The sequence below is a fragment of the Mesoplodon bidens genome, assembly GCF_964165515.1.
Source record: "Mesoplodon bidens genome assembly, chromosome: 2".
Lineage (NCBI taxonomy): Eukaryota > Metazoa > Chordata > Mammalia > Artiodactyla > Ziphiidae > Mesoplodon > Mesoplodon bidens.
The window spans coordinates 35,800,131-35,922,026 of record NC_138177.1 but is presented as its reverse complement, the minus strand read 5'-3'; the positions used below and the strand labels follow the sequence as shown (position 1 = coordinate 35,922,026).

Genomic DNA, 121,896 nt, shown 5'->3' with positions numbered 1-121,896 from the left:
ATTCCCTGTGCTGTACATTACATCTTTGCATCTTATTTATTTTATACCTAGTAGTTTGTACCTCTTCATCTCCTTCCCCTATCTTGCCCCTCCTCTCACCCCCCTTCCACTATTAACCACTAGTTTGTTCTCTGTATAATAACCGACAAGGGCTTCCCTGGTGGTGCAGTGGTTGAGGGTCCGCTTGCCGATGCGGGGGACATGGGTTCGTGCCCCGGGCCGGGAAGATCCCACATACCGTGAAGCGGCTAGGTCCGCGAGCCATGGCCACTGAGCCTGCGCGTCCGGAGCCTGTGCCCCACAATGGAGCCCACAACTGTGTGAGGCCTGCGTACTGCAAAAAAAATAAATAAATAAATAACCGACAAGTATGGTATGTGTGTATGTATGTATGTACGTACGTACGTATGTATGTATTTATTTATGCATGCATGCGGTACGCGGGTATCTCACTGTTGCGGCCTCTCCCGTTTCGGACCACAGGCTCCTGACGCGCAGGCTCAGCGGCCATGACTCACGGGCCCAGCCGCTCCGTGGCACGTGGGATCTTCCCAGACCGGGGCACGAACCCCTGTCCCCTGCATCGGCAGGCGGACTCTCAACCACTGCGCCACCAGGGAAGCCCCCATGTGTGGTTTTTAAAGTCTCCTGAATTTGCTACAAAAATGCCAACAAAGGTTAATCTCCGGGGATCTGTTTCTATTTACTCATCTTCCTCCATCCCCGCCCCCAACTCCACAGTGGGCTCCACCTTCAGGGGGCCCCGGGGGACCAGGGGGCCCGGGCACCCGGGAGAAGCGCGTCACCCCCGCGGGTGGGACTGGCCCGTGGCGCGGTCCCGGCCGCTGCCGCCAGCCTGGGTCGGGTCGCGAGTCCCCGGCGGCCGGGGCGGGGCGGGCGGCGTCCTGCTCTTCCTGCCGCGCTCGGACCTGCCCCTCTGGCGACACTTGCGCGGGGCCCTGGCGTGGGGACGGTGCTTGCCTCAGGCGTGGCTCTGCAGGTGCGGCCCTGACTCACCACCGAGCCCCCAAAGGCGTTAACCGGCTCGCCCCCAGTAACCCGACCCTTTGTTCTGCGTTGCAGGAGGGCCGGGGAGGGCTGCGGCAGGCACTACCGCGCCGCGCTGGGCGCCGAGTTGAAGCAGCCCCTGGCCCTTGAGGAGGCGGTCCCCCGCCATCTCCGGCCCCCCGAGGTAGGGTGACTGGCCTGGCCCCGGGACCCCCTAGACGCCCCCTTCTCCGCGGCCACCACCCAAGCCCCGCGGGCTCCTGACCGGAACTGAGTTCCCGAGTGCTCAGCTAGGGGGCGCCCGCGAGACTGGAGCGTAACTTCGTGCTGGGCTTCTAGAAAGGCCCTTTCTGGGGTCACAAAAAGGCCGAAGCGCAAAAGGAAGATTGTTCCCCAAAACACAAATGTAGAAGTCCCCAGAGCTGTTGCCTTAGAAACAGAGAATTCTGATTTGCATACGACTTTGCATAACCACCTGCAAGTTATTGATTTAGCACAGATAAATGCACCCCATGCTTTGCTTCCTCTTCTTCAATATCAGCATCTAATTATCTGCCCTCCCTCCTACCCGCAAGCCACCCGATAACGCTATTTACATGATAATGTGCCTTGTTCCCTCCCCTGGTGTACTGCAGTGATTTGGGGTGGGTGGGGTTATATTAGGGTTGTGGGCATTTAACCACATTTAGGGAGGTGGAAAATGGGGTAGCCACTTTGGCTTTGCCTGTTGACCACCTTGGTAACACTGTCATCTGGCGTGGAGAATGAGAACCTCTGACAAGGTGAAGCAGTCAGTGAGTCTCAGGGTTAGGGACCGCTGGTGAGATGGAGAAATGTGACTGCAGCCCTGAAGTGTCACTAACACGGACCCTGTGACTAAATAGATTATTTGGGTGAGCGCAGGACAGCAGCCAGTCTGCTTCCTGGGATTCACATGCTGAAAGATGTTCACTTTGAATCAGGGTGGAGTGGCTTGAGGATTTATAGGTGCTGTACATGTCAGCAACTGTGTCATGCACACCATGTGCATAGGCTTAAGGGCTGGGCTCCTTTGTTCTGTTATTTGTCCAGACAGCTGTGTCAGAAATTAGCTCCTGAGAGCTGGGACTATGAGAATTTATCCATCGTTAAATCCCAATAGTCTGGAAGGGTGCCTGGCATGTGGCAGATGCTTAAAATATTGTTGAATGAATCCATTTTGCCCATAAAATATCTTCTCATAAATAAGGTCACCACAGTATGATACGGGAAATGTAAACAAACATATATAAATGAATGTCACCGATTCTGTCTCTCAGCCTTCACTTCCTGCCGTGATTCCAAGCCCTGTTGAGTTGGGTTGGTCTATGACAGTAGTTCTTTAACTCCAGGCTGCATCAGAATTACCTTGTCAAGACAGATTGCTGGGCTTTGTCCCCAGAGTTTCTGATTCAGTAGGTCGGGGGCTGAGAATTTGAACGTCTAACAAGTTGCCAGGTGACACTGAAGCTGGTGATCTGGGGACACACTTTGAGAACCACTGCTTAACAAGATCTAGAGAAATTGCTGCAGGCCTGCCTCTGCTCTAGCTCTGTCATGAAACACATAAGCTGGGGAATCCTGTTCTAGCTTCTAGAATTCCTGATTCCCAAAACAGCTGATCATGTTACCCTCTGCTTAAAATCTTTTAATGGCTTCCACTGTTCTTATGCTAAAGATTAAGATCCTCAGCAAACCCTACAAACCCTCAGATGCTGTGGGCCTTGCTCTCTAGCCCCATCTTTTTCTCTTCTTTATGCACTAAGCTGGTTTTTCTTTTGTCCCCACCACCGGGCCTTTGCACATGCCATTGCTTTTGTCTGTGCCAGGCTCCCTACCTCCCTATTTTGAATAGTTAACTCCTAGCTGTTCTTAGGTCAAGTGTTACACAGGGGATTCTCCTGACTTCCCCCAAAGGTCAAATCTCCCCATTATGTGCTTTCATGGCACTGTATATTTCTATCTTTAACATTTTGTGTAGGAGTTGTAATTTAACACATAAGTCCTCATAATTATTTGGTTAATGTCTGTCTTCTCTGCTATACTCTTAGCTCCATGAGGTCAGGGACCTTGTCCATTCTGCCTCATGAATGTACACTGGTACTTAGTTCAGTACCTGGCATATAGTAAGCATTCAGTAAATTCAGTAAATACTATGGTATAATTGAATGAACTTTGTCTCCAGAGATGTGTACTGCTCTGCCTTTTTGCTCTATTTCCTTTGCAGGTCAGAGTTGATGTCCATTTCTGTGGGGTTAACTTTGCTGATATTTTGGCTTGTCATGATCAGTATCAGGAAAGGCCCCAACTTCCCTTCACACCTGGTGAGTAGGAAGGGGCCAAGTGACTGCTTCAAAAGAAGAAGATATAGAGTGTTTTCAGAACCATGTGCTTCATCTTGGGCACTATGATTGCAGTGTCTGCCTGCTGTCAGTGGTGTCTTAGATATGTCAGCCTCACTACTCATTAGAATCACTAGATTGCAAGTGCTGTGAGGGGAGGTTCTATTACTGTCTTGCTCAACATTATTGCCCTCCCCCCACCCCCCGCCCCCTTAGTACTCTTGTATCTGGCTCATAGTAGATGCTCAATAAATACTTGATGGATTGATTGATTGAAATATAGTTGATGTACAATGTTATGTTAGTTTCATGTGTACTACATAGTGATGTGACATTTGCATACATTATGAAATGATCACTATGGTAAGTCCAGTAACCATGTGTCCCATACAAAGTTATTACAATATTATTGACTATATTCCTTATGCTATATATTACATCCCTGTGGCTTTTTATTTTATAACTGAAGATTTGTACCTCTTAATCCCCTTCACTTATTTCATCCACCCCTTAATAAATACTTTAAAAATGCTTAAATGAACAAATACAATTTTACATATCATTATGCTCACCAGAATCCTGATCAGAACCATCACTGGCCATAGTCATTCCCTTTCATTCCTTGACAGTGCCTCAATTTTGTTTTTACCCTGAAGGATCATAAACATCTGGTTGCAGCTAAAACTCTCAGTCCTCAAGAATACATTCCCAAAGAAACCTAATACCGGAGGATCAGAAAGAAACAATTTATACATTTCTTAGCAGCCTGCTCTCTGATTTGCATTATGCCCAATCTGATTACATTTAGATCCTGAATATGTGGACCAATGACTGACTTTTGTTGCTGAAAGTCATTAAAAGAGATATAAGTATAGTTTAGTATATATCTGTATATATATATATATATATAAGTAATATACAGTTATATACTGTAAATATACAGTACATGTATATTTTATACAGATATATACTATTAGGGATACAGTGATTGCAAAACAGTTGCTGTGTTTTGGCCTTAGGGTACTTGGTTAAGTCTCAACAATTGGAACCATTTCCCTCTGTTTTTATTTGTCGAAATGCTGGATGGGGGGAAGAGGTCATACTCAATTGAGTTATTCTTCTGGCGGCTCAAGTGGGAAATGTATGATAATTAAATTCAGAAATTTTGGAGGTGGAAGAGGAAAGGGCAGACAACACCAATTCATCCAACTGAGCCAAGTACTATATGAATAAATATAATTCATGTCCTCGAGGGCCTCATAGTTCAGAAGAGGAGACATGGAAACAGATAAATACAATATGATGAATTTGTCATTGAGGTGCTGTAGGAACCCAAGGCCCCAGTGATCAAGGTCAAAAGTACTTGTGTACCCATGATTCTCTGTGCTTTTGCCCATTCTTAAAATTTTCATTTGTGTCACAGTAAGAATGGGACTACTATAGCTTTTCACGTTGTTAGCACGAAATCTTAGTTCACTTTCCTGTGCTTTGGGTACAACACTCTTACCCTTCTTCCTGGGTGGGGGGAACACAAACCCTCTCAGCTCCAGATTACTCATAGGACAGCCTGTTGATCAGGATTTTCTCATCTCTTGTGCTGGGCTTTACAGATAACCTAATCTTTAAACAATTTGTTTTAGGAATGGAGTTTTCTGGGACAGTATTGGAGACAGGCACAGATGTCAGCACGGTGAAAGAGGTAAATTAGTTGAATCTAGGGAATTGATGTGTGGGTAACTATGAGAAATGTGCTAACCTCATTTGTAGCCAAAGGGTCTTGCTTCTCCTGGACTTTGCCAGCAGACACCAAAGGGAAAACGAGACGGAGCAGGGAGAAACTAATTCTGAATTGAGGGAAGGAAGTCTGTGGAAGTTCCTGGCTTCGTTAAATTTTTTATTACTAATAAAAGGCAGCACCTGGATTTTTAGTTACTGAGAGGATAGAGAATTCTCAAGTTTCAGTTTCATGTGAAAGAAATGAACACTGGGATTCTAATTCATATTAGTCTTTTTCTTTTCTTTTTTTTTTTTTTTGCGGTACGTGGGCCTCTCACTGTTGTGGCCTCTCCCGTTGTGGAGCACAGGCTCCGGACGGGCAGGCTCAGCGGCCATGGCTCACGGGCCCAGCTGCTCCGCGGCATGTGGGATCTTCCCGGACCGGGGCACAAACCCGTGTCCCCTGTATCGGCAGGCGGACTCTCAACCACTGCGCCACCAGGGAAGCCCCATATTAGTCTTTTTCTTGCTCAATCCTATCATTGTCCAAAATGGGCTCAGATTGGCTTGGCCACCTGATGGGGGTAGTGAGAAAATGGCTGAATTATTTACTGAACAGTAACACTGAACAGGTAATTAAGGGAACCTGTGTCTTAGTGGGTCAGAAAGAAAGATTTTCTTTCTTTTTTGGATTAATTTGGGAAGGGATAAATAGCAAGGGCATGCATTTGAACATACCCTTAATGGTATTTTCCCTTCAGGGAGATGGAGTTATGGGCGTGAGTGGCTTTAATGGTATGGCTGAAGAATGCATCACTGACCACAAGGTAGCCCTACCTCTCAATACTAATCCTTGGAGATATTTTTTATGCTTTCTTTTCTTTACTTTTCATCTATCCATCATTCCTTCTTCTCCTTTCCCTCTCTTTCTTTGTATTCTTTTGGTTATATCTTGTTTCTCATTCTTTCAAATGCTAAACCCCTTTTTTATATCGGTGTGACAACACTTGCACAGAGGTTTGTTTGTGTGGAGTGGTTTAATGAAGAAGGGCATTTTGTTTTCTGAGCCCCGGAGCAACCGACTGGCTCTCCAACTGGACCATAGTTAGGTGGTTTTGGTAGAAAAACTGGTTTGGGGCATTGAGCTGGATGTAATGGGTTTCTTCCCCACATCAAGCTTGTGAAAGAGAGAGTCCTGGGAACATTGCCAGCCAGCGTGGACGTGGGGTGGGGTATATATATATATATATATATATATTTTTGTGTGTGTGTGTGTGTGTGTGTGTGTGTGTGGTACGCGGGCCTCTCACTGTTGTGGCCCCTCCCGCTGCGGAGCACAGGCTCCAGACGCGCAGGCTCAGCAGCCATGGCTCACGGGCCCAGCCCCTCCACGGCACGTGGGATCCTCCTGGACCGGGGCACGAACCCGGGGGTGGGGTATATTTGTGCAGGATGTGAATGATGCCCCCTACTGGTGAACGGTACACTTTTTTAAAAAAACAGCTTTATGTGAGGTAAAATTTTTATACCGTCCAGTTCACTCATTATACTACAGTGGCCTGTGTTAGTTACCTCCTCTATAAGCTGGTTCCTTCCTGATCCAGATGCCAGCCTTAGGATTTTCGAAGAGTGATGCACCCAAGTCTTGAACTTGGCCACTGCTTGCTTGGTCTTGACTTCCCCTGGGCTTGGTTCCTGACATGTGTTGCCCTTTGCAAATCAAATCATAATATATATATATTGAACAGCCTTTATGAAAAGGTACAGGTGCTTAATCTCTAAGTCACTGTTATCTCTTTTACAGGCACTGTGGCAGATTCCAGAAAGGGTCCCCCTCTGAGAAGCTGCTGCGCGGCCGGTATCTTATGGCACTGCTACTTTGGCCCTGGAGCGTCAGGCCCATACCTAGCCTGGGTGAGGACTGTGTAGACAATAGAGGGCTAGATGGTACCTTCTCTGATACCAGAAGTGTCCACCAAGACCTTGCCCCTTCCTTTCCCTTCCCTGACCCTTACCTCATGTCTATCTGAGGAAAGGCCGAAGGAAGGTAGCGAGTGACCCAAGATTGGAATCTGGTGGCAGTGGGGATATCCTTTTGTCTGAGAGGGAATGGTAGACTGTGAACTTGGCCAATATGTATTTGGAGAAATCTGTCCCTCAATTCTGACCCCTCTGGATATCACCTCCCAGAAAACTTTACATTTTAGCGAGCTGGTTTATTTAAACTCGCTTTCCTCTGGTTTTAATGGAAGCCTGTGGTATTTGTTTCTGTGAGGCTTGGTTGGGTGTACCTAACTGGGATATTTCAAACTCAGAGGTGCTGAATTTCCCACTTAACCTGGAGCATAACTACAGCTTCTTGCTCTTTTCAGAGAGCCTCAGAATTGACCCAGGGAGATGGGCTTAGTTGAGCAGTGGCTGTTACCTTCTAAAATTTGGCAGTGTTTAGTAGGAGAATGATTTTAGGACAGAATTTATGAAGCAGGACTTGGAGTGGTAGTGCAAAGGAAGGCTGCCACTGGAGTGAGGGAGAGACTACCTAGAGAGATTAAGGACCCTTACCTGGGAAGTCTTCAAGACTGGACTAAATTAGCACTGATCTACATACATAACCCAGCCTGAGAAGCTGGAGAGCATACATATATGTGTACATGTACATGAAGGGTCGAATGAAATGGCCTCTCAGTTCTCTTCTTGCTTGAAAATGTCCTAGCTTCAAAATGTTCGTGAAATCATACCGTTGGATGATTTTTGATTTCTTGAGTAACACTCATCTTTCTCTGGCACAGAGGAACTGTTTCAGCGACAGCAGCAGCTGGAGCCGCAGGCCTTGCCGTGGTCGATGTGGCAGCAAATATTCTTCAGGCCAAGGTATTTGCATGTTTGATTCTCCATTAAAAAATATCATACCTCTTGTTCTCAAACGTGGAATATATTCATTTATTTATTAAAAATCATGTGCAAGTTACTGGGGATGTGAAGTAACCTAGAGTAGGGTCTTGCCATCTGTTTGCTTGCAGACTAGTGAGGGGACTTAGGAGTAAACCACTCATCTTTCTAAGTTGCTAGAACCTGGCAAGGTTCAATTCGCTTCACAACCTCTGAAGATTCTATTCCTTCTACCTATAATGCTCTAAACTGTCCCCCCGCCGAACTTCAAATTTAAACTCAGATGTCGCTTTTTTGGAGAAGTATTCTTTGTCCCTCAGGAGACGTTTTTCCCCTCCCCTGGACTATTTGTATGTGGTCTCATAGCATCCTGTACTTCTCTTTCATAGCATGTGGTTAATCCTTTACCTGTGTCATTATTAGATCAACGTGTCCCTCCCACCGGACTGTAATCCCCATCAAGGCAGGAGGAGTGTCTGTTTGATTCATTATTTCAGTCCCAGCACCTAGCATGGTGCCGAGACCTTAGCAGGCACTCAATAATTATTTCTTGAATGAATGAATAAATACATGAAAGAAAGACCCACCTCTCTACAGGGGCTTTTCTCGGAGGCTGCGGGTATTAGAGAAGAAGGATTTCTTGGAGGAGGTGGACATTTAAGCTGACTCTTGCAGGACTGATAGCAGTCGAATAGAGGAAGAGGGGAAAGGAAGGCCATTTTAGTGGTGGGAGGACATATTAGAAGACAGAGACATAGATACTAACGTGATGCATCCAGGGAATTGCAAATAGCATCTGTGGAGCGAAGGATGTGTGTGGGGAACAGTGGGAGATGACTCTAGGGAGGGGGGCAGAGATAAGATCATGACGCACTGAGGAATTTGAACATTTCTTGGAAGCTGCAGGAGCTGTTGAGGATTTTGTAGAGCAGTGACATGATCATCTTTGCATTTTGCAAAGTTCACTTTGGTAGCAGTGGGGATGAGGGATAGGGGCAAGGTCAGAGGCAATAGGACAGATTCCTGGAGCAATCCAAGCCAGAGGTGATGATGCTTGAAACAAGGCACTGGAGGCGGTGACCAGAGAGATACCAAAGTAGAAGAAAATAGAGAATTTGGTGACTGGGGAGCATCCTGATGTAGTTGAAGGAACAAGGACTTTGACATTAGCCTGACTGAGGGGCAAATTCTAGCTCTGTCTCTGGCTTAATAGCTTCAGTTTCCTCATTTGTACAATAATGCTTTCTCATTGGGTGGTTGTGGGAATATTGAGGTCACTCGTGCCATGTGCCTGTTTGAGGGCATGGTGTGTCATGGAGGATCCCTTAAAAAGGGATCCTGTTATTATTAGACATTGAGTGGGAAGGCGCAAACTAGGTGCACTTGGGGATTTGCCATTTGTTGGGACTGAGAACCCAGGAGGACGTGGTGAGTTCAGTTTTGGATGTGCTGAGTGTGAGGTTCCTGCGTAGTCTGCGGTTGGGGTATCCAGAGGCGCCAAGATGCTATACAGGTTTGGTGATAATTGGACTGGTGTGGAATTTCTCCAGGTGGCAGCTCTCTTTTCTCACACTGACTTTCTTTTGGGAAGGACATATGAGTTCTGAAAGCAGTCTTAGATACCAGGAGGCTCTTCGTGGAGTACTAACACATGTCAACTCAAAAGTGAGGGCTTTTAGCACCTCTCAGCGGGGAGACCACAGTTAGTCTCATTGTCTAGAACCACTGACTATTTAACATTTCTGGGAAGATAAAACTGTACCATTTTTAAAATTTATTTTTAATTTAAAAAATTTATTTATTTATTTTGGGCTGTGTTGGGTCTTCGTTTCTGTGCGAGGGCTTTCTCTAGTTGCGGCAAGCGGGGGCCACTCTTCATCGCGGTGCGCGGACCTCTCACTATCGCAGCCTCTCTTGTTGCGGAGCACAGGCTCCAGACGCGCAGGCTCAGTAGTTGTGGCTCACGGGCCTAGTAGCTTCGCGGCATGTGGAATCTTCCCAGACCAGGGCTCGAACCTGTGTTCCCTGAATTGGCAGGCAGATTCTCAACCACTGTGCCACCAGGGAAGCCCTATTTTTAATTTTTTTTAGAAGGAGATTCTGCTACTTTTTTTTTTGGTTGCACTGGGTCTTAGTTGCAGCAGGTGGGCTCCTTATTGCGGCAGGTGGGCTCCTTAGTTGCGGCATGCATGTGGGATCTAGTTCCCTGACCAGGGATCAAACCCAGGACCCCTGCATTGGGAGCATGGAGTCTTATCCACTGCACCACCAGGGAAGTCCCTACCATTTGTTTTAAATAGTTATAGGAAGTTAAGTAGAGAGAAGCATTTGCTTTAATTCAGATATTGAAATTAAGCTGGATTTTCTTTAGCAGCAATAATGGTTTTAAGCAAAAACAAACAAAAAAATAATGTCATCATTATTTTTGATGTCACCTACTTGGAACAGGTCATTTTGATAACACCTCTCATTCACAGTATTTCATATTGCTTTCACATTGCCTCCACAGCAATTATCTTACCCTTGGTCCTCACAGACCCCTTGGGAGATGGGGAATGCAAGTGTTTATTATCCCTATTTCACAGACAAAGAAGGTGAGTCACCAAGAGAGAAAATGATTCACAGCAGGCCTCACTGGGACCTACAGAGAATCCTGGGGTTAGAATCAGGTGCCTGACCCTCGACTGGTGTCTGCCCTCTATGGCACTGTGTGCTGATAGCAGTCAGTGAAATGCAGATGTTTGAGGGCTCCACGGGGAAGTATATGAGGGTAGCTTTCAGTTTCAAATAGTTATGGGTGAGTTTGGAATTTTTTAAGGGCACAGATGTTCTTGGGTGTTTGCACATTCTGAATGTCACCTTGGGGCCAAAGTTCTTGGGCTGGTGGATGCTGCCTAGGGATAAGGCACCTCTAGGCAGTTCTTGAGTGTCTGAAGATTTTCTGGAGACTTCCACACCCCAGACCTCCTCACAGTATCGCCCACAGCCATCTATGCCATCTTTGGCAGGCCTTAGGCATGGCTTTCTCCCAGGGTGATGGAGTGGAAAAGCATGGGCTTTGGAATCAGCAGCATTGGATTTGAATAGTTGTTCTATCACCTACTACCTGGATGACCCTGGCTTAATTATTGGGTTGGCCAAGAAGTTTGTTCGGTTAGTGAATACATTTTCAGTAAAGTTCTTCATGAAAATGAAAAATGTGTCTTTTATTTTTACTTAAAACCAAACAGACTTTTTGGCCGACCCAATACTTAACCTCTCTGGGTCTTTGTTTCCATCTACAGAATGGGAGTCACTGTACCTCCCCCATAAGGTTCTTATGAGGTTTAAATAGAATAAACGATTGCATATGTGTAACAATAGATTCAGTTTATCCAACACTTTGTTTTCTAAGTGCTTTATATACAGTATTCCATTTAATTTTAAAAATTTATCTTATTTTATGGATGGGTAACTGAAGCTTAGAGGAGTTGGCAGGCAAAATAGAGGTTAAAAGCATGAACTCTATCCGCCTGCCGATGCAGGGGACACGGGTTCGTGTCCCGGTCCGGGAGGATCCCACATGCCGCGGAGCGGCTGGGCCCATGAGCCATGGCTGCTGAGCCTGCGCATCCGGAGCCTGTGCTCCGCAACGGGAGAGGCCACAGCAGTGAGAGACCCGTGTACCGCAGGAAAAAAAAAAAAAAAAAAAAAGCATGAACTCTAGAGACAAATTACCTGGGTTTGGATCCCAGTTCTGCCTCCCATGAGCTGTGTGACCTTGGGCAAGATACTTAACCTCTTTTGACTCAGTTTCTTCATCTTTAAAATGGGGATAATAATAGTATGCAATATTATTGGGATATTAAGTTTAAATGAGTTATTAATATATGTAAAGCATTTAGAATAGTGTTGGGCACATAGTAAGCACCATGTAAGTGTTGGTTCTTACTAAGCAGTTTGCCTTAGGTAATACAGCTAGTTAGTAGCAGATCCAGGATTTGAACTCAGGTCTGTCTGACTTCAAGATCTTTCCGTTGAATCATGTTTTACCCTCTGAGAAGTTTTTCCTGATCTTGTAGATCGAGGTTAGATACCTCTAGCTTGCACTTCTGGACCCCTCTGTCCTTCCGCCATCATACTGCTGGATCTTGCTTTTTTGACTCTAAGCTTGTTATTTAGCTTGTGTCCTTACTACTTGACTCATAGTGGGTACTCAATAAATGGTGGTTTTAATTTGCATTTGGAGAAGAATTTGTGAGTGTCTCCTGAACTGTCGCCTAGCTAGACCCACTGGGGTTCCAGGATTCCTGGAAATGTGGATCACGTTGCCAGTGGGTATGGAGGGGCCATTGTGATGGTGCTGTGTGACAGGCCTTATGTGTTGGGTTGAGGCTGATGCTAGGACAGTGAGGTCACTCTGGTTTCCTTCTTTAGTTGGAGGCTGGGTGGGTGGGGTGAGCCTTCTTGGTACGTATTCTGGACCATCAGAAGCATTGTGTTCTTTATGTAGGTAATGGCTGCAGCCATGCAAGCTGGCGATGCAGAGGGGTGCACAGTCCATCGTGAGCTACAGTCAGGGCAGCCTGAAGGAAGCAGTGGGGAAGCTGGTGGGCAGTGGCGGGGTGAACGTGGTCATTGATACCGTGGAAGGAGATATCTTCCTGGAGGCTCTCCGCAGGTACATGCAGTCGTCCTCCCGAGTGGGCTAGGCCTGGGGCTCTGCAGAAACCTTTCCAGACCTCTGTCTTCCTTCTGGCCTTGCTTCCTTTTTGTCTTTGCTGCTCACTTTTCCTGTAGCCACTGGCATCAACGAGAACAGCTGAGTGGGTGGATGAAAAGGAATAGAAGCAGAGGGAAAATCAGGAAATGCTTAAATATAGCAAAAACAAAATAGCCAACTGGAAAATATCCAGAAAACGACTGCGGACTTTCTAGTTGGCAATATCAAATGTTTTAGAAATTATACATGTGTTAAATTCAGCTATGCCTGCCCCCACTAACTACTTTATATACATGGTGTGGGTAATTCTTGAGGAGATCATTGTTCAGATGTTAGAATGACTGGGGTGGCAGTCTCCCAGTTCACTGAGCAACAACAAGGTACAGACTCTTTTGATCTTACTGGTTTCTGAAGCAGCCACCACTATAGGTGTCTCCTTGACTTGTTTTATTAAAAAAAAAAAAATCACTGGAGATTTCATGGGACTGCTGTAACCACACCAATTCTCATTCTGTTTCAACCAGGGACCCTGGAGGGCTCTGATAATGTTAGCTTCATTTCTTGTGTCATCCTGGTAAGCACAGTTTTGTGGTTTATCTTAGTTTAAAGTAGAAGAAACAGAAGCAGAGAGAGCAGCTTGCCCACAGAAGGGATCCATGTGGTTCTATAGCCCCTGTGCATCACTGCACTGTGCCCACTGCTGTGCTTAGACAGGAGGCAAAGGGAGGAGTGTGTTGACTAAATGGGGAGCCAGGACAGAGGACTGCTAATACATACCCTTCTCTTGCCTTCCAGGTAATAGTATTTTGTCAATTATTCAAAATTCCCTAGAAAAGTATATAAATTAAATGAGGCCTAAAGTAAGCCTTAGTGTAAAGCAAATGATGCTTCATGAGAGTGTCTGAATTCTTATTCTTGCTTCCTAAGTTCAAAATTTTCAAACTGAGTTGTTCAGCATTGGAATGATATCTATTTATACCTGATTCCCTTCCACAAAGTAGTTGAGTAGTTAAATAGACAGCTTTGATTCTAAAGTGGGTTCCCTTACAAGACTGGCTAGTTTCTCTGACCTCCTACTATCTTGCTTATGGCTTATTTTTCTACTTTCCTACTGAGGAATACAAATTGGTGTAGAATGGGTCACCCCTGCCAGTTTGTAAGGTCAATAGGAATTCCCAGCTGGGTGTTTAATGCATGTTGTTTTTTTGTTAATTGTGGTAAAATTTACAGCAACCTAATATTTAGCATTTTAACCATTTGTACGTATACAATTAAACATGCTGACAATGTTGTGTAAACATCCCCAACAAAAACTCTGTACCCATTACACAACTGCCCCCACCCCCAAAACCTACTTTGTCTCTCTGAATTAATGTACATTGCTTTCTCTCCCCTCATTCTGTGTTTTTTTTATTGTGGTCAAAAATACATAACAAAAGACTTGCTACATTTACCATTGTAAAGTGTAAGTTCAGTAGTGTTAAGTATATTTACATTGTTGTGAGACGGATCTTCATAAGTTTTTCTTCTTGCAAAACTGAATTCTATATCCATTAAACAACAGCTCCTCTTTCCCCGCTTCTCCCCAGCCCTTGGTAACCACCATTCTACTTTGCTTCTATGAATTCGACTACTTTAGATACCCCATATAAGTAGAATAATACAGTATTTGTCTTTTTGTAAATGGCTTATTTCACTTACCATAATGGCCTCAAGGTTCATCCATGTTTTAACATGTGACAGGATTTCCTTCCTTTTTGAGGCTGAATAATATTCTACTGTATGTATATAACACATTTTGTTTAAACATCCATCAGTTGATGGACATTTGGATTGTTTCCACCTCTTGGCTGTTATAGATAGTACTGCTGTAAACATGGGTGTACAAATATCTCTTCAAGTTCCTGCTTTCACTTCTCTTGGATATAGACTCAGAAGTGAGATTGCTGGATCATATGGTAGTTCTGTTTTTAATTTTTTGAGGAACCTCCATACTGTTTTCCATAGCATTTGCACCATTTTACAATCCCACCAACAGTCCATGAGGGTTCCATTTCTCTAAATCCTTGCCAACACTTATTTTTCTGTTTTTTTTTTCTTTTTTTAAATAGTAGCCATCCTAATGGCTGTGAATGTACATTGCCTTTTTTTTTTTTGCGGTACGTGGGCCTGTCACTGTTGTGGCCTCTCCCGTTGCGGAGCACAGGCTCCGGACGCGCAGGCTCAGCGGCCATGGCTCACGGGCCCAGCGGCTCCGCGGCATGTGGGATCTTCCCGGACCGGGGCACGAACCCACGTCCCCTGCATCGGCAGGCGGAGTCTCAACCACTGCGCCACCAGGGAAGCCCACATTGCCTTTTATAATCTTTTTTTTCTTCTCCTTTTCCCCTCAGCCTGGCATGGGAGGGCAGGATTGTGGTGCTGGGTTTCGCTGGAGGAACCATTGCTTCTGTGCCGGCCAGTCTTCTGCTCCTGAAGAATACCTCTGCCATGGGGCTGTACTGGGGCCGATACCAGGACCAGCACTTTCCCCTCTTCTCCAGAGGCCTGTCAGCAATTCAGTACTGCCAGGAAGGGCGCATCCAGCCATACATTGCAGCGGTTTTTAAGCTGGAGGAAGTGAGACGCTCTTAAGGGATGTGATGTAGATAAGGCCAGGAAATAATCTGTGCCAAACTACTGGATAGTTTCTCTCTAGATACTATAAATCCTCCTTTTATGGAATTAAAGAGTAAACACAATGCAGAATAATGAGGTCTCACAGGCTGCAGCGTCATAGCATTTCTCCCTGTTGGGCTGTATGGCTGTATACTCAGGCCTAGTACGCCAGTGGGCAACTGAAACTGTGAAGGCCATGAGGGAGCTGGATTTTGAGGGCTCTGTCTACATCACTGGTGTCTGAAATAGGGGGATATGATAGAACTTCAGAAAATGGTTTACCTGTGTTGATATGAATGAACTCTGAACTTCACAACATGCAAGTCTAAACAGGAAGCACTTAACTGGACCTTTGAGTTTAGAATACAGACTCCTTTAAAGTACAACCAGATGATTTAAGCTGGAGTTCTGTGAACAGAACACCAAAATCATGCTCAGTATCATATGACTATAATTCATCCATTAGTCACTGTCGTTCATTTCATTGGCTATTCAAGCCCTTTTTCATTCCCTCACAGTCCCATTAGTGTGGCTTAAACTTCCTCCAAAGTATAATTGTGCGCATTCATATGCAGTATAATTGTAAATGTGATTCTGTTAGGCATTCACTGTGAAGGGTTTTTTTTTTCTTTTGGCTGCACCTTGTGGCTTATGGGACCTTAGTTTCCCAACCAAGGATCGAAACCTGGACCCTGGCAGTGAAAGTACTGAGTCCTAACCACTGGACCTTCAGGGAATTGCTGAAGGTTTTTTTTTTTTTTTTTTGGCTTAATTTGTTTTAATGTTCAAAAAACTGTTTTGGTAACTCTAGTCAGCCATTGATGGAGGTGGTGTTTCATTCATATGCAGATTAGTGGAGCCCAAGCTGCCAGGCTTCATTGCTCTCCAGCCTTCCATTTTTATGTTTCTCCTATGATGAGGCACATTCTTCTCAAACATGTTTTACTTTCCTCCTCATCTTTTTGGTATGTCAGTCAAGAAGGTAATGTTCAGTGGTAAAAAGAGAGCCTGACTGGCCATCAGAAAACTGTTGGATTCTGTTTTAGCTCTGTCCCCATCTGGTTACAACTTTGTGGAAGTCCTCTCACCTTTCTGACCTTCACTTTCCACATCTCTAAAGTTGAGGGGCAGGAATTCCCTGACGGTCCTGTCGTTAGGACGTGGCGCTTTCACTGCCAGGGTCGGGTTCAATCCCTGGTCGGGGTATTAATATCTCATAAGCCGTGTGGCATGGCCAAAAAAAAAAAAAAATGTGAGGGGTAGGACGGTATCAGTGGCTTTCAGATTATATTCCGAGCCACATTCGGGATGGGGGGTTGCAGGTGTAGACTTGAGCTTCTTGGGCTCTGGGACTCCATTTCTGCTGCTGAGGCCTGAGTAGCTGCACATTTTTATTTTTTTATTCATGCTTTTCTTAAGGTGTTGTGGCTTAAAAACTTGAAAACCACCAGTTTAGAGAATTTCTGGATCCCTTTGCATCTTGTGGCTTTTATTATGTGACTCGTAAACTGAGGTTTGCTTTACCTGAGGCTCACATACACCTGTTGATGGCGGATAAGCACAGTTAGGCAGTACCAGAGTGAAACCACGTGCTAGTCTGTGCTGTTTCTTCTCTGCTTTGGCGTGTTATAGGTGCATCTGGTAAGAGAAAAAGCCAGAGGCAGATTACGGTTTTAATCATCCACACTGATACCCTCTCTTCTCTTAAACACAAATTACTAACCTGCTGTCAGCTTCCATTTGCCTACATTTTCATTGAGGAGGGCACATAGGATTTTTCTAGTTCTTCCCACTCTGCTGACCTTCCTGTTATCAACTGTTCCTCGAGGCCACGCTCCCTAACATATTTCAAGCATCTCATTTACACACCATCCATTTACTATTTCTTCCCTTTCTGCTTCTTTCAATATGCAAACCATTTAGAATAATAATAATAATAATGGCAGCTCACAGATGTTAGGTCTTATTATGGGTCAAGAACTGTGCTAAGCACTTTACAGGCATCTTCTCACCTAATCTTCGCAACAACCCTTTGAGGTATGAACCATTTTTATCACATGTTGCAGATGAAGAAATCAAGACTTGTAGATCTAAGAAAGCTGCCCTATTGTATGTAGTAATGACAGACCCGGAATCCAGTCCAGGTGTGTCTCTGACTCCAGAATTGGAGCTCCTTATGGCTATGTCAAACTCTCTCTTCAAACAAGCCAGGAAATTGCTTCTTAGAAACCTTATTCTAGAGTATGAAGTTTATCCATCTATCATGGAATCATCTATGTGAATGAACTATCTCACTGTTAAAATGACCAGGAATCTTGAAATTTCCTAAGCAGTACCAGAATTTATATATTTTGTTCTTTTAAAATGAAGATGATTAAATGAAATTATAATTAATTTCACTGAACTTTAAAGCCTGGGTAATATTTTTTTTCATGTAAATCCATTAACATATTGGAAACAATTATTTATCAGAACCTGCTTGGGCTTGGAAAATGACCACTGTACTTATATCTATATAGTACCAGAGACACCAATGCTCCTAGCTTATATTTTCTCCTGAATATGCGGACTTACAGATTTGACCTTGATAGTTGACGTTAATATTGTTACCGACCAGAGTTCTTGGACTCCTTGAGCAATAGAAATTGATGATGCCAGACAAGAAATTCAGGCAGCACCAGGGAGCAAAAACAAGTAACAGTTTCCCTTGATCGCTCCCTGAGGCGGGGCGAGCTGGTGCCTTAGATGGGGTGAGGTTGGGGCAGATCCAGGGGTCAGGCCAGAGGCGTGGCTTAGGTGGTCTGCCCACCCCCTTGGTGGTGCTGTGTGCAGGGATCACGCACAGTACCTGGCTTTTGCCCCTGACACCTCGGAAGTGGCAGTTGGATTTTTTTTTTTTTTTGCGGTATGTGGGCCTCTCACTGTTGTGGCCTCTCCCGTTGCGGAGCACAGGCTCCGGACACGCAGGCTCAACGGCCATGGCTCATGGGCCAAGCCGCTCCGCTAGATGTGGGATCCTCCCAGACTGGGGCACGAACCCGTGTCCCCTGCATCGGCAGGCGGACTCCCAACCACTGCACCACCAGGGAAGCCCCGCAGTTGGATTTTTGGTCTGTTTGTATCTTGTTGTTCATAATTGGCCCCAACTGTGCATGCGTGCAGTTATTTTTAGTCCCTTATTAGTTTCCTTGTAGTCTGTTGCTCGAGGAGACATTTGTCCAGGTGCAAACACTGCAGCAAAGGGTCCCAGGTCCCAGCCTGTCTCAATATGACCACATACTTTGTACCGTAGCCTTTTTAGTAGGCATAGGGTGTGAACTTCTATAACCCTCTCTGCTTCTCCTTCATCTACGTGTAACTACTTGTGCAATGCCTGTCATTCCCATAGACCATAGACTCCACGGAGGCAGGGGCCGTGTGCTGTGGCACCTCCGTATCTCCAGATTCTGCCAGGTACTCACATATCTGTTGAATGAATGATTGAGAGTATGGGGCTCTAGGATCAGACCCCAGAATTCACACCCCGGCGCTGCCACTTAACTGGCTGTGGGTAGATGACTTACATCTTTGTGACTTAGTTCCCTCATCTGTAAGGAGGGCAGTAATATACCCAACCTCCTGGGGTTGAGGATTAAATAAGATAATACACATAAAGGCATATAGTAAACATTTTTAAAGCAAAATATGTAGTCATTATAAAGTAACAAAATTGAGCTTTTTCAGGTCCCTGAACTGTAACACTTTTGCATTGACACTTTAGAGGGCAGGTTTAGAGACACAGTCTTTAGATTTTGAATTTTAAGTAGAATTTATTGTTTCCTGAAGGGTTATATCTGTGCTGTGACAGGTGGATCATGAATTAGCCCCGTGATCTGTTCAGAGGATGGCGTTATTTAGATGTGCCAAGTCTGCTTTCTGTAGGGAGCTGCACACACACATCTCTACCTGATACAGTACTTAAACCTCACAGATCTGAACTTATTATGTGAAGGTTGGGTGAGATCACCACATGAACAGATTTAATAGGTAGAAATTGTTTGTTTGAGGTTTCTCAAGTGTATCTGTGGAATACTCTACAAAATTAAATTACTCTCTTAGTTTAGATGGAGTGTTAATTTTAGCCCATTGCTCTAGACCCAGTTAATGGGCCTCCCCACGTCAGCCAGCCCCACCTGCCCCAGGCCTTGACCACTTGTCACATTCCTCCCATCCCTGCAGCAGGACAGCCCAGGCCCTGTCCCTAGGGTCCATCTCCTGACACTGTTGATTGGCTCATGCTTTCCCCAAGGATAGGGCTGATCTTAGGCAAAGCTGCTGTTTTGCTCATCAGGGGGAGAGCTGCTGAAGCTCTGGCTTCCCCAGAAACCATATGCGGGGGTCTGGGTAACACAACCCAGAAACGTGGGGGAGCTCCCCCATGGGCAAGCTTGGACAAATGAGAGACAGGAGACAAATTGCTTGCCTTTCCTCTTCCCGATGGCTGCTTTGATGTGACTTGGGTCCCATATGGCCTCTCTGGAGAGGCCCCGTGTGAATGACAACCAGCTGCATGTCCCTCTGAAGCTATGACCAGTTCAGGATCGGTAACACTCACCTTGTGGTTCCTCTTCCTTCTTCTGTCATTTACTCCGCTTTCCCCTCACCCCTGCCTCCCTGGCATTGCAGTGTAGTATTAGGGGATATGTTTTGATCAGGCTCTATTTTCTAAGGAACCCAGGCAGACACTTAATTTTGAAAATTTATTTATTTTTGTGTTTAACAATACATGGCTTGACTTTTTTGAAAAAGTCAGGTTTATTGAGGTATAATTTACATACAGTAAAATTTGCTCTAAATTTGAGACATATATAGTCATGTAGCCACTGCCCTGCATTTCCATCCCTCCAGAAAGTTCCCTTGTGCCCCTTTGTCATCAATCCCCTTCTCCTATCCCTACAGCCCCTGGAAACCACTGGTCTGTTTTCTCTCCCTACAGTTTTGTCTTTTGCAGAATGTCATATTAATGGAATCATACAGTACGTAGCCTTTTGAGTCTGGTTTCTTCAACTTTGCAAAATGCTTCTGAAGTTCATCCATATTTCTGCCTGTAGTTTGTAGTTTGTACAAAGTCAGTAGTTTGTTCTTTTTTTATTGCTGAATAGTATCTCATGATATGGATGTACCACAACTTGTTTTTTCCTTCACCAGTTAATAGAGGCTTGATCATTTTCAATTTTTGGTGATTATGAATAAATCTTCTATAAACATTCATGTATAAGTTTTGTATAGATATAGGTTTTTATTTACACTGGGATTTCTGGGTCATGTGCTAAGTGTATGTTTAACCTTTTTTTTTTAAATTTATACAGACTTTTAATTGGCTTTATTTATCCAGCAGCAGATTTCCCCCACCTGCCCCTACCCCGTCTCCAATTGTGGCTAGATAACATCATTAGATAAGATTGTCAGTTTAAAACTGACCAACATAGAGAACAGACTTGTGGTTTTGAGGGGGAGAAGGGATGGAGGAGGGATGGATTGGGAGTTTGGGGTTAGCAGATGCAAACTATTATATCAATATGTAGAATGGATAAACAACAAGGTCTTGATGTATAGCACAGGGACTTATATTCAATATCCTGTAATAAACCATAGCAGAAAAGAATATGAAAAAGAATATGTATATATATGTATCACTGAATCACTTTGCTGTACACCAGAAACTAACACAACATTGTAAATCAACTATACTTTAATAAAATAAATTAAAAAAAAGAATGTCAGTTTAAAAGAAATCTGCAGAATCCTAAAGATAACAGATGTGGATGTTTCTCAAAAAGGGGCAAGCTCGACAAATCGGCAGCTTGCTATTTCTCAGTTACTGAGAAACAATTCTGTTACAGTCTCTACAACTCATGATTTTGAAGGCAAGGCTACTATTATTGCATTCCTATCAAAGCCCATAGTACATAGGTTTTCTTATTTTTTCTCTTTCTTTTTTCTTTTGGTGTATTCTGGATTAGAAAGTTGTGCTCCAGTATACACTGTTTGAACATTTCAGGATTTTGTTTGTATTGGTCTGCTACTATATGTTTACCTTTTAATAACTACCCAACCGTTTATCAAAGTGGTTGTATTATTTTGCATTTCCACCAACAATGTATGAGTGTTTTAGTTGCTTTGCATCTGCCAGAACTCAGTATTGTCAGTTGTTTTCTTTAATTTTAGCCATCCTAGTAGGTGTGGAGTGGTATTTGATTTGTGGGTTTAATTTGCATTTCTCTAATAAATAATGATCTTGAGTACCTTTCCATATGCTCGTTTGCTATCTGTATCTTTTCTGGTGAAATGCATTGACTGACTTTTAAAAGAAGATTCAGATTAACTTCTATCACAGCAGTGATCTGATAAATATAACTCAGCTATGGCAACATATCACTAACTAAACATTTCTACCTTTTAGAAACAATCCCACTCAGTCCCTGATATACTCATTCATTCATGAGTTTATTTTATTCATCAAACATTCACTGGGTATATTCTGTATGCCAGTCAATAAAAAGTAAGACTTAAGGAATTTATTTTTTAGTAGGGACAGTCTCAGGACAGTGCTGTGAGAGGAAGAAGAGCTGGTTTCTTATGGGAAGCATGAATCAGCATAATATATGTAGGGAACTGTTTGATGAGCTAATTAAACGTTCCAACAGCAGAACCTAAAACAAAAACAATATCCTCACCCTGCCCCCAAATTCCAGGTTGCATATCTCCAAAGACAGATTTAATCACGGCTTCATCTACTGTAGGGCAGAGAACCAGGGTGCTGGGAACAGCCTGTGTATCTATCTAGGTATCAGTATGGAGCAGCCTCCCTCTCTGTGTCACAGCTTGTATCATACAGAAGGGGGAGAATGTCCCTAGGCATCTGAATTATCTATCAAAAAACTCTGGTCTAAAGCCATGTATTTCACTTCCTAGTCTCTGACTCAGAGCCTTATCACTCTTATTAAACATCTAGTCTTTTTTTTCTCCCTCTTCATTTACTTATTTATTTATTTTTGGCTGCATTGGGTCTTCGCGCTGCTGCGCGGGCTTTCTCTAGTTGCAGAGAGCGGGGACTGCTGTTTGTTGCCGTGTGCAGGCTTCTCATTGCGGTGGCTTCTCTTGTTGCAGAGCAACGGGCTCTAGGCGTGCCAGCTTCAGTAGTTATGGCATGCAGGTGCAGCAGTTGTGACTCACGGGCTCTAGAGTGCAGGCTCAGTAGTTGTGGTGCAGGGGCTTAGTTGCTTTGCGGCATGTGGGATCTTCCCTGACCAGGGCTCGAACCCATGTGCCCTGCATTGGCAGGCGGATTCTTAACCACTGCACCACCAGGGAGGTCCCAAACATCTAGTCTTTAACACCACCAGTTGTCTGTTTTCCCAGCCCAGATAGAAACCACAAGGTAGAAAGGGACAGAGCTGGATTATTTTTAACAGCAGCTATCACAACAGAAGTGGCAACTGGACATCAAGAGAATTAACAGAACATCTGAAAAACAGAAGACAGAATAATGGATGTTCAAGATTATGAGATTCCCAAGTCATGGAACAAAAAGGTTAGGCTTCCTCCTGCTCTCCAACCCCCCAACATTCTCTTTTAAAGAAATTAGGTAAATATGTGTTACATTTTTATAAAGATTTATGTGAAGAATGATTAAAAATAAGCCTCAGCATTTGAAGGTACAACTTTCTTTTTATGTTAACATTTATTTGCAGCAGATTCCTCATTGCTCTAGGATGCCAGGTGCAAAGAAATATCACTCTCCAATTACCCTTGTTTTCCCAAGTATTTTCTGTCATTGGGCTATGACAGATCTCTGGGAACAAGCAACTTCTAACTGACAGGGAGAGTGATGCAGCTGTGAGTCACCTGGAGATGTACCTTTGAGTTATTGACAGGGTGGAGGTCAGCGTTTCAAACATCTGTCTTAGACCTCTTCCACCCCCTCTGAGTGCGTCTAAATTTGCATAGATTGGAAAGGCCTCTGTAAGGCATTAAGCCCTGAAAGACAGATGTTTTTGAAACCAGGGATTTCATGCTGCAGAGAGATTGCCATGATTGATTTGCTTCTCTGCTTATCTTTATTTATTTAATTTTCTTATGCTTTTGCGGCGCACTTTCAAGTGGAAAGGGTTGGTTACTCAGAATCCTCTTTCGAAGCACATTTTCATTGTTGGACCACACAAGGTCCATCTTTGGCTTTCATGTTGGTATATTTATGGCGTCTCTACTTACTTATTCCCTTTTTCCTCCTTTCCTCCCCTCAGAGTCAGTCTCTATAATGTGTTCCACACATATCTTTGGATTTATATTTCCTTGTAAACACACAGAATCATTTTGTGTGCTAATTTACTTTCAAGTGATGTAAATGTGCTGTAGGTCTTACTCTGTTATCTATTTTTTCATGCAGTGCTGTCTTTTTAAGATCCACCTGCATTGCTGGTCCTGTATCCAGTTCATTACATTCCACTGCTGCATAGTAGTCCATGGTGTACATCTACCATGGTTTACAGATCCATTCCCTAAAGATAAACTTCAGAGTTGACTTGATTGCCTGCCACCATAATCGGTACCATCTATAACAAACAGTCTCATCGGTGACCGTCAGGACTTGTGCAAGTGTTGCTTAGGGAGTATTTTCCCAGGAGCAGGGTTGTTGGGTCACAGGATATATGCATATTTCATTTGACTGCCAACTGCTCTTCAGAATGACTTGCCCCGTTTATGTCCTTACCAGCAGTGCGTGAGAATTCTTATTTATTCACCACCCTGTCAATATATAGCATTGTCCAACTTTCTGATTGCTTATTCAAATTGATAAGCATAAAGTGGTATTTTATTGTTTTAATTTGAATTTCCCTGGTTTCTAATTAATTTAAGCATCTCTTTATATATTTGCTAGCCATTCAGCTTTCCAATTCTTTGAATTGTAATTTAAGCCCTTTGTGCACTTTTCTTTGGGACTTTCTGTCTCTTTCTCACTAACTTGCAAAAGTTCCTGTATAACCTGTTGTTTTCAAACTTTACTGCGTACATGAATCATGTTAAGATGCAGATTATGATTCAGTAAGGGTAGGGTGAGGCTCAAGACTGCGTTTCTATAAGCGCCCAGATGATGCAGAAGCCTATGGTCCGGGACCACCCTGTGATTAACAAGGTTCTAGATGTTAGCTTGAGGCTTTTGCAAAAGTCTGTCCTTCCAGAGTTGTCATGTGTCTGTCACCTTTGTTCAGATTTAATGTAATCAAACACATCAATATTTTGCCTTATGGTTAGTGCTATTTGGGACCTGTTTAATAAGTACTTTGTCATCCCTGGGTCACAGTGATTTTCTTCTCCATCTTTCTTTTTTAACTCTGTACTTTTATTTCACACTTAAGGATTTAAATCCATCTGAAGTCACCTTTGTATTGGGTATAAATTAAGTAACCAATTTAAATTTTTCTCCTCATACTGAGCTTGTTTTCTCGGATCCAATAGTTCATTGTTTCTCTATTTGATTTGTCTTTTTTTAAATTTATTTTTTATTGAAGTATAGTTGAATTACAATGTGTTAATTACTGCTGTACAGCAGGGTGACTCAGTTATACATACATATACATTCTTTTTCATATTCTTTTCCATTATGGTTTATCACAGGATACTGAATATAGTCCCCTGTGCTATATAGTAGGACCTTGTTGTTGGTAATACCTTTGTCTTATTTCAAATTTCCAGATATACATGTATGTGTCTGCTCTCTGCTTTCTATTCTATTCCCTTGGTTCACATATCTGTTCCTATAATAGTATCACACTGTTCGATGTTTATAGCTTTGAAACATGTTTTAATATCTGGAAGAGTAACTCTTCCACCTGTGTTCTTCTTTTTCAAATGTGACTTAGCTATTTGTGAATCTTTGTTCTTTTAGATAAATTTTGGAATAAATTTCTTTAGTTCCTCAAAAAATCTGGCTGAAATTTTGAACGGAATTGTGTTGACTTTAGAGATTAATTTAGAGGAGTATTGATATTTTTACAATTTTAAGTTGTCTCATTTGTGAACAGGGATATATTGCTATTTATTCAGATCTTTCATGTTTTTAAATAGAATTTAAAGTTGTTCTCCTTAAAGTCGTGTGGATTGTTCTGAGTTATGTTAATTACAAGTACCTTACTGTTTTTGTTGCCCTTCAGAACAATATTTTATTTCTGTTATATTTCCCAGTTGATTATTTCTGATATAGAGAAATACCAGTAATTTTTGTAAGCTGATCTTGTATCTTGTAAGTTTCCTCCATGTCTTTTCATGGCTTGATAGTTCATTTCTTTTTATCACTGAATAATATTACACTGTATGGATATACTACAGCTTGTTTACCCATTCACCTACAGAAGGACATCTTGTTTGCTCCCAAGTTTTGGCAAATATGAACAAAGCTACTATAAACATTCTTGTGTAGGTTTTTGGGTAGATGTAAATTTTCAACTCATTTGGGTAAATACTTAGGAATGTGACTGCTGGATCATATAAGATTATATTTAGTTTTATAAGAAACTGCTAAACTGTCTTCCAAAGTAGTTGTATCATTTTGCATTCCCACCAATAAAGAATGAGAGTTGCCATTGCTCCACATCCTCATCAGCATTTGGTGGTGTTAGTTTTTGGATTTTAGACATTCCAATAGGTGTGTAGTAGAGGTAACTCACTGTTTTAATTTACAATTCTCTAATGACATATGATGAGCATCTTTTCATATGCTTATTTACCATCTGTATATCTTCTTTAGTAAAGTGTCTGCTTAGAGCTTTTGCACATTCTTAAATGGGGTTGTTTGTTTTCCTATTGTTGAGTTTTAAGAATTCTTTGTGTATTTTAGGTACAAGTTCTTTATCAGATATGCATTTTGCAAATATGTTTGTCCCAAGCTGTGGTTTATATTTTTATTCTTTTAAGTGTCTTTTGCAGAGCAGAAGTTTTTAATTTTAATATGTCCTATTTACCAGTTTTTTTTCATGGATTGTGCTTTGGTGTTATATCTAAAAAACTCATTCCTAAACCTAAGGTGCCTTAGTTTTTATCTTGTCTTCTTCTGGAAGTTTTTTAGTTTTGCCTTTTACATTCACGTATAAGATCCATTTTGAGTTAATTTGGTGAAAGGTATAAGGACAGTGTCTTCATTCATTTTTTTGCATTGGATATTCAGTTGTTCTAGCACCATTTCTTTTTTCTTTTTTTAAAATAAGTACATAAAGGCACACATTTATCTATTTATTTTTAAAATTTTGTTTAGTTTTGGCTGCGTTGGGTCTTCGTTGCTGTATGTGGGCTTCCTCTAGTTGTGGTGAGTGGGGACTACTCTTCATTGCAGCACATGTGCTTCTTATTGTGGTGACCTCTTGTTGCAGAGCACAGACTCTAAGTGCACAGGCTCAGTAGTTGTGGCGCACGGGCTTAGTTGCTCTGAGGCATGTGGGATTTTCCCGGACCAGGGATCGAACCCGTGTCCCCTGCAATGACAGACGGACTCAACCACTGTGCCACAAGAGAAGTCTCCAAACTTACTTCTTAATGTGAGCTATTTTTCTATTTAAATGAGTTAGTTTTCAAAAATATCAAGATACCAACTTTGAAGCTAATTTTAGAATTTCCTGACACCTTTTGGGATGATAGAAGACATGCTGGAGAGACACCAGGAGAGAAGGAAGACAAATCAGGATTGAGAAAAGTACACAAGCCCCACTGGGAGCTACCTTTCCCACCGTTCAGAGCTGATCAGTAGATGTCACTAGTAATAAAGATAGATTGTCCCCAGCTCACTAATGTCAAAATGACTTAGATTGAAAGAGGCAGTCATTAAGGAGAGTGAGTTTCTTCAGGTTTAACAAGTATTGGTTAGAACCCCTAATGACCTGCTCTCTGCTTGCCTGTGTTCCTGCTTCATTAGAATGATTTTATTTGAAAGCATTTGACTCACATTTTAGTCATCGTTTGGTTGTTCTACCATCTAAGCCATTAGTTAGTCTGAAAAAAGAATCAATGCAGCTCCAAGTGACAGCATTTATTCTATATTCACAGACTTTCCCCAGCTCTCTCTTGTAAGCTGGCTGCTGGGGAAATCACTCCCACACAGCTACCTCTTCTTTTCCTCTAACTGTGGGTCTATCCACCTGCACACACTTCTCTCGACAACTGAAGTGAGGTTTTGTGCTATTAGCTGCGGAATAATCCTGTCTGCACATCACCCATGCATTTGTCCCTGCTCCTTCCTCTGCAGCCTGCGTGGCTGTAGAACGCTATCTTTTCTATTGGAACTATGGTAAAGACAACGAAAGATTTGTTCTTTGGCAAGGAAAGGAAAATAAAAGTATCTACACATAATCACTTTTATTTAACAACAAAAAAAAGCTAAGTAAACTAAGAAAAATTCACAGTATTATTTGTTTCTCTTATTTTCCTTCCAAGATTGTATAACTAAATAAAGAACAGTGATTTTTTCAAAATGTTTATTGTTTATATGGGTCGTGTGAGGGAAGGAAATGGTTGTATGTCATGTACATCCTCATCATGGAATACTAAGCAGTTATTTAAAAAAATGAGACAAACACATGCTGGCACGTCTCCTTGTTCTCTTCCATGCTGCCTCTTTTTTTTTTTTTTAATAGATCTTTATTGGAGTATAATTGCTTCACAATACTGTGTTAGTTTCTGTTGTACACCAAAGTGAATCAGCCATGTGCGTACATATATCCCCATATCCCCTCCCTCTTGAGCCTCCCTCCCACCCTCCCTATCCCACCCCTCTATGTCATCGCAAAGCACCGAGCCGATCTCCCTGTGCTGTGCTGCTGCTTCCCACCAGCCAACTATTTTATATTCGGTAGTGTATACATGTCAGTGCTACTCTCCAGACACCGTGCTGCCTCTTCATCACAGCTAGATTGGAGATCTGAGCTGGAAATATGCTGATTTCTGGAACTTTATCATTGTTGAGGAATCATACACAAAGTGGTTATTTTATTTTATTTTTGCTGTACATAGAAATGGCCAGTTTCCTGAACTTCATTGAGTTCTATCATTATCTTTAAAAATGGTATTGTTAAAATACTAGCAAACAGAATCCAACAGCACATTAAAAGGATCATACACCATGATCAAGTGGGGTTTATTCCAGGAATGCAAGGATTCTTCAATATACGCAAATCAATCAACGTGATACACCATATTAACAAATTGAAGGAGAAAAACCATATGATCATCTCAATAGATGCAGAGAAAGCTTTTGACAAAATTCAACACCCATTTATGATAAAAACCCTGCAGAAAGTAGGCATAGAGGGAACTTTCCTCAACATAATAAAGGCCATATATGACAAACCCACAGCCAGCATCGTCCTCAATGGTGAAAAACTGAAACCATTTCCACTAAGATCAGGAACAAGACAAGGTTGCCCACTCTCACCACTCTTATTCAACATAGTTTTGGAAGTTTTAGCCACAGCAATCGGAGAAGAAAAGGAAATAAAAGGAATCCAAATCGGAAAAGAAGAAGTAAAGCTGTCACTGTTTGCAGATGACATGATACTATACATAGAGAATCCTAAAGATGCTACCAGAAAACTACTAGAGCTAATCAATGAATTTGGTAAAGTTGCAGGATACAAAATTAATGCACAGAAATCTGTTGCATTCCTATATACTAATGATGAAAAATCTGAAAGTGAAATCAAGGAAACACTCCCATTTACCATTGCAACAAAAAGAATAAAATATCTAGGAATAAACCTACCTAAGGAGACAAAAGACCTGTATGCAGAAAATTATAAGCCACTGATGAAAGAAATTAAAGATGATACAAATAGATGGAGAGATGTACCATGTTCTTGGATTGGAAGAATCAACATTGTGAAAATGACTCTACTACCCAAAGCAATCTACAGATTCAATGCAATCCCTATCAAACTACCACTGGCATTTTTCACAGAACTAGAACAAAAAATTTCACAATTTGTATGGAAACACAAAAGACCCCGAATAGCCAAAGCAATCTTGAGAACGAAAAATGGAGCTGGAGGAATCAGGCTCCCTGACTTCAGACTATACTACAAAGCTACAGTAATCAAGACAGTATGGTACTGGCACAAAAACAGAAAGATAGATCAATGGAACAGGATAGAAAGCTCAGAGAGAAACCCACGGACATATGGTCACCTTATCTTTGATAAAGGAGGCAGGAATGTACAGTGGAGAAAGGACAGTCTCTTCAATAAGTGGTGCTGGGAAAACTGGATAGGGACATGTAAAAGTATGAGATTAGATCACTCCCTAACACCATACACAAAAATAAGCTCAAAATGGATTAAAGACCTAAATGTAAGGCCAGACACTATCAAACTCTTAGAGGAAAACATAGGCAGAACACTCTATGACATAAATCACTGCAAGATCCTTTTTGACCCACCTCCTAGAGAAATGGAAATAAAGACAAAAATAAACACATGGGACCTAATGAAACTTAAAAGCTTTTGCACAGCAAAGGAAACCATAAACAAGACCAAAAGACAACCCTCAGAATGGGAGAAAATATTTACAAATGAAGCAACTGACAAAGGATTAATCTCCAAAATTTATGAGCAGCTCATGCAGCTCAATAACAAAAAAACAAACAACCCAATCCAAAAATGGGCAGAAGACCTAAATAGACATTTCTCCACAGAAGATATACAGACTGCCAACAAACACATGAAAGGATGCTCAACTTCTTTACTCATTAGAGAAATGCAAATCAAAACTACAATGAGATATCATCTCACACCAGTCAGAATGGCCATCATCAAAAAATCTAGAAACAATAAATGCTGGAGAGGGTGTGGAAAAAAGGGAACACTCTTGCACTGCTGGTGGGAATGTGAATTGGTACAGCCACTATGGAGAACGGTATGGAGGTTCCTTAAAAAACTACAAATACAACTACCATATGACCCAGCAATCCCACTACTGGGCATATACCCTGAGAAAACCATAATTCAAAAAGAGACATGTACCAAAATGTTCATAGCAGCCCTATTTACAATAGCCCGGAGATGGAAACAACCTAAGTGTCCATCATCGGATGAATGGGTAAAGAAGCTGTGGCACATATATACAATGGAATATTACTCAGCCATAAAAAGAAACAAAATTGAGCTATTTGTAATGAGGTGGATGGACCTAGAGTGTGTCATACAGAGTGAAGTAAGTCAGAAAGAGAAAGACAAATACTGTATGCTGACACATATATATGGAATTTAAGAAAAAAAATGTCATGAAGAACATAGGGGTAAGACAGGAATAAAGACAGACCTACTAGAGAATGGACTTGAGGATATGGGGAGGGTGAAGGGTAAGCTATGACAAAGTGAACAAGCGGCATGGACATATATACACTACCAAACGTAAGGTAGATCGCTAGTGGGAAGCAGCCGCATAGCACAGGGAGATCAGCTCGGTGCTTTGTGACCGCCTGGAGGGGTGGGATAGGGAGGGTGGGAGGGAGACACAAAAGGGAGGGGATATGGGAACATATGTATATGTATAACTGATTAAATTTGTTATAAAGCAAAAAAAAATGGTATTGTTAAAATAATTACAATACCACAAGGTCATTGAAAAAAGTCAAACCAGCAAGGAGTTTTTGAGTAGAAGTTTCTATTCTATTTTTCTGTATCCTGTCTCAGTCCCTTTCTCCAGGGCAACCACTGTAAGCAGTTTGGTGTCAGTCTTGCAGACCTTTTTATTTTATTTGTATTTGTTTATTTTTTAATGATATTTAGTTGACTTATAATAATATGTTAGTTTCATGTGTATTGCAGGCCATTTAAAACATATACACACATATGCATAAACACACACACATGTATACATACACACAGAGATTTTTTTAAATAAAGACGTACATAGGTTTAAAAAATAACTGATCATAGTATTCATAGTGTTCTGTAATGTACTATTTTTAATTAATAATATGTCATGGACATCTTTCTGTATTAGAACATATAGACTTATTCTTTTTAACAGCTGCCTAGTATTCCGTAATGAGGATGTATAATCCATACAACCGTTTCCTCATTAGTGAGTTTATTCATCTATCTAACAAACATTTATTGATGTGCTTCTGTGTTCCAAGCTCAGCACAGCACGGGGAATATAATGGTGAGCAAAAGTTTACAAATCTGGTGGGGGAGACAGACATAAATTAAAACCATGCCCAAGCAGTGCTGTGAAAAGCATAATGGAAGAATTTAACTCAGGGAGGTCAAGATAGGATTTCCTGAGGAAAGACCCTTGAACCTCTATATGAAGTTGGGGCCTTCTAGGAATCTAATTCTAGGAATTTAAATAATCAGGGAAGACAAGGAAGAATATGTTGGGACCCTGTGGCAAATGAAAGCATGGTGAGTAAAGGGGCCTGAACGAAGGCTAGTGGGGATGGAGCTTAAGAAATGAAGGCGAGTGCTGTGAGATGAGGCTGGAGGTGGGACCAGGTTAGGCAGGGCTGGTGGGCCAGTTCTGGGTATTTTGCCTTTACCCTACGAGCAAGGGGATGCCATTGAAGTGTTCTAAGCAGGGGTGGGGTAGGGATGGCATGACCAGAATGGCATAGTCTATAGTGAGGAGGAAGGACTGGAGAGGGAGACCAGTTAGGAGTCCATGAAAGTCTAAATGAGAGATGACGGCCTTGGACTAAGGTGGTGATTATGGGGAAGGAGAGAAATGGACAGCACGGGAGCTGTGTGGGAGGTAAAAGTGAAAGGACTTGGTGTTAGATTGGATATAGCAGTGGGGGTAAGGGGAGGGAGAGAGAAACGTCAAGACTCGTAGGTTCCTGGACAGGTATTTGAGAGGAGGAACATCAAAAGAGAACATACTGAGACATCCAAGAGATGTCAAGTATGCAGTTTTATACCTTTCTGGTGCCAGAGAGGAGGTGTGGCCTAGAAATACAGATTTGGGAGTCATTTGCGTGGAGGTGACAATGATGCCTGTGTGGTGGCTGAGATTGCCCCTGGAGAGCGTGTAGAGAGAAAAGGGAAGAGGGTTTAGATTAACCTTAAACATCTTTCCTTTCAATAGAACTATAGAATATTTTGTGACTGTGCTGTGGCCACTGAAAGAGACTTAGAGAGAGGTAGTCTGGTGCTTCAATGTAAATCACAAGTGTTTATAAGGAAGGCTATATTGAACAGTGGATAAAAGACCGTTCTTTCGATGGAAGGCCAGTGACTGGGGCTCTAATTCCAGCTGTTTGACTGTGGGTTAGACTCGTCTTTTTACTTTTCTCATGTGAAAAATGAGGATAATAATACATTTTTTCTACTATGCATGGTTCATGTGAGGGTCAAGTGAGATAATAATGTATGTGAAAGTGCTTTGCAAATTGTCATTTTCATAATAGATTACAAGGTTGCCTAGTAGCGGTGTGTTCAAATTCATTTCAGACTTGAAGCAAAAATGTATATTTTTTTCATTCAGCCTATGCTGGGCTGACTTGGAGCAAAATAATTGCTTTATTTTTAAAAGTGTCTCTCAAATATTTCTACATTTGATTTTAGCTGAAGCCATTTGCGCTCTTTTATAAAGAATAATGGACAATGTGATGAGGGCCCGATGATCTGATACACCTCAAAGACATACAGAGCCAACCAAGGTCTAGAGAAGGATGCCTAAATTGGGCCAGAGGGTCAAGAGAGGCCTTTGTGGGGGATGATGAAAGAATTAGGGCTTTTCATTCTGGAAAGACCCAGGCTGAGAGGGGAGTATAATTGAAATTTATAAAATAATGAAAATCATAGGATAAAAATATGAACTTATGAAATCCCAGAGCACAAGAGCTAGGGGCAACTTTATCATTTTAAAGAAATAGTTTTAGGTCAAAGTAAAAATACCACTTCTTTCCACAGAAATAGTGAGTATATGGAACTTACTACTCTAAAATTTGGTTAGGACCAAGCCAACTATTATAAGAGAAAGGCATGTTGTTGGAGGGTAGAATCATAGGAGAGTACAAAATGAAATTAAAACTGTTTGGGCAAATCTCCCTAATCTTGGAGGATGACATCATAGAGACTGCCCATTAAGCTTTCCTATCCCTATCTGGAATCTTTATCCAAATCAAGGTTCCTGAGTGGATATGCCAGAGATGACAGAGGACAGAATTGAGCTCAGAGGGCCTGGCTGCAAGTTCTACCTCTCTGACCTTAGGGACCCACTTCTTTTTTATGTACCTCAGTTTCCTCAACTGTAAAAAAAAAAAAAAGTCATATCAGCATTAAAACCCACCTAACTATTGTGAGAGATTCAAATGAAGGACTGTTCTGGAAGTGCTTTATAATTGATAAGCAGATATTATCTATATGAACTTAAGAATTTCCACATTTACTGTAACATCTCCAGTTCTATGTCCTCCAGGTGGGTTGACCTTCATCTTGCCCTTCATGATCCTGGCTGGACTCCTTGGGAGCAGTATTTCCCAACTCAGAGTGAAGGAAAGGACTGAGGGCAGGGAACAATCCCTCATCCTCTCGGGAGGTGGAGAGAGTGCAGATACCTCTTCTCTCATGCCCTTTTCCTCCCTGGGAAGATGGAGAAATAAAAGCTAGGGAGAAATTTGCAACATCTCTCTTCTCCTTCATATGTTTTGGGTGGTAAGATGTCACCTAAAAAACTACTGTGCTAGTCTCTGGGTAACTGTGAAGGTTCTTGTGGATCTTGGGAAAACTAAAAATGTCTAACATAGGGCTGGATGAGCAAAACCATGGGGAATGGTTTCCTATGGTTTCTCATAGGTTTACGATTTAAGGGAGAGGAAAAAAATAGGACTGAAATTTCCTTTCAAGATGGCCATTGCAGTTCACTATGGCAGGAAAGCTGATGGAGATCTGGAGGGAGAGGGTGTGTCTTGCCTGGAGGGTCCTCTGAATTCTGTGTGTGAACCTTGGGAATCTGACTTAGGCAAAGCAGCTAAGGCAACAGCAGGAAGACACAACCGATAACCAATACCTTATTTCCTCCACAGCAAACATGGACTGCTTCACTGGCCTTCCAAGCACTCCACCATCCACCCACCCCTGACATAATTTCCCATGGGGTATTGTGGAAAGGGAATGGCCCATGAGCTAGGCAGCCCTGGGTTTGAATTTTGGCTTCACCACTAATTAGCTCAGTGGGCTCAGTCTCCAATCCATAAAATGGCGATACTAGAAACCCCCCTTATCTTTGAGTTGCAGTGAGGAGCAAGTGAGATTATATTTGTGAAGCACTTACCATAGTGCCTGGCACATTACAGGCCCCAAATAAATGTCAACTTTTGTCAACCCACCAGTACCCTGGACTCTAAGGAAACTGATCTCTGGACTACAGCTCTGTGAAAGCAGGGACCAGGATGCACTTTGCTCATCATTGCGTTTGTGGCGCACACACAGTGCCTGAAGAAACAAATCTCTTCACCCCAAGAAACTGTCACTCCCTTTCAGTGCAAGTTGTGTCCATTCTGAGCTTGGCTGAAGTCTCGTTTGTTCAGTGAAACCAGCTTGTATTGATCTTGCCCTTCTAGGAACTCCCCTGGCACACAATTCAGCCCTCAGGTTGCCAGGGATTTGCACAGTTGTCTTGTTGCATTGTGTATGGTAGCCTTACCCTTCAGTGATGTTCAACATTCAGGGAACATTTTCTTTTTTTTGAAATTTATTTTATTTATTTATTTTTATACAGCAAGTTCTTATTAGTTATCTATTTTATACATATTAGTGTATACATGTCAATCCCAATCTCCCAATTTATCCTACCCTCCCCTTTCCCCCTTGGTGTCCATACGTTTGTTCTCTACATCTGTGTCTCTATTTCTTCCTTGCAAACCAGTTCATCTGTACCATTTTTCTAGATTCCATATATATGCATTAATATACGATATTCATTTTTCTCTTTCTGACTTATTTCACTCTGTATGACAGTCTCTAGGTCCATCCACATCTCTACAAATGACCCCATTTCATTCCTTTTTATGGCTGAGAAATATTTCATTGTATATATGTATAACATCTTCTTTATCCATTCATCTGTCGATGGGCATTTAGGTTGCTTCCATGACCTGGCTATTGTAAATAATGCTGCAATGAACATTGGGGTGCATGTGTCTTTTTGAATTATGGTTTTCTCTGGGTATATGCCCAGTAGTGGGATTGCTGGGTCATATGCTAATTCTATTTTTAGTTTTTTAAGGAACCTCCATACTGTTCTCCATAGTGGCTGTATCAATTTACATTCCCACCAACAGTGAAGAGGGTTCCCTTTTCTCCACACCCTTTCCAGCATTTGTTGTTTGTAGATATTTTGATGATGCCCATTCTAACTGGTGTGAGGTGATACCTCATTGTAGTTTTGATTTGCATTTCTCTAATAATTAGTGATGTTGAGCAGCTTTTCATGTGCCTCTTGGCCATCTATATGTCTTCTTTGGAGAAATATCTGTGTAAGTCTTCTGCCCATTTTTTGATTGGGTTGTTTGTTTTTTTAAATATTGAGCTGCAAGAGCTGTTTACATATTTTGGAGATTACCCCTTGGTCCATTGATTCATTTGCAAATATTTTCTCCCATTCTGAGGGTTGTCCGTTTGTCTTGTTTATAGTTTCCTTTGCTGTGCAAAAGCTTTTAAGTTTCATTAGGTCCCATTTGTTTATTTTTGTTTTTATTTTCATTACTCTAGGAGGTGGGTTACAAAAGATCTTGCTGCGATTTATGTCAAAGAGTGTTCTGCCTATGTTTTCCTCTAAGAGTTTTATAGTATCTGGCCTTACATTCAGGTCTTTAATCCATTTTGAGTTTATTTTTGTGTATGGTGTTAGGGAGTGTTCTAATTTCATTCTTTTACATGTAGCTGTCCAGTTTTCCCAGAACCACTTGTTGAAGAGACTGTCTTTTCTCCATTGTATATCCTTGCCTCCTTTGTCATAAATTAGTTGACCATAGGTGCATGGGTTTATCTCTGGGCTTTCTATCCTGTTCCATTGATCCATATTTCTGTTTTTTTTCCCAGTATCATATTGTCTTGATTACTGTAGCTTTGTAGTATAGTCAGAAGTCAGGGAGTCTGATTCCTCCAGGTCCGTTTTTTTCCCTCAAGACTGTTTTGGTTACTCAGGGTCTTTTGTGTCTCCATACAAATTTGAAGATGTTTTTGTTCTAGTTCTGTAAAAAATGCCATTGGTAATTTGATAGGGATTGCATTGAATCTGTAGATGGCTTTGTGTAGTAAGTATAGTCATTTTCACACTATTGATTCTTCCAATCCAAGAACATGGTATATCTCTCCATCTGTTTCTGGCATCTTTGATTTCTTTTGTCAGTGTCTTATAGTTTTTGAGTACAGGTCTTTTACCTCCTTAGATAGGTTTATTCCTCGGTATTTCATTCTTTTTGTTGCAGTTGTGAATGGGATTGTTTCCTTTATTTCTCTTTCTGATCTTTCATTGTATAGGAATGCAACAGATTTCTGTGCATTAATTTTGTATCCTGCAACTTTACCAAATTCATTGATTAGCTCTAGTAGTTTTCTGGTGGCATCTTTAGGATTCTCTATGTATAGTATCATGTCATCTGCAAACAGTGACAGTTTTACTTCTTCTTTTCCAATTTGTATTTCTTTTTCTTCTCTGATTGCCATGGCTAGGACTTCCAAAACTATGTTGAATAATAGTGGTGAGAGTGGACATCCTTGTCTTTTTCCAGATCTTAGAGGAAATTCTTTCAGTTTCTCACCATTGAGAATGATGTTTGCTGTGGGTTTGTCATATGTGGCCTTTATTATGTTGAGGTACATTCCCTCTATGCCCACTTTGTGGAGAGTTTTTATCATAAATGGGTGTTGAATTTTGTCAAAAGCTTTTTTTGCCTCTATTGAGATGATCGTATGATTTTTATTCTTCAATTTGTTAATACGGTGTCTCACATTGATTGATTTGCGCATATTGAAGAATCCTTGCATCCCTGAGATAAATCCCACTTGATCGTGGTGTATGATCCTTTTAATGTGTTCTTGGATACTGTTTGCTAGTATTTTGTTGAGGATTTTTGCATCTATATTCATCAGTGATATTGGTCTGTAATTTTCTCTTTTTGTAGTATCTTTCTCTGGTTTTGGTATCAGGCTAATGGTGCCCTCTTAAAATGAATTTGGGGGTGTTCCTTCCTCTGCAGTTTTTTGGAAGAGTTTGAGAAAGATGGGTGTTAGCTTCTCTCTAAATGTTTGATAGAATTCACCTGTGAAGCCATCTGGTCCTGGACTTTTGTTTGTTGGAAGATTTTTAATCCCAGTTTCAATTTCATTACTTGTGATTGGTCTGTCCATATTTTCTATTTCTTCCTGGTTCAGTCTTGGAAGGTTATACCTTTCTAAGAACTTGTCCATTTCTTCCAGGTTGTCCATTTTATTGGCATAGAGTTGCTTGTCGTAGTCTCTTAGGATGCTTTGTATTTCTGTGTTGTCTGTTGTAACTTCTCCTTTTACATTTCTAATTTTATTGATTTGAGTCCTTTCCCTCTTTTTCTTGATGAGTCTGGCTAAAGGTTTATCAATTTTGTTTATCTTCTCAAAGAACCAGCTTTTAGTTTTATTGATCTTTGCTACTGTTTTCTTTGTTTCTATTTCATTTATTTCTGCTCTGATCTTATGAGTTCTTTCCTTCTACTCACTTAGGGTTTTTTTTTTTTTTTCTTCTTCCTCTAGTTGCTTTAGGTGTAAGATCAGATTGTTTATTTGAGATTTTTGTTGTTTCTTGAGGTAGGGCTGTATGGATGGCTATAAGCTTCCCTCTTAGAACTGCTTTTGCTGCATCCCATAGGTTTTGGATCATCTGTTTTTCATTGTCATTTTTCTCTAGGTATTTTTTAATTTCCTCTTTGATTTCTTCAGTGATCTCTTGGTTATTTAGTAACGTATTGTTTAGCCTCCATGTGCTTATGTTTTTTACGTTTTTTTCCCTGTAATTGATTTTGAATCTCATAGCATTGTGGTTGGAAAAGATGCTTGATATGATTTCAAGTTTCTTAAATTTACCGAGGCTTGATTTGTGACCCAAGATGTCATGTATCCTGGAAAATGTTCCATGTGCACTTGAGAAGAAACTGTAATCTGCTGTTTTTGGATAGAATGTCCTATAAATATCAATTAAATCTATCTCTCTATTGTGTCATTTAAAGCTTCTGTTTCCTTATTTATTTTCATTTTGGATGATCTGTCCATTGGTGTAAGTGAGGTGTTAAATTACCCCACTATTATTGTGTTACTGTCGATTTGCTCTGTTATAGCTGTTAGCAGTTGCCTTATGTATTGAGGTGCTCCTATGTTGGGTGCATATATATTTATAATTATTATATCTTCTTCTTGGATTGATCCCTTGATCATTATGCAGTGTCCTTCCTTGTTTCTTGTAACATTCTTTATTTTAAAGTCTATTTTATCTGATATGAGAATTGCTACTCCAGCTTTCTTTTGATTTATTTGTATGGAATATCTTTTTCCATCCCCTCACTTTCAGTCTGTATGTGTCCCTAGGTCTGAAGTGGGTCTCTTGTAGACATCATATATGTGGGTCTTTCTTTTGTATCCATTCAGCGAGCCTGTATCTTTTGGTTGGAGCATTTAATCCATTCACCTTTAAGATAATTATCCATGTGTTTGTTCCTATTACCATTTTCTTAAGTGTTTTGGGTTTGATTTTGTAGATCATTTTCTTCTCCTGTGTTTCCCACTTAGAGAAGTTCCTTTAGCATTTGTTGTAGAACTGTTTTGGTGGTGCTGAATTCTCTTAGCTTTTGCTTGTCTGTAAAGCTTTTGATTTCTCTGTCAAATCTGAATGAGATCCTTGCTGGGTAGAGTAATCTTGGTTGTATGTTCTTTCCTTCCATCACTTTAATATATCGTGTCTCTCCCTTCTGGCTTGTAGCGTTTCTGCTGAGACATCAGCTGTTAACCTTATGGGAGTTCCCTTGTATGTTATTTGTCATTTTTCCCTTGTTGCTTTTAATATTTTTTTCTTTTTCTTTAATTTTTGTCAGTTTGATTACTATGTGTCTCAGCATGTTTCTCCTTGGGTTTATCCTGCCTGGGACTCTCTGCACTTTCTTGGACTTGAGTGGCTATTTCCTTTCCCATGTTAGGGAAATTTTTGACTATATCTCTTCAAATATTTTTTCGGGTCCTTTCTCTCTTTGTTCTCCTTCTAGGTTCCCTATAATGCAGATGTTGGTGCATTTAATGTTGTCCCAGAGGTCTCTTAGGCTGTCTTCATTTCTTTTCATTAATTTTTCTTTATTCTGTTCCATGGCAGTGAATTCCACCAATCTGTCTTCAAGGTCACTTATCTGTTCTTCTGCCTCAGTTATTCTGCTATTGATTCCTTCTTGTGTATTTTTCATTTCTGTTACTTTATTGTTCATCTCTGTTTGTTTGTTCTTTAATTCTTCTTGGTCTTTGTTAAACATTTTTTGCATCTTCTCGATCTTTGCTTCCATTCCTTTTCTGAGGTCCTGGATCATCTTCACTATCATTATTCTGAATTCTTTTTCTGGAATGTTGCATATCTCCACTTCATTTAGTTGTTTTTCTGGGGTTTCATCTTGTTCCTTTATCTGGTACATAGTCCTCTGCCTTTTCATTTTGTCTATCTTTCTGTGAATGTTGTTTTCATTCCACAAGCTGCAGGATTGTAGTTCTTCCTTCTTCTAACATTTAGGGAACATTTGCTATGACTGGGGACCTGGGTTAGTGACCCAACCAGGGAGTAAATTCCTTAGACTCAGGACCTACCTCTGATACTTTTTCCCCTGCACAGGACCCCAAGCCTGGAAAGTACCCATCTTGTCACAGTCCTGAGGGAAACCATCTGTTCTTAGGTGCTGCTTTTGACACATGACACAGTGGGATGCTTTGCAGAAACATCTCACTCTGAGGTCCTGGGAGAACTAGTTTGTGGCACTTAGAGCTTCCTCATTCCTGGTATTTTTGAGTTGATGGGACAGCTGTGCACAGGTGGTTATATTATTGCTGTTTTTTTCTCAAAAAAACACAAAGCAGCACTCAGAATACCTTTCTTATAAGAACAGCATTCATATGTCAATTGGTGCCACTTTCATGTTACTTAGGGCAATGGCTTAAAAGACTCCCCTTCTTTTCATCTTGTTCTGAAATTGCAAAAGCCAGTGGTAGATGCTGGGAACAAACTCACTGAATTTCTTTCTCCCTTTCTTCTCTGAAGAATGGATCAAGGGCAGTGTGTTTTTAAAGGGAAGGCAGAAGAAAAAATAAAATAAAATAAAGGGAAGGCAGGTGTGGGGAAGTGCACATGCACCCACACCTGCATGTCTCCTTCCATCAGTTTCCGCTCCAGTCTCAGGTCCACGTTCTGATGTAGATTCCAGGCCACCCTTCTAAGTTCTGATAGAGCCAGGAAGTGCTGTCACCCACCAGGGACCCTCCCTGCAGCTTCCAAGTCAGGGTCAATAACCTAGCTGTTCCTATTGAATAGTTCCCTTTTGACTTGAGCTTGTAACATTTCTTAAATGTTTTTCATTTTTATCCTCTCCTTTTCTTTAAAGGTTATATTTTTAAGTTAAAAATAAGCACAGGGAGACCTTGTGATCCTCTTCTCACTGACCCAGATATTTTAAGAGCTGGAGGACTGACAGCAGCATCTCATCTGGGGATACAGGCTGGCTCTCAGGAGCCAACTATCTAAATGTAATAATAAAATATTAATACATTTATCCAATTTCCCCCACATAAAACCCTATTTTTTATTTCAAATAAAAAATTTTATTTTATTGGATTATCCAATAATCCAAATTCCCACACATAAAACCCTCTCCTTGTTTTGCCTTATCTATCCAAACCCTATTCATCCTTCAATGCCTTGTAGAAAAAGCTATGGAGTTGAGGATAAAAGACTTGGGTTCAACTCCTGACTTGGAAACTTACAAGCTGTCTGACCTTAGGTGAGTCACTTTATGTCAGTGAACCTTGGTTTCTTCGCCTGTGAAACAGAGATACTGATAATCTCTTGGAGTGAGGGTTGGGGGTCTAGGGTCCATCCTGGTGACTGGGGTACACAGACCAGACTCCAAAAAAATACTTATCGAACTCCAGAAAGCCCCATTTGATTAATCCTGGAATCATTACTCTTCTATTTTTGGATTTCTGTATCATTGAGTCTATCTACACCATACAATTTAGCAATTAACTATCCATTGTCTTTAATATGTGGCTCTAGTTTCTTCACATCCCCAGCTGATAGATAAGTTCTTTTCAGGGCAGTGCTGTTCATTTTATTTTTCTTGTGTCAATGCTACAATAATAGGCACTTAATCCTTGATAATTGATTGATGGAGTACCTTACTTTTTCAACTAAATTTGAGTTCTTTGCACAACACAGGTTATTTTCTTTGGCTTTATGTCTCCTTCACTGCTTGCTGCTAATGGTGAGGTAGCAGAAAATCTTTGAGGTTTTCATTATCTTGTCACTTTGTAGCTTCTCATCAAATATATGTTCTATGTATATTCAAAGATACTGCTGACCTTCCATGGACACAAAGTTTAGTTCAACTGTTTAGCTGCTATGAGGATGGGTTTTCCCTGAATCAGCTTTGTTTTCTCACTCAGATAGGGTTGAGGACAGTCCACTGAACATCTGTGCTTGGTGAGGTTGCCCTTTCCCCTGCCTGGACACTGAGGTCCATAAAGTAGGCCTACTGCTGGCCCTCTTATGCAATGATAGGTGAGCAGCGGATTTAATAGAGACCCAAAGATCCTGTGTTCTTTGGATAAGAACACTCTTCCTGATTGTCACATCACCTCCATGAATTGCCTGTTGTGGGTTGAATTGTGTCCCTCTCCTCCCCACAAATGATATGTTGAAATCCTAGACCTCGGTAGCTGTGAATGTGACCTTATTTGGAAATAGAGTCTTTGCAGATGTAATCAAGTTAAGATTGGTCACACTGGATTAGGGTGGGCGCTAATCCAGTGACCGGTAGCCTTATAAGTAGAGAGAGACTTGGACACGCACAGAGGGAAGACAGACATATAAAGATGGAGTCAGGGGCTTCCCTGGTGGCGCAGTGGTTAAAGAATCTGCCTGCCAATGCAGGGGACATGGGTTCAAGCCCTGGTCCGGTAAGATCCCACATGCCACGGAGCAACTAAGCCTGTGTGCCACAACTGCTGAAGCCCGTGCTCCTAGAGCCTGTTCTCTGCAACAAGAGAAGTCACCATAATGAGAAGCCCGTGTACTGCAACGAAGAGTATCCTCCACTTGCCGCAACTACAGAAAGCTGGAGCACAGCAACAAAGACCAAATGCAGCCAAACAAACAAACAAACAACTAAACAAATTAATTAATTAACTAAAAAAAAAGATGGAGTCAGAAATTGGACTGAGGCAGCTATAAGCCAAGGAATGCCATGGATAGCTGGACATTGTCAGAAGCCAGGAAGAGGCAGAAAGGATTTTCCCCTGCAGGTCTCATAGGGAGCATGGTCCTGCCGACACCTTGATTGCAGACTTGCAGCTTCCAGAACTATGAGAAAATAAATTCTTTTTGTATTAAGCCACCAAGTTTGTGGTAATTTGTTACAGCAGCCCTAGGAAATGAATACACTGCCTAAGAGTCTAAATAAAATGCAAAAGAGAGGTTCTAATTAGAATCGAATACCCATCTTCCCCGAAAGGCCTTGGTACTAATCCATGATGCCTCCTCTTGTCATTATTTTAATGCAAGACTCCCGGGTCCCCTTTCCCACACAGCATCGTACATCTCCTTATTTGGCTTTATCTCCCCTCCTCCTGACTCCCAAACCTCCCCTATGTCCTCAACCTCTTCTCTGAATGTCCCCTTCATCTTTTTGCTCGAATATCTGGCTCACTTCTGGGGACATGGGGACACCTCTCAAGTGTCCCAGGGCCTAATGATGGGGTAGGTGTCTGCTTTGATCCTCATGGCAACTCCCAGACCATGGTTCCTCCCTGACCTTTTCCCACCAATTTGAAGGACAGACCCTCAAATCTCCATAAACCTCCATGCTGTAGTCTTCACCAACCTACAGTCACTCCTCATCCAGTGAAGTTCTGCTGGCTCACTTCCACCATCTTCATGCCACTTCTGTCCTCACTCAGTGGTTGGCCCACTTAGATCAGTCAGTCCCAATCCTGGCTTCACTCTAAAATTATTCAAGAAGCTTTTAAAAAAAGCCCAGGTACCACTTCCCTCCCAAACAATTGAGCTGGAATTTTTGAGGGTTGGAGGCCTGTGTATTTAAGAGCTCCCCAGGTCATTCTAGTATGTGACCAGGTTTGAGACCACTGGTGTAGGTGGTCCAAGTAATATTCTGGCTTCTTGGATCCTTAACTTCCTTAGTTTTAACAATCCTTTCTCCCAACTCAGCAACCCACTCTTACAGTAACACTCTGGTGTGTCATTACTAGTACCTTCCCCAACTCAAAAACTTTGGTTTCTGGCATCTCACTGTGACCACCACCTCCTCACTTCCAGCTCACTCCCTCTAGAACCCCAACTCCAACCATCCTTCGACCTCACCAGGTCCACCAGGCCATCATCCCTACACCTTTCCACTGTCTGTCATGGCCCCTGGGCCTTGCCTTCCACATCATCAACCTGAGTCCATGGCCCAGCTCAACTCCCCACCTCTCTCCCCCTCTCCGGCCTGCACCTGGTGGACCCCCGGACCTGGTAACACTCTACTCACCTGTTCACGTCTGCATCCAAGCACCAGATCTCAGAATGTGACTGGATGAAAACACACAGCTGGCTGACTGGTCTTCATTTTATGGAAACAGGGCTCAAGTGGATTCGACAGTGCTGCTTCATTTCCCTAGTTAATTCACTTTCTTATTCTTTGAGAGGCTCTTTTACACCTTCTCTCTCCAGACCAGCTCCCTCCAGTATCTCTGGCCTTTTCACACCTCCAATAGGTCACTCTTGTTCCTGCCTCAAGACGTGCAATTACAGTTCACTTTGTTTCCACTCTTTCTCCAGATGATGCCTAGAGCATGCCTCACTGAATTCATCTCACCTTCTCAGGGAAGTATATTTCCTGACTCCTCTACTTAAAGTAGCCTCCCATCTCAGCCCTGACACTCTCTATCCTCCGAATCTTTCTTGTTTTCTTTAGGGCACTGACTGCCATCTGTTTATTACATGATGGATTGATTTTTGCTTGCTTGTCTATCTCCCTTCCCAGCATGTAGGCTTCATGTTGGCCATTCCTTTCTGGTCTGCCTAGTTCATGACTAGATCCTCAACAGCATCTACAGAGCCTGGCACACAATAAGCTCTCAGTGAATGAATAAATGAACAAATGAATGAACAAAAAAGGGATCTATGTTGTCTTTTTGTTGTTGTTTGTTTTTTTAATATTTTTTGTTTGTTTGTTTGCGGTACGTGGGCCTCTCACTGTTGTGGCCTCTCCCATTGTGGAATACAGGCTCTGGACGCGCAGACTCAGCGGCCATGGCTCACGGGCCCAGCCGCCCTGCGGCATGTGGGATCTTCCCGGACCGGGGCATGAACCCGTGTCCCCTGCATCGGCAGGCGGACTCTCGACCACTGAGACACGAGGGAAGCCCTGTTTTTTTAATTTTTAAAAATTTTTATTGAGTATAGTTGATTTACAATGTTGTGTTAGTTTCAGGTGTATGGCAAAGTGAATCAGTTATACATATACATATATCCACTCTTTTCTTAGATTCTTTTCCCATGTAGGCTGTTACAGAGTATTGAGTAGAGTTCCCTGTGCTATACATCAGGTCTTATTAGTTATCTATTTTATATATAGTAGTGTGTATATGTCAATCCCAATCTCCCAATTTATCCCTCCCTCCCCCCTTATCCCCTGGCAACCATAAGTTTGTTTTCTACATCTGTGTGTTGTCTGTTTTTGAACTGCTGTCTTGAGAGGCAATATAAACAGTGATGAAAGATTCATAGCCCTGGATTCAAAGTCTGGGTTACCCTTGCTAGCTGTGAGACTTTGAGCTAATTACTCATTGTCTGCGAGTTTCAGTTTTCTCATTTATAAAGAAAGGGGAGGATCTTCTGGGTTGGTGAACACACAAAGATATGGGGAGAGTGGCATGCTGGGAGAGGATTTGGAAGCTCCTGGCGCCTTCCCACATACCTTGTCCTGTGCGACTCTCCCATCTGGCTGTTCCTGAATCCACACCCCAAAATAATTCAAGATAGATCATGGACCTAAATGTGAAAGCTGAAACTATAAAGCTTCTAGAAGAAAGATTGGAGCATATATTCATAACCCTGGGGCAGGCAAAGATTTCTTTCATGAGATCACCAAAGCATTAACTTTAAAAGAAAAAAGAATTGATAAATTGGACTTTATCAAAATTAAAATTTTCTGCTTATTAAAAAGCAGTTAAGAGTGGGGAGGGGACTTCCCTGGTGGCGCAGTGGTTGAGAGTCTGCCTGCTGATGCAGGGGACACGGGTTTGTGCCCCGGTCTGGGAGGATCCCACATGTCACGGACTGGCTGGACCTGTGAGCCATGGCCGCTGAGCCTGCGTGTCCAGAGCCTGTGCTCCGCAACGGGAGAGGCCACAACAGTGAGAGGCCCAAGTACCGCAAAAAAAAAAAAAAAGAGTGGGGAGGGATAAATTAGGAGTTTGGAATTTTATGTATATATATATATATATATATATATATATATATATATATATATATATATATATATATATATGTGTGTGTGTGTGTATGTGTATGTATATATATATGTGTGTGTGTGTGTGTGTATATATATATATATATATATATATATATATATATATATCTGAATCACTTTGCTGAACACCAGAAACTAACACAACATTGTAAATCAATTATACTTCAATAATAAAAAAATTTAACAAAAATCGTTAAAAAAAAAAAAAAAGACAGTTAAGAAGTGAAAAGGCAAGCCACAGACTGGGAGAAAATATTCCCAATAGATATCTCTGACAAAGGACTCGGATCCAGAATTAGAACTCCTACAAATAATAAAAAAAGAAAAATAAAGCTTAACATGGGCAAAAAAAGAAAAAAAAGAAAAAAAGAAGAGCGGTAACAGGAGCTACTCCATAAGGCTGCTGTGTGGATTACATAAAATTAATATAAGTGCTTTTTTCTGTAACAATTCAATTTCTTTTCTTTAACTCCATTTTACAGATAAGAAAACTGAGGCCCAGAGAGATTCAATTACTTACCTGACATCAATGGGGCTAGAGAGTGGCAGAGCCAGGATCTCTGCCTGACAGTGTGGCTTCAGAGCCCACACACATAACAATTGTGGTATACTTCCTCTGCTCAAACACATTTTTTTTTTTTTTTCTTTGCGGTACGCAGGCCTCTCACTGTTGTGGCCTCTCCCGTTGCAGAGCACAGGCTCCGGATGCGCAGGCTCAGCGGCCATGGCTCAGGGGCCCAGCCGCTCCGTGGCATGTGGGATCTTCCCGGACCGGGGCACGAACCCGTGTCCCCTGCATCGGCAGGCGGGCTCTCAACCACTGCGCCACCAGGGGAGCCCCTCAAACACCTTTTGTGTAATCTCTCCTGGGGAGTTCAAGATGTTTTCCCGTCTCTTGACTTAGTCCTGTGGTGGGTAAACATGAGATTTTTGGTCTGTTATTATAAGTAATTTAGTTTAAGGGATGGAGCTTAAAATTCTTTCAAGAAGCAACGTCTGTGCTTGTTGTTTCCTTGAATCTGCTGATGATACTGCAAAGTATGTGCCTATGAGACCCAAAAGGTATGTACTTGGGAGCATAGTAGTTATTGCATTTTCTCCTTTTTATTTAATTGTTTAGTTACATACAGACAGGTCTATAACTTTCTCAATTTACCTGAGATGTCTGAGCCAAGGAAACTGCAGGTTTATGAAAATACGGATGTATGCTTTTTACACTTTTTCCTAATGTGTCTCTCTCTCTTTTTTTTTTTGTGCGGTACGCGGGCCTCTCACTGTTGTGGCCTCTCCCATTGCGGAGCACAGGCTCTGGACGCGCAGGCTCAGCGGCCATGGCCCACGGACCCAGCCGCTCCGCGGCATATGGGATCTTCCCGGACCGGAGCACGAACCCGTGTCCCCTGCATCGTCAGGCTGACTCTCAACCACTGTGCCACCAGGGAAGCCCTAATGTGTCTCTTTTTAAGCGAGGGAAATGTGTGGAAAATGAGACCGCTAAATGGTCTTCGGATCAGGGTCACAAGTCCCATGTAAACTAAGGCCCAGTATGGTCAATAATAGCCTGAGCAGTAGAAGTGTTCTCAAAGAAGAAACGTTGTATTCTGAATATTCTTTCCTATCTTTTTTTGCCTTGATTCATTTTCTCACCACCCTTGAAATTACCTTAAGTTTATCTTCCTCTCCTGATTTCTCGTAGCTGACATCACACATTTGGCATTTATTTACATTCTGCTTTTTATGGATTTCTATTTGTATTCTTCATTTCATCTAGTTGAGTGATCATTAACAAAGTAATGGAGACTAGACTAATCATAAGACAAGATGGTAAAAGCAGGTCGTATTTAAATATTCTTTGCATAAAGCGGAGGTGCTCTTTGCATATAAAGCAAGAATATGATAATTATAAGTGCCTTCTCTAGTTACGACAAGTCAGGTTAGGTAGGATCTATTCTTAATACTTACAGCACAATGTTGTGAGATGATCTCTGAGAGCCAGAGCCCTAAGTTCTACTGTGTGACCTTGGACAAGTTATTTAACCTCTCTGAATCTCTAATTATTTCTATCTAAAATGATGGGTTGAATTCAAGATCCTTTTAGGATAAAAAATGTTGCCTTTACTTTGAATTATTTTTGTAGTTTAAAGTAAAAGAACAACATTTATTTTTACAAGGTTATTTCTAAAACAGTTCTATAATTTAGAAATTTTATCTAACTCAGGTCTTCTTCTCATTTAAGTTTAAAATTGAGAGCTTCACCCATTCCAGAGTAATGAATATATACATATGATATATGCCTTCTGGTTCATACAAATATCTACTTAATTCACAGTCTTTATGGTGATGGGACATCTTGAATTTTCTATGATTGCCCCAATTTAAAAAAACCTCTGTGGTGTTTCCATATAAATAATTTTACATCCAAGTACATTCATATACCTCACTTCATTTTAATTCAGAAAATGTGGCCAGTGAATACATAGTGACCTTGCCCATATTTTAATTATGTAAAATGTGTTGGTTATTTGGTCATTGATCAATAAGAGCTTATTTCCCAATTTCTAGCTCTGTTGCTGAAAGCAGGATTGACTGGTCAATTCCAACTCCCTTTTCCTCAATTGGCATTTTCCCAAATGATTCCTAAGTCACCTCTAGAGGCATAATCTGAGGCAGTATGGATTACAGCCCCGTCACAACTTCTCTGTGTGCAGGTGCCATGGGGCCCTCCCTCTGCACCACACATCACGGGAAGGTGTGAAGATGTGACCCACCTCTGCCATCTATCTCAAAGGAGAGGAGAGCCATGTGAGGTCTGGGCTAGAAGAGTGTTTTACATTTTGCTTTGGCATGGCTTGTCTGTTCCAGAAAAGCACAAGAGCATCTTCAGAATTCTGGAGTGTATTTGGAACACAAAGGAAAAAACCCAAATCTGTTTAAGATTCAGCAGAGGGCCTCAGAAGCGTAAGAGCTCAGGCAAGTTACCACTTGTCAATACTTTTTACATAATAGAAACAGCTTTATTGTTTGTTCTGATTACATACATAAAACTTTTTCTTTGAAAAAGATTGAAACACACATAAAATTACAGAAAATAAAATAAAAATCATGTGGAAGCCCACCACCATAAGGTATCTAATTAACACTTTTGTAAACTTACACATACTTCTCTTTAAGCATACACGCCATTCACAAGCAGATAATTTTATAGGAATGGTGTTTATTGTGAAGCCTTTAAAAAAGTTACTTCCATCCCTAGTCATTGCCCTTGTATATCCTCCCCCTCAAATAAAGGAAGTATTATTAACTGCCAGGTACATATCTTTTGTATACTTTTATCTATATAGATACATAGTCATATATAACCACATATAATCATATATATCTATGCATATATAATAGCATATGGGACAATATTATACTTTTTCATTCAATAATATGTCATAGGAACCCCAAACAGAATAATATTATACCTTTTTTGGCTCATTAATGTTCCATAGAAACCCCTTCAAGTTAACTGATATAGCCCTAATTCATTATTTGTCATTAGATATCTGAATATTCCACAACATAAATGTCTCATAATCTATTAAAAAATATTCCTGTTCATGAGAATTCACTTTCAGTTTTCTGCCACTCCAAGCTCATAATTTTTTTTTCAGCTTAAGCTCATAATTTTTTAATGAACTAAAATCTGTAATGCTGACTACAAGGCTCTAAATTTTACTTTTTCACTTTCTAATCCTGATTTTTTTTTGGTCAGTTATCAACTTGCTGTCATGATTGTTTAGAAAGTCAACATAATATTTAGGTTCCTTTTGGAATTCTCATTTAGATACATGAAGGGGTATGTGCCTTCTTTCTGTAATTCTGTAATAAAAGAGGTAGTGAGCTCTTTTACTGAGACCTTCTCAATATGGTGGTCAGATCATGTTTCCAGCCTCAGGATCTACACACAAATCATTCCGTTGGGAAACTGTTGCTGAAGCAGAAAGGTTCTGGGCAGCTGACGTGGCATCACGCTTTACAGAGTATGCCAGTTGTGAGTAACAGCAGGCTGTCATGTTGGGATATAGCCGAAGCAGCAGCAGCAACTCCTGATTTAGGGGCAAAAGATGTAAGTACTTATTTTCACCATTAGCCAATTAACCTAAACCAAACTCAAACTGAAGAATGCTAAGAGGGAATACAATTCCCACTAGAGACCCTTCTACCAGATTCATTTGAGAAACATTTTGTCTTAACCAGAGTAGAAAGTTTCAAGCCAGCACATGGTTTTCAGAAAAAAGAAGAAACTCACAGGGTTTTGCTTGAAAAAAAACAAAACAAAAAACTTCAACTGTGGCTAATGCCACTTTCAAGTCCTAACTCCTTGAAGTACCTGCATACTCTGGCAGGGGCTGTCCCCTGTGGGATAGAGTGCATTGCTAATGTGCAAAAGGACATGTGATTTCAACTTATATAAAAATTTTAGGCAGGTTTGGTTATGGGAAGATGAAAGGAGGCTTAGCAGTTACAGTGTTTTGGGGAGAGAAGAGAGCCTCTTAAATATTTTAAGGTGGATTCCAGCTGGTTAAAGCTGACTTAGAGGCAATGGTGGAAACTTCTGTTCTCGAGGTATATAGATGACTAGGGGCATGGTGCCTGCCAACCCAATGACAAATGAAGCCCTGGCACGGATCCTTAGGTTGAGCTGCTGTTCCCAAGGCTCCCACCCTGGAAATCATGTCTTCAGTGTCTGGTATTTTCAGAGTTTCTAAACCATGTGTTTAGGGGTTGGTGATTTTTTTTTTTCTTTCTGTTGAGACCTTTTACTCTGATGCTCAGCTCTTCATAAAACCTCACAAAGACCAACAGTGGTCCACCCTGAGTGTGGTTAACTTACTAACAGATATTTTTGATGGTTACCTCTATGCTGGGGACACCTAAGTGAACAAGATGGAAGGGGTCCCTGGCCCAGTGGAGTTCGCTGCCCAGCAAGAAAAACAGATGTTATGAGAGGAGGGATGAACAGTGGCTGGGGAGTCAGGAGACCTGGATTCGGGTCCTGGCATTGATCCCATTAACCATATGGCACTCTGGGCTTCAGTTTATGTGCTATAAAATGAATGGGTGGGAAGGATAACCCCATCAGTAATTGATTCCTCATCTAGTGTGAGTTTTCCCCTTGCTGAACAGCTTTTTACATAGGACTGAATTTGCTCCACAGCCAATTTGAGAACGGGTGTTTTATTTATGAAATAGATCTCACTTGTCACCCACCAGGCTCTATCAAATGGTGATTTTTCTATAACAGAAACTTGAAGGATCCTTCTTGGATGGGCCCACATATGATATGATATTAATAGGAGGAAAGATTGTATCTGAGAAAGATGTCTTAAAGGTAGCAATTCCACACAGACTCACCTTAAATATCTATTTTCAAATGGTTATGGATTGGAACAGGTACTTTTCCAACTGCTGCTGATTTTTGATGAGCAAAGACACAAGAGCCTGACACTAAGGAAAATGAAATTTCTTAAAATAAGTGTGACCCACAGGCTACAGCTTGAAAGAAATTAAACTGAGTCAAAAATAAGCCAGACTGTGGTTTCCAATAGAATAGAAAATACAAAAAAAAAAAAGAAAAGAAAAGAAAAGAAAAATAATAGAAAATACCCACCACTGGGGACTGTGTGATACATCCTCAGCTTCCTGAAACCCAGCAAAATCAGCTCAGTCAATTTTAGCTTTGGAAATTGTGGGTGTCTCATTAACATGTTTTAATAGAATGAAGGATAAAGTCAATTTCTTTAGCATAATTAGTATGTATATTTTTTCTATCAGCCTTGCCTAGCCTAGCTCACAAAATTATCCACGTGGACATTCATACACTCCTTGTTGCTTCCCTCCCTTCTCAATGGCAGAAGTGTAATTTTTGACCCCTGAGTAATCTCTTCTCTTGGGCTATGAGCTCCATCCCCCTTGGCCTTCTCTCTTTTTTGTGTGTGTGTGCATTAAAAAATTTTTTTTTTAATTTGTTTATTTTTTTTGGCCACACCACAGGGCATGGCATGTGGGATCTTAGTTCCCCTGACCAGGGATCAAACTCGTGCCCCTTGCAGTGGAAGCATGGAGTCTTAACCACTGGACCACCAGGGAAGTCCCCACCTACCACATCCATCACTCATTTCTCTTATTCTCCCATCTCTTTAGTTTCTCCTCTACACTGTCTCTCTTTAGTTTCTCCTCTACACTGTCTTTCCACCATAGGTAAAAACATGTTCGAGTGTCTCCCATTTTATACCAACCAACCAACCAGCCAGTGAACAACCACTCATGGTCCCCTCCCTACTGTCAAGTTCTTATGTAACTTGATCTCTTGCTGTTTTTGTTCTCTTTACTCTTCCTCTGTCTTGACCCCTGGGCCTCCTTGATGCTGTTATGACTCTGCCTTCTTAGTCTTCATGAACTTCTCATTCTCTGCATTTTAGCCTTAATTATTATTAGTTTTTAAAAATTTTGAAGCCTGTGCTATCCCTTGCCAATCTCATTCATATCTATGATTTTAATTATGACTTGTGTGCTGATAACATGTCTTCAGGAAAGAAGCAACGTATAAACAGATGAACACCATCCACCACAGGTGTGTCCCTGCAGACTTTTTTCAGGAGCTCCTGACTCATATTCACTGCCTGAGACACCCTTAAGTATATTGTCCTGCGGATAGCAGTTCAACTTGCTATGGTCCAACCAGAACTTACCTTTCCTCAGAAAATCTGCTTCTTCCAGTAAAAGGCACTTCAATCTTGATCAGGGGCATCGCCATCTACCATCACAAGGCCAGAGCTGCGTAAATACAGTGAACCTCTAGATCCCATTTATTCTGCTTTCTTGTTTTCTCTTGAATCTGACACCTACCTCCTGCTCACTTTTTCCCTTCCACCAGTGCTTTAGTTTGGTTTGCATTGACTTTAAAAAGGAGGATGATGGTGACCGCCTCTTAAGGCTCACCCTGCCCACAGTCTGGCACTCCCCAAGCTGTTCTCTACATTGTGACTTGTCTGGTTTTCTAAAATTCCAACTTGATGATGTCACTTCTGCTTTGGGTCTTTTACAAGCCCCTTGAAGTCTTCAGCAAAAATCCAAGGCCTTCACCATTCAGTCCCAGTTTGGCCATCTGGCCTCCTTTCTCCCGCTCCCCTGAAAGGGCATTATCTTCCAGACTGGTTGAATATGGTGGGTCATCAGAGCTTGTCCCGCTGGGCCTCCCCTCCATGCCTTTGAACTTACTGCTTGCTCTTCTGGAACCACCCCCATGCCTCAGTTCACTTGACTAAGTCCTAATTCCCTAACAAGGTTTAATGAGCGTTTTCCCCCCTATAGGAGGATTTGCTTGAGTTGGCTGCCCTTCTGTGATCATATAACAATCTATGTAACATTGATCACTTTTAACTAAAGTGATTAATTTATTTGCCTTTCCAGTTGATGGTGAAAACCTAAAAAACAGAATTATGTCCTTTATTTCTGTGTCCCTAATGTCTACAACAGCATGAGGCACATAGTAGTTATTCAATAAACTATTACTGGGTGAATGAATGGGGTACAGATGGCTGCCTGCAGCTCCAGGTTGATATTCTATCACCTCAGTCAACCCAATGGGAAGCACACTTCTTTCCCAGTAGTTCAAGCATACATTCTGGGAGCACGCTTCTTGGACATGTCCCTGGACATCTGCTAACTGCCAAATTAATCACTTTGGCCAGGGAGCTGCAGGACTCTTACTGTCAGGTATGAATTTTGCATCCATTCATAGAACAAGGGATGGGGTCAGTCGCATACATGCTATATAAGCTGAGAGGGGGCAGGGAAGATCATCAAAGGAAAATGAATGATTTATTACGAGAAGCTGGAGGATAGGATGCAGGGCAGGCAGAAATAACACGTTTGCCACACTGTGTGCAAACAGTCTGGGTACTGGGGACAGCTGGGGCTACACTCTGCTCTACTTGCTGGCGGAGGCAACTAGGACAGTCTCTTCAGTCTCAGCCCTCATCACTTCTGTCTTTATCCATTCAAGCTGCTATGACGTGGTACCATAAACTGGCTGGTACCAGAACAAACAGAAATTTGTTTCTCACCGTTTTGGAAACTGGCAAGTCTAAGATCAAGGTGCTGGCAGACTGGGTGTCTGGTGAGGGCCTGCTTCCTGGTTCATAGACGACCATCTTCTCACTGTGTCCTCACATGCAAGGAGGGGCACGGGATTTCTCTGGGGTCTCTTTTATAAGGGCACTAATCCCATTCATGAGGATTCTGCCCTCATGACCTAATCACCCCCCAAAGTCTCCACAAATACCATCAGATTGGGGATTAGGTTTCAACGTACAAATTTTGGGGGGACACAAATATCCAGTCTATAGTAACTTTTTGCATTCTAGGCTCCAACTACACTGAATATAAAACCCACTGAGGATGTGCTGAGTGCACAGGCCCTCCTTCACCTCTCAGCCCTTATCATACCCATCCTCTTGCTGGGATCACCTTCTCTCTTGCTCTCCCTTCCCTCCTTCTAGGCTAATGAACTCATATCCTTCAGGTCTCCTTTGAGACATCTTTCTTTGCTGGAAAGCCTTCTCTGACTAGGTTTGGCACCTCTGCTGTGTGTTTCATCTGTTTCTTACTGCCATCCTCTTAACACTGATCATTGGTGTTGCCTGTTACTTTGTCTGCAGTAAACTCCAAGAGGGTAAGGAACAATCTCACCTTGGTCACTTCCTGTGGCCTGCACTTAACACCTAAGACAATGCTTGGCACATAGTAGGCACTCAATAAATACATGATGAGTGAAGTACTCAGTTTCTCACCCATTTCTTGGTTATTAAATAGGAACCAGGATTCTTTTGGTTTCCTTCTACATAGTCCTGGGGCTTGGTAGCTTTTTTTTTTTTTCCTCAAAGAAGAGTGAGTCTTGTCGTATTTCTTTCTTTTTTAAAAAAATATTTATTTAATTAATTAACTTATTTCTATTTGTGCTGGGTCTTAGTTGTTTCAGGAGGGCTACTTAGTTGCAGCTTGCTGGCTCCTTAGTTGTGACATGCGTGTGGGATCTAGTTCCCTGACCAGGGATCAAACCCGGTCCCCCTGCTTTGGGAGCATGGAGTCTTAACTACTGCACCACCAGGGAAGTCCCCTTAGCAGCTTTTTTAGGGAGACTGTGGAGAGCCAGCTCATACAGGAGAAAATATTCTTATTACAATGAATAATATATTAATATTTGTCCAAAATATTATTTATTGAATGAAGGAAATAATTTTAAAAAATTCTCCCAGGGACAAGGCTATATACCCCAGTCAGATTCATTCAGTGACCTCATCCATCCAATGAACGATGTTTGGACCAGCACTAAGACATGGTGTCATAGTGTCACGATGTCATGGAGCATAGAAAGTATAGCATCTTCAGTGAAAAAGGAAGTATTCTTAGGAAGCTTGTACAGAAATGTCACAGAAGCAATGTTGGGAAAGGCAGTAAGTATTTACTCAGCATGTAGAGACTCTATAATATTCATTTATGGGCTGCTCCCAGAAAATAATGGACTTTGGCCATCTCCCTTGTGATGACTGCAGACATTTATGCTTAGAAAAGAAACTTCTCCATCAGCTTGTCAAGCCCTTGAGTGTCCTCCAGAAACTGAAGTTTGAGCTTTGTTTTCTGGCATCATAAGTGGCTCCTATGGAAATTGCCCTGATGTGCTAAATTCAGCATTAGAACAGCACTCCTGGGGATCTTGGCTATATCTGCAGTCACTTATTTCAGGCTGAGAGAACAAGAACGTGAGTGTCACTAAAATAAGGGTATGCACTCACGCTGTGCACACACGGGCTATTTCTGTACGTGGAATATCGGGCAGAGGAGTAGAACCAGCAAAGTGATATGCGCCTTTACTGACTGACAAATGGGACAAGGAGGAAATACAGAAATTAAGCTTTGAGTTTCTGTTTTTATGAATATATATATTCCTATGTATATGTCAAATTGAATGAACCTATTTACAGTGACTAATAGCTTTGAAGATTATGGAATAGATTTTTAAATAATTGCATTTTTGTATTAAATATATCACATGGCTATTACTAATCAGTATGTATTTCTGAACAAAGCTTTGACTAGAAGTCCTGTAATTGATTTTCCTCCACTTGATGACTGATACTGACACTGCGTGAGTTTAGTGGTTTAGTGAAATCCCTTACCCTTTCTGGTCTCACTTTTTTTTTTTTTTTTTTTTTTTTGCGGTACGCGGGCCTCTCACTGTTGTGGCCTCTCCCATTGCGGAGCACAGGCTCCGGACGCACAGGCTCAGCGGCCATGGCTCACGGGCCCAGCCGCTCCGCGGCATATGGGATCTTCCCGCACCAGGGCACAAACCCGTGCCTCCCTCATCGGCAGGCGGACTCCCAACCACCGCGCCACCGGAGAAGCCCTGCATTTTTGTATTAAATATATCACACGGTTATTACTAACCAGTATGTTTTTCTGAACAAAGCTTTGACTAGAAGTCCTGTAATTGATTTTCCTCCACTTGATGACTGATACTGACACTGCATGAGTTTAGTGAAATCCCTTAGCCTTTCTGGTCTCACTTTCATTGCCCTCTAAATGGACAAACTCTGTCGATACCACTGGGTAATTAAATAAAGAGCCAAGGATGCCCACCACTGGGGAAGACAAGCTATGAATGCAGTGGATTATGATGATGAGAGAGAGGGCAGGAGAAAAATTAAAAAACAGTAACCTAAGATTAGATTCTAAGTCAGTAATAAAGAATAGCTAAGATAAAAGTTAAATATGAACAGCTATGATAAAAGAACATAAGAACATGTACCCTGAACAGCCCAGAAGGGAACTCTCCTGCTATGTTCTTTTACACAACAACACTGGCGACAAGCACATGGTGAACACTTACTATGTGCAGGCGCTGTGCCACATGCTTTTCCTAGCTCGTGCATTCATCTAGAATCAAATATTCATTGCGTACCTCCTACATGCCACGCACAGTACTTTGTCTCATTTATACCACAACAACCTTCTGAAGATATCCATTATTATACAATCACTTAACAAATAAGAACACTTAGCCTGAGAGGTTAAGTAACCTGCTTGAAGTCTCACAGCTAGTCAGGGGAGGCTCTGGGACTCATCCAATTTGGACTGCAAAACCTGAGCTCTTAACCCTTATACTGTACCACACTCATGAGCTTTGCATACAGTTTAGATTGTTACCCCTTTAACAGCAGGTAAGGAACCCAGAAGAGGAAGAGGCAAAGAGATTTATTGCAAACCTCTATTTAACAGGCACTTTGGTGTTTTTCCATGTAACATTTCATTTCATCCACATCACAGCCCTGTGACGTACTTTTTAGACTGCATTTTAAAGAGGAGGAGACTGGGGCTCATAGAGACTGAATGATGGTTTTACAAAGGCACATGGCTGGGAAATGGTGGTGTTAAAATTAAATCCAGGCTTCAATTCCTATCTCCTTTCCCCTGGGCCTTTGCTACTCTTCAAAATGATTGAGGAAAGGAAGTTGTACAAGGAAACATAAACGGGATTGGGACTATGTAACCTGGAGAGAAGAAGGAGGCTGAGTGGCATGACGTTTTCCCCTATTCAAAGAGTTTAAATGGGTCTGAGCCATGCATGTGTGTTACCATCAAGGAAGAGTATCTTGACTCTAAAATATTGGGGTGTGTTTCTATTAGGAGTCTGAGAATGTACCTTAACTGGAGAACAAACGCTTCCTGTCCCAGGTAAACTGGGAGAGTCACTGGCCTCCTGGGTACCCTGTAGAACCTTATATAATAGAGGATTTTTATCCAGCAGTGGAGAGCTTGGAGTGCTACAGATCTGTAAATCAAAGAGCTGTATGCCTTGGCCTGAGTTTCCCTGGCTTAGACACTGCTTCACCTGCAGGGATGGATTCCTTCCAGAGATTTTTTCCAGGTCATCAGTTACGTGTCTGAATGTCTGCTCTTGTTCGGAATGTGTCTCTCAAACATTTCCATCAAATGGCAGGGAGTGATTCCTGGGGATGCAGGGGATGTATATGTGAATGTGTGTGTGTGTGTGTGTGTGTGTGTGGTGTGTGTACCTGTCCTGTTGCAAGTACAAAAATTTTTTGAAGTTTCTCATCGTTGTAAAAATTAATACAAATTTGAATTTTATTCCATAATATTCAATAGTACAATATTTGTGTTTGTTAAAAATTAAAATAATATTTTAAATAGCTTATAAAATAAAATTAGTGCTGATCCTGTGGCATCCTGCACTGTCCCTGGGGCTACAAGTAGTCCAGAGTGAGAAGCATAGGACTGCATTTTCGTGGTTTCTAATTCTGATGTTTTTACGTTAACCCATTCTTTTTTGTCGTATGTAGTTATGAGACATCGTTTCTCAATTTCCCCTTGATCTCATGGTTCAGTGGGGACACTGGGTTAAATGTGAAGGAGGAGTTGTGGATTTCAGAGCAGGAATGGATAATCAGTTAATTCCTGACTGATGACTTGTACAGAACGCTTCCTAAGCACTTTATAGCATTTCCAGGGAAATGGTAACAGTTAACATTTGTTGAGCATTTACTGTATGTCAGGTAGTTTGTAGTTTTTTAACCTAATTTTACTCTTAAACAGTAACTCTCTGAGAAAAGTTCTATTATTGTCATCCCCATTTTATAGAGGAAGAAAAGGAGATACAGAATAACTTGCTCAACTTCTTGCAGCCAGCAGATAGTGGGGCTGAGATTCACACTCAGGTAGCCTTATTCTGCTTACTTCCTATTGGCTTTGGGGGCTCGGAGGACACTCCCAGCATTTATAGCCTTTTATTTCGTTTAGCAGGTGCATGAGTCACCTTTGCCTGATGGAGCTTGATGTGGGGTTAAAAGTCACAGCAGCATCCAACTGCCACCCCACTCATCCTGGTTCAGGGGGCATCAATAAAATGGGAGGGGCAAAGAGCGGAGAAAGTGAGGCCCCCTCTGCCAGCCCAGGGCTGATAAGGAAGAATGGAGGCCTTTGTCTTCATGAGTGGTACCCTCCTTCTCTAGCGCCTGGCAGCAGAGGCGGAATCAGGGGGCGGCAGGTGTGCAGGCAGCCACAGGGGTGGCATTTAAAGGACCCCTTTTGTCAGGGCTCACATACAGAGTTCCTTGGTCCTCTAGGAAACCAATAAAGTAGCCAAACCTTCACTTCTAGGACTGTGGTGAGAGCAACAGTCCCAGGATTGGCATGAGTAGCTTGTGATGCCTGTGCCAGGCTAATTGTCTCTGGCCCTTAGACCATGTTTTCCTGGCACTCGTCCTTCCTGATAATGGAACTGCTGACAGGCACATGCTGTTCTGCCTCTCGCCTGCCACCCAGCTCACCGGAAGGAAGGGGTTGAAGCCTTGCTGGCCAATCCCTGGCCAAGGCCATGAGCTCCGGATCTCCAAGGCTGGCTTCAGGGTCTGGCTTTGCTGGAGTCAAGAGGCTGCTCGGCACTAAACCTTCCCCAGGTCTCCTTCCTGGAGTCAGAGCTATGAGATGCTGGCTGACTAAAAAGCATCTCAGTTGTATCAGATATTTTTGGAAAGGTGGGTATAGGCATTATCCTGTCAGTCCCACTTTAAGGTTTTTTATTTTGAATTGTGATTGAATGTTTTTCTTTCACTGTCCTATTGGAGAGGGCCTCTTAAGTATTTCTAGGGACCTCAGTTTAACAAGGTATGCAGAGAATTTGTGTTTCTGTCTCATTTATGACCCACATGGCATACCTTTAACCACTCTCTGGTCAGTCCTCTTAACTCACTGCCTCAACATTCCCTTTTACTTTCTCTAGGAACTCCCTGTTAGAGTTTATTTCTTTACTCAGGCTGTGAAAACTACTGGATACGATCTGCAGTAAGGCTGTTGCTGCTTTAATTTCAGATGTCCATTCATTTATAAATAAAATCTTTATTGCGCTCTTATCACACACTGGGCACCATGCTAGGCACCGTGGTCATAGCCTGGACCAAACACAGATACTCAGTGTCCCCATGGAGTTTCAGATCTGTCTAAGGGTCCAATAACAGCTGCACTTCCTGCCTACTTGTTCCTCTGAGGACATGTTCCTGGTTAAAGCCCACTCCCAGTTTCCACAGGGGCCAATCCAAACATTCATCACGTTTCTCAGGTCTCTCTCTAAATGCTCACCCTGATCTCTAGCAGTCTACTCCACAGAGAGGTCTCAGTATCCAGTCCCTTTTTGTACAAACTTGCCTCCATCCATGCCCATCTTCACCCCCTTTTATCTCTTTTTCAGAGGAAGAGATGCCCTTCCTCTTAGCCAGGCTTAACTTTTGCTCCTATGCTCTGGATCCAATGTGATCAGCCTCTTTTGAGATGTATTCCTTCAGTAATTGTATTTGCTTTCTGTATCTCCAATCTCCGTATGAATCAGCATATAACTCTCTTTCATCTTGTCCACCCTAAACCAATTCTTCAATCCCAAGTGCCTCATAGTAGTCGTGGCTGTCATCCCCTTTTCTTCACATCCAGCCTTCTTGAAAGAGTAATTCTACTTGCTTTCTCCTTTTCCTTACTTTCCATTTGCTGTATAAGTGATTTCTGTGTCTAATTCCCTCACTCCCTTGACCATAGTTCTACTGAGATTGTTCATGTTATGATCATCAAACCTCCTCGGTGGTTAACCCAGTGTGTGGAGAACACTTTCACTGTTGCCTCTCTCAGTATTTCTCCTATTGTCAGTATTGTTGACCACACTCCCATTTCTGAAGCCATCACCTCCCCTGCCTTCTGGGACACCATCCTCTCCTGGCTTTCTGCCCACCTTCTGGCACTTCACTGTTATCTTTCACAGGCTCCTCTTTCTGTGTCCAGCTCTTCAATGTTGCCATTCCTCAGAACTTCTTCCTAGGACTTCTTCTAACTTCAAGCTTTTCCTAGGCAATACTACCCATACCTGTGGCTTCAATCACCACGTCTCTCTCCTTAGACCCCTTTCTTAAGCTCTACACTCTTACAACTGACTTCTCACTGACCACACTTACCTCTGTCCACAGGCCTCTCACAATTAGCATGTTCAGAGCTGAAGTTGTCATCTTCTCCCACCAAACTGGCCTCCTCTTCCAAGATTATTATCCCAAAAAGGGGCAGTGTGGTCCTGTCTTTATAGCCTGAAAACTTGAGATTGTCCTTGACTTTTCCTTCTCCTTCATTTTCTACATTCAACAGTGTCCATTCATGCTGATTCTACTTTATATTCATATATCTGTTCCTTCTCTTCCAACCTCTTTGCAGTTGCTCCAGTTGAGGTATTCATTGGTCTTGCCTGTTTGTAACCTTGAACAGCACATCTCCCTGTTTCTAGTTTTGCACATGCCCCCATGCTTCCTCCTATTTGAAAAAGTAGTGATTATACCCATTAGAATAATGATTGCATTGCATATTGATTGCATATTTGAATTTCTGCTGTTCCACCAGACTGAAAGCTAGGGCAAGGATTATATGCCATTTATCTCAGTATCCCCAGTGCAAGTGACAATGCTGGGCATATAATGGGTGTTCAAACAACATTTGCTTAGTGAATAAATGACTTCCAGAGTCGTCTTTCCAGAAGAGCAGACTGAGCACCATCGACCAATCTTGGATGCTTTGGGGAGTCACTGCTCCATTTTAGCAACATGAGTGCATAATTAGTTACTGATATGACAACACCACATTTGGATATAGTGTTTTTTGTTGTTGCTATTTTTCATCCTTTAATTGGGAAATATTAAAAAGAATATCCAGTGTGGATAAGAGTGTTCAGAAAGTTCTTCTCGCGTAGAGAATGGACTTGAGGACACAGGGAGGGGGAAGGGTAAGCTGGGATGAAGTGAGAGAGTGGCATGGACATATATACACGACCAAACGTAAAATAGATAGCTAGTGCGAAGCAGCCATATAGCAACAGGGAGATCAGCTCGGTGCTTTGTGACCACCTAGAGGGGTGGGATAGGGAGGGTGGGAGGGAGACACAAGAGCGAGGGGATATGGGGATATATGTATACATATAGCTGATTCACTTTGTTATAGAGCAGCAACTAACACAACAATGTAAAGCAATTATACTCCAATAAAGATGTTTAAAAAAAAACTTAAAAAAAAAAAGGTCTTCTCATGCATTGCTGGTGTGGTTGTAAATTGCTATAATATTTTTAGAAAGAAATTTATAAAAATTAACAAAAATATAACCTGTGACCTAGGAATCTTGCCTTGGATATAGTATTAATCAAAAATAATGCTAGTTGATTTTTTTGTCTTTTAAAATAATGTAAGTTTATTGTAGAAAAGTTAGAAAATATGGACAAGCAAGAAGAGAAAAATAAAATCATCCGCAATCCCATTACCCAGACAAATAATTACTGTTCATCTGTTGACATAGGGCCTCTTAGTTTGTTTCCTAAATTTTTACTTTTAGTAAAGAAATGGGGTCAAGCCTGGGGGATGTCTCAGCTGCTGAGCTGTCCCTTGCAAGAGTCAACAGTCATTAAATCATAGTGCTCACGGATTCATGGCAAGCCTGACCTAGATCTAGGTGAGTGTTCACATCTATCAGCACTATTCTGGTGGGAAGAGATTAGCAGTGATGATGCTTTCGTTAGATAGATGTCAAACTAGGGTAGTCATTCCTGGCTGAAGCAAGATCCTCTTAGTGGTCTGACATTTGGAAAGGGTGGCAGGGACTGGGAAAGGAAATTCACAACAATTAGCAACTGGCCAGGGCTCCAATTCCAATGGATAGTTGGAATGCAGAGCAGGAATCAGGCAAGAGTACAGGACACTTGGGGAAGAGATAATGGGAAGACTATAACTGTTCCAGCATGTGGGAGCCTGTGGGATCATGCCAGGGCACTGCAGCCAGGACCTGAGGTGACAAGACCAATTTTAGCCCAACTCCTGTTGGGGATGAGCTGCTAATGTATTCTCAAACTGAGTGAATTTTGTTAGGAATCAGGAAGACTTGAGTTGCCAGGTTGAAAGACTTAGTAACTGTTGATATATGGGGCTGGAGAAGGCAGGGACTGATAAATCCCAAGCCTTTTGGAGTGGTGAGATCCCACACGATCTATTTCATTCCATGACCCATATAACTGTCGTATGCCGTATGTCTATATAAAATAATTAAAATTAATTAAAATTAATTTTGGTTGGTGAGTGTTTGAAGAGTTTCATAATAACACTTGAGATAATTAGGGATGCTTTGGGATGTCACAAAAGGAGCATTTGGAATAACTGAGCTAGATGTTTAAACCAGAGACGTGCAATGAAGGCTTGTAAAAGAATGACAATTCTGTGGTTGAAAGAACACTGGAATAGGAGTTAGGAGTTTGGAGTTGTAATCATTATGCCGATAAACTGATTATTGAAAAACAACAACAACCTGGCTTTGTAGCACTTGCCAATTTCTGTGGTGTAAATACTCTCACTGTGGTGGATTTCAAATGATCAATGGTCTAACTACTGGCTCACACAATTCCTGAATATTTAATAATCAGCTCTTGTAAGCCCGATGCAAGACAGGTCTAGTACATCAATATAGTCTTAACTGAGCTTCTAGTTAGCTTTGTGATGTTGCGTAAATCACTTCATCTCTCTGGATCTTAGTTTTATTACCAACGAAGTGAAGTTGCTAAAATAACCTGTAAGGTATCTTCCAAAGTCAACATTTCAGTAATGTAGCTGGTGTTATAGGGCAGGACTAACGTCATGTTATAAGCCAAAAGAGTTACATCAGATTTTTCTGAATGTTATTGTGAGATATTGGGACAGATAATTTGATATCTGAGTCTGTGTCATAATCAACCATGTTCTGACTCCTGCTGTCAGTGTGTGTGTCCTTCTCCAGTACCTCTTCCTAGGAGGATTAAAAATGGCAGTGCAGCCACTAGTGAGCCAAACCTCACCAGTGGGGTAAGAAACCATGACCCAGAGTCAGATAATTCTACACTCAGTTGTCAGGTCCTAGGAGTCAGTTGTAGGGCCGTGACAAAATCTTACCTTACCCTATCTGACCATGAGACCAACCGTGACGGTCTTCCCTGGACTAATAACAACATGAGAAGTTAATTTGCTCGAAGCTTTTTGGAACCAAGGGCTGTGTCCTTTATGTCTATGTGTGTCAAATCCTGATACATAATAAGGACTCAGTGTTTGTTGAAGTAAAGAATAAACGCTTTGAGCCTTTTTAGAGCAAATTCTGAGTTTTATTTATATTTTCACCCAGCTTTATTTAGATATAATTGACATATAAGTTTAAGGTGTACAGCATGATGATTTGCTGACTTTTAAAATATTAATTCAAAAGTGGACATGAGCTACTCTGTACTTACCTAAAGAAATGTATTTTTCAAACAAAGAAATTATTTTCTTGTAATAGAAAACTTCTCAGTGCCTTCAGTTCAATATTGGGAATTTAAATTTGCCTTCCATCTAGATAACACAATTGATGCACAACCAGAATCCAATGAAGAGAAACACGAATGAGAAAAACCCAAACTGGGCATTTACTACCCACCAGTGAGTACTCTGCCTGCCTCAACCAGTAGAATTAGCTCATCTCTTTTGAAAGGAAAAGATAATACTTATTTAAAGAGCATGCATAATTATATGTTGTGTGCCACTTTGCCATCGTTTACAGGCATACCTCGTTTTATATCGCTTCACTTTACTGTGTTTTTTACAGACTGAAGGTTTGTGGCAACCCTGCGTCAAACAAGTCTGTTGGTGCCGTTTTTGCAGTAGTGCTTGCTTTGTGTCTCTGCGTCACATTTTGGTAATTATTGCAATATTTAAAACTTTTTCATTATTATTACGTTTGTTTTGGTGATCTGTGATCAGTGATCTTTGATGTTATTATTGTAATTGTTTTGGCATTTTTTTTGCAACAAAATGTTTTAAAATTAAGGTACATTGTTTTTTAGACATAATGCTATTGCACACTTTAATAGACTACAGTACAGTGTAGACGTAACTTTTATATGCCCTGGGAAACCAACACATTTGTGTGACTCGCTTTGTTCCAGTGGTCTGGAACCGAACTGGCAATTTCTCTGAGGTCTGCCTGTACTCCTCATGATGACCCTCATAAGCTAAGTACTGTTATTCCCCTTTTAGAGGAGAAGCCGAGAGGCTGAGCGATAGAGCCACTCGTGGCCGAGCCAGGAGTTCACAACCCATAGGCGACGCTCTTCTCCCCAGGTCAGGCTGCCTCAGGGCTTTCTGCACTTCCTCTCCCTCGGGTCTCTGCTCCTTGTTTGCTGTGGGGGTCTGGATGCTTTGTCACATGTCACGTGTGAGTGAACCTGGCTCAGCCCTCGACCAGGCAAACAGAAACAGCAGCCTCTGACAGGGTTGTGAGCAAATACTCCAAGCCAGGTCTGGCCGACTGGGGGAGCTGCGCTGTACTTTGCCCTCGTGAATCGGCTCCATGGAGGCCGTGGCAAAGGTAGCTGACAGGCTGTAGATCTGAGGGCCAGGTAAGTCTTGGTAGATGTGGCACCTGGACTTTGACAGTGTCCAGGAGGAGAGCAGACACTCCTGGAGCTGCGCTGAGGGAAGGTGGTGGAGAGCCGTCAGAGCAGGTGTGTGGGAATGCTAGCGCCCTTGCTTGCTTTGTCTTGGCTGTACTTGCTGTGCTGTCAAATTAGGAAAGGCAATACTGACCTTAGTGGGACCAGGGAAGGTCATTTACGTGATGTGTGGGTATGACTTGTTACTGTAGATGTAATGCCTTCATTTGGAGAATCTTAGGTGCTTTTCATTTGGGGTCCTTAATTGTAACCTGAGATCTAACTGCTGGAGTTGATATCTTGGCAACGAAAATCACTTGTAGTTGACTTTGGCAAAGGGACTGGCTATTGCGCCTTTACAGTCGGAGGAGGGCTGTCTAGTGAAAATATCTGGGAACAAGGTGGAAGAAGCTTTCTTGTTGAAATTCCTTGTGTCCAAATGCTGTCAAGTTCCGTGGGCCTTCAGGAAAAACCCATTTAGCCTTTCACTGTGTCCGGGGCATTTGGCCTCTGCTGGGATTTGCTGGAAAAGGCTCTCATCGCACCTGACTTTTTCAAGAAAGTGGGCTGACACGGGAAGGAAGGTGCAAGTTTTCCTGAGCTGGATTGCTCTTGAGGTGGAAGGCACTTCTGTGCCTTGTTCTTCTGGTATGTTCTGCTTACAGATCTCGGCTCATAGCTGTGGACCCTGGCTCCGCAGCATTCGAGCAGTGTGACGTCTTGATTTCAACACACACCCTTTGACCTTTTGTTCTGATATTCATTTTTATACTGGGCTGGGAGTTTCAGGAGTGGGAGCAAGTGGACTGGATCCGATCAGAACTTTTCAACGTAAAATAGTTCCCAAGGGAGAAGAAACATGGGGTGTGACTGAGCTGTGTATTCTGATACGAGAGACTCCTGAGCAGCAGTAAGGTGTGAGGTGTGCTTTTTCTTTGGGGGCAGCTGGACGCAGGTGCTGCTCTATGATACAAGCAGAGAAGCTTGGAAGGTATCTTGTCCTCTGGAACTATTTCCCATTTTGAAGCATAAGTGGGGAAAATCAGTTTGATGCTGGGGAGACTTCCAGGTTTTAAAATCTCCAGCCAGGAAGATTACTGAGACACGGCTCTCTAGTTTGTCAGGGAAGCAATCCCAAACTTGCGTCTCTTCGCCTCCCCTGGAGCAGGGGAAGGAATGGCCAGATTATAGGGCCTAGTTCTTCTAAGACTTCAAGGATTCAGAAAAGATGTCTCTTGAGGTCACTTTAAGCTCCTTTTTTTTTTTTTTTTTTTGCGGTAAGTGGGCCTCTCACTGTTGTGGCCTCTCCCGTTGCGGAGCACAGGCTCCAGACGCGCAGGCTCAGCGGCCATGTCTCACGGGCCCAGCCGCTCCGTGGCATGTGGGATCTTCCCGGACCGGGGCATGAACCCATGTCCCCTGCATCGGCAGGCGGACTCTCAACCACTGCACCACCAGGGAAGCCCTAAGCTCCTTTTTATTTAGGAAATGTCTTCAGCTGCTCACACTACCCAAATCTTTATCTCTGATAACACTAACTGTTATTTATTGAACAATTACTATATACCAGCCAGAGTGTTCGGCACTTTATGTAGGGATCTCTGACTCTGACCGTGACCCTGTCAGCTCATTATGGTCCTCATTTTATGGGTAAGGAAATTAAGGCTTGAAAAATTTAACGAGCTAATAAGTGGCGGAGTTAGGATTTGAACTGTGGTCTAACTCTGTCTAAGGCCCACTCTATTTCTATGACAGTATAGGGCCTCCATAGTAAATGTTGAATAAACATTTACTGGTGGAATATGTGAGCACACATGTATTTTTAAATTTTTATTTTATTTTTATTTTATTTTTGGCTGTGTTGGGTCTTTGTTGCTGCGTGCGGGCTTTCTCCAGTTGTGGAGAGCAGGGGCTACTCTTCGTTGTGGTGTGTGGGCTTCTCATTACGGTGGCTTCTGTTGTTGCAGAGTACAGTCTCTAGGTGCACGGGCTTCAGTAGTTGCAGCACGCAGGCTCAGTAGCTGTGGCAGGTGGGCTTAGTTGCTCCATGGCATGTGGGATCTTCCCAGACCAGGGATCGAACACGTCTTCTGCCTTGGCAGACAGATTCTTAACCACTGTGCCACCAGGGGAGTCCAGCACACGTGTATTTAATTGGGATACTTTGATAGTGTTTTGGAGCTTCATCTATTACTGTTCTCTCTCCCATGCCTCCCACATCTATTGTTGCTCCAAATATACGTTTTAATTTTTATAGCAACATCAGTATAGTTGTCTAGCCTGTTATTTATTTCAAATACCTCCTTGAGATTTTTTCAGATATCTCTCTATCAGTGCCTGTGTGGTTTGTTTTAGATAGAAGATTTTGAGGACCATAGGTGCTTCTTTCACAAAACCTAACTAACCTTCATGTTTGGATATAGGCCTAAAATGAGGATAATTTTTTTCTTTCTGTTTTGTCTGTAGGACGATAAAATAACTACACAACTGACTCAAAACACGAGAGAAATTCAGAAGGTCAGGGATGGAGCCTTGGGTTCCCCAGTGGCCGCCTCAGCCAGCGGGGAGGCCCCCAGCACCCTCAAGGGATCCAGACCGAGGGCTTCAGAGAGATGGATACTATCGGCCTATTCGTCACTCCTGGCACAGTGGAGAGAGGGTCCAACAAGAACAAGACATGGGCAGGAGCCCCCAGTCAGAGCAGGACCCTGGGGCAGACCACCAGCAGCCTCACTATGCGTCCAGGCCTGGGGAATGGCATCAGCCTGTGTCCAGGGTTGACTATGATAAAGGTGGTTATCCCAGTCAGTTGTATTCAAGGTACGGGTTTAGAGCTGGAATTGACCCAGCTCTCCTAAATGCTTACAAACAGATTGCTCTTTTCCTTGTTCCTTTTCCTTGTATTTCTCCTCTTTTTCCTTCTCCACCCCACTACACTGACTTAGCTACACCCTTTCCTCTCCCAAATGGGATTTTTGGTGACTGAAAATATAATATTTTCCTTTCTTTATCCCCTAGGGGAGCTTCTTAAAGAAGCCATCACAATGTGATTGGGTGATGGGGGGAGAGGGTAGAAAGAATGATGAAATTCACGACAGCAGATGAGACCCTCTTGAGACCCTCTTACTCTGGGATCACAAAAGGCAATGTTTGTAGACTCTGGAAAAGCTTTTCCTATGGATCTCTATAAAAAGTTCCTTATCCTCTTTGGAAGACTCTGACCCAGGGTTAGCACTGACCCACCAGCACCAAGAAGAGCCCTAGTGCCTAGAACATCACCTAGATTGTGATGGGTACAGAAAAAAAAATGTATTGAGTGAATGAATGGGAACATAAAAAAAAAATCAGAGAAAGCAGGTACAAGCTTGTAGGCTTCAAATTCAGAATGAAGAGGTCTCAGTGAGGTAATTCTAGGAGAATCTGGAGTTCCTCCTCTTGGACTTCATATTTTATGGAATGTTGCAAGCCATCTATTTTCTACTTTAACTTTTTCAGGTGGGGTGATGTTTTCCTGCCTCCAGATTTAGGGTTGAAATTATGACAATTATTGTAAAGAATTCTGTCCCTATGAAATAGTAAAGAATTATTAATTGATAAAGATACTAACAACATGACGTTCCTTTGTTGAATTCTCGAAGGAAGGTATGTTAAGGACAGAGGCAATAAAAGCAATCAGATTTAAGATGGTCCAACTTGACTTTTTCATCTCATTGCCATCTATAATATGCATGGGAATTACAGTGGTATTGGGGCACTTACACAGTCTTCTTGGGAAGGGGTTTCCTAAGGTGATGTCAGAGCAGGGTTTTCTCAGATAATATTTTGTGTTGTTGGTTGTGTGTGTATTGGAGGAGTAAGAGGGACCATGGGGAGGGAGAATGAGACACTTGGCTATGGTTTTGCTATAAAAATTGCAGCCTTGTTCTGACACAACGGTCCTACTCCTGCTCTGATTCTGGATTTTTTGGTTATGGGATCCAGAATGAACCATGGCTTTAGAGCAGATTCTAGACGGGGGTCACAATTCTGTCCTCTGAAGTTGTTTCGTTTGTCAAGTCCTCCATTGGTTTTTCTCTTTACCATGCTCATCCTTGAATGACTGTTCTTCTTTGTGATTCTTTAGGCCAGGCATTGAGGACCTCTATCAAAGCTATCACTCTTCAGCCCTAAGGGAAGAATATGCTTATGGAAGTTATTACTACCATGGACACCCGCAGCAGCTGCGGGAAGAAGGAGGTACAGAATAATCTCCAAGAAGCCTTTGGGATGGTGCAGCTGGTCGGATAGGGCAGAGGGCAAAGGGGTTGTGCTCTGGGCCTCCTGCTCGGCTGAGGTAGAGCCCCAGCCTCACCTGCTTCTTTCTTGGCCAGATGAGGCCACAGCAATGACACTACTGCTAAATGTCTTGAGAAGGAGAGATAGAAAAGAGTCATTTTTCTTTGTACGTGAAGATGATGGCACTGAAACTGTTACTACGTTACCAGTATTGTGGATAGTTTGTATTTCATCCATATTTTTCTTCTAAGATTATAGTCTCTGACCAAGTAACAGTGAAGCCAGTTCTTTTTTTTTTTTTTTTTTTTTTTTGCGGTACTTGGGCCTCTCACTGTTGTGGCCTCTCCCGTTGCGGAGCACAGGCTCCAGACGCGCAGGCTCAGCGGCCATGGCTCACAGGTCCAGCCACTCTGTGGCACGTGGGATCTTCCCGGACCGGGGCACGAACCCATGTCCCCTGCATCGGCAGGTGGACTCTCAACCACTGCGCCACCAGGGAAGCCCGAAGCCAGTTCTTAACAGTGAAGTCATCAAGTGTGTGGCTGGGCTGTAATGAGTCTGACCATCATTTACCCTGAGGGAGGCAGATACGTACAAAAAAGAATTTAAACCTTACACCAATAGTAAGGCTTTAGGTAGGTACCAAAGGCATCTTCTGACCTGCTAGCAAAGAGAAACCTGTTTCAACGTTGAAAACACAAACATCTGTGCACACACATAGGATCCCCACTGTTGTACCATTGTATAGAGCTGTGGTAATTGGTTCAGAGAGATGCATCTTATGGACTTTCACTGTTGGCTTTTACTTATCAACTTTACTCCATTTGGCAAATACACTCAGCCCTCTGAATCTGAGGGTCTGCCTCCAACTGATGATTGAAAATATTCGAAGAAAAGAAAATTCCAAGAAGCAAAACTTGAATTTGCTGCTTGTAGGCAACTATTTGCATAAGCACCTACATTGTATTTACAACTATCTACATAGCATTTACATTGTATTAGGCATTATAATTCATCTAGAGATGATTTAAAGTATATGGAGAAAAAAAAATAAAGTATATGGAGGATGTGCATAGGCTATATGCAAACACTACACCATTTTATAGAAGGGACTTGAACTTCCCCAGGTCCTGAAACCAATCCCCGCCATGGATACAGAGGGATGATTGTATGTTTTTATACCTGCTGTGCTCCAGTAACTCAGCTTCATGGCTTGCTAGTGTCTTTCTGAACTTTTAGGAATAGGAAGTGACCTGTCTTTATTTTGTTTTTTCTGAGGGTGCAGTGCCAAGGCAAGGGAGTCCTTATAACTGGCATGAAGATTATCGAGATCAAAAGTACCTGAGTGAACACCAACATGAAAACCAGAAGAGTCCGTTTGGAACAAATAGTGAGACCCAGTTCCAGTAAGTGTGAAAGGAGAGGCCGGTTCAACATGATTCAGCCAAACGCAGGCTATGTTAGGCAAACCTTATGTCATCTGGTGCTGGGCCCTCATCTTCAGAAGCCCGTCTGCTTTTGTTCTGGCCACAGGGGTGTGAGAGTAGCCTGGGTTGGCTGGGACCAGCTGTTCACATGGACACTAGGAGGAGGATTCTTAGTTCTGAGAGGTGGTTCCCCAAACCTGTGAGATTACTTGAGGTCCATCTTAGAGGAGGGCCTTAATTCTATGTTGGCCTCGGAACAGATGTGGCCTTGCAGACATTCTCCTGATTGGGTCCTGCCTGGGGCTGGGGTGCTTCTCCTCTGCCCCGTCCTGTGCCCTGAGAATGGGCTCTCCCGTGGGATAAGGTGAGCAGGAACAGCATTTTGTTCAAGCACCTGTCTGGTGCCCTTAGACCTGGTGCCTTAACCCTGCCTGGAACTCACCAATCCAGCTGCTCTGACTTTATTCCAGGACGTCAGGCTACAGAGACCGAGCCTCCTCTGCAGGGTTTGGGGCCACTCCTAGTAACTGTACTATGAACCCCAGGAGCTCCTGTTTTTCTGGTCTAATAGACTGAGGCAGAGAAATGGAGGACAAGGCTTTTCCCTGCAACACACGGGCCAACCCGACACCTGCCCACGCTTTGCAGCACAACAGCCTCCAGCAGAGAGCAGCTCAGCCTTGCTGGCCTGCCCTGGACCCCCTCTCACCTGCTCCTGTCATTTTGCCGCAGATCTAAGCGTTGGAACCCTGCTTCTAACTCTGGACAGGAGAGGCCTGGGGACTTATTTCTGGAGAGGCCGCTAACTGGGGCCCAGAAAAACAAGGTAACCTGAAGTGACATGGGGCTGGTGGTCTGTGACAGAGCATCACACCTGCCCTCGTCAGTAGGGGCAAAGCAGGGCCCCGGGGGGCAGGGTCCCCAGTGGCCAGCAGTCTGAGGGGTCCCATTCTTCCCCAATTGGCAGAGCCTCTACCCACCTCTTCCTTTCCCTGCTCCCTGTTTCAGTCTTCTGGATCTGGGGCCCTGATCTGGCCCTTTTGCATTTTTTTGCCAAGTTGGCTGGATTAGGAAATGTCACCCAAGTCACTCCAAGGTAGGAAAGAGAAGAGGCTATCACTGGTACCCCGGTGGATCAGCAATTCGGTTTACCCAGGAAGTGGGAAGTTGCTAGAATCTTTTAATTCAGGTCTGAAAAGCAGAACTTTTCTTGACTCTTCCATCTCTCTTTTCTAAAATCTTACGTGTGTACCAGCTGGGTTACAAAATGGAGCTCTTGAATTTTTTTTACAGTAAACTTTAAATTTTGGAATAATTTTAGATTTATGGAAAAGTTACAAACGTACTACAGAGACAAGCTCTTCATTTTTGACAGTCTTGTATTAATTTTGTATCCCTGATGAGATTTGTATGATTTGCGGGGACAGTTTCTTCTGTACACCTGATGCTTCACAGGACGGGGCACCTGTTATGACTAACAGTAACAATAACACAGTAACAGCAGCCATACACACGTACAGCACTTTACAGTGTGGACAAAGAGCTTTTGTATCCATTGTTTGCATCCATTGTTTTACAGTCCTCAGGATGTAACTTCCGTGAATTTCTTGTACACCTGTATCCTTAGGGAAAGCATAGCACCTGGAGCATAGTCAGTGCTCATTAAACAGTTGGTGAATGAATGCAAGAGCAAGTACTTGAAGTATATAGGGTAGGTATGATTATCTACATTGCAGATAAAGGTCCTGAGCTCAGCGAGTCTAAGTCACTTGTTCAAGTTCACAGCACTGGTACTGACAAAGCTGGGATTGAATTCAGCCTCCCTGACCCCAGGACCTGCATGCTTCCCACTAGGCCACAGTGAATCCTTTAGCAAACACCTGTCAATTGAATGATCCCTTCTTTTCCTTTCAGCACATCAACATTCATTATATTTATTTGAAAGTTTGAATTTTGTTGCTTTGAAGAAACACTTGGGAGGACCGTCTCTCTGAAAGTGCTTCTGATTCTTCCCATGTGTTTTGTTGTTTTTAATTTCCAGCCATCACTGACCGAGGAGTCCAACCTTCTCCGGCAGCACGAGTCTGGTCTCACCTCCAGCAGCTATGAGCTCAGTCAGTATATGACAGATGCCTCTGAGCTGTACGACCCCATGGCTGCAGCGGGTTGGAGTCCAGTTCAGGCTGGTGGGTACTGAAGTGATCAAAGGAGTTGGCCGAGTCTGTTGAGAAGAGGGCTGGGTGGCACATGTCTTGGAAAGTCAGCTTTGCCCTGTATTTCCAAGAGCAGACCATTTGTCTGCCTCATTTGTGTAGGTAGGTCTCCTGAGCAGAGTGGCCAACTTTGGCTCCATTTCCCCCCTTTTCTCTGGTACTGGAGATCGCATCATAGCTGATTCTTGGAAGGGAACACTGCCCCTAGCCATCATCAGACTGGGAGAGGAGGTACTCAGAAATACTGTTAGGTAATAGGTGAAGAAAGTACAGACCAGAGTCGGTTTGGGAGAGTGAAGGCAGGTCACAAAGGTCTGGATGTAGGAGACTTGCCCTGAGTACTGGGGCTATGAAAGCCAGAGTTCCCAGTGTGTCACCATTGCTGGGAGTCTGGCCCTGGTACAATATCATTTGCACCAAACCATCAACTCCTTGCATTATATTCTGACATATTCTCAGAGGTTCAGATCTCACTCGGAGCATGGGCTTCTTCTAGTTATGTAGCCCATCCAGAATCTTATCTTGGTCCCAGGTGGAATTTGGAAAGAAGTGTGTCTGTGGAGTATTTCTAAAGTAAAGCAAAGCAGTGGTAGTAATGCTAACAGCGTCCACCTGTGTCTGTTGGTCAGAGGACATCTCAGCTGGTGCCAAGACACCCATGAAGTTCTACATCCCTCACGTGCCGGTGAGTTTTGGGCCAGGAGGTCAGCTGGTGTGTGTGGGTCCCAGATCTCTCAGTGATGGACAGACGGCCCTTGTTGAATTGCACAGCATGGAGGTAAACAAGATTCTGTGTCCTCGGAACGTCAGCACTCTGCTCCCTGCTTCCCTTTGCCTGAGCCCTGGGCATCTCCAGGAATAGGGTGCTCTTGGAAGGGACTGGGCCAGGCACCCTATGGATTGGTGTGTGTGTGTGTGTGTGTGTGCACGCATGTGCGTGTATGTGTATGAAGGAATGGCTGGGGCTCTTCTGCGAGAGAAGTAATGCTAGACTTTTGTTTTTCCTGAGATGCTATTGGGTCATATTCAGCAACTAGAGAGCTCAGTTTTGTCCTCTGCTTTCTCCATGAGGCACTGAGCCACATCCTAGGATCACGGCTCTGGGTTCTGATGCTGGACTTGACTGAGCAATGGGGCACTGGGGGGACATAGTCTTGAAGACCAAACTTGATGTTTTGTTCCAGGTTATTCTTAATGATTCTGAGGAACAAGAAAAGATGAGGACTTTCTCAGGACCCCTGATTAGGTAAATTACCATGATAGCTGCAAAATAAGGCTTTTGAAACCTATAAAATCTTCCTGCCCAGATCAGCATTTTGGGGATTTGTTCTTGACTTCCTTGAAAGAAAATGTCTCTCCCTGTTGGAGTGGAATCTCCGTGCTACAAGTTGGAGCCAAATGTGGCCTGAACCATTTTGACAAGCAATTTGAGTGTTGAAAGGCATAAAGAAAAATTAACTTAAAGGTTTAAAAATCTGAAATCAGTTCTATTTTACAAAGCCTACATGGTAAGGGGTTTTAGCGTTCTGTGTACTTAATAGTACTTAAATTGGTAGAAGAGTGGAACACAGCCTGGGAAATCATAGGCAAGTGGATCATATGGAAAAATTTCTTCTGGAGAGATAAGTAACATGGCCAGCATTTGAGTTACTGGACAGTGTGCACGTCTGCCCTCTGCAGGATTGAGCTAGAACTGCTTTTACATTGCTAGTCATGTTACCGATAAATATTCAGGATGCTCTTTGTCGTGGAGAGAGGAGTCCTGGCTGGTGTCAGAGGTGAGACAATGCACACCAAAGCCCTTAAACTATCATCACTACTGTGTAAGTGTGTTCTTATCCTGAAGCTTCCCCCTCCAAGAAAATCCCCATAGTATTTTGACAGTTCCTTCAAGTGAAAATGAGTGTTGTCTCCATTTCTTACACACAGGTATACAGATGTGGGATAGAGCACCGAGCTGGGTATTTGGACACTAGGGTACTGGTCCCAGTTTGACTGATGTCATTGAATGATCTCAAGCAAACCATAATTCCTGTTTATTGAGCACTTATATACACTACACAATTGGCTAATTCCTTTTTGTACGGAGGTATACTTTAACAAAATTTTTAGTTTGAAATATAGTTGACTTACAATGTTGTGTTAGTTTCAGGTGTACAGCAAAGTAATTCATATAGATATATACACATATGTACATATATCTATGCTTTTTCCGATTCTTTTCCATTATAGGTTATTACAAGATACTGAGTTGGAGGTAGACTTTTTAACTGTTCCTATTTTAGCGAAAAGAGCAGAGACTCAGAGGAGATAAGAAACTTGTGTAAGCTGAGAAGTGGCTGGCTAGATTTAAACGCAGGGTTGTCTGAGCCCAAAGTCTGTGCTCTTCCTTGCTACCAAACAGTCATTTCAGGTCTCTGAGCCTCAGTTTCCTCCTCTGTAAAATGGAGAGGGTGGACGAGAGAATCTTTGAGGTCCCTTCCTGTTCTATAAGGAAACAACTATTCTGTAGCTATAGACTCACTACCCCCGTCCTGGATTGTCACGCTTCTATCCCATCTCCAGCCCCAGCAACACCCTCACACTGTAGGAGGGGACTGTGGTCCTACCCGGGGGAGGAGTCTGTTCCTCACTCTTTGCTCCCTGAAATTTCTCCATAGGGAAGATGTACACAAGGTGGACATCATGACGTTTTGCCAGCAGAAAGCAGCGCAGAGTCGCAAATCTGAGACACCGGGGAGCAGAGACTCGGCTCTACTGTGGCAACTGTTGGTTCTCCTTTGTCGGCAGAACGGGGTCAGTATCACCGCGCTGGCGGGTGGGCAGGGCAGGTGCAGGCTGGGTTGGAATTGAAGTCTTCCTGGGAGAGAGAAGATGCGGCTTGTGGCATGATTGATTATAAAAGGTAACATTAAAGAAGCAACAAATGGCCTCAAGGGGAAAAACTGCTCAGATGTCAATGCCAGTTTGCTAATGATAACCTTTCCCCTGCCCTTCTCCACTAGCCTGGGGTTATCGCCCAGTTCTTGGGTTACTGCGCTAAGCAGATGATACACCTAGGAGAGTGTGCATATTTCTGGTCATCTTTGTGGCTCCTGACAGGCAGAAAACAAGCATGAGAGTGAAGCTGGAGTTTGAAATACAACAATCTAAGAAGGGGCTGTCTTGTGTTTGCGTGTCAGCCTCCTCCTGAAGAGGGCAGGTGCTCTGGTGCCTTCCTTCTTCAGCCTGGGCTGCCAGCATGAGGATGAATAGGATTCTCTCCCAGGATGACCCTCTTTCCCTTGCAGTCCGTGGTGGGGTCTGACATCGCGGAGCTGCTGATGCAGGACTGCAAGAAGCTGGAGAAGTACAAGCGGCAGCCGCCTGTGGCAAACCTCATCAACCTGACGGATGAGGACTGGCCAGTACTGAGCTTGGGGACTCGGAACCTGCTCACTGGGGAGGTTCCCCCCAGTGTGGAGACGCCTGCGCAGATCGTGGAGAAATTCACTAAGCTGCTCTACTACGGAAGGAAAAAGGCAAGTGCTGTGCCCGCTTCTGCTTCAAAAAGTAACCGGCGTCCCCACCACTCACCCCTCCCATTTGTATGAGTGACATATACTCATTTTATAGCACTTAAGTTCAGAAAGGTACAAAGAAAAAGAAGAACACCCATAATCCTATCACTAAAAGATAATGCCTGTTAACATTTTGATATATTTACTTCTAGTATTTTCAATGCGTATATATTAAAAATCAAATTAAATTACATATACAATTACTTCTTTCTTTTCCCCTTAAGAGTATATGGTGAAATACTCTCATGGCATTAAAATGTACCATTTAAAAAATGGACTATATTCTATTATATGAATGTATCACATTTTATTTAACCAATTCACTGTTGTTGAATATATAGGCTATGTACAGATTTGTCACCCATTACAAATTATACCATTCGAACATCTTGTTGTATAAACCTTTGGCTTATTTTTTAAGATACATTCCTAATAGAACTACTCAGCTAAAGGCTATGCACCTTTTTAAAAAAATTTTTATTTACTTTTGGCTGTGTTGGGTCTTTGTTGCTGCGTGCGGGCTTTCTCTAGTTGTGGCGAATGGGGGCTACTTTTTGTTGCAGTGCGCGGGCTTCTCATTGCGGTGGCTTCTCTTGTTGTGGAGCACGGGCTCTAGGTGCATGGGCTTCAGTAGTTGTGGCTCTAGGCATACAGGCTGCAGTAGTTGTGGCTCGCAGGCTCTAGAGCGTGGGCTCAGTAGTTGTGGCGCATGGGCTTAGTTGCTCCGCGGCATGTGGGATCTTCCCGGGCCAGGGCTCGAACTCATGTCCCCTGCATTGGCAGGCAGGTTCTTAACCACTGTGCCACCAGGGAAGTCCCAAGGCTATGCACTTTTAAAAGGCTCTTCACATATACACTAAATCAGTTTCCAGAAAGTTTGTTTACAAATGATATCCCCATCAGTTATATCTAAAATATACCTATCAATACTGAATACTTTAATTCCACTGATGAAGTGATGCCTTATTTATTTTTTGATATGTAAATTAGAATTTATTTATTAAAATTTTTAAATTGAGGTATATTTGATAAAATTGTAAGATATTTAAAGTGTACAGTGTGATGGTTTGATATACATATACATTGTGAAAGGATTCCTCCCATTTAGATAATTAACACATCCATCACCTCATGTGTTTCCCTATTATTTTATGCCTTGTTTAATTTTGAAGTTGAACTTACATTTTACAAAAGTCTTAAATATTTGAATATATGACTGAAATCAATTTGAATCAATCTAATTTAAAAACTCAAAAGATGAAAGCGATATAATGGGAGAAATGATGTTGTCCCCCACCCCCTCCCAGCCATGCAATTTCTCTCATTGAAATATCCAGAGATATTTTCTGCATATATAATTATTTTCTCCTTTTTTCCCTTATAGCATACTATGTACCATTTCTTTACCTTCCTTTTGTCATTTAGCAAAATACTTTAGGAAACACTCTATGTTGGGGTTGGCACATTTTTTCTGTAAAGGGACAGACAGTAAATATTTTAGGCTTTGCAGGCCATGGGGTCTCCATTCAACTGTGCTGTTGTCCCCTGAAAGCAGCCACAGACAATCTGTAAATAAATGGGTGTTTCAATAAAACTTCATTTATAGACATAGAAATTTGAAATATATATCACTTTCATGTGATGAAACATTATTCTTCTTTTGATTTTTTCCAATAATTTAAAAATGTAAAAACTATTCTTAGCTTGTGGGCTGTACCAAAACAGGCAGTGGGCTGAATTTGGTCTTCAGGCCACGTTTTGCTGACTCCTGTTCCTTATAGTATATAAATACCTTCCTCATTATTTCTTACGGCTGCATTGGTTTCTATAGATAAATTATAATTGATTCAACTAAACCTCTATAGATTGACATTTAGATTATTTCTAGTCTTTTGCTGTTACAAATAATGCTGCAATGAATAACATTGTCATTTTGCCGTGTGGAGAGAATATATGTAAGGCAAGTTTGTGGAAGTGGAAGCTTTGGGTCAAAGGGTATATGGTTTGTAATTTTGACAGGTATCGACAAATTGCTCTTTTAGAGGTTGTACCGATTACTCTACCAGCAATGTATGAGAGTGCCTGTCTCCCCACACTGTCACCAGCCCAGTGTGTTTCCAAACTTTTGGATATGTGCCAATCTAAGAGGTGAAAAAATGTATAGTAGTTATTTGTATTTCTCATTATAAATGAAGTTGAATATCCTTTAATCTATGATTGTTTTTTGTCATGGATTTTCCACATTTTCCTGGGCCTCTCACTGTTGTGGCCTCTCCCATTGCGGAGCACAGGCTCCGGACGCGCAGGCTCAGCGGCCATGGCTCATGGGCCCAGCTGCTCCGTGGCATGTGGGATCTTCCCGGACCGGGGCACGAACCTGTGTCCCCTGCATTGGCAGGCGGGCTCTCAACCACTGTGCCACCAGGGAAGCCCCCTGCTGGATTTTTGATCCCCACTTATTGATTTGTAGGAGCGCTTTACTTTTTTAGGATTTTCTGTCCAAAATCAATTTTTTGGGGTCATATTTAGAAAGGTTTTTCCTGCTTCAAAATTGATTTATGAAAATAAAGTTGAAGTACTTTTGTGACTTCACCTTTACATTTAAATCTTTAATTGTGTGCATGTATTTGTATGTGATGTTATCTTTTAAATGAGTGCAAGATATACTCAGTGAAAATTAATGGGATCAACTTATAGCATCTATATGTATGTATATATATATGTGTGTGTGTGTGTGTGTGTGTGTGTATTCATTATATAGTAGGGACTTGCTATTTCACCAGTGATTCATTTATTCAATAAACATTTATTAAGCAGTCACTACTTCTAAGGCATTGAACCCAGTTGGGGGATACAGAAATAAATCAGTGATAATCTCTTTCCTTAAGAATGATAAATAATGACCATAACAACAGCAATAAAGCGAATATTTGAAAAATACTTTCTATGTGCCAGATACTCACTTAACACCTTACATGCATTATCTCATTTATCTTCGTAGTAGGTCCTATTCTTGTTTTATGTAATTACTAAGGAGGAAAGTTAGTAAATAATAAAGCCAGGGTTTAGATTTAGGCAGCCTGGTGCCTGAGCTTGGGCTTGTAATCACCCACCACATCACCTGTCATACATTGACCCAAAGGTAAGCGGTGGGTAGGTGGAGCACTGTGGGAGTTCAGGGTGATCTGTGAGGAGCTGGACACCACAATATCTTTAAAACCTTTAACACTTGACTGGGGTCTTATTTCTGGCATTGTGTGAGATTGACATCCTTGATATAAATTCTCAATTTCTTCACTCATTCTTAAATTATATTTTTGGAGATGCAGATTTTTATTTATTTATTTATTTATTTATTTATGGCTGTGTTGGGTCTTCATTTCTGTGTGAGGGCTTTCTCTAGTTGTGGCACGCGGGGGCCACTGTTCATCGCGGTGCGCGGGCCTCTCACTATCGCGGCCTCTCTTGTTGCAGAGCACAGGCTCCAGACGTGCAGGCTCAGTAATTGTGGCTCACGGGCCCAGTTGCTTTGCGGCATGTGGGATCTTCCCAGACCAGGGCTCAAACCCGTGTCTCTTGCATTGGCAGGCAGATTCTCAACCACTGCGCCACCAGGGAAGCCCGGAGATGCAGATTTTTGAGTAAACTAGTAATTCTCAACCAATCATTAGTAACTCCTTTTAAAAATACTATTATGAAATAGTTTAACATACAAAAAGGGCATTTTAAAAAAAGATTTCACCTGTTTTTCTTTTTTAAAAAATTTAAGTATAGTTGATTTACAATGTTACATTAATTTCTGCTGTACAGCAAAGTGATTCAATTATACATATATATTCGTTCTTTTTCTAAATATTCTTTTCCATTATGGTTTATCACAGAATATTGAATATAGTCCCCTGTGCTATACAGTAAGACCTCGTCGTTTCAAAAAGAGCAATCTTAATGTCATTTTTACTTCCACTGGATATGAGGTTGAATTTCTTAACTGTGATTGTTTAAATTTATTCTCTCTTCAAAGAAGATAACATGGGAGATGTTGGGATAATCAAATAAATTTTCATTTGGAGGTGGAAATACCTCATTAGTGACCTCCTGCCCCAAAATCACATTATTTGGGGGACACTAAGGAAATTATTAATACCAGGTCACCCTCACATATAAACTAAGCTCTTACTAAATAGTTTTGAAAATTAAATGAAGAGGTGAATATGTGTGTGTGTATGTTTTAAAATTTGCAGCTTCAAACCCATGTCACCAAGTTAATGGTGTCATTAATTTGACGTATGAAGTTGATAGTTAACAAGCACTTGATAGTAAGCAGTTAGTTATGGTATTAGCTGGGGGTAGGTTAACTATTATGTATACTGGCTTAAACATAACAGCAGCCTCGGGATTTCCCTGGTGGTCCAGTGGTTAGGACTCCACGCTTCCAAAGCAGGGGGCATGGGTTTGATCCCTGGTCAGGGAACTAAGATCCTGCATGCCGTGTGGTGCAGCCAAAAACAAACAAACAAACCAACAACCCCGCCCCCCCACCAAACCATAATAGCAGCCTCTTTCTTTTCATGCGAGAGTACTGGGCAGGTGAACAGAAGATGGGGCAGCCCTCCTCCATGTACTCACCCAGGGACTGAGCTGTAGGAGGCTCCACCATCTTCAATGTAGAGTCTCTAAAGTTTCCGGGAGTCATCTTCATTCCAGCCCGATGGGGAAGAGGCCGTGGAGGGTTGAGCACGGGGAGGGGTTCTATGGGCCAGACCTGAAGGCTTCACACATCTCTTCCCTTCCCACCTCAGTGCCACACCTTAGTGCCAGGGAGGTGGGACATGCAGTCCGGCTCATGGCCTAGGAAGGGGAACTTGGATTTGAGTGAGGAACTAGCAGTCTCTGCTACAGTTGTTAATAAAGAAATGGTTCCTTGAGAGGGGGTATCTGTATGTGTATGGCTTATTCATTTGGTTGTGCAGTGGAGTCTAACACAACATGGTAAAGCAACCGTACTCCAATAAAAACTAATTAAAAGAAAGAAAGAAAGAAAGAAATTGTTCCTCTACCATGCCCCATGAACACCATCTCGCAACTCATCTTTTGAGACCCAGTGCTGGGGGTGAGATGCTTCTCTCATTTTTTGGTGCTTAGGTTCATAAAAGTATTGTGTGACTTTGGCTAAAGAGATAGAGCTAACTGGAAACTACGTCTGAGGAGGAGCTAATGCAATCACATAAGGGGTTTGAAGAGGTGAAGCCTGGAGAAAGGGGCAGCTTAGAGAGAAGTACCTGCCAGTTAAAGCCATTTCTCCACCGTTCCTTTCTCACGTTCACAGGGGAGGCTCTGAGAGTCTTCCTGGAAGCCCGGCCTCTGCTGCTCGGGGGTGGGGGGGGCAGTCCCCAAGCACAGTCGTTTGCTGTCGCTCTTAGAGGCAGGTGAGCAAGGTGGTACTGAAGGTGATGTCTGTGTTTTCAGGAAGCCTTGGAGTGGGCCATGAAGAACCATTTGTGGGGTCATGCTTTGTTCCTCGCCAGCAAGATGGACCCAAGGACCTACAGCTGGGTCATGAGTGGGTGAGTTGGGGACGTGCCAAGAAGACCCATGAAGCAGAGCGGCCTCCCCTCCAAAGGTGGAGGTGAGGGTGGGGAGAAATGCAAGATGCACTGAAAGGTCCCACCCTACAGGCATCTTTCCAGTTCTAAGTTGGACGTAGCATTTCTCTTCTCCAGATCCTAATAAACTAGACACAGACATATTCTTTCTAGCTGGTAAGTTGAATAAAACATTTTACTAAAGTTTCCAAAAATTAAGTAGGTTTCTACATTGCAGTAGCCTACTCTCTTTGGGAGGGTCTGCTCTGGAGAGTTCCATCAGTGAGGGGGTAGGTCACTTAAGGGAAACTGACAGAGCCTGAGGACTGAGAGTTAGTAAGTTACTGCTTCATCCTGCAGCACGAGTGTGGGTGCTGGGCAGTAGGGAGGGATACAGGGTATCAGGACTGCAAGCTGTGGTAGAAAGGGGTTTATAGGACTGGGGATTAGATCCAGCAGTCTTCATCTACTGGGAGATGTCAAGACTGAAGGCATCCCTTCAGGTTACACTGGGCCACCAGGACCCGGGTGCCGGGGGGACTGGAAATAATACCCAAACCAGGATGGAATAGGAATGGAGGTGTGAGTACCTAGCCAGGAGTTTAGAACAAGGGCAGTGAAACAGCTAAAGAGACTCAGAACCAAATGGAGGTGGAGGTGTATGGGGTGCTGTAAGGGGTCAGCCCTTCAGGCTGCAGTTAGCATCCATGGATTGTCAGGGACAGATGTGTGGCAGGGGTGGGCTGGGGTGGGAGCCCTCCTATAAGGAGGAGCCTTGGGTTAGACAGAGAAAAGGACGGTACCTCAAAATTTATCTTCTCACATTGGTTAAAGCCGTGAAGCTACCTCCTCTGCTTATCTTATATTTCAATCCCCCGTACGTCCTGTTGTGCAGAGAGTTGGATGAGAAGATGGACACCCGCACTTTAAGTTCAGTCTGTGGGGCTAACGTCTGTCACTACCTGGGAGCCCATTCTTCACCATGGCTTCCATGAAATCTCTTTATTATTCCGACCCTCAGTTTTCCCAGGGACTAGTGACACCACCACATACTTCATTATGTTCAGAGACTGGAATGGTGAGGAACACTGAACCTCTATTAGGAGAAGCACTCTGAGCTCTGGAGGAAAGGTGCTGTTAAAAAAAAAAGATGGTGGGGCTTCCCTGGTGGCTCAGTGGTTGAGAGTCCACCTGCCGATCCAGGAGACACGGGTTCGTGCCCCGGTCCAGGAAGATCCCACATGCCATGGAGCGGCTGGGCCCGTGAGCCATGGCTGCTGAGGCTGCACGTCCGGAGCCTGTGCTCCGCGGCGGGCGAGGCCACAACAGTGAGAGGCCCGCGTACCGCAAAAAAAAAAAAAAAAAAAGATGGTGTTCCGAGGGATGAGTTTCCTTTGGGTTTTGGAAACGAACGTCCCACAACTCTACACTGTAGCATACATCTTGACTACAGATTTTTGCCTTGGGCCATTGATATTTGATGGGGCCCAGTGAATCATGAGAAATCTCTCTTACTGAGTATGCTTAAATCTCAAATCAGCCATAGAGCTTATTATATCCTTGTTAAGCAGATCCCATGGTTTGTCATCAGCATGATCATTTCTGGTCCCTGCTCTACGCCTCTTTGGTTACTGAAAATGACTCTGTAGTGCTTGTGAGCAAAAGCACTAGAGACCCAGGCTAGCGATGAGCCCGAAAAACAGCACTGAGAGCTGTGGGCTTGGGGAGGAGGGCTGCTGTGGGGCAGTGGGCGTGGAGGGTGCCTGGGGAGGAGGTGCCCACCGTTGGGCTCTCAGGGGTCTTTGAAGTAGTTGTGGCTCACCTCCGTGATGGACGGAGGCCTACAGAATAGTTACTCGAGAGTTAGGGAGTCAGTGCTAAAATGCAGAAGATCTTCCCCAGTAATGAGATCTAGTTGGCGTGTGTGGTGGGATGGAGATCTGAAAGCGGGATGGAGCAGACGCACAGCTGAAAGGAGAGACTCAAGTTCCAAAAGAAGCTGCTGCAATCAAATACAAGTAGACGAGGCCTTGTGCCTCACAGGCAATGGGTTAGAGGCTCTCTTGGCTGGATTCCCACTGACGGGCGGTCTCCTCTCTCTGCAGCTTCACCAGCACGCTGGCGCTCAACGACCCACTGCAGACCCTCTTCCAGCTCATGTCGGGGAGGACCCCACAGGCAGCCACGGTACGCTCTGTGACAGGACCCCCTCAACACCCCAGCACCCTAAGGGTTTAGGGGGTAGGGACTGCTCGGGAACGAGGTGATGGCTTTAGAGATGAAAAATAAGTAATTACTGTTGGTCAATCGCCTCCCATGTGCCTGGCCCTGTGCTAAGCGCTGTGATGCATGTTATTTCATTTAACGCACGGAGGTAGGAATGATTATCCCTGTTTTGCAGACGTGACGACTGAGTCGCAAAGGTGTAAAATGACCAAGATCACAGAGCTAGGAGTAGTGGAGTCAGGATGGGCCCAGGTCTGTCTGGTTCCAAAGACTGTGCCGTTTCCACAATCCACGGCTACCCGCTGTGTGGCAAACAGCGAGAGAACCCGAGGCTGCTCTCCACGCTTCCCATAACCTGGTTTTGTTTCTTCCCCACCACTGCACGTGACCCTTCAAAGCTGGACGTGTTAGATTCTACGTCATCAGTGTGGGACGTGGCTCGGGAGAGCCCTGAGGCCAGCTTGATAGTTTTCCCATTATAAGAGCATTGATCTTTTTGTCCCAAGGTATTCCTTCCCTATCCTTGAAGTCCAATAACTTTACTGAGATATATCTTGTTGTTGACTGTCTGTGTCAGTTATTTGGGGATACAGCACGCTCTTTTAATATGTGCATCCATATCTTACAGTTCCAGAGAAATTTCTTGAATTATATCCTTCAGTATTTATTTTGTTCTCTTATTTTGGTTTTCTTTTCAGGAACACCCTCTATACACAAAATATATATAGTTCATATATATATATATATATATGAACTGTATACATATATACATGTGAATTATATATATAATTTTCTTTAATTAAAAAAATTTTTTTTGTTTCAGTTCTTTCTTTCTTCTTTTTTTCTGTGTGTCCCTTACTGTGTTTTCATCAGTGTCTCTTGGCTTCTGTGCTTTTTCCATTTTTGTCTTTATTTCTTTGATTTTTCTCCCACTTCTCTCCTGAGCTCTGCAGGTCACATTTACCTCCTCCTGTTCTCCACCATCTCTTTCCTCTGCTCCTGTAACTTAGCTTTAGACCCTTGCTTCATAGAACAAATTGTTTCATTATTTTACTTAAATTCATGATGAAATGTTTGGTGACAATTCTTTGTTTTGTGGAAACATTTTTCTGGTGAATGTTCTCTCTACCTTCCCCCCTCCTTTGATCTTGATGGTATATTTGTAGCGATTCTGTACTTGTTCCTTCATAGGCTTCAGGTCTTCCCCGGATGAGTTATTTATGGGAGGTTTAAGCTGGGGAGGTGCCAGGGCCATATTCCAGGGCAGCTGGCATTTCCGCATGACCTGGTGTTTTCTGTGAGCATCTTTGCTTCTCCCCAGCCAATGGAGATGACTGTGGGATCCCCTCCCTCTGGTGTTCTCTCTCTCTGCCTCCTAAACCCACCTCTGTTCAATCTCCATTACTTTTGGAAACCTTTTCTTGTGTTTAGAGGCTTGGATTTTTGCTGACACCTAGTTTCAATGAAAATGTACTTCATGCTTTTGCTTTTTTGTTTGTCTTATTGCTGTGGACAATTTCAAGAACAGAAAAGAGAAATGATGATTTTCATGCCCCCTCGTCAAACCAGCTGGCTATACTGGAACATGGGGTGCACCTCACAATTCTGCTGAGGGCCTGTGCTCTGCAATGAAATTGCACCATGTCACAAAGCACTAAGTGCAGGAAAAGATGTAATCAGCATACAGTCCATTGGGTTTCATTGCACTGGTAGAGTTTGCTAAATGTTCCCTACTCTTGGGTGAGAAAACCGAGGAGCCAGAGGTGATATTTGCAGTATTTGACCCTAGTGTTTGAGAGTTTCCTAGCATCGTAGCATCCAGTAAAAGGCTAGACTTTGGTACTTATAATAAGAGGAGTAGTGGAAAAAGCATGGCAGCTGGAAAACACAGACGTGGGCCTCTGTCACAGGCTGAACCCAGACTCTGCTCCTCACTGTTGTGGGAACTGGGCCCTGCTACTTAACCTCAGAGCCTCAGCTTTTCTTCTTTGTGGGCATTTTGATGCCTAACAGAGCTACTGTAAAATTAAAGGGGAGAGAATAGCTGAACATATCAACCACCATGCTTGGCCCACTGAAGTTAGGTAATAAGCGTTATCTCTCTCTCTTCTCCCTCCGTAGACCTGCTTTACAGTGATTTTTTTTCCCAAATCGCCTGGGGGAGGAGATAGAAGAATTACTTCTAAATTTTTGTTCTTTTTGCAAGGGCTTTTCTTTTGCTAGTCCCTTTAGTTTCAGCAAGAAAGAGCCTGGCTCACATGTTAAAATGGGGATAATAATAGTACCTAATGCATGTGATTGTTCTTAGGAGAAATGCTTAGCACCGGCTGTGGCCCAGGGTCAGGGTGCAGTCAGTGAGAACTGCTATTATTATTGTGATTTATTGTCATCATCGTCCTCATTCACCCTGCATTGCCCAGATAAACAGAGTCACTATAAAATGGAGTTGGATAAAGCATCTTTCGTTCTGTGGGATAATTACAAATACAATACCAAATAACTGTGAATTGTTTTGACCTCCAGACCTTAGCTATTACTGTCAATCTCCTGCTCTATCTATTCAGTATAACAAAGTGGAGGAGAGACTGGTCTGCAAATCACCTCTTTCCTTTGCTGTGCTTCTGTGTGTGTGTGTGTGTGTATTTATATGCATGCAATTTATAAGGTGCAAACCAAGTGTAAGGCACTATGCTATGGGCTTCATCTAACTATATGATTATCAACAGTTATCCCGGGATGAAGTGAGAGAGTGGCATGGACATATATACACGACCAAATGTAAAATGGATGGCTAGTGGGAAGCAGCCGCATAGCACAGGGAGATCAGCTCAGTGCTTTGTGACCACCTAGAGGGGTGGGATAGGGAGGGTGGGAGGGAGATGCAAGAGGGAGGGGATATGGGGATATATGTATATGTATAACTGACTCACTTTGTTATAAAGCAGAAAGTAACACAACATTGTAAAGCAATTACACTCCAATAAAGATGTTAAAAAAAAAAAAATCCTGGCAGGTAGACATCCTGATCTCCATTTAAGAGATGAAGAAACAAAGTTCAAAGACATAAAGAAACTTGCTCAAGAGGCAGGACCCCAGGTGAATCCAGGGCCCGTGTCGTTTCTGTGACATTGTGTTGTTTCTTTATTGATACTCCCTGTCCTGAAATTCCCCTTCATTCAGGAGAAGGGCGGCCCATCATTCGTGAGGGGCTTCTGCCTGTTCCCATTTCTCTGATTATACTCTACCGCCCCCTCGTGGAGCTCTGCTGCCCCTGCATGGTCACCAGAGCGAGGGGACATAGCGCTGGCTGGGCCACTTGGCCTGGTTTTCTCACTCCTCAAGAGGCGATAGGAATTAGAGTTCACAGGGTTGTTGTGAAGATTGAAGAAGGTGACGTGTGAGAGAGGACTTTGGCTTTGTAAAACCAGAAAACATTAGCCATTTGGTAATAGGTATCAAGGAGCCCGGTGTTCCCCCGTCTTCTAACTGGCTAATGTGGACTCTTCTCATGAACCAGGGGTATTCGATCCTCCGTCTCCCACTGAAACATCAGTTTTTTTTTTTTTTCTTCTGATTTTGTCTCTAGCTATTGGGGTTAGGGGCACCAGGAGGAAATCTGAAAATTAGTGACCAAGAGTGTCATTCCATTTATTTATCTCCTAACATCCCTGTGTGTGTATGTATGTATGTATGTATGTATACGTGTCTGCCTGCCTGCCTATTCATCCTTCTAAGAGTTTTGGTTTTTGAAAAAGAGAACGCAAAATCAACGAGTGGCCACATTGCCGGCAGCATAATGGGCGTTCCTGGAAAACCAGGAAATAGACAACAACCTTCCTTACTTACCTATATTCTGGTCAGGGCTACATTACTCAGTCAATTTTCAATTTTTCTGCTGCTTTTCAGTGTTGTGGGGACGAGCAGTGGGGAGACTGGAGGCCGCACTTGGCTGTGATTCTGTCGAATCAAGGTGGGGACCCGGAGCTGTATCAGCGCACGATTGTCACCATGGGGGACACGCTGGGTAAGCAGAGACCATCTCCATCCCCTCCTCTCCTCTATTTCCAGGCCAGCTTTAACCACCTTGTGCTTAGATACTTAGGTTCTGTGTTGGGCCCGAGTCTATGCCTCAGGCTTTCCTTTGACCCAGGAGCCTCAGTGTTTTGGGGACAGAAACTCCGGGGAGAGGGAGTTCTTGCCTTTCTCTTTCCCAGTTTTCCACTGCGAGCCAGTGCAGGCCAGGCCCCTGAGACTCTGGGGTCTGCCACTGTAGGAGGCTCCCCTGAGTAGGTGATTCCTATGCCTCGGTCAGATTCCCGTGCAGATGGAGTTAACACATGGGGGCATCTCGCCTACTGTTGCTGTTAGTCCCACAGTGACCCAGCTTAACCAGATAGGAAATTCTATTTTTGCCTGAACTACCCTGGGTAATCGTATAGTCTTTATATCTATCATGTCTCTGTGATTGTGGCCTCATAAACACTTAGGGGCTGTTGAATGTTCCAGATCAGTGGTCCTCAGATTTGGTCAAGGGCCAGAACGTCTAGAAATCATCGCTTTGTGGCACTTCGTGAAGTACTGCTCTGCTAAACTTAAAATAGCTACGCATAAGATTGTGCCCAGTCAAATGGCAGGTTGTTTAGCACCTGGGTAGAAAGAGAACTAACTTTTGCCGAACGTTCTTGGGTGCCAGGCCCTGTGCTAGTTACTTTACCTATTTGAATTAATTCAGTATTGAGGTAATGGAAAAGGTATGGGAGAACATTTTAAAACTGGGAACAATTTGGTAATGAATGTAATTTTTATGATCACTGGGAAAGGTCTTCTATTGGTTGACTTTAGCAAGGGAGGCATTAGTGCCCCAAGAAGCCTAGTTTAAAAACTGCTACTCCCAATGGACAGCTTTTCTGCTCAGGTGTAGGCATTTCTACTCATTTCTCCCTCTCCAGAAGGACTAAAATGCTTAGAAACGTCCTCATCGAAAATCCATTAGGGGGAACGTGAAATAGTGCCTTATTCTGGCTGAAGAGAAGTGAAATAATGTCGGAGGCCAAAAATGCGGTAGGAGAGGGAGTGGGGTTTGGGGTCTGTGACTCGTAGTGTGAAAAGCTCGTTCCTTTATCCCCATGAGGCTCTCCGCTCCGACCTCCAAGCCCCTCTCCATCCCCCCCAGATGGTGGGTCCTCACGTGGGCGTGTTCCATGACCAGGGCTTGTTCTCCTCCTGCAGCTGGGAAGGGGCTGGTGGAAGCAGCTCACTTCTGCTACCTCATGGCTCACGTGCCCTTCGGCTCCTATACTGTGAAGACAGACCACCTGGCCTTGCTGGGCAGTAGCCACAGGTATGCGATCTTCTGGGGGAAAGGGAGTGGGAAGGACATCTTCCAGGGGATTGGTTTAGCCCTTGCTGGGTTTCATGGCTCCATTTTCCATTGTCTTGTGTGAATTTCGGCCCCTGCTGGTCCCCTCCTCTGGGATGGTTTTCCGCACAGGTAGGCTCTGGCGGAGGAGTTGCCGGGTGGGTGCCGCATCACACCGCCAGGGGGCCTCAGGTCCAGGCCCTGCTCCGGGGAAGCTGTGAACTGGTGCCTGTGGGTTGCATTGTACCCCTGTGGCCACTCGGTGGCGCCCTGGCTCCGTGATCAGAGAGTGACTCTTTAGAAAATGCTTAGCGGGAGCGCGGCGGCTTGAGCTTCTGCGTCAGGCAGCTCTGGACCCGTTCTCAGAGCCCGCCTTGGGCAAAACCCGAAAGTGGAAGACGTTTGTTTAGCCACCAAACCCTACACTGACTTGGTGCACAAGCTACTCAGAGTCCCGCCTGTCACTTATTCCCTGCTGGCTGTAGCATTAGGCTTTTCACACAGAAGGACCTTAATAAGCCCCTAGACAGTGAATAAATGGACAAAAAGACCGGCTTGCTCTCTAGCTGCCCTCCACATTCTAGATCTCTCTTTCTCTTTCCCTGTAATAGTTAAGATTTCCTAAGCTCTTACATTGTGCCAGCCATTTTATTTGCACTATTTCCATTAATCATTACACATTTACCCTGTGAAGAAGGTACGCTTTTCATCTTCATTTTATAGAGGAGGGAAACCAAGGCACAGAGAGGTTAAGTAACTTGTCTAAGATGGTACAGCTAGTGTGGGGTCAGGTTGGACTTGGAATCCAGACGGTCAGGCTTTTCTTTGTAGAAACGCATCCTCTCATAGCCTGTCTGTCAAGGTCACAGTCTCTGATAGCACCTAGTTGGCTTGTCAAAGAGGCCCGTCTGGGCCAAATGGGACAGTAAGTGAAACGGTTTAATGTGTCTCCCTCCTATGTTTATATTGTATGAGGATGTTTCTGGAGATAACAGTCCTGACCCCAGGCATAGCCCCCGTGATTATGATTTCAAACCCCACAGCAGCTGTTTTGGGGCCCGTGAGGACTCTGAGGGCCCCTCAGATCACGTTCACCCAGGCTGCTTCCTCACTGGCATGAACCTCCAGCACAGGGACCGTCTTCTGATTTGGGGCTCCGCAGTACTACCCTCTCCCTGCCGGGCCTTCTTTCTTCAATGTTTCTGAACATCACATCACTCCCTCTTTTCTGCTCTTCCGCTCAGGCTATGGTGGCCTCTCACAGACGCCCGCTCTGGGTTCTCAGGGCACTAAGGCTGGCTCCCAGCGTGCTTACGGGGAGCACCCAGTGCCCCACTGAGCTGGGTGTGAGAGCAGCTTGCCTTACGTGACCCTCCAGGAAAGATGGCAGCGATCTCCCCCTCCCCGCAGTGTCTCCCCCCGCCTTCCCCCAGAGCCTTGGAGGTGCAGATTCTCTTTCCTCTCTTGGAGCTGCCCCAGGGATCAGCCCAGGACAGAAACTCTACCATGAATGGATGCAGCTGGTGTTTGGCCATCTACTAGGATTTAAATCTGTCCCCGCCTCAATCTCTTTTATTCTTATTCCCTGGTTTTAGTCAAGAGTTTTTGAAATTTGCAACAACTGAGGCTATCCAGAGGACGGAAATCTTCGAGTACTGTCAGATGCTGGGGCGCCCCAAATCCTTCATCCCTTCTTTCCAGGTAACTCAGCCCTCACGAGGCCACCACCTTACCTGCGTCACATGGCTGTGGGCCACTGGGTTTTCCGCCTTGCAATCTGGCATGTAGTGGCTGGACTAAGTCATCCACTGGACTTTTCCTCATTAGCTGGAATGTGGGGAGGGTTAGGATGTCTTTCTAGGTCCCCTAAAGGTTTGCATTTTAAGATAGGAAAGCAAAACACTGCAGCGGCCTCTGTGCTGGGGGCTCCGGCCTCACTGCTGACAATGCGAATCGTGCCAGCAGCCCTGGGGCTCCCCCCCTGTCTGTAGCTCCTTCTGTTTTTCTGTCTCCAAATGGCTCCACTTCTCCTCAGCAGGTCATCCTGCTGGGAGTGGGAACAAGAAGGCCCGACTGGGGGCTCTTCACCCTTTCTCCTCTCCTCTGACCTGCCATTCCCATCTCTTTTGGATGACTCTGTTTTGTTTTGTTTTTTGCCGTATGCGGGCCTCTCACTGTCGTGGTCTCTCCCGTTGTGGAGCACAGGCTCTGGATGCGCAGGCACAGCGGCCATGGCTCATGGGCCTAGCCGCTCTGCGACATGTGGGATCCTCCCGGACCGGGCCACTGTGCCACCAGGGAAGCCCCCTTAATCACCTCTTTTTAAAATTTTATTTATTTATTTATTTATTTATATTTTGCGGTATGCGGGCCTCTCACTGCTGTGGCCTCTCCTGCTGCGGGGCACAGGCTCCGGACGCGCAGGCTCAGCGGCCATGGCTCACGGGCCCAGCCGCTCCGCGGCATGTGGGATCTTCCCGGACCGGGGCACGAACCCGTGTCCCCTGCATTGGCAGGTGGACTCTCAACCACTGCGCCACCTGGGAAATCCTGGATGACTCTGTTTTTAACTCTGGAAATTCCTCCCTGCTCTGTCCTTGGCCCCCATCCTTCTTTCTTCCCTTCAGGGCTGCAGCTGTGCAGGTGGTGTCCACACAGGTTCTAACCTCTCTTCTCAACCTCTCTACTGGATGCCCTGTTGTTTCTTAAATCCATAATGGCTCCTTCCGTGCCTGTATTGAGAGTGCACTCGGTGGTAGCAACACACACATAACATGCATACCACCACCACCAAACACCAAACACAAAACACAAAGGCTTGGAAATGAATGAATTACTGCCTATAGGGCAATGACCCAGTTAGTATCTTCTTTAAGAGTTTTACCAAAGACCCACCTTCTCCAGCAGAGCCCTGCCTGACCAGCTCCTTTGGGTCCATGCAGGTCTTCAGTCTCTTTCTTTCTGTTATGTAGTCATCCCACCTCTCAGCTGTCTTTGGGCTGATAGCAGTGAGATTAGCTGTTTTTAGGGAATGAGTTCTACACGCCTGGCACTGTGTTATGATGCTTTGACTGTATGATTTCTAATCCTGTGGTAATCCGGGCATGATTACCCCCCTTTTACAAAACAGGTTCCAAGGAGTTACATGCTATTGACTCATGTCTCTTGGGTACCATTTGTTCTAAGGACTTTACATGGATTATCTCACTGAACCTTTACAACAGCCAAGGGGTAGATCGTATTATCATGCCCATATTATAGTGAGGAAACCAAGGCGCAGAGAGGAGGTGGGGTAACTAGCTCAATGTTCCACACCCAGCATGGAGTTGGGATTTGAACTTGGGTCGGTCTGATTTCCAGCCCTCAGGCTCCATTTAGTTCTGTCACTCATGCTTCTCTGAGCCCTTACCTGTCTCTGTCTGTACACTCCCTTGGGCTTGAAGTCCCTTGCACCTCAGCCATTTTTTCTTCTTTTATCCATATCCCTGGTGCCTGGTCCTGTGCCCCACATACACCAGGCTTCCCAGAGATGTGGGCTGCCTGATAAGAAGAGTCCAGTGCATTTCCATGGTGACCAGAGCCTGGGGAGATTCAGCTGATGTGCCTTCCAGCCCTTTCTCTATGAGGACGGAACTGCAGGCTGGATTTGGAATTGTGCCCATACACAGATAGAATGCCCCAAATGGCACAAGGCCCTCTTTAATATTTGGATCCAGAGTTAGAGGAAGTTGGCAGTCAGCTGACTTCCAAGAAGTCTTATCTCCACTTCTCTCTTTCTGTCCCTGCCTGGATGGGCTCATCACTGGCCCTGTTCCTCTTCACAGGTGTATAAGCTCCTTTATGCTTCCCGTCTGGCAGATTATGGCCTTGCGTCCCAGGCCTTGCATTACTGCGAAGCCATTGGCACAGCCCTCCTGAGCCAGGGAGAGAACAGTCACCCTGTGCTATTAGTGGAACTCATCAAGGTGAGCTTCTCAGAGGGTTCTCTGCAGGTGTGTTATCTTCAGTGTTCAGAGAAAGCTATTGTAAAGCGGCTCAGACACCCCATTTCGTCTTCTTTGAACATGCTGTAAAATTGGAGCCCGTGGCTGTCTTTGACCACGTATGCATGTCCAGATGTGATAAGCAGAGGCCTGACACCACACAAAGAAGGATGCTATGGGCGGGGATGGCGGCGGGGAGGGACGCTGTGAAATTGGGGGACTGAAAACCAGGCATGTGCTATGCAGGAAATTCATTCTTGCATCTGCTTTTTTGGTACAGTAAAACTGCCTGTTACGGTGAACTGTTCTAATGATAAAAGCTGGGCTTAGAAAATATATTTTAGTGGTTAAAACAGGAAATGATCCTTATTAAAATGCCTTTAAATGCATGGAATATTTTATCACATGTGAGATACATTCAAAAAGAGAAAACAAAAACATATCAACTTTTAGTTCCTGAGGAAGAGAACAATCAGGCAAATAGTTGTTCCAATTAATTGAAGAAAAATCCATTAGCTGAGAGTAATAAGGCAGCCTACCGTCAATTTTTTCTTTGCTTTAGATGAGGCCCAGTGTTGGATTCTGTAATCAATAAAATCTGTGGTCCTGAGCCCCCTTGATGACAAATTTCTGCCAACAGGATGATGGTGGTAGGCAGCTCAGGACCCAGAATGGAGGAGTAGGGAACTTACTGATGGAATAACCTTACGATACAGGCATTCCCTCGACCAGCAGCACAGGCGTCTCCTTGCAGGGAGCTTGTTAGAAATGCAGACTCTCAGGTCCCACAGATTTCTGGGATCAGAGCTAGCATTTTAGCAAAGGTCCCAGGTGGTTCCCACCAGGCCTGAAGCTTGAGAAGCGCTGCTCCTGAGGGCAGCTTTGCAGAGACATAAAGCAGAGTAACAGTTTCTCCTCATAGTTTATTTAGTGTCTAGCAACAAGATGGGTTAACTGTGTGTTTACGTTGCCATTCGGGGAAGATATCTGCTGAACCTGCTGTTTGGCAGTTCTTTGTAGCCTGGTTTACCAGCCAAGGCTCCCTTCTTTTTCCTTACCGCCTCTCCCCGTGGTCTGTCCGTCTCACTTACCTCTCTCTCTCCTTTTCCCTCTCTTACCGTCTGGAAACCTGGCACAGCTTGCAGAGAGACTGAAGCTGTTAGATCCTCTGGTTTTAGAACACCGCCGCCGTCACCGAGGAGACAGGGACCTGGAGCCGGACTGGCTGGCACACCTCCGGGGGCATCACAAGGAGCTGCAGGTAAGTGGGGGGCAGGTCAGCGGGGTGGGCCTCTGTTTGCCTCTTGGCTGCCCTAGACCCAGGGTAGGCAGGCACTGACCTCAGCAAGCCCCCGACCCCATGGAGGGCTCTGGGGGTCCCCTGTCACCCACGAGGCACAGCCTGACTGGGGAAGGGGTGGCACTCAGCTTCCCCGCAGCTGCCTCGCGCCCGGGTGGAAACACTTTCCTGTGTTTGGTGTGAGACAGTGGGAGCCTCTTCCAAAGCACCCAGCCACCCTTCTCTGTGGTCCCAGAAAATACATTTTCTGACCATCAAAGCTTCCATCTCTCTGTGAGGAACAATGGCTCCCTGTGTCCCTTGTCACTTTCATGTAATGTAGGGCAATTGCTTAAAAGACTTCCGGGCCTTTCCTTTTTTTTGTTCTGACAATTGCAAAAGCGGCTGGTAGTAACTGTTATACAGTCATTGGAACAGGGCCTCCTCCATGTTGTTTCTGCCTCTGTCGCTGAGAAAGGGCGGGGGGGTTTTTTTAGGCACACACGGCCCTTGCTTCCTACATGTGCTGTGGGCTCTGGGGCCCACGGTTTCGTTCCCTCCTCTTGCCCCTTCCTCTGGGAGAGGATGCTGCCCTGGTCCCTGCCTGCTCTGGGCGGAGCTGGGAGGTGGGAAGGGCTGAGGCTGCCCCTCCCCTCCCCCTCCAGCCCCTGCATTCACCTGCGACTCCCTTACCTTATCGCTCCTGACGTTTCTTTTTTGACTTAATTTTAAACCATGGTTCACTGTTTTTGTTTTTCTTTGTGTTGCTTAAGAGATGTTTACTTTATCTTCGTAGCAAAAGGTAGCAGGAGACATGGGGGATCCTTGCTCTGCTCACTCGGATACTTTGGGAGCCAGAAAAACAACAGGTACCCAAACCAATGAACTGAATGTGTAATAGCTGACTCTCAGGATCTGATTATACGAGATAACGCAACCGAAATGACTCTCCCCCTTCCGTTCCTGGAGTGCCTTCCTTGCCTGTGTCCATCTGACCCAGTGGTCTGGCTCCCCCCTCTCCACACAGCTCCACTGACCACAGGCATCCCTGACACTTTGTTTTTCCTTTTTAAAATTAATTAATTGATTTATTTTTGACTGCGTTGGGTCTTTGTTGCTGCGCGCGGGCTTCAGTAGTTGTGGCACGTGGGCTCAGGAGTTGTGGCGCACGGGCTCAGTTGCTCCGCGGCACGTGGGATCTTCCCAGACCAGGGCTCGAACCCGTGTCCCCTGCATCAGCAGGCAGATTCTCAACCACGGCGCCTCCAGGGAAGCCCCCATCCCTGACACTTCTGTTTCTGCATTATTAGGGTTTTTGCTTCACATTCAGGTTTTAATCTTGTTATGTTGTGTTGTTATCTAATTGCTTCACTTGTGTCAGTACTGTCTCCCTAGCTGAATACATTCCTTGAGGCCAGAGGCGGTGGGTTATCTGTATTTCACGTTAGCGGTGGGGACATAGGAAGCGCCTATGGTGTTTGAGCATCAATTGCCACGCGTGTGAAATAGGTTTCAAAGTGTTTTCAACAGATCCCTCCTTTCCCTTCAGGATGCCTCTGAGTATTGGGTTGGGCAGACGTTGTTATCCCAGTTAATTCTGTGCCCTTTCCCCAGACAGCGCTCCCTGGTGGGGTCAGGACGGGGCCTCATCTTTTTACTTCCGGCTGTTTCCCAGCCTTTTTCCCTTCCTTCAGGGATAAGCGAGGGGGTGGCAAGGAAGGTCAGGCCTTGGTTTCTGTTTCCCAGCTTTGCTGCTGCGTCCCAGGATCTGTGAGGGTGAAGGGCTGCAAGAGAGCAGGCTGGGTGTTTCTGAGTGGCCACTTCCGCTGGGAAGCAGCTGTGTCTCCTGTCACCCAATGGAGCGGGTGGGTCAGATGACCACACCAGTTTCATAACCTTGGGGCAGCCATTGTCCCCGTCCACACCTTGGTCTGTCTCTTCAGCAACACGGCAGAGCCAGAATGAATACCAACCAAGGTCCCTTCCTGGGCCAAGGGTTCTGCTTCTTTAAAAGCAAAGCCATCATTTCTGTCGTCTGATTTGGGTTTTAACCGGCAACATTCTAAGTTTCAAGGCCCCAAGTCCCTTAGGAGATCCTTAAAAGAGAAAGTTTATCCAAATGCAAAAAATTGTGGAGTTAAATGAGATGGTGATTTCTGCCCTCCCAACCCACTGGTTTAAGGCTCAGAGATCATACAAGGTAGTGAGGGAAATGGTTTTGTAAACTCTGAGTCATAAGCGGTGAGAGGTGTTACAATTACTGCTGTGTTGTACTTGTCATCACATCGATGGCAGCCACACCAAGCGGCCTGTCCTTGTCACTGCTTTCCAAAGAGCAGGATTGTTCCTGGTGTGATTAGTCCACACAAGTGCCACATTACAGGTCTCACTTCCTCCTCTTTGCCCTATGTCCTTAGACGACACTTTCTACCAGGATCTTTCTGGACATCAAGGCAACTCAGAAGCCCTTGGAGACTGCTCAGCCCTGTGGCCAACACTGGAGCCGATGGGCCCGGCCCATCCCAGCCCACAGCAGCCCTTTCCCCTCCAGCCCAGCTCCTACCCAGCAGGAGGAGGTTCTGGGCAGACGGGTGTCCCGGTGCCTCTTTACTCAGTTCCTGAGACCCATCTGCCAGGGACTGGTGGCAGCGTGGCGGTGACAGGGACGCCTGGAGGAAGGGCCTGGGAGGAAGCCCAGCAGATGCACCCGCCCCCTGGTAAGACCTGCCAGCGAGGCAGCGAACCTTGGGTGACGAGGTGTCTAGGGGAGCAAGCAGAAGAGGGAGGTGCAGGGACCAGTGCAGGGTGTGGGGTGGGAGCTGGTAAAGCCCTGAGTGGTGGGTGTGCACATGACTGAGGGCCTGGTACTTCACGTTCTTCTGAGGGAGACGGCTCTCTCCCATTCCAGCCCCCGTCTCTACTGGGACAAGCGTAGCACAGCCAACCGCAGCCACTCTTGCCTTCCCCTTGGATTCTGTAGTTTCTAGGATCTCGGCTGGAGAAGGCAAGGAAACGCCACCTGTGCCTGGAGCGGTAGTTTAGGCCAAGTCCTCTTTCTGAAGTCATCAGTGTCAGGGACCACGGGCAGAGGCTCGTGCTTCTGTCTTCTCCCATCAGGCCTTGGACAACAGGGGCCGAGTATGGGTGAGCATCGCTGAGTGATGCCAGGGAAGTTTGGGAAACCACGCAGAAGGATCAGATCTTAGAGCTGCTAAGACAAGGTCCTGTCCAAGATGGGAGACTCACATGGAGGGGAAGGTCAGGGAAGATCCCTGCGATCCAGCTTGATGCGGCCCTGATTTCCGGGGTTCCTGAGGAATGACCTTGGTTCGGGGTGAAGGTCGGGTGAGCAGCATGTCCTGGGGTGGCTGGAATTCAGAGGCTTGTGCAAATGGACTTTGCATTTACTGTGATGCACTTGGGGCTGTGGGCTCAGAGCTCCAGCTGCTTTGCAATTAGGAGAGCCAACTGTGTCCCCATGACCCTTCGTCAGGATAGATGGGAAAGGCCCCACTTCACATCACGATTTCTGTTGTGTTTTGTGCTGTAGGAGAGAACACAGTGTCTCCAGAAACCTTCCAGCATCCTGATGGGCAGAAGGTTGTTTCCAAACCGCAGGTGAGAGGACAGAGCCCAGCGGATGCGGTGCCCACTCCGAGCTGCGGGTTTCCTTCAGTTGCCACGGTTTCTCTGCCACTCACAGATGCCTTCCTGTGCCTTGCACCAGCCCTCTCTTCCATGTTTCACCTTGTTTCTTTCTACACCAGATCCTGAGAGGTGGAGAGGAGGCTTGTTTTGGTTCATGTTCAGTCCTGCTAACCTGAATCCATGGAGGCAGGGCCGGCAGGGCTGGGTGTAGCTTTGGACTCACACATCTGCTCCCTCTGATGCCCTCTTCTTTTTTTTTTTTTTTTCTTTCTGCGGTATGCGGGCCTCTCACTGTTGCGGCCTCTCCCGTTGCGGAGCACAGGCTCCGGACGCGCAGGCTCAGCGGCCATGGCTCACGGGCCCAGCCGCTCCGCGGCATGTGGGATCTTCCTGGACCGGGGCATGAACCCGTGTCCCCTGCATCGGCAGGCGGACTCTCAACCACTGCACCACCAGGGAAGCCCCCCCCACTTCTTACTGTTGCACCGAACACTTGCTGTGCGCTGCCCCACCATGGAAGACTCTTGATATTTCTTTCTTTTAATTTTTACCTTGCTTTATTTCCAAGAAGGACCTACCGCAGTTGTATCGCTTCTGCCCAGGTGTGCCATCAGGTCTTGGAGAGAACCATGTCTAAGTAATCATCCAGCTAGCTGTTGAATGAATGAATCCCTTCCCTCCAACAGCAGGCATTGCTGGTCCCAAACCTGCCTGGCTGGAGGCGAACTTTCTCAAGTCGTAACCGGGCTGCAAGGCTTAAAACACTTTTTTCTTTTTTTTTTGGTACGCGGGCCTCTCACTGCTGTGGCCTCTCCCGTTGCGGAGCACAGGCTCCGGACGTGCAGGCTCAGTGGCCATGGCTCATGGGTCCAGCTGCTCCGCGGCATGTGGGATCTTCCCGGACCGGGGCACGAACCCGTGTCCCCTGCATCGGCAGGCGGACTCTCAACCACTGCGCCACCAGGGAAGCCCTTAAAACACTTTTATGCTTTACTTTTTTTATTTTTCTAACTGAAAAATTAGTACGTTATTGCTATAGAAAACTTGAAAAATGAAGAAAAACTGTCATATAAAGAGTCAAACAGACATCACTCAGAAGCCCATAGTCAAATATTTTCGTTATTTCCTTCTAAAATTTTTTCCGTGTACAGGTTTCTCCTGCTATCTGAATGTAGAGCCTTTCCATGAAACCTTTCATAGGTCTACATGACATGAAGGGAAGAAGCAGTCACCTCAGTACACGTCTTGCTAACAGTGCACAAGATAAACCGAAAGGAGGCACAGGTGCTCACAGACAGTTCAAAGCTATGATGTCTTGATGCGGAGATGCTGAGCGTAGTTTCTGGGAAGGAGATTGGCAGGCCACTCTCACTGCTTAGGGTACACTCTGCCTCTATAACAGCTCCTACAAAACAAACGCTGAACGCTTTTTTCACTTTTTGACTTTTTTTGTAAAAGTGAAAATCCTCTGTGGACTTTTTTTTGTTTAGGGAAAACAGGTACTAATGTAGGTCTTTGGTAAAAGCAAAGTGGCATAATGCAAACTTTCAAAAAGTGGGCGAGACCCGTCTATGTATATATGTGTGTATATAAATGTGTATACATACACACATGCGTTTTTAAATGGTTAAGAACATATGTAGGTGAAACTTTATTTTCTATTTATTTAATACTATAAAATTGAGATTTTCCATGTCATTCCTAAATAGGATTTTTAATACTGGTGTGATAAAATCCATTGTATGGACATACCATCACTCATGCATTTATTCATTCACAAATACTGAGTTCCTACAACATACCTGGCACTGTTACAGGGGCTGGGGGTACACAGGGAAGCAGACAAAGCCTGCCCTCATGGGGCTTCTGTTCCGTGGAGGTGACTGCAAATAAGCCACTGTGTGCATGAGGGATGTTACTTTACATGGAGTGGAAGGGAAGGCATCTCTGAGGTCAGCATGGAGGGTGGACGGAAGCCACGTGAGTATTCAGGGAACAAGTGTTCCAGGCAGAGGGAACAGGGAGAGCAAAGGGCCTACAATGGGACTGACTTGGTGCAATCGAGGAAGAGCATGGAATCACTGTATCTAGAAAGTGGGGAGCAACAGGGGAGAGGGCTAAGAAGTAAGACCAGAGAGGCAGAGAGAGACTGGGTCATGGAGGGCCTGGTAGGCCCTGGGAGGAGCTCAGATTTTAATTCATCTTTCCCCCGTTGTTAAACACTTCAAGTGTGTCTCTTCTCTTTCCCACTCTTTCTCGCTACTCCTCCCTTCTCTTCCCCTCATGTAAAACACAATGATGGACATTCTAGTATATAAGCCCTTGTCTATTCCTCAAATTTATTCAAATAGGAGAAATTCCTAGAAGGAGAGTCAGACTGCTTAAGTTTACATCCTTGCTCTGCCGTTTACTAGTTTTGTGACCTTAGGTTGCTTAACCTTTCCTTTTTTTAATAAATTTATTTATGTTTGGCTGCGTTGGGTCTTCGTTGCTGCGCTCGGGCTTTCTCTGGTTGCTTCGAGCGGTGGCTTCTCTTGTTGCGGAGCACGGGCTCTCCCCACTGCTTTACTGAGCCGGTCAGGTGAGGGAGTACGTGTAAATGTGCCTTTGCAACCTGTCAAGTGCTATAAAAATGCTACTTCTGTTTTCCTTAATCCCAGGTGCCACCGATTCCCAGAGCACGAAATATGTCTGAGAGTTCCGCTGTATCAGTCAGGGAGGATGAGGGGGAGTCCTCCGACGAGGCAGAGAAGAAAAAGTCTTCCGAAGACACCGCCCAGAGAGGAAAGCTGGGAGACGCGAAGGAGAAAACAAAGGTGGAGGGATTCTTCTCTTCCCAGATGGCGGAGCAGAGCTGGGAATCTGGGCTTCGGTGGTGCCCCCGCCCCTCCGGTCTCACCGGCATCACAGGTGGGGGCGGGGCTGGCTAATCTCAGATGCAGAGGGAGAAGCAACCCTGCAGGCCACAGAACTCGCCCTCCTCCCTCCAGGGCTCGGGGTTTGGCTGGCTCAGCTGGTTTCGCCCGAAGCCCGCCGGCGACGCGCCCCCCTCTGGAGACGAGGATGCATCTGACGGTCCTGACTCCGAGGTAACCTGGGCAGGGAGGGCCGGAAGCTCCCCCTTCCAGGGGCCCTAGGAGGGTCTGGAGCTGGCATCTCTACCCTGGGCCGGGTGAAACAGGTTTAGCGATGGAAGATTGTGGGAAACAAATTGGTCCAGTGAGGGGAAAGGCAGATGATGAAAGGCCTTAGAAGTCAGGATGAAGAAATTTAACTTTTGAGGGACAGGAGTTAACTTGGATCATTGAGCAGAGGACCGGCATAAAGAAAATGGAACTTGGGGGAGAGAAGGCCAGCATCTGGCCGCCATGTGGGCCCTGCAGGAGTACAAGCAGGCAGCACCGGTTTAGCTACCGTCAGGGACACCTTCCTTTCTGCACTAAGCAGGAAGCCCCCCGAGCATCTGATCCACCCCGGCCCAGCCCGGGCCTCTCGCCGACGCCGCCCCCAGCTCCCCAGTCTCTGCCGGATGACGGCGCCTTCTCCAGGGACACAGGTACCGCCAACCTCATGTCCTCTGGGCTGTCTGTGGTCCTCTCTGTGCTCCCCGGGGGCGTGGGGGGTGCCTTCTGGGAGTGGGGACTCCTCTGTCCCGAGCAGCGGGAACACCCCTGACTCATTTCTTCCTAGGTGGCAGTGAAGCCCAAGGATCAGCGTCCGGGGCGGGGACAGCCGAGGGCACGGGGAGTGGAGGCATGTCGGGACCTCAGGTGAGCAGCCCACCAGCCGCCTCTGTGTGGACTGAACTTTCACGTGGGCTGCAGGTGCCGCCCTGTGAGGGCCTGACTCGTGGAGGATATGGAGAAAGCGTCTGTATTAGTTTGCTAGGGCTGCCAGAACGAGGTATCAGAGACTGTGCCATTTAAACACCAGAAACTTCCTTCCTCCCAGTTCTGGAGGCTGGAGATCTGAGATGAAGGTGCCGGCAGTGTGGGTTTCTCCCGCAGCTTCTCTCCTTGGCTTGTAGCTGGGCATCTTCTCCCTGAGTCTTTACATGGTCTTACCTCAGTGTGTGTCTATGTCCAAATTTTCTCTTCTTATAAGAACACCGATCATGATGGGTTAGGGCCACTCTAATGGCTTCATGTTACCTTAATCAGCTCTTTAAATTTTTTTTTTTTTTCCGGTATGCGGGCCTCTCACTGTTGTGGCCTCTCCCGTTGCGGAGCACAGGCTCCGGACGCGCAGGCTCAGCGGCCATGGCTCACGGGCCCAGCCGCTCCGCGGCATGTGGGATCTTCCCGGACCGGGGCATGAACCCGTGTCCCCTGCATCGGCAGGCGGACTCTCAACCACTGCACCACCAGGGAAGTCCCCTTAATCACCTCTTTAAAGACACTGTCTCCAAATACATTCTGAGGTGCTGGGGTTAGGACTTCAACATATGAAGTTTGAGGGGAACAGGAGTTAGCCCATAACTGCTTCCTTAGGTGATGTCTAGAGAACGGCCTTGGGACTTCCCTGGCGGTCCAGTGGTTAAGACTGTGTGCTTCCACTGCAGGGGTGGTGGGTTCAATCCCTGGTTGGGGAACTAAGATCCCGCATGCCATGTGGCATGGCCAAAAAAACAAACAAACAAAAAAAGGAGAACGACCTTTTTCCCTGTCCCAGTAGGAGCCAGAGTTCACCAGTATCCTTGGCAAGGGCTGTGATAAACTCTTGATGAATTGTCCAAACCAGTATGGATTTCATGCCAATTGCTAGGAAAACATGTTTATTTCTTGTGGCCTGGTTACAGCACTCTTGTAGTATTCTAGGTCTTTCGAAGAATATGAGGTTACTTTTTATGATGCTATTAATACATTTATTATGACCTTTTCTTCTCATGCAGCAGCACCCAAGGCTCTGCAATGCCACCCTTGACCCAGGGGTTGGCTGTGCCCACTTGAACCACGTTTGTTTGCTCAATATTCCCTGAGCTGTATCATATCTGCATCTCTTGACCAAAGTTGATGCTCAGGGAAGCCCTTGATGTTCTGGAATCTGGGGAGTGGTGACTAAGAGGATTTTCCATTATTTTCCATCACAGGGTGTTTCCTCCGGGCTCTCCTTCAACCCTGGTGTTCTGCTTCCCCCACCCCCCTTGAAAGGGGCTGTCCCTCTCTACAACCCATCCCAGGTCCCCCAGGTAAGGAGGCCCTGAGAGAGAGGGGTTAGGAGCATGGGTTCTGGATTAAGAAGACCCAGGTTTATAACTTACTTATAACAAATTACTGTGCCTGAGTTCTTGAGCAACGACTAACCTCTCTAAGTCTCAGTTTCTGCATCTGTAAAATGGGGTTAGTAGTAGCTACCTCAGCAGGCAGTTGTGAGGATTAAACCGGAGCATGTCTGTGAAGGGACTGGCACTCAGAAAATGCTCAGTCAATGTCACTATTATTAATATTGCACTTGACCTTTCGTAAGTCTTGAGACTCAGGAGAGACACTTGGTGTTGGTGTCAATGGTGTGGTTGCACCAGGACTGTGTCCTGGGGGCGAGGGGATCTTTGCAAAGTTTGATTGAAGCTAAACTCCCTGCTTCTGCATGATGTGGGGCAGACTGCTTGTTCTGATGCATTACTGGCCTCCCTTCTATATAAAATTGAATTTCTTTCTCCTTATTTAAGAGGTGAAGGTGTTGGGTGAAAGTGAATAATGAGAACACCACGATGGGAAGCCAAATACAGCAGAAGGGTTTCTAGACCCTCAGGATGCCCAAGCTCAATCCAGCCAGTCAGCCCTGGTTGGAGTCATGCTTGGGGCTATAATCTAGTGCCATGCTTGTTCTTTTCCAGCTCTCCATGGCTACCAGCCTGAACCGGCCAAATCGCCTAGCTCAGCGCCGCTATCCAACCCAGCTGTGATGAGAAGGACCACCCATCCCAGGCTGGTCTCCCTGAAGCACAACTTTTATGTTGTTCTCGTTTCTTAATCTCCCAGCCCCTCTGCCACATCAGGGCCCCCAAGAGGGTTGTGCTAGCAGTTGCCTCCATGGGGCATAGAGAACGCAAGGGGACAGGGTCTCCCAGGACATAGCTCAGTTCAGTCTCTTAAGATTAGCTTCAGAATGACGGTGCAAATGACTTCATCAGATGGAAAAGCTGGGCATAACAGCAGACTGGAGGTGAGCAGAATGCTCTGGCAGCAGCACTTAGAATGTGGCTTGAGATCCTCAGGAAATTCAGGGCCTAAGAATCCCACTGCTGGAATCAGTGATGACACCACTGGGCTCAGCAGCAGGAAATTACTGGGGGAGAGCCACTCAGAGCAATATTCAAGACTAACATTGACTTCTTCCTCAGCCTTAGTTATAGACCAATTCATGGCTCTAGTTAGCAAAAAAGTTTTGAATCTCGGAAACTTATCATTGTTTCCCGTCATCATTCCCTCTTGGGTGACATTTTGGCAGTTTCCCTCTTGGTTTTAGTTTTGTGCACATTTTTTATGTGGTTCAGATTAATTATATTTCTCTCACTTTCTTAGCTGGTCCTATTTTTCCACATTTTGGCATCTGGCTATCAAGTTAGATTGCTGTAGGCATCATATTGTCATGGTAACTACTGAACCTAATGATGCAGATGGATGGAACATCAGTGTAATAAAGGATGGAAAATGTTCCCTAAAAATTCACTCCTTCCATAAGAGAGGAGGAATGAGTGCCTGAGTTTGTTAATACCTCCCTTCCTCCCTTGGGCCTTTGCAAATTGATGTTCGGAGGGTCAGAGGAGCCAGAGGGAGGAGGGGGACATCTTGGAAATTTCCATTTCTCCTTTCAAACCCCCAATAGGAGTAACTCTTGCTGTTTGTCAGATTTGCTGAAAATTGTTCCTCACGAAGAACATTTTTTGTATGTGTAATTGTACATTACAGGTTTTGTACTTTAATGTGATATGGTTCTGATGTTGATAGCGATTAAACCAGATAATTTTATAGCAGATGCTTGTCTCCTGCTGGTTTTTGCAGAGGGAGAGAGCACATTGAGTCGTCTCTTCCCTGAAGTCTTTCTAATAATGGTTTCATTGTGTGATAGGTGCGAACAGCTGGTAAAAGCCCTTTGTTAATGGAGAATCTAGGGAATGATCCTCTTAACTTCTAAGTCTACCGCTATTTTTTCAGTTAAAAAAATATGGACAAAAGCTCCTCTGATGCAAATTGGTTACTCTGTTAACTAAATATTGCATATTCTGTTCTCTAAAAAGTTTATTCATCTCTCAGATTAAATTGGGAAATGTGTGCACCAGTGTTTTGCATCTAGAAGGCCCTCAGTAAGTGCTGTTCCCTTTTTCCCTAAAAAAGACTGCAGCCCCTTCAGTTTGGTATGCTGACACCCAGTGGCGGTACCATGTCAGTAGTTTGTGAGTTTCATAGGCACCAAATTGTTTAGACTTGAATCCTGGCTCATCCACAGTTCATCTTGTAGTCTTGGACAGGGTTATCTAACTGTCCTGTGCTTCAGTTCCCTCATCTATAAAATGAGGATGATAATTACAATAGTACTTACCATATAGGGACAGTGCAAGAATGAAAGGAGTCAAGCTCTTAAAAAAGTACCTAGTACATGCTAAGCATTTTATGTGTATGTTTTAAAAAAATTATTAGTATATAATCTAATAAGTAAAATTGCCTTATCTTGTTGCCTATGATATTAAACTGTGGATTTTTCATTCTTTTTTTTAAATTATATTTTTGAAGTATAGTTGATTAATTCCTACTGTACAGCAAAGTGATTCAGTTATACATATATACATTCTTTTTTAATATTCTCTTCCATTATGGTTTATCACAGGATATTGAATATAGTCCCCTGTGCTATACAGTAGGATCTTGTTGTTGATCCATTCTGTGTATAATAGTTTGCATCTGCTAATCCCAAATTCCCAACCCATTCCTCCCCCATCCCCCCTCCCCCTTGGCAACCACAAGTCTGTTTTCTGCGTCTGTGAGTCTGTTTCTGTTTCGTAAATAAGTTCATTTGCATCATATTTTAGATTCCACATATACGCGATATATGGTATTTGTCTTTCTCTTTCTGAATTGTTTCACATAGTATGATAACCTCTAGGTCCATCCATGTTGCTGCAAATGGCATTATTTCATTCTTTTTTATGGCTGAGTAGTGTTCCATTGTATATATGTACCACATCTTCTTTATCCGTTCATCTGTTGATGGACATTTAGGTTGCTTCTATGTCTTGACTATTGTAAATAGTGCTGCTCTGAATATTGGGGTTCATTTATCTTTTCAAATTATGGTTTTCTCTGGATATATGCCCAGGGGTAGGATTGCAGGGATCACATGGCAACTCTATTTTTAGTTTTTTGAGGAACCTCCGTGCTGTTTTCCATAGTGGCTGTACCAATTTACATTCTCACCAACAGTGTAGGAGGGTTCCTTTTTCTCCACACCCTCTCCAGCATTTGTTATTTGTAGACATTTTAATGATGAGCATTCTGACCAGTGTGAGGTGGTACCTCATTGTAGTTTTGATTTGCATTTCTCTAATAATTAGCGATGTTGAGCATCTTTTCATGTGTCTGTTGGCCATCTGTATGAGATTTTTCTTTCTTGATACAGGTGTGTAATGGGAAGAATGATTTAAAATTACTTCTCAATAGGTGTTCTTATGACTAAGCCAGTTTCTCTCCCTGAATCCCACCTGCCACCAATGTTAGGTCATGTAGCTTAGTGCCCCCAGGAACAATGACATAGGGGAAGTCCTACCCCATAAAAAGAAGCACTTTAGAGGAGGAGAGTGAGGACCAAAGAGGAAGGTAAAGACATCAGATGCCTGTGTCCTCACTTCTGCCTCCCGTTGGGATTATTCATGGTAAATGAGTGACTACAGTGTCAACAAAGCAGGTACTGAGATTAGTTACTTCCCAGGCACAGGAAGTAATATGTGCAGCAGTGGACACATTTTATGAGGGGAAAATCAGAGGGTTTTATGCACTAGAAAGGGAGGAGGCCATGGTACTTATGCTAATTCATGATTGGAAGCTTGTACTGTGGCAAAGTCAGAATGCATCTATTAACATGGAGCATGGTCGGTTAAAACAAGTCCTGTCGTTCATTCGTCAGGAAAGAGCCCCTCAGTTGGGCCTAGTAAGGGTATGATGAACTGGGGTCTCTCAGAGTTCTTGATTGTTTATCAGCTTTTTTTAGTGGTCGTGATGGTGGTGAGTTTGCTAAAGGTCATGACTGTTTTAGAGCTTTAGGGGTTAAAACCAGTTGTGGTGAAACAAAGCAAATGCAGCTGTAAGAAGAAAATACTTTGTTCCTCCTTTACAAGGTGGAAGCTTGGGGAGTAGAACAGGTTGTGCTAGAAATATGCTGCTGGGAACCGGGAGCCTGAGAACACTGAGGCCTTTCCTCATCTATAGCTCCCGAGAGGCTGCAATCCTCTGCAGGCTAAGGAGAAGCTGGCTTTGGCTTGGGAGCCATAGCATCTTGGCCTTGGGTTTGACCATGGTCTGAGGCAGAGCCTCCAGCTCCCTGCAGTCTGGTGTACGTGGACTCTTACAGGCAATGATTGCACAGTGTCCCAAAAGGCCACAAGGGACCAGTTGTTCCCTGCAGATGCCAGGTCAGCGCCGGGCCAGACCAGCTACCTGCAAGGTGTAAGGCTGACCGTGTCAGCCATAGGTCTTTTTTCCCATCACCATAGGCCATTTTAGGGAGAGGAGATAAACAGAATTTTCTCTCTTTTAAAAAGGGAATTACCCAAAGATGCTGTTTAAAAGGGAAGAAACTGAGATATTGTTAATTGGCAAGTTTGTTTTTGCCCCTACTCCTCAATGGGGTATGAGCTTGGAGGAAGAATAGTTATAGGAAATAAAGAAGCTACATGTTTCTTAAAAAACTGAGTGGTAATGTGCAAATTTGCGATCCTGCTATATACATATAATTTAATATTTATATGGAAACATTTAAACCTAATGTTCAGTAATTTGGAAGGGAATAAACCGTTAAATTCCATTTAAGCGTCTTTATCACATATCACCATTCCTGCCTTCTGTCTAATCCCCTTATATGACTATAAAACTGCAAACAAGCCTTGCTTCCTCAGTCACCTATGCATACTCCTCTTTCAGCCCTAACTCAAGCTTCAGGTTGCTCAGGAGCAAAGTCTCTGCTAGCTTTTTTCTTTACCCTAGAAATCTCCTTTCTCTTTGGTTTCTTCTTCTGAGCAACCAAGAAGGGCAGGAGACTGCATCCACCTCTTCACTAAAATCAGAATATTTTCTTCCCACAGGAAATATGCAAAGCACTCTTGCACATGAAAAGAATAATAGGTGTGTAATTTGTGTCTCTCCACTCACAGGGGTTTCTCTGATACTTCCCCCACCAAGAGAGTGGCATGGAAGTGCCTTTTCCCCTCTTGTTTTTGTCATCTTAAGCTGGAAATTGCATATGGCATGGTCTGCATGTAATAGGGTATTAGGTACTTACCTGGGTTTGCCTCAAACACGGCCTTCAACACTGCCTGCTCTCAGGAAGTACTTATACCAGGCACCATTCATTCAGATCCTTCAGAAATGGTCTCTTAATGAGATTTAAAGTTATTTTGAATGAGGATTTAGAGCATATTAAACTGTTTTCATTGCGATCTCACTAAGTAGAGGAATCTGCTTCCCATACTCTCTTCCTTTTTATATGTATCTCCAGGTAATGGTACTTTGCAGGAACTAGGTCAACAGCAGTGCAACTCAGACTTGACCCATGCAAACTATTGTTATTTTAATGTGAGATGCTTTCCTGGTCTTTATCCAACTTAGAGCCGATTAAGTATCCCATTTTTAAAGAATCTCAAGAGAGAAGGATTCCATGGATTCCCCTGAGGCTTCAGGCTAGGGTTTCACACTCTTACACATTATTAGGAAGCTATTCCTAGTACTTTCCACCCAAATCACTCATGTGGCTCTTTGAGACTCTCAGCTGGTCCTCAGCAGAGATGGAAAACAGCTGCTCCCCACCACCTGTGCCTGGAACTCTTCCACGTTCTGTAAGCCCATTAAATCATGTCTCAGCTTGTGAAATGAAGGCTTACAAAATGGGGTTTTCTTGACTAAAGTTGGGGATTAAACCAGCTAAATGCTTGGAATCTTTTGGTAGCTATGGTGGCCAGACACTGTGAATTGCAGTAACAATAGAAACATATTTATTGAGTACTTATGTGATAGGGGCCTTGCGAGCGCGCAGCTGTTAGAGCCAGACAGTTATCGCGAGACCCTGAGCGCGGCCGGCAGTCAGCCTCGCAGTGGTCCTCCAAGCAGAGGGTTCGGTGAGAGGCGGATCGCGTCCTTCTCCCTCGGGCGCTCCAGGGCCTCTGGCTTCCGGCGTGGCGGGTGAGCTGGGGGGCCCGGGCGGGGACAGGCTGAGGGCTGTGTCCCGCAGAGCTCTAGAGCCCTCTCCGCGGCCGCCCACTGGCCAGGCCCAGGCCTGGAAGCAGCAGCGAACCTCTCCCACATCCCCACCTCTGCGACCTGGTGGTGGCATCTCCATAGGTCGCAGTCCGTGGAGGCTTCAGCAACTGGAATATACGGACACCGCCACTAAGGTAACAGCTTGAACCAGCTTCAGTCTCTCTGTTCAAGTTTCAAAAATTGGTCCAGCTTAGATCAGTTGTCTACCCGTAGGAGGTGGCCAGAGGTCAGGGCTAAGTTGCAAGGACATTGCACATTATTATTTTGGGTCCACCTCTGTGGTTGGCGCTATTCCCAAAGAGAGGCAGTTGTGAGCTCGGAATTAACCTGATTGGTATTTGCTACACGTATTCCTATTGATCCTAAACAAATGATTCTTTCCAGTTTAAATGAAAAGTCTGGGCTTCCCTGGTGGCGCAGTGGTTGAGAGTCCGCCTGCCAATGCAGGGGACACGGGTTCGTGCCCCGGTCCTGGGAGATCCCACATGCCGGGGAGCGGCTAGGCCCGTGAGCCATGGCCGCTGAGCCTGTGCGTCCGGAGCCTGTGCTCCGCAACGGGAGAAGCCACAGCAGTGAGAGGCTCGCGTACGGCCAAAAAAAAAAAAAAAAAAAAAAGTAGTCTGAGGGACTTCCCTGGTGGTCCAGTGGGTAAGACTCTGTGCTCCCAGTGCAGGGGGCCTGGGTTCGGTCCCTGGTCAGGGAACTAGATCCCGCATGCATGCCGCAGCTGAGTCCGCATGCCGCAACGAGGATCCTGCGTGCCGCAACTAAGACCCAGTGCAGCCTAAATAAATACATAAATACTAAAAAAAAAAAAAAGAAAAGCCTGAGGGCCAGCTGGGTCCTGGGAGCCTGGCTTCCTCAGTGATGATGGCTGAGCAGGGTCTGGCCCTCAGGGTGCCACCAGCTGAGATCTGCCTCCTCAGCCGGGGCTGGGCACTGGCGGGAGGACCCAGACTGGGTGCTGGATGAATGCTCCCCGGGAGGGTAACCGGCCTGTGCAGGGACCCCTCCTCATAGCCAGGCCTGAACCTTGGAGGGCGAGATTTGAGCCTTTGGGACCTTGTCCTTTCTTGTCAGAACAAAGAATAATGTTTATTTTGGTGGAGGTTTACAGGAACATCGTGACCTGACCATGACCTAACCTCAAGAACAAAGACTCTGACACCAAGAAGTCTGCAACAACTAATCATGCCACTCCCTCACCTTTTCCTATAAAGGGCTTGCTGAAAGCTTTTGGGGAGTTCTGGGTTTTTAAGGCATGAGGCACCTGTCTCCTTGCATGGCCCTGCAATAAACCTTTGTCTGCTCCAAACTCTGACGTTTTGGTATTGTTTGGCCTCACTGTGCATCAGGCACATGGACTTGCATTTGATAACACTTACTTTGTGTCAGGTGCTGTGATATACATTCTATGAAGTATATAGTCATATTGCAACGTTTTATAGATGAGGAATCTGAAAATTCAAGAGATAGATTAAACAATATGTCCAAAGTCACACAGCTCATAAGGATGGAGCTGGGATTAGAATCCAGGTAGTCTGGCCTCAGAATCTCGGCTTTTAGCTACATTGTCGTTGGACATATGTACATTTATTTGTTCACTAATTCATCAGATATTAATTGAATGATGTGTCGGGCATTGCACTACTTTCTCAACAAGGTGGTCTTCACACTTAAAACACTCAAAGTCTAGTGAGGGAGACAGACACATGAACACAGAAATTACTGCCTAATGTGAGAACTGTTGTACTTAAAAATATATTCAAAGAACTTAGTTACCTTGATATCCTTCATAATGTAGGGATGTCATATATTTATATAATTTGGGGGCTAATATGTAATATGTTCAAATTATACCACCTACTGCTAGTTACAATCAAGGTGAAGTTTGTCGCTAGTGGGTAGGAAAGCAAATTTAAACATTTGAGCCAAAGTTTAAAGTGGCATTAAGCTGTGGAGGGTGCGCATGAAGCCTGAAGGAACAAGGGTCGTGGAGCATTGTGATAACAAGGGTCATGGAGCATTGTGATGACGGGGCATGAAACATTGTGATGACAAGGGCATGGAGCATTGTGATGACAGGGGTCATGGAGCATTGTGATGACAGGGGTCATGGAGCATTGTGATGCCAATGGCATGGAGCATTGAGATGCCAGGGGTCATGGAGGATTGTGATGACAAGGGTCATGGAGCATTGTGATGACAAGGGTCATGGAGCATTGTGATGACAGGGGTGATGGAGCATTGTGATGCCAAGGGTCATGGAGCATTGTGATGACAAGGGCTTGGAGCATTGTGATGACAGGGGCATGTAGCCTTGTGATGACAGGGATCATGGAGCATTGTGATGACAAGGGCATAGAACATTGGGCTGAAGAGGATCATGGAGTATTGTGATGAGAGGGGGCATGGAGCATTGTGATGACAAGGACAAGGAACATTGTGGTGATAAGGGCATGTAGCATTGTGGTGACGGGTGAGGGAGCATTGTGATGACAAGTGCATGGAGCACTGTGATGACAGGGGTAATTGAGCATTGTGAAGACAACAGCATGGAGCATTGTGATGACATGGGTCATGGAGCATTGTGCTGAGAAAGGCATGGAGCATTGTGATGACAGGGGTCACGGAGCATTGTGATTTCAAGAGCATGGAGCATTGTGATGATAGGGGTCATGGAGCATTGTGATGACAGTGGCATGGAGCATTGTGATGCCAAGGGTCATGGAGGATTGTGATGACAAGGGTCATCAAGCATTGTGATGAAAAGAGCATGGAGCATTGTGATGACATGGGTCATGTAGCATAGTGATGATAAGGGTAATGGAGGATTGTGATGACTAGTGCATGGAGCATTGTGATGAAAGGGGTCATGTAGCATAGTGATGATAAGGGTAATGGAGGATTGTGATGACTAGTGCATGGAGCATTGTGATGAAAGGGGTGAGGGAGCATTGTAATGACAAGGGCATCGAGCAATGTGACGCCAAGTTTCATGGAGGATTGTGATGACAAGCGCAAGGAGCAGTGTGATGACAAGGGTCATGGAGCATTGTGCTGAGAAAGGCATGGAGCATTGTGATGAGAAGGGTCACGGAGCATTGTGATGACAACTGCATGGAGCCTTTCGGTGACAAAGGTCACAGAGCCTTAAGATGACAAGGGCATTTAGCATTGTGATGACATGGGTCATGGAGCATTGTGATGACAATGGTCATGGAGCATTTTGATGACAAGAGTCACGGAGCAGTTTAATGACAGGTGTCATAGAGCATTGTGATGACAAGGGCATGGAGCATTGTGAAGGCAAGGGCATGGAGCATTGTGATGACAGGGGTCATGGAGCACTGTGATGAGAAGGGTATGAAGCATTGGGCTGAAAATGTTCATGGAGTATTGTGATGACAGGGAGCATGGAGCATTGTGAGGACAAGGGCATGTAGCATTGTGATGCCAATGGCATGGAGCATTGTGATGCCAAGGGTCATGGAGCTTTGTGATGACAAAGGTCATGGAGCATTTTGATGACAAGGGTGTGGTGCATTGTGATGAGAAGGGCAGGGAGCATTGTGATGACAGGGTCATGGAGCAATTTGATGAAAAGGGTCATGGAATATTTTGATGACAGGGGTTATGGAACATTGTGATGTCAGGGGTCACGGAGCATTGTGATGAAAAGGGTCATGGAGCATTTTGATGACAGGGGTTATGGAACATTGTGATGTCAGGGGTCATGGAGCATTGTGATGATAAGGGCATGTAGCATTGTGATGACAGGGGTCATGGAACATTGTGATGACAGGGGTGAGGGAGTATTGTGATGACTAGTGATGGAACATTGTGATATCAGTGGTGAGAGAGCATTTTGATGAGAAGTGCATGGAGCATTGTGATGACAAGGTTTATGGAGCATTGTGATGACAAGGTTGTGGAGCATTGTGATGACAAGCGCATGGCACATTGTGATGACATAGGTCATGGAGCATTGTGCTGACAAGCGCATGGAGCATTGTGATGACAAGGGTCATGGAGCATTGTGCTGACAAAGGCATGGAGCATTGTGGTGACAAAGGTCACAGAGCCTTGTGATGACGAGGGCATGGACCATTGTGATGACAAAGGTCATGAAGCATTGTGATGACTGGAGTCACGGAGCATTGTGATGACAGGGGTCATGGAGCATTGTGATGACAAGGGCATGGAGCATTGTGATGACAGGGGCATGGAGCATTGGTCTGACAAGTTTCATGGATTATTATGATGACAGTGGGCATGGCGCATTGTGATGACAAGGGCATGGAGCGTTGTGATGACAAGGTCATGGAGTATTGTGAAGACTGGTGTCAGGGAGCATTGTGATGACATATGTCATGGTCCATTGTGATGACAATGGCATGGAGCATTGTGATGCCAAGTGTCATGGAGGATTGTGATGACAAAGGTAAAGGAGCATTGTGATGACAAGGGCTTGGAGCATTGTGATGGCAAGGGTCATGGAGCATTGTGATGACAAGGGCATGGAGCATTGTGATGACAAGGGCCATTGAGAATTTTGATGACAAGGTCGTGAAGCATTGTGATGACAAGTGCATGGAACTTGCTATGACAGGGGTCATGGAGCATTGCGATGACAAGTGCACGGAGAATTGTGATGACAAGAGCATGTAACATTGTGATGAGAAGTGTCATGGAGCATTGTGATGACAAGGACGTGGAGCACTGTGATGACAAGGGACATGGAGCATTGTGATGACCAGGGCATGGAGCATTGTTATGGCAAGACCGTGGAGCATTGTGATGAGAAGACCATGGATAATTGTGATGACGAGTGTCATGGAGCACTGTAATGACAAGGGACATGGAGCATTGTGATGACAGGTGTCATGGAGCATTGTGATGACGGGTCATTTAGCATTGTGATGACAAGGGTCATGGAGCATTCTGATGACAAGCTTGTGGAGTATTGTGATGACAATGGCATGGAGCATTGTGATGAAAAGGGCATGGATCATTGTGATGAAAAAGGCATGGAGCCTTTTCATGACAGGGTTCAAGGAGCATTCTGACGACAAGTGTCAGGGAGCATTGTGATGACAAGTGTATTGAGCATTGTGATGACAAAGGTCATGGAGCATTGTGATGACAAGGGCATAGAGTATTGTGATGACAAGTGTTATGGAACATTGTGATCACAAGGGTTTGGAGCATTGTGATGACAGAGGTCATGGATCATTTTGATTTCAAGGAGCATGGAGCATTGTGATGACAAGGGCATGAAGCAATGTGATCCCAAGGTTCATGGAGGATTGTGATGACAATGGTAATGGAGTATTGTGATGACAAGCGCATGGAGCATTGTGATGACAAGGTCATGTAGCATTTTGCTGACAGAGGCATGGAGCATTGTGATGACAAGGTCATGTAGCATTTTGCTGACAAAGGCATGGAGCATTGTGATGACAAGGGTCATGGAGCACTGTGATGACAAGCGTCACGGAGCATTGTGATTATAGGGGTCATGGAGCATTGGGATGACAAGGGCCTGGATCATTGTGATGACAAGGGTCATGGAGCATTTTGATGACAAGAGTCCCGGATCATTGTGTTGTCAGGGGTCATGGAGCATTGTGATGACAGTGGTCATGGAGCATTGTGATGACAGGGGTCATGGAGCACTGTGATGAGAAGGTCATGGAGCATTGGGCTGAAAATGTTCATGGAGTATTGTGATGACAGGGGTCATGGAGCATTGTGATGACAAGGGAATGGAGCACTGTGATGACAAGGTCCTGGAGCATTGTGATGAGAAGACCATGGAGCCTTGTGATGACAAGTCTCATGGAGCATTCTGATGAAAAGGGGCATGGAGCATTGTGATTACAGGGGTCTTGGAGCATTGTGATGACAACGGCATGGAGCATTGGTCTGACATGTTTCATGGATTATTGTGATGACAGTGGGCATGGCGCATTGCGATGACAACGGCATGGAGCATTGTGATGACAAGGTCATGGAGTATTGTGAAGACAGGTGTCAGGGAGCATTGTGATGACAAGGGCATGAATCATTGTGATGACAAGGGTGATGGAGCATTTTGATGACAGGGGCATGGAGCATCGGTCTGACAAGTTTCATGGATTATTTTGATGACAGTGGGCATGCTGCATTGTGATGACTAGGTCATGGAGTATTGTGAAGACTGGTGTCAGGGAGCATTGTGATGACATATGTCATGGTCCATTGTGATGACAATGGCATGGAGCATTGTGATGTCAAGTGTCATGGAGGATTGTGATGAGAAAGGTAATGGAGCATTGTGATGACAAGGGCTTGGAGAATTGTGATGACAAGGGTCATGGAGCATTGTGATGACAAGGGCATGGAGCATTGTGATGACAAGGGCCATTGAGAATTTTGATGACAAGGTCGTGAAGCATTGTGATGAGAAGCGCATGGAGCTTGCTATGACAGGGGTCATGGAGCATTGCGATGACAAGTGCACGGAGAATTGTGATGACAAGAGCATGTAACATTGTGATGAGAAGTGTCATGGAGCATTGTGATGACAAGGACGTGGAGCATTGTGATGACAAGGGACATGGAGCATTGTGATGACCAGGGCATGGAGCATTGTTATGGCAAGACCATGGAGCATTGTGATGAGAAGACCATGGATAATTGTGATGACGAGCGTCATGGAGGAGTGTAATGACAAGGGGATGGAGCATTGTGATGACAGGTGTCATGGAGCATTGTGATGACAGGGGTCATGGAGCATTGTGATGTCAAGGTTTATGGAGCATTGCGATGACAAGGTTGTGGAGCATTGTAATGACAAGCGCATGGCGCATTGTGATCACATGGGTCATGGAGCATTGTGCTGACAAGCGCATGGAGCATTGTGCTGACAAGGGTCATGGAGCATTGTGCTGACAAAGGCATGGAGCATTGTGATGACAAGGGTCACAGAGCATTGTGATGAAAAGTTCATGGAGCATTGTGGTGACAAGGGTCATGGAGGACTGTGATGACAAGCGTCACGGAGCATTGTGATTACAGGGGTCATGAAGCATTGGGATGACAAGGGAATGGATCATTGTGATGACAAGGGTCATGGAGCATTGTGATGACAAGGACGTGGAGAATTGTGATGACAAGTGACATGGAGCATTGTGATGACCAGGGCATGAAGCATTGTGATGGCAAGACTGTGGACCATTGTGATGAGAAGACCATGGTTAATTGTGATGATGAGCGTCATTGAGCCCTGTAATGACAAGGGGCATGGAGCATTGTGATGACAGGGGTCATGGAGCATTGTGATGACAGGGGTCATGGAGCATTGTGATGACAAGCTTGTGGAATATTGTGATGACAATGGCATGGAGCATTGTGATGAAAAGGGCATGGATCATTGTGATGAAAAAGGCATGGAGCCTTTTCATGACAGGGTTCAAGGAGCATTCTGATGACAAGTGTCAGGGAGCATTGTGATGACAAGTGTATTGAGCATTGTGATGACAAAGGTCATGGAGCATTGTGATGACAGGGGCATGGAGTATTGTGATGACAGGCATCATGGAGTGTTGTGATGACAAGTGTTATGGAACATTGTGATCACAAGGGTTTGGAGTTTTGTGATGACAGAGGTCATGGATCATTTTGATTTCAAGGAGCATGGAGCATTGTGATGACAAGGGCATGAAGCAATGTGATCCCAAGGTTCATGGAGGATTGTGATGACAATGGTAATGGAGTATTGTGATGACAAGCGCATGGAGCATTGTGATGACAAGGTCATGTAGCATTTTGCTGACAAAGGCATGGAGCATTGTGATGACAAGGGTCATGGAGCACTGTGATGACAAGCGTCACGGAGCATTGTGATTACAGGGATCATGGAGCATTGGGATGACAAGGGCCTGGATCATTGTGATGACAAGGGTCATGGAGCATTTTGATGACAAGAGTCCCGGATCATTGTGTTGTCAGGGGTCATAGAGCGTTGTGATGACAGTGGTCATGGAGCATTGTGATGACAGGGGTCATGGAGCACTGTGATGAGAAGGTCATGGAGCATTGGGCTGAAAATGTTCATGGAGTATTGTGATGACAGGGGTCATGGAGCATTGTGATGACAAGGGAATGGAGCACTGTGATGACAAGGTCCTGGAGCATTGTGATGAGAAGACCATGGAGCCTTGTGATGACAAGTCTCATGGAGCATTCTGATGAAAAGGGGCATGGAGCATTGTGATTACAGGGGTCTTGGAGCATTGTGATGACAACGGCATGGAGCATTGTGATGAAAAAGGCATGGAGCCTTGTCATGACAGGGTTCAAGGAGCATACTGACGACAAGTGTCCGGGAGCATTGTGATGACAAGTGTATTGAGCATTGTGATGACAAAGTTCATGGAGCATTGTGATGAGAAGACCACGGATAATTGTGATGACAAGGTCATGGGGCGTTGTGATGACAAGTGTTATGGAACATTGTGGTCACAAGGGTTTGGAGCATTGTGATGACAGAGGTCATGGAGCATTTTGATTTCATTGTGATGACAATAGCATGAAGCATTATGATGATGGGCATGGTGCATTGTGATGACAGGGTTCATGGAGCATTGAGATGAAAAGGGGCATGGAGCATTGTGATTAGAGGGGTCTTGGAGCATTGTGATGACAAGGGCATGGAGCATTGTGATGAGAAGGCCATGGAGCATTGTGATGACATGCGTCATGGAGCTTTATGATGACAAGGGCATGGAGCATTGTGATTACAGGGGTCTTGGAGCATTGTGATGACAAGGCTGTGGAACATTGTGATGGCAGGGGTCATGGAGCATTTTTTTTGACAGGGGTAATGGAGCATTGTGATGACAAGGGCATGGAGCATTGGTCTGAAAATTTTCATGGATTATTGTGATGAGAGTGGGCATGGAGCATTGTGATGACAAGGGCACGGAACAGTGTGATACATGGGTCATGGAGGATTGTAACAACAAGGGCATGGAGCATTGTGATGAGAAGGGCATCGAGCATTGTGATGACAAGCGTCATGGAGCTTTGTGATGACAAGGGCATGGAGCAATGTGATGAGAGGGTTCATGGAGCATTGTGATGCCAATGGCATGGAGCATTGTGATGCCAAGGGTCATGGAGCTTTGTGATGACAAAGGTCATGGAGCATTTTGATGACAAGGGCGTGGTGCATTGTGATGAGAAGGGCAGGGAGCATTGTGATGACAGGGTCATGGAGCAATTTGATGAAAAGGGTCATGGAATATTTTGATGACAGGGGTTATGGAACATTGTGATGTCAGGGGTCACGGAGCATTGTGATGAAAAGGGTCATGGAGCATTTTGATGACAGGGGTTATGGAACATTGTGATGTCAGGGGTCATGGAGCATTGTGATGATAAGGGCATGTAGCATTGTGATGACAGGGGTCATGGAACATTGTGATGACAGGGGTGAGGGAGTATTGTGATGACTAGTGATGGAACATTGTGATATCAGTGGTGAGAGAGCATTTTGATGAGAAGTGCATGGAGCATTGTGATGACAAGGTTTATGGAGCATTGTGATGACAAGGTTGTGGAGCATTGTGATGACAAGCGCATGGAGCATTTTGATGGAAGGGCATGTAGCCTTGTGATGACAGGAGTCCTGAACATTGTGATGACATGGGTCATGGAGCATTGTGATGCCATGGACATGGAGCATTGTGATGACATGGGTCATGGAGCATTGTGATGACAAAAGCATGGAGCATTGTGATGAGAAGTGGCCTGGAACATTGTGATGACAAAGACATGGAGCACTGTGATGACAAGGCATGGTGCATTGTGATGACAAGTGTCATGGAGCATTGTGATGTCAAGGGTCATGGAGCATTGTGATGAAAAATCTATGGAGCAATGGCATTGTAAAGGAGGATGATCTGATTTACATGTTCCAAGCTGCCATCACTGAATCCCTGCTTGCTTCTTCCTGCCTTGTCCAAGGTCCTGAGGCAGAAAAAGTTTGACTATTGCAGTGAAACTCTCTGAGGGAAGGGTCCAAGGTGAGGAGTGTGTGTGAATTATGTGGGTTTGCACATACATGGATGCCATCCCATGAGGATCTGTTCTCAGTGGGTCTCTTTTCAGCTTTTCCCTTTTCTAGACCTTATTTCCTCTTCTTTCCAGTTACTTTTTATCTGGAAGACAGCCTCTCCATTAAGCTGGTATTGTGGCTGATAGTGTGTTGCTATCCATGGAGTCCCATTTACCAGAATAGGGTATGACAGATAGTAGGTCAGTAAATCTGAACTTTCGGCTAGAAAATTTTAGCCAGGTTGTTATGTTCCATCAGTCTCGGTTCTTAGAAATCAAAGGCCTGGACTTTTAAAACTTGTCTCTGAGTTCTAAGAGCCAATGTAATGGATGATCACTGACTGTTTCTTTTTCACTGTCCTTGTGTTCTACAGTCATGATTTGAGATCACGAGGAGACCTCTTTGTCCTGGAGGAGAAATAATTTGAGTTTGGGGCTATTAGATTTTATTTCTACTTCTCTGAGTATTTGGATGAATTACCAATGAATTGAGTACAAATCAGAGCCTTACACTCATGACTTCTTTATGTAATTTTTCAGTTTCTTCTCCTTGCAGACAACAACAAACTAACCCCCGACCTCACAGATGGTGTTAGTCATCCTGCTAATGCACCTCAGCTAACATCTCAAGTTGGGATCCAGTTGCACTTGCTTTGTGCGACAGGTATTCGAACGACAAGCTGCAGGTACATTGACATTTGCTAAATCAAATTAATTTTAAAATGCCTTGGAGTGGCTTGCAATTTGAAGGTAATTTATGTTAAGCCCCTAAAATTAAAAAAATGATTTGCAAAGAAAACAGTCACCCCAAATGTATCTCTCACTTTGTAGAGGCTGTCTTTGCAGTCTCAGGGAAGGCACTGTAGTGAGAGCGAGAAGACTCCCACTTCTAGGCTCACATCTCCCACGAGCTAAACTGGTCACTTTAAGTAAGTTAATTGAATGTCTCTGTGTCCCCAAACTTCTCAGCTAAAAACTTGGATTTGCTTATTCAACAAATGAATTAGGACCTGTCATGATAGATAGGTGAAAATAAGGACTAGCTCTCAAAGAGCTCACAGATGAGATGAGAGACCAAGTGTATTCCAAGATAGCTGTTGGT

The 121,896-nt window shown here is 44.1% G+C and overlaps 2 protein-coding genes across 5 annotated transcripts; both read left to right on the top strand.

The window, feature by feature from the left end:
• Nucleotides 1-665: 665 nt before the first annotated feature.
• LOC308629506 (quinone oxidoreductase-like protein 2) lies at nt 666-40,890 on the top strand (the record flags this gene model as incomplete). Its single annotated transcript, XM_081257435.1, is given in 15 exon segments — nt 666-1,000; nt 1,084-1,192; nt 3,254-3,350; nt 5,009-5,067; nt 5,846-5,911; nt 6,889-6,921; nt 6,925-6,992; nt 7,337-7,354; nt 7,874-7,955; nt 12,479-12,633; nt 15,069-15,294; nt 40,759-40,771; nt 40,774-40,793; nt 40,797-40,837; nt 40,839-40,890. Coding segments are annotated over 15 exon segments (1,374 nt in total).
• A 9,261-nt stretch (nt 40,891-50,151) lies between these two features.
• Nucleotides 50,152-106,184, top strand: SEC16B (SEC16 homolog B, endoplasmic reticulum export factor). 4 transcript variants are annotated; one of them, XM_081224282.1, is made up of 29 exons: nt 62,624-62,699; nt 64,599-64,681; nt 64,848-64,937; nt 65,188-65,745; nt 68,140-68,493; nt 69,797-69,909; nt 71,234-71,354; nt 72,108-72,201; nt 73,417-73,561; nt 74,218-74,366; nt 74,773-74,834; nt 76,249-76,384; nt 76,879-77,109; nt 82,615-82,712; nt 84,836-84,917; nt 88,863-88,980; nt 90,186-90,297; nt 91,911-92,016; nt 94,140-94,280; nt 95,437-95,559; nt 96,374-96,446; nt 97,995-98,294; nt 99,128-99,195; nt 101,886-102,041; nt 102,216-102,314; nt 102,670-102,781; nt 102,916-102,995; nt 104,315-104,413; nt 105,062-106,184. In XM_081224282.1, exons 5-29 carry the CDS (start codon nt 68,198-68,200, stop codon nt 105,128-105,130), a joined length of 3,183 nt encoding a protein of 1,060 aa, XP_081080408.1. In that variant the 5' UTR covers nt 62,624-62,699; nt 64,599-64,681; nt 64,848-64,937; nt 65,188-65,745; nt 68,140-68,197; the 3' UTR covers nt 105,131-106,184. The 4 variants fall into 4 exon arrangements, with proteins under 4 accessions (XP_081080407.1, XP_081080408.1, XP_081080409.1 ...); XM_081224281.1 differs by lacking the exons at nt 62,624-62,699; nt 65,188-65,745 and adding an exon at nt 50,152-50,219; XM_081224283.1 differs by lacking the exons at nt 62,624-62,699; nt 64,599-64,681; nt 64,848-64,937; nt 65,188-65,745 and adding an exon at nt 65,753-66,664.
• The last annotated feature ends 15,712 nt before the right edge of the window (nt 106,185-121,896 follow it).

Excerpts from the sequence above, each read along its gene's own strand:
- SEC16B (XM_081224281.1), top strand. The coding sequence starts at position 68,198 with ATGGAGCCTTGGGTTCCCCAGTGGCCGCCTCAGCCAGCGGGGAGGCCC. Across the intron at positions 77,110-82,614 it reads TCTACTACGGAAGGAAAAAG|GAAGCCTTGGAGTGGGCCAT; the intron begins GCAAGTGCTGTG and ends CTGTGTTTTCAG. Across the intron at positions 102,042-102,215 it reads ACGCGAAGGAGAAAACAAAG|GGCTCGGGGTTTGGCTGGCT; the intron begins GTGGAGGGATTC and ends TCCTCCCTCCAG.